A 144,179-nucleotide genomic window follows, 5' to 3' on the forward strand; every position below is an offset into this window, starting at 1 on the left:
TAGTGATATTTATCATTGTGCATTCTTAGTGTGTTTGATAGCATGTATTATCCAAGACAGATTTAACTCGAGCACTGATAATTAAACTTCCTTCTGAAACATGCCACTCATTTAATTTTCACAAGTTACCTGTTAACATATACCCAGGCTAAAGAGCTTTAATATTAAAGAAGAATGGCTCACATGTTTTGGTATAGCTCCCCGACTGGAATAACTGAGGTTTATTATAATGTTAATATATAAGTAGCTCTCCTGCTTTAAATAAATGTAAAATTAGATGAAGTACAGAAAGCAACTGGTTTCAGGCACTGGATGACAGGTGGTGTAAGTCTGATCACAAGGTGAGTCCAGGCTCTGCATGAGAACAGTGTCTTTCCCAGCTGTAGGTTATGTAGAGAGAACGTACCCAAGCACTACATGCTGGCCCCATTGAACAGAGGAGGCAAGGTCAGGTTGGTAGCTGGGGCTATTGGAATCTTTAGTTCAAAGAATCAGAGAAAAATGAACTGTGCAGGGAAAACCCAAGAAGGCTGTGAGGAATGTCCTCAAAAGTTCAGGCAGAGGGATAAATTTGATTTGCAGGGAGTTGGGCCACTTGAAGCTTGCCAGATAGCATCTGCTATAGGATTGAGACAGCACAGAAATACTTAGAATTAGCTGTTCTAGGGCACAGTAGAACTCCAAACTTTCTCAAACAGACAGAATTTCCCCTCAATACTTTGTAAATACAGAAGTTCCTAGAAAAAAAATTTATAGTCAGTGCAACAGAGCATTTGTAGAAGACACCAGGCAAGGCAAGCTTATTACTTGTGAATGGGCAGGAAGTGTAAATAGAAGTCTATAATCTGTGTCTAGCTTGTCCTCCAGGACCCAGGAAAGCTGTACTAGAGAGGCTGGAGTCTCATCTACATGCACCCCACTACACACTACAGCTAAAGAACCCTACAAAGCACTTAGTTCTGAGTTTATACATCCTAGGAGTCACTGGCCTCCCCAAAAACAAGTGTTCCAGGAGGAAGGAAGACATGGCCTGGGTTATGAGAAGAACACTTTCTCCTTGTCAAGTATATTGTCTTTCTCTTCTTCCTGAGAATTACACATAAGCTAGGTCAGCCAAGAATGTCTATGGAGACTTTGCAGTGGGAACCAAGCCCCACAGGATGGTCTACAGACACATCCCAGTAAAACCTGTAAATAAGCATAACGATAACCAGAGGGAAACATAATTCAGAAACCAGTTAAATTCTACTAGTTAGTGGTGCTTTAGAAACCTCACAGGCTCTTCACTAGTAAAGCATACCATTACATCTACTCAGCTTTAAAGTATGGAGACATTAAACTGCTTGATAACATAAGAATCAATACTTTTTAAAAAAGGAAAATTCAATGTTAAACAGTGCGGTGTTAAAATATCTAGGAGCCAATGAGATGGCTCAGCAGGTAAATGCATGTGCTTTGCTAGCCTGAGGACCCAGCTTTGCTCTCTGGAACCCATGTAGTTAGAAGGAGAGAGCTGACTGACTCTACATAGCTGTGCTCTGAATACCATAAGCACGCTGTGGCATGTGCATCTCAACAGGACATAAATGTCGGGCAGTGTGAAAATCTAAGACCTTAAAACAGCTCAGTGTTTGTCTGCACCTGTAATCCCAGCACTTGGGAAACAGAGGCAAGAGGAATGTGAGTTCCAGTCCAGCCTGTGCTTCACAGTGAAACTGTGTCATAAAAACTTGGGGGAGTGGGCTAGAGATGGCCCAGTGGATAAAGTGCTTGGTGAGCAAACCTGAGAACCTGAGTTCAGATTCCCAGAACCCATGTAAAGCCTGGTTGTGGTTGTGCATATCTGTAACTCCTGGGGTGAGATAGGAGAGAAGAGGCAAGTGAGTCCTGAGTGCTCATTAGCTAGGCAGTGTAGCCAAACAGAGGGCTCCAGGTTCAGGGAGAGACCTTGTCTTTAAAAAAAATAAATAAATAAGATGGAGAATCATTTGCCCTCCACATGTACCTGCATGGGTGAGCACCAACACATGCACACTGCCCACACAGGCACACACAGGCATGTGTGCGCACACACATGAATTTAATGCTGTAGTTGTTTTAATCATGTTGGAGAAAAAATTGAGACAGAATTTTAATATGTAATTTTGACTGGTCTGTAACTTGCTACTATGTATTTTAGGCTGGCCTGGAAAACAGAGATCCACCTGTCTCTGCCTCCTGAGTTCTAGAATTAACAGTGTGTAGTATCATGCCTGACACGTTTAAGAAATTAAGAGAAACTATGTTTAAAAAGTAAAGGAAAAAGTGGTCTTAGGGAATGAAAGGGTAGAGAATCTTAGTAGATGTGTGGAAACTAACAAATGGACATCTTTGAACTAGGTAACACATTAACTGAAATGAAAACTAACTTTATAGACTTATTAGAAAATTGGAGACATTAGCAGACACAGATACTCATATGACAGAACAACATACACCATCTGTAGAATATAAGAAAAAGAGTTAAAGAAAAATGAAAACAAAAGAATTGTTGCTTCAGGGATCTATGGGTAAAAGGACATGGTCGCTTCCTTATTTGATCAGGCAGGTATAATCTAGATTCTACAGTCAGGAAAGAGACATAAAAGAAGCATGTAGGTCTGTTTTTCTTAATGTAGATGTGCAAAATCCTAAGTCAAACATTGGCTATTATACATAGCATAAAACATATCCATAAAATAAAATGGTGTGGGGGAATATAAGAAATGTATGACATTAAAAATCTACTAACGTAATTTACTTCTTGAATGACTACAACTGATTGCTTATGTGATCATGTCAATAATCAGTACATAATGGACATTTCAATGAGCTGAATATGTGTGTGTGTATATACTATATGCGGGCGTACATGTTCATGTGTGTGTGTCTACCTACAGGTGGAAGACAGAGGTTAATCTTGAGTCACTTTTCATCTTATTTCTTTTTTATTTTACAAACTTCATTATAAAAAACTCTAAAATAAAATAGACACCATGCATCACAATGACCAGACCCACAGTTTATATGTAACAATGAACTTCTATAGAGTTAGAATAGGCATTCTGAAGCTGTGTAGCTTCACACTTGATGTTACACTCTCACTATTGAACACATTTTTACGTTTTTATCTACCACCGAAAAAGGGGAAAGAACTGATATAATTGCAACTAGAGAAACAATTAACTTTATATCCTCTTCGAGGACTCATGTCCATTATCTGCACTCAGTCTTTCCTTATCGCTTAGTATTTAGCCTTTCTTGTTCTTTTCTACATGTTCTACTGCACCCATATGTATATTCGTTTACATATAGAGATATTTTATTGGCTAAATTTTGTCAATAATCTCAACATATCTTCTTCTATCAATCTCCACCTTATTTTTTGAGACAAAATCTCTAATTGAATCTGAGGCTTACCACAGAGGCCAGGGTGGCTGGCCAACAAACCTCACAGAACCACCTATCTTTATTCTCTCAGTGTTGGGTTATAGCAGCATGGTACCACAGATGGCTAAGTATATGCATGCTGGGGATCCAAACTCAGACTGTCACTTCCTTGATTCAGCCATCTCCTTAGCTCTATCTGTTTCCTCTTGTATGTTTTAGTGTAAAACAAACAAAACTAACACACACACACACACACACACACACACACACACCAGTGTAAGGAACTCCAGCTCATCTGTGTCTGGTATTCAGTCATTATTCTTTTAGGTAACTTAATATCTATCTTTCCATTATTTGTCATCTCCCACTCTACTGGAGAATTTTATTTTAATTTTTTGCTTTTATATTTTTATTGTTTGAAAATTTCATGTATGCATATACATGTTTTGTTCAAATACCACCCCTACTCACTCTTCTCCACATCCTCTTCTATCCCACATAGGAATATTTTCACTTATAAATTCTTCAAAGTATGAGAACGTACTCTCAAAAAAAAACTATACTTTTAAAAAAGTCTTACTTTGATTTTTTCATTTTGTGTCTGTGTGTATCAGTGTATGGGCATGTGTACATGAGTGTAGGTATCTGCAGAAGTCAAAAGAGGCTGTCAGGTCCACTGCTGCTGAAGTTACAAGCAGTTTTTGAGCCAACCACTGTGAGTGTTGGGAACTGAGCTTGGGTCTTGTAGAAGAGAAACACGCATTTGTAACTGCTGAGCCATCTCTGCAGCTAGAGTTGAAAAACAACAAACAAACGTCAACAAAAATCACTGCAACTCCTTCGTCCTTTGAAGACATAGCCTTCTCCCCGCCCCCTATCCCCACATCAGTTGTTGAAAGAAGTTACACTATGTGTTTACTTTGCTGTTGACATCCCTGTGTCTTTGTCTAGGAAATTCTTTCGAGTGCTGTTTCCTGTACATTGTGGGTAGATTTAGATGTTTGGTCAGATTACAGCTTTTGGCATTAAAAGCACAGCTCACTCCCAATTGCATCACTTCAGAAGGATCACAGTGTCCAGTTGCCTCTCCTGTGTGTCAGTATTGAGGTGGTGTTTGTGGTCAGACTCATCTGTCCGTCCTGTCATTCCCTATCCGTTTCTTAGTCTCACTTTTCTATTGCTGCGATAAAACACCATGGCAGAGGCAGCTGACAGAAGGAAAGCTTATGGCTCCAGAGGGCTAAGCATCCATCCACATCACAGTGGGGAAGCATGGCAGCAAGCACTAGGCATGGAGGCAGGAACAACTGAGAAACCACATCTTGAGTTTCCAGCAGGAAACAGACAGCAAACTTGAAATAGTACAGGTCTTTAAACTCTCAAAGCCTCCCCTCAGTGGCATACTTCTAGCAAGGCCACATCCCCTAGGCCTCTCTAAACAGCCACCAACTGGGGACCAAGTATTCAAATGCCTGGATTATAGGAGACATCCCATTCAAACCATCATAGTCAGCATCTCCATTCTAGTTTTAGCAATAATGGATATTCTAGTTTGTTATTCCTATTGACAGCTGGGAGTTTTCTGTAAAGAAATTTCCCTTGTTGCCAGGCGGTGGTGGCGCATGCCTTTAATCCCAGCACTTGGGAAGCAGAGCCAGGTGGATCTTTGTGAGTTCGAGGCCAGCCTGGTCTCCAAAGCGAGTTCCAGGAAAGGCGCAAAGCTACACAGAGAAACCCTGTCTCGAAAAAAAAAAAAAAAAAAAAAAAGAAATTTCCCATCAGTTTTTGGGTCATTCTGAAGTTTAGTTCAAACAACACATTCAGGATGAATTTATTCCTTTTATTGTAAGTCTTCAAAATGGATTGGTTCTTCTAGTCATCCAGGGCTAAGCCACACTTTCCTCTGCTTTGGGTAGCATTACCAATGTGAATTTTCAACATAGTTGATGTGTTTCAAGGCAATTCAGCCATTTATTCTTTTTTGGTGTTTGTGCTAGCAGAACAAAATCATGCTCTAAACATGGGGTCTTAGCTTGCTTTCAAGTGCTGTGATAAAATGTCATAGTCACAAGCAACTTGAGAAGGAAAAGAGCTTATTTGGTTTATAGTGTATCATAATGGGATGCTAAAGCAGGAAAGGCAGGAAGCTGGAGGCAGGGACTGAAGTAGGGACCATGAAATAACACCGCTTGCTAGCTTGCTCCTCAAGGCTTGCTCCTTAAGGCTTGCTCCTCATGGCTTCCTCCTTAAGGCTTGCTCCTCATGGCTTGCTCAGCCTATTTTCTTATACTACTAAGAACCATCTCCCTAGGGGTGGTATGGCCCAGTGGGCTGTTCCCTCTCATATGAATCATCAATCAAGAAAATGCCCCTAAAGACTTGCTACAGGCCAATTTAATGAAGGGATTTTCTCAATTCAGGTTCCCTTTTCCTAGGTGACTCTAGCTTGTGTCAAATTGACAAAAGACTAACCAGCTCACCAGGACTCTATGAATATGTCATTTTATGTGGAGCAAAAATTTAAGTTATAGACTATTACAAAGATGATCTTGCTTGCCTAGACCCAATAAAACAAGGGTCTGTGCAGATGGAAGACAGAGGTAGAGAGTGGATTCGAATGAGAAATATTTGACTTGCAGCTGTTGTCATTGAAGAGGGTGGGAGGAAACCATGATCCAAGGAAAGCTGGAAGCTGAAAGTGGCAAGGAAATAGATACTCTGCCAGAGCTTTTAGAAATGAAGCCAGGCTTACTTGCCTCTCTTTGAGTTTAGTCCAGCAAAGCCTGTGTCTGATTTCTGATTTACTAAATTGTAAGACAGCAAATCTGTGTTGTCATAAATCATGGAGTTTGTGACAACTTGTTATGGCAGCAATAAGAAGTCAATACAGCCTCTCCTCAACAAGAGGCCATGCCAATTGCCTGCAGACTGTCCTCACTCTCTCTGTGTCTGATCACCTATCCCCGATACACCCCCAGCTCTTGACAAGGGGTAACTCTTCCCACCAGAAGTCCAGGTAGACTGCTCACCCCCACAGAACTCCCACACTCTCTCACCCAGTGCCCCCCACCCCATCTATCCCCAATATCCCTCCCCTTCTTGTAGCTATGTCCTGGCCTTCAACTCAAACAAAGAACCCCTGCTTGACCAGAGGCCATGCCAGCCACTAGAAGTCCAGATTGGCCACCCACCCAAGAACACTCCCACTCCCCCACCACCCCTCCCACTCTATCCCCAATGCCCACATTCCTTCTTGTCACCTTGTACTAGTCTCTAACTTGAGTGGACACCCCCTGCTCAACCACAGGGCACACTGTATTGAAGACCAGAGAGGAAACAGAAACCAAAGAACAAAACACCATCCAACACTGACAAACTCAGAAATCAGCACCTTGACCTATAACCACCCCAGACCCAGACACCTAGATGCCCCCATATGAACACAATCAACAGCCAGGGCAATACATCACCACCAGAGCCCAGCTATCCTAATATGGCAAGCCCTAAATTTTCCAACACAATTGAAGCACAAGAAGAATATGATAACACCAACTTTATGAAGATTATAGAGGTCCTTAAAGAGAAAAATGAATAAATCCCTCAAAGAAAGCCAAGAAGAAACCAAACAATTGAAAGAAGTGAATAAAACTATTCAAGACAAAAAATGGAAACAGAAGCAATAAAGAAAACAAAACAGATGAAATTCTGGAAATTAAAAATCTAGTTAAGTGAACAGGAACTACAGAGGCAAACTTCACCAACAGAATGGAGAGAGACTCTCAGGCATTGAAGATAGAAGAAATGGATACATTGGTCAAAGAAAATGTTAAATATAAAAATTTCCTGACACAAAACATCCAGGAAATGTGTAACACTATGAAAAGAACAAACCTAAGAATAGAAGGAATAGAAGATGGAGAAGATGGCTCAAAGGCCCAGAAAATATTTTTAACAAAATCATAGAAGACAATTTCCCTAACATAAAGAAGGACATGCCTATAAAGGTACAAGAAGTATATGAAACACCAAATAGATGGGACTAGGAAAAAAGTACTCTCATCACATAATAATCAAAACACTAAACATACAAAACAAAGAAAGAACATTAAAAGCTGCAAGGTGCTGTGGATATCGCTCTGTGTAAATAAAGTTCTGATTGGCCAGTGGCCAGGCAGGAAGTATAGGCAGGGCAAGAGAGAAGAGAATTCTGGGAAGTAAAAGGCTGGAGAGAGACACTGCCAGCCGCCGCCATGAGAAGCAACATGTAAAGACACTGGTAAGCCACAAGCCATGTGGCAAAGTATAGACTAACAGAAATGGGTTAATTTAAGATAGAAGAAGCAGATAACAAGAAGCCTGCCACGGCCATACAGTTTCTAAACAATGTAAGTTTCTGTGTGCTTTCTTGGTTGGGTCTGAGCTACTGTGGAACTGGCGGATAAGAGAGATTTGTCCTGACTGTGGGCCAGGCAGGAAAACTCCAACTACAAATGGCGCCCAACGTGTTGGCAGGAATTTCCACCTAAAACCTGAGAAAAAAGATTTTAAAACAGAGCTAAGAAGAACTTCCTGGTTTTCTCTCTCAAGTTAGCGGCAGCCTGCTGGTTTGAGCTACTATGGCGGGTTCCTGGCGGGTGCATCTGACCTGCAATGTGGCGGGAATGAGGAATCTATAAGCGACACTTTACTCTGCTGCGTGGTGGATTTAACCTTTGCTACAGCAAGGCATGACATAAAGAGCAAGTAACATATAAAGGCATACCTATTATAATTACACCTGACTTCTCAGTGGAGACTCTAATATCCAGAAAGGTCTGAGCAGATGGTCTACTGACTCTAAGAAACCATAGATGCCAGCCCAGATAACTATACCCAGCAAAACTATCAATCCCCAAAGATGGAGAAAACAAGATAGTCCATGACAAAGTCAAATTTAAACAATATCTATCTACTAATCCAGCTCTACAGAGGCACTAGAAAGAAAACTCCAACCCTAAGAAGTTAACTACACTCATGAAAACACAGAAAATGAGTAATTTTACATCAGCAAAATCAAAGGAGGGAAACACACACACACACATACACACACACACACACACACACACACACACACACACACACAATCATCACCACCACCACCCAAATAACAGGAATTAACAATCATTGTTTGCTAATATATCTCAATATCAATGGATTTAATTCCCCAATAAAAAGACACAGGCTAACAGAATGGATGAGAAAACAGGATCCATCTTTCTCCCACAAATAAGAAACACACCTCAACATCAAAGATAGACAATTACCTCAGAGTAAAAGGGCTGGAAAAAGATTTTTCCAAGTAAATGGACCTAAGAAACAAGTGGGTATAGGCATTCTAATTTCTAACAAAATAGACTTAAATCAAAAATAATCAAAAAAGATAGAGGACATTTTATACTCATCACAGGAAATATCCACCAAGATAATCTTTCAATTCTTAACATCTATACCCCAAATGCAAGGGCACCCACATTTGTAAAAGAAACATTATTAAAGCTTAAATCACACATTGGCCCTCACACATTGATAGTGGGAGACTTCAATACCTCACTCTCACCACTGGGCAGGTCATTCAGCCAAATACTAAACAGAAATGCTGGAACTAACTGATGCTATAAATTGTAACTGAAGTTTTCTCCAGTCCTGCCTGGCCCACGGTCAGGACAAATTTCTTTCACCCGCCAGTCCCACAGCTGCTCAGATCCAACCAAGTAAACACACAGAGACTTATGTTACTTATAAACTGTATGGCTGTGGCAGGAGTCTTGCTTACTATTCTTATATCTTAAATCAACCCATTTCTATTTATCTATAAGTTGCCACGTGGCTTGTGGCTTACCAGTATCTTAACATCTTCTCATGGTGGTGGCTGGCAGCACCTCTCTGCCTCAGCCTTCTACTTCCCAGAATTCTCTTCTCTGCTTGTCCCACCTATACTTCCTGCCTGGCTACTGGCCAATCAGCATTTTATTTATACAGAGCATATCCACAGCAATAATTGATTCTTGATTTATTTGGTATTAAAATGTGAAAGTAAAACTATAGTGTTCATGTGGAAAACACAGGAAATATATTTAAACAAATTAACAAACCAAAAAATCCTAAGTCTTCTTAAAATGTCAGAAACTCAAACACAGACTATGATGGTTTGAATGAGAAAAAACTCTATAGGCTCATTATGTTTGTACACTTGATCACCAGTTTATTGGAGCTGTTTGGGGAAGATTAGGAAGTGTGGTCTTGTTGGAAGAGGTGTGTTTCTAGGCGTGGGCTTTGAGGTTTTAAAGGTTGTGTGCAGTTCCTAGGCCCACTTCCATCCCACTAGAGGATCAAGGTGGGAGCTCTCAGCTGTTCCTGCTGCCATGCCTTTGTTCCACCATCATGGACTCTAGCCTTCTGAAACCATAAGCCCCAAATTAAACTCTTTTATAAGTTCCCTTGGCAATGGTGTTTAATTACAGCAATAGAAAATTAATTAAGAGACAGATAGAAGACAACAAATGACTGCCAGATTGAGAACAATGATTTAGATGTTTCTATTACTATTAATTAAGGAAACTGTGGGCAAAGCTTAGACATAGTTGGCAAAGAAAGAGGTATTTGCAATGCCTGAAACTGAATTTATTAAATAATTAATCAGATACATAGGGTTACTATGAAAAAGAAAAATGAGCCCATTTGAAAAATAATGGAGTACATGAGCAATTTATAGTAAAGATAGAAGAAAAACTTGTACTCATATGCTAAGACTGATCACTAGTAACTTGACAAAATCAACAGAAAGGTGGTATTTTCCATGTTGGGGCAACCACCCATAAGAGAACTTAATATATATTTTAAAAGATATTAATATGTATTATATTATATATTATGTAAATATATAATAAGATAACTTAATATATATTAAGAGGCATTCATATATATTAAAATAACTTAATAATGCAATGTTGGGAGGAATATGGGGCTGTGACCTTCATTCAATTTGTTCACACTTCATGACTTAATCACTTTTCTGCTATTACACACATACACAAATATTTGCATATGAGAAATTAGAGATCAAGCACAAAGAAGGAAGTATATTTGTAATGAAAATAATTATCTGAATATATAGAATTAAAAAGAAAAGAGAGAAAAACAATTTAATTAAAATTAAATGGTCTTTTGAACTACTAGACAGTTTCCAGAAAGTGGATGGCTAATGAAAACATACAAAGTCACTCAACATCATCAATAATCAGAGATGCAAAATCAAATCATAATGAATATAAAAAAATATAAAAATTAAAAATACAAACATCCATGGTCCTACCACAGCTGGGGTCTGTATGGATGTTGCCACCAAAGACCACACAGATGCCCAGGGTCTGGGCTACGACCTGTGGCCATGAGGTTGTCCAAGGGCCATGCTACTGTTGGGGTCATACTGATCTGGGTGGCCAGTGCTTCCACCTGGAGCTCTGGAGACCTCCAGGCCTAAGCTGCTGCCTAGGGCCATGTCTGAGAACGTGACCCTACAGCAACTGGGGTCTGGGATGATGTCTACGGCTCCTGTTACCACTGAGGACTCTGCAGATGTCCAGGGCCTGGTTAGCCATCTGAGACCATGCTGCTGTGTGGGCCAATACTGATCTGGGTAGCCTGTGCTGCCACTGGGTGCCATGGTGACACCTGGGCCGGAGCTGCTGGCAAGGGCCATGTCTGAGTGCGTGGTCCTACTGCAGCTGTGGTCTATGATAATGTCTGTGGCCTGTGGAACCGTGCTGTGCTGAAGCAGCCCTGCCCTTCACTCGCACTGGGATAGCTGGCCTTGTGACCTTGCTGGATAGCTGGCTCCGCCCCTCAGGTTAGAGCTGCACCCCCTCCCAAACTCGGGAAAGATAGTTCTACCTTTCAACTCAGGTGTGCACCTCACCTGTGCAGCAAACTAGGGATGACTCTGTGGTCAGGGACACACGTGAGCAGACCCGGAGGGTGTGAGAGCAGGAGAGCTGATGCTACCCCCCTCCACTTCCTCACCCCCCAGATTCTCCTTTCAGGGATCAGGAGAGAGGGCCTTGCACCTAGCCTGGGCAAAACAGTAGAGATGGCTCTGGTGGTGTGTGGGTGGGTGACCCATATCTGAGGACCTGAGCACTGAAGAACTGGCCCCACTCCTTGCTGTAGACTGAGTTATGAGCTAGCCTGGGCAGTGCTGGAGAGCTTGCCCAGGTAGTGACGAGGGAAAGTGGACGGGCTGACCAACCTAGCTACCACCCAGGCTCAGAACCAGGGCTATGAGTTAGCTCAACCCAACGTCCACTCCATCTATGAACTGTTGGAACACGTGAAGGAGACAAACTTACAGCAGGATCTCCATAACACAGACAGACAACAGGATATCCAAAAGGAGTTCCACTGAGAGCCCGTTTTGTTGGTGCAGCAGAAGCCTGAGGTCTCCAGCCAGACCAAGGAGCACTTGCAAGTAAAGATGAATGGACTCAAGGGTAAACTGTGTGAGTCAACGGGCCTCACTGCAGCTTCCACAAGATTCTTCCCCTTTTATTTTTTGTCTGCTTTTGTTTTTGTTTTGTTTGTGTCTCTGTTTTTTTTTTTTTTTTTTGTTGTTGTTGTTGTTTTTCTTTTAAATTTGGTTTTGTTTTGGGGGGTACTTCATGGGCTGAGGGCAGATGCGAGGGGACAGGGAGATAAGTGGGATCAGAATGCATGATGTGAAATTAAAGTGAAAAAAATTGAAATAAATGCAAACATCAATGTTGGCAAGAGTGACAAAAAGCACTCAAATTTTTCTTGATGAAGCAGGAATTAGTGTACCTTTGAAAGATGTGGTAGTATTACTTTAAAATCGCACATGTGCAAAAAGAGCCTGCACTTTGCACAGGGGTCATTCCTCTCCTCCCACACATGCAGTAGTAGACCTAAAGGTTTAAAATGATTTATGTGTGTGTCTGTATATATGTACACACGTGTGCATCAGGGTTCCAGAAGAGCACATCAGACCCCCTGCATCTAGACGTACAGGCAGTTGTGAGCTGTCCAAAGTGAGTGCCGGGAATTGAGCTCTGGTTCTCTGCAACAGCAAGTGCTTTTAACTGCTGAGCCACCTCTCAAGTGCTAATATATTCTAGAATGTTCACAACAGTATTATTGTTAGTAAGAGATAAAATATAAACAATACAAATGATTACCAATAGTACACAGGATAAAGAATGTAGATTTATAAATCAATGCACATCTCCATATTGGAATATTGTCTAATAATGGAAGAAACTTCAAATACATGACATCAGTATTGCCTAGCTCCCACAACACAAAGAAATAAGCAAGTAACAGAAAAATATATAAATATTAAATCTATTTAACATTCAACAAGATAAATTGAGCAATAATGTAGTTTGGAAATGCATACGTGACAGCAGAAGATTTATTGTAACAAAAGTTATTGCAGGGTTTACTACCAGGGCAAAGTTTGTAAGGCAATGTTAAGGGAATATTTTAGGCTTTAATATCATCCTGTTTCTTAACTGGGTGATAAAAACACTGATACTTTCCCCTCCATTGTCAGGTTCATATCCATATACTTTTCATATACATATAATCTTCATGTACACATAGTTAATGTATTTTGCAGTAAAATAACTTTAACAAGGACTTTAACTGGACAGTCTTTTAGGTTCTTTTTATCTTTCATGATCTATAGCTAGGATCCTCTTTACTGTGGGTCTGTTATTGGAAGTTCCATTTGAGCAACAGGCATTGAGAGCACATCAGACCCCCTGCAGCTAGACGTACAGGCAGTTGTTAGCTGTCCAAAGTGAGTGCCGGGAATTGAGCTCTGGTTCTCTGCAACAGCAAGTGCTTTTAACTGCTTACAGTTACACAGTGGTAAACTGGACAGGAAATCCTGAAGGGAAATAGGGACCCACTGTCAGAGAACCCCAGAACAGCTGACAAAGAAGAGGACCGTGACGGTGATCCAGGGAGGCAACTGTGATTTTACTTAAGAGATCTCGGGTTCCTGTCCAGTTTTTGCCTTTATCTTGGGCACTAATTCCCTATTTCTTAGATTGGCTTTGTAAATTGTATCATAGAATTCAAACTCAAGGAAGATTACTAATTATAGTATAGGTGGAGAAACTGAGGCCACACGCTGAGTTCCCCGTGGTGCGACCACCACTTTGGAACCCAAGACTCCCAGACCTGAGCACAGACCCCATAGCACAACTGTTCCTTTTCCTACCGGTTAGCTCTCACAGCTTGACGTCACAGAAGAGCCACTCCGCTCCGTCAGAAGCCCCGCCCCCATGGGTCTCCGAGCCCCGCCCTCTGCATCTCACTCTGTCATGCCCCGCCCCGGCGCGTCTTTTCCGGCTCCGCCCCCCGGGCTGCCATGACAACGAGTCCGCGCCCCGCGCTCAGCTGCTGCTCGGGCGGGACCCAGGCTGGACCGCGGGCCCCGGCCTGGGGGCCACAGCTGTCACCGCCGCCGCCACTTCATCTCCTCCCTGTCCCCGTCCCGCCCCGCGTCTTCCCGCCGCACTCGGGCCGGAGGCCGGGGGTCCCTCCCCGCCGCACCACCCTGCGCGGATGCCGAAGGTGAAGGCGCTGCAATGCGCCCTGGCGCTGGAGATCCGCTCTGTGAGTACAGGCCCTGTCCCACTCCAGCCTCCGCGTCCGCCGCCTGTCCCCGGACTTGGGGACCCCTGGAAATGTCGAGTGCCCGCCCACTCCAGCCTCGCGGGGGCCCCACCCCAAACTTCCCGTTGGAGTACTTTCGGATTTCTTCCACACCACTTCAGAGTTGCACTCTCAAGGCAGTAGTTCCTTTGAATTCCTCTTTACTCCTTTTCTTTTGAGGTACTCCTGGACCCTTGCTCCGGTCTGGGTCTGGGGATGTGTGGCATTTCCGCCAAATCCTGCAGGTTTTCAGATCCTTTCCCAAGCTTCTTGTTAGCTCAGGAACCTCTTTTCAATCCATGTGGAATCCCTAACTCCAAAAACAACTCACTTGTGGCGTCATTGCCCAAAGTTTCTTGCCTTCTCCTCCCAGGACAAACCCAACTCCTCAGAAGCCACTTCAGCTCATCCCTCCAGTCCCCAAACCCTCCTGACTTTGAGAGGGGTCCCTTTGCATCCCTTCCAGTCGTCCCAAGGAAAGATCTGGTCAGCTTTCCCGGACAGCTGCTACTTCAAGCTTGCAATTCCACCCAGTTATTCTGCACATTTTATAAGGGGATCTGTCCAGTCATCTCCGATAAACCCAACTGAGGCAGGGGACCCCACCTGTTCTCCAGCGAGGAGCTTTAGGGGTGTTGAAAAGCCCCTACTCCCCTTGATAACTGCAGAGTTTCCTCCCCAGATTTTTGAAGTCCTTCCATCATCCCCGAATGACCTTTCTTACTTCCTCCCTTAGAGGAGAACTCTAGTGTTCTCTCCTAATCTCTCCAATTCTTTATTCCATTTCTTTTCATGCCTTTATCCTTGAAGTGCCCTCTTTACGGACTCAGTCTTCTTGTTGGTATCCCAGAATAAGTAGAGGGTAACGATAAGCATTCTCTGTATTTTCTGTGCTTGTCCCAAGGAGCCCTTTTGCCTTTTCTTCCCATGGGTCCCCAAACTAGCTTTTTTCTGCACTTACCTTTCTCCTGACTTTCCTTCCTCTCCTTGAGGCCGCAGCAGCACTAAACTTAAACCAGCATACAAGTCACAAAGTCCTTTCAGGTCCTTTGTTCAGCGGTAAGAAAAGGCTTGGGTGGGGCAGAGTGCAACAGGGGTGGCAGGAGAGCAAGTTTCAGGGACTTCAGCGCCCCTTCCAGACGTAGAGGTTATTATTCAGAAACGCCATACTGTCCCTAGCTTTTTTGTGTTTGCTTTGCAAGTTGACTTTCTGGCAGCGGTCCCCCCCCCCCCCCCCCCCCCAAAGAATGAGTAGTTTACCAAAACAATGCATACTGATTTCTAAATGTGCTGGATCCTGGACAGTTAGTGAAACTCAAGTCCAGTCTCTGTAGACTTTGTCATCAGGCTGCTGCTTCCTCTCTTTGTAACCAATGGTTTAGCAGCTTGACTGAATGCCCCGCCTGACAGGCTGGCTGCTTTCTGTTACCAGTTCTTTGCTGAAAGGAAGTACTCTGTTGTGATTGTAGCCCTAGGGAGACATAGACATTTTATTTTACTATGTTGCTTTCTTAGTGTACGTTTTACTGAAGAAAATAACTAAGTATATCTCTGGAGTATGCTGATGCAACTATTTCTGTTTTTATAAACATTTGAGTTACAATATTTTTATAGTTCCCCAAATTTTCTAAGACATTGCATAGAGGAATCATAGAACTACAAATACTTTTTAACATCTTTTCGACCGTAATTTTATCTTAAAATTTTTATACATTTACAGTATGTAAAACGAGGCGCTCCATGTTAAACAAGTTTTTCGCCTTTAGTAACCATTGTCATTGTCGTGGCATAAACATATACACACACTCTTACTCATGGTATAGGTAACCATTGTCATTATCAGGATATAAACAGATACACACATACATATATACATAAAATATTTATTTTCTTACGCAGCAGGCAGAATATTACATAAACTAAACTGTACTTTATTTAATATATCCTGGAGATTAATCTGCACCTGTGAAGAGTGCCATCTTGTTTTCTCCCAAATTACAATCATACAGAGTAATTGGAAGACCATTTTAATGAATAACTCTTGCTTATGTCCTGTGTACATTATTTTGATTTGTCTGTGTATATGTTCTTGTGTATATGAAAAATACATTTGCTGAAAATTTGAAGTAAATTGTTGACACCACGATACTCCTAAATACTACAGCATGCATACTGTAATATGAGGGTATTGTACATAACCATAATTGCATGACCATAATTGAAATAATTAATAGTCTATTTTAATATTGTGTCCATAATCTGGTTTACCCAGTTATCACAAAGATAATTTTTATAATTAACTTTTCAAACCAAGTTCCAAAGTTTATATATTAAAATGATTGTTAGGTCTTATAAGTTCATTTTGTTGTAGAGAATTCTTTATGTCTGTGTTATTTTTGTTTTCTATCAGTGGATTTTGGTAAGTTCACACATTCATGTCATCATGACCGAGATTGATATTTAGAAATGTGTATCGTGATGAAGTTCCTCCGTGCCCCTCATTGGAAGGGAACTGCCGTTCTGATTTATCTCTCTCGATTAGTTTGCCAGCACTGGAACTTCATAACAGAGACTTACAATGTGTAATATTTTATGTCATGTGCTGTGCTGATCCTGACTTTGAGATTCAAAAATGTTGCATGTTTCAGCAGCTTGTTCCTCTAAATTATGGAGTAATATTCTCTTGTATATGCATCTTACAATGTTCCTTCATAAAAATCATCAAATTAAAACATACCTATTTGCAGTGTACAAAGTATTTGTATTTTCCTTTTGCACTGACCTGACAGAAACAATTAAGAAAGTAGGGGTGTGTGTTAGTTACTTTTGTGTCGGTGTGATAAAATACCATGCTCAAAAACAACACGAGAGTCTATTTTAGGTTGTGAATTGGGAGGGCTGAAATCTATCCTGGTGGGGGAGGCATGACCACAGTCAGGGATAGAGTGGTAGTAGCAGCGAGAAGCTAGATGGTCTGCAAACATGAAGCAGAGAGAGAAGAGGAAATGGGATGAGCCCATATACCCTTGATATCTGTCCCAGTGAGGTATACTTCTTCTAGCAAGGCTCCATCTCATCAAGGTTCCGTCACCTTTTCCCCAAACATTGCCACCAACTGGAGAGCAAGTGTTCAAACGCATGAGGTTATAAGGGATGTTTTCCTTCCAAACCAACACAGAGCTCTATTCTGGCTCATGCTATCAGGGGATATCAGTCCACCATGGTGGGTAAGGCATGGGAGTAGGGGTGGCTTTGCCCATGGCACATGAACTTTCCCCAGGGCAGTTCACATCTTGGCAGATCAATAAGCAGACAGAAGACTAGAAGCAGGGCCAGATTATAACAATATCACCAAATGGGGACCAAACGTTCAGAAACATGAGCAGGTGGGGACACATTACTTATTTAAGCTGTAACAGTGATATTTTGATGTATGTATACATTATTAAATGATTAGATCAAGCAATTTTAACACATCTCACCTCACAGAATTTTGTATTGAGAACATTTAAGATTTATTGTTTTAGGAAGTTTCAAGTTTATATTACATTGTATTAGCTATAATCACAATGCTGTGCACTGTATCCCCAGAACTTACTCATCCTGTCTGAAACTTTGTTCCTTTTAACCAACATCTCTATATTCCTCCCATTACTCCCAAGTTCCTGGTAGACAGCATTCTGCTTTATGTTTCAGTGAGTTTGAGTTTTAAAAAGATATTATTTATAATTGAGATCACAGTGTTTATCTTTCTGTGTCTGGTTTACAACTGTTAGTAAAATTTCTCCAGGTTCATGCATAAATTACAAATATTAGGATTTCATTTTAACCATATCTCAAGTGTTTAGTTCATTTTATAAACAATATTTATCCAATGATGGACTCTTAGGCTGATGATTCCCTGTGAGGTGATATTTTATTATTTGATTTGCATTCCCATGGTGATTAGACATGGATGCACCTTTCCAAGTATGTGTTGGCCATTTGTATGTCTCCTTTAGAAAGCTGTCAAGTCCTTTGCCCCATTTTAAAATTAGGATTTTTTTTGTCTTCTTGCTGTTGAATTCTTTTATTCCTTATATATGTTTATACTAACCCTTTATTAAATATATGGTTTGCACATATTTTTTCTATTCCATTACCTGCTTTTTACTCTGTTAATTGTTCCTTTGATATGCAGAAGCTTTATGAGTTAATGCTGTCTGTTCTCTTATTGGTGGTTATTTAATGTATCCTGCTCGTGATTGGCATGGGTAATGCTACAAAGAGTCATTCTTATCAGAGTCTTTCTTGGATGTTACCTTCTGAGGAGACCAGGCTCAGGTAGAGAATATCACATGATGTATTATTGCCCAATTTTTTTCTCTTGTGGTGAAATTTAATATTTTCTCAATAGTAAGTTTTTATATACGCTAGAAATCTCAACTTGTGGGTTGGAAGTGTGGCATCCCACTCCTGTCTCCCTCTCATGTCTACTGTCTGCCACAGTCTGGTGTTAGGAGTGGCCTCGGCGGTGTGACATGTAATGCTGTGGTTAAGATAAGAGCAAAACACAGCAGGCAGGAAAGGTTTGGCTGTATCACACAGCATTTGTGTTGTCCAACAGAGCCATAGGACTTTCAAGAAAATACATTGCTGGGGAGAAAAGTGTGACTTTCTCAAGGAATCTTTCAAGAATGACATGCTATGTCAAGTTACACATTTTAAAAGAGCATCTAAAGAATGATACATCCAAAGGTTTTTACACTTCGTATTGGACACTTATCTTTGATAGGAAAGGGCTGTTTTGCTGTTTTTGTACTTTGTACTTCCTTTTTACTATTGAGTATTTCAATGTCCATTTTTTTTTTTATTAGAAGGAAGAAAATAATGTAGAGCTTAAATAGATTAGCAAGGAAAGTGGAGAACTTTCTTTAATGATTGTTTTGGCTAATTTTATCTATTTTTCATTTATATATTTACTTCACTTCGTTACCTATCTCAAACTAATGACAGCATGTGGCTGTCGTATATTTCATCCTTGTGATCCTTACTCAATCAGGCACTGTTATGCTACCATTAAAAACTTTTAATTACAAAATACTTGAGATTAACAGAAAAAATATACATAGAAGATAATGACGACTTCCTCACTTAACAGCAGGAAAAATATAAGTAATAGATACTATGACCTCTCCCTTTTAATAATTGATGCATGTTAGTTTTGATGCATTTAAAGAAACCAAATACCACATATGAAGTTCAGTCCTCCTTCTACTTCCTTTGATCCTGTTTTTCTCTCTTCTTCATGTGAGTTAAGGTAACCAATACCCACAGATTCTCAATACAGATGCAAACGTGCTTTTCAGTTTAGCCTTGGCCAAGCATTTACATGTAGAAATGCCTTGGTTATGTGATTATTTTTCTCTTTTGCTAGGATAATTGGTTTATTTGTTACATATATAAGCCAGTTGCAAAATGCTTTTGTTAAGAAGAAACTTTTGAAATGTTTAGTTTTGCTTGCTATTATTATTATTTGTTGTTGTTGTTGTTGAACAAGGATCGTCGGTGTGCTAGGTATGTGCTCCATGACAGAGCCCTGATCTTAGTGCTGCTGCATCTTTTAGAAGGGAGGCCCTGGAAGTAGTCAGAGGCGAGTAGATTTAGAACCAGAACTTTGAGTTTTATAGTAACATACCTATTAGTTTCCCAGGACCGCTTTGAAAAAGTACACCATGAAATAGGTTATTTTCTCACAAATTGGGAGGCCAAAAACATAAAGTAAAGGTGATACCAATCTGGTAGCTCTAGGTATGTGGTGATGAATTGTGTCCCCCAATATACTGTGTCTCCCAATAAAATCTGCCTGGAGATTAGAGAAAGCCAGCCACTACATAGAAGTCAGACAACAGTAGCACAGGCCTTTAATTCTATCACTTGGTAGACATGGATCTGTCTGGATCTCTGTGAGTTCAAGGCCACACTGGGAACAGAGCCAGGAGTGGTGGCACATGTCTTAAATTCCAACACTAATCATGGAGGTCTGGAGGTCTGTACAGAGAGACAGGAAGTGACAGAGCTGGGCAGGAAGAGGAAATTATGTAGCAGGACAGAGAGAGCAAATCAGATGGCAGAACAGCAAGGCATATAGGCGTGGGTAGACAGGAAGTAGCTTGCTTTTGGAAGCTGCGGAGTTGGTGAGGTGCGGTTAGCTATGGCTTTCCCTATTTCCCTGATCTCTCAGGTTTTCACCCTTATATCTGTCTGTCTGTCTGTCTGTCTGTCTGTCTGTCTCTCTCTCTCAATAAGACCGTTTAGCAATTTGTCTCACAGGTATGTTTTGGATTGTAGCTGTGTAACTGGAGTCTGGTCCTAGCAGTTTACTTTTCTGTGACTGGCCCTGTTTACATCTTCTGCTCCAAGGAATGAGTATCAAGGTTTTGTTTTTATTTTTCCTTGTTAAACATATTTTGAATAATAAACATCTGTTGGTGACAGGTAATACACTTTTCAATGATCTCCTAGGAATTATCTTTATTCCCTTCAGTAATACTAGTTTTTCTATTTTTGTAATTTGATTGTTGCTAGTAAAGAATGTTATAGACTTAAAAGTTTCACATATTTATCATATACTGTTGATTTTAAAAATCAGTTTATGAAACTGTAGCATATATTCAGAAAGTGTGCAAACCCAAGTGTGTAACTGAGGTGGTTACCATCCCAGCCGCCAGACTGTTCCCTCCCCTTACAGTTCTTTCTCTCCTGTCACATCACATCACAGTTGGAACTTCTGAAATTCAGTTCACTTGCGCTGTCTATACATTATGAATTCTTATGTCTAACCTCTTTGGGAAATACAACTCTGATTTTGTGAGACATTAGTGATTTCGGCTCCCTTATGTGAACTTACTGCTTTTTATTTATTCATCTTGTAGCTGATGCACATTTTCCTTGTTCCCAGTGAGAGATCCTACAAGCAATGAGGCTGTGAAATCCCATAGGCCTCTTTGTGACACTTTCAGGATTTTAACTTTGGGTTCAGCAACATTGCTGCTCATATTGGTTGTAATGGCTACTTGGGTTTTTATATCGAAAAGCATTTTATTTGCAAATAAAGACAACCTTATTTACTTCTGACTGATCCTTTGACTAATTTTTTCCTTGTCTTTATGTTATTGCTTGGAATCTTCTCTGTAATGTTAAATGTATAGGTAGTGGTAGGAATATCAGTATAATCTGAGTTGAAGTTATGAAGTTTTATGCATGAAATTAGATTGTCTTATGAGATTGCTAATAATAGACTATTTGTTTAATGACATCTCCCAATTGAAGTTTCACGCATAGGCAATCCAGTATAAGATTGGCTATAAGGCTTTCATTTGATGAATTATTGTAGTATGCCTTTATTTCTAATTTTAAAATTATCCTAGTTGAAATATTTTTTAATGATTTTAAAGTTTAAAGAAATTATATATTGTTTCCCATGATCTGTAAAACTGGACATTAAATTTTTTTATTTTATTAATTCATCTTTTTTATTACATGTGTTTGTGTGTATCTGTATAGGTATGTGCATTTGAGTGCTGGTGCCTGTAGAGGCCAGAAGAGGGTATCAGATCCCCTGGAAATTGAATTATGAACCACCTGACAGGAGTGTGGTTTCTCTGCAAGAGCAATAAGTGTTCTTACCACTGAGCCCCCTCTCCAGCCCCAGAACATATTTTTTGACATTGATCTCCTTCTCCATGATAAATTATATTTAGTTTAGTGTATATTTCTTTCATTTGCTTTGGTGGGTTGTACTGGACAGTTTTTAAATTTAGTATCATTTGTGTTTTTAGTTGAGAGTTTTTTGAGTTACATGCATATTATCTTTATCCTTAAAACACTTCGTTTAAAACATTTTAGATGTATGAAACTTTATAAGCAATAACATAATGAAAATCATCCACCTGCTCCCAGCTTAAGAAATAAACATTGCAGATAAGAATGCTGCTTCCAATATTTATCTCCCTAGGAAAATATCTGCTTCCCTTTTTTGGGCTAACCATCATCCTAAGTCTTTCACTTCCTCTACATTCCTCAGTATTTTTATCATTGTATTATCTGCCCAAGGGATTTGATTTACTTCCCAGTCAGGCCTGCTACAATTTCAAAATATTGATAGTACAATTTTTAAATTATTTGGTTTCAAGTAGTTTATAATTCTTGCTTTGTCTTCCACTATACTTTATGATCTGTTTACGAGTTTAATTTCCAAATGCATAGAATTTACGTGTGTACTATTCACACATTTCTGCTTTACCTCTCACATACATAAGTCACATATGCATACTTACATGTATACATACACGCTAGTATTATTTTTTGAGACAGGGTTTCACTATGTTGTCCAGGATGGCCTGAACTCACTGTGTAGACCAGGTTAGCCTCAAACTCACAGATATTTTACTTCTTCTTCCTTCCAAGAGCTGGTATTAGAGTGGGAGGGCACTTGCACATTTGATGTAATTCAGTAAAACACCTAGAATTAAAATAGTTGCAGACAAGAAGGGTGTGGTTGTCAGAGGCAGTGCAAAAAGCAATGCACTTATACATATGGGAAACATGTCTTGAGGACATCTCAGGAATTGGCCAGATGCTCCAAGTGTGTGGACCATAATTGCTCAGCCAAGTGAATTCTCACCTAGCAACACTCCATATTCCAGGCCCTAATCAAGGAGCAGAGCATGAGCTGGCCTGGCAAACCCCTTACATGTCCAAAACTTTCAACTTGATCTTTTTCTGGCCAGTCTGCAAACTTCCCAAAGCCTCTGCTTGGCTTTTTGCTCCCAGTTCTAATAGTAAATCTAGCATAGAGCAACCAGTGATAACCATGCCTCAGCTTGAGTTCTGGGTGCCTAGAGATTTCCTTCGCCATATTAATCTGTTGACTGAACTGGCCTCCCATAAATCTCTCAAAACACAGACAAAATGTTGACAATTTCTCTGCCAAAACATAACATAAATGACCTTCAGTTCAATTCCCAATCAAGTTTTTGTTCCCATCTGGAAGCCTCATGAGTTCTGTCTTTTTGTCCTGATTGATGCTTCAGTCTTTTGAACTCCAACCAGAGTCACCTGTTAAACTTCCCTTAAAAGCTCTCCATTTAAAGCTTTTTCTAGCCTGCTTCCCCAGACTCTTCCAAATTCCTCCAACAGATTTCAGTCTACAAAGTCAGACTTAGTTATAAAAATGGCCGTACTTCTCTGTATCCATATACTTGGCCTGTATTAGTTGCCTTTGCATGTCTGTGACTGAATACCTGATGGAAACTGGAAACAACTTAAAGGAAGAAATCTTTATTTTGGCCCCTAGGTTCAAAGGACAGGGCATGGACAGGTAAGTCCATGCTTCTAGACTTGTTGTCATGTAGGTTATCATAGTGTTGGAAGTGTGAGATGTAGGTGCTTCTTCATAGCTTGAATAAAGTCCAAGGAGAACACTGGCACTAGGCTGGCTTTCACCTTTCAATCTTTTATTATGTCTGTGTCTACAGCACAGAGGAATGGTATTGCCCATAGTCAGTGTGGTCTTCTCTCCTTTGCAATTGATCTTGTCTAGAAATTTTCCCATATTGTTGAAGGCATGCCTCACTGATTTTAAACTTCCAACTGATTTTAAACTTCCAACTGATTTTAAACCCAGTCAAGCTAACAAAGAAGATGGATTATCACAGATAGTTTATGCTTTTGGGTGCTATTATAAATGATACTTAAAAACCCTCAAGTGTGGTTTTGCAGATGTAGAAATACAGTTCATTTGTATATAATGGCCTTATATGCTTTAACTTTATTCAACTTGTTATTTCAAGTAGTTTATTTGTAATTGAGCACCATTAATGTTGTCCTTAATATATTATTATACTTCTTTAAACCTTGTTCTTTCTTTCATTTAAAATGTCTTTCCTTTTCTTGTCCTATTGCATTCTATAGTATATAAAGTGGATATTGTCAATTTTTTTTTGCTGATATCAGGTGCAAGCATTTAAGTTTTTAGTATTGTGTTTGATGTTAGATTTAGGCTTCCTCTTAGATATTTTTTATTGGCAAGGAAATTTCCTTCAGTTTCAAGTTTCCCAAGAATGCCTTCAGGGGTGAGGTTTACATTTTGTTGAAGAGCCTCCTGGTATATAGAAAAAGAATTGAAGGAAAATTCCTAATATTTAATGATATGTCTTATAGGTATGGATTGCTATCCTCCTCAGGTTTCTGTTTGCTTTGAAACACATCGTGACCAGAAGAAATTTGAGGAGCATAGGGTTTATGATAGTGAAGCAAATATTATTTTTGTGTATGTATCTCTTTATGTATATACTCTAACTTTACAAATTCCTGTTTCCCTTTGAAGTGGAATGGAGCTGAGCATTATTCAGATATAAAATATCTGAAATGTTCTCCCCTTCTTAGGGAGCTGGTGATTGGCACATTTGTTATCTATTATGCTAGCCTATGACATAGTATCAATTTAGGTCTAAAGATTTGACTGTGGTGTACAGACTATAAAAGGAGTTATGTAATTATTTCTGTCATGTTGCATGATATAGTTAAGATTTATCCCTGTGATGGCATGGACTCTATTCATTTTCCTGGTCAAATAATAATCTGTTGTGTGGATATACCACATTTGCTTATCCATTTATTGGGAAAAGAATACTTGAGTTGTACCCACTACTTCAATACTATGGACAATTCTCCTATGCTGGAATATACATTTTTATGTGGGAATAGGCGTTAAGTGGTCCTGAGAATCCAGGAGTTCGACAGATAAGACTTTATGACTAGATTGTTTGGTTCTTCTGTGGAACTTTCAAACCTTTTCTATAGAAGCTCTATGATTTTTATGGGTATTGGATACATAATAAAGTTATGTTTTCTTGTTACTATCCATGTTTTATTATAGTCATCCTAATTAATGCAGGAGATAATCACACTGTGGTTTATGTTCATTTTCCTAATCTCAACCAATGTTGAACATGTTTTCAGATTTGATTAACTACTTGAAGATGCTCATCTGCATACTCTTCAGTATTTAGGATTCTGTTAGTTCTATATGATTATAATTGCTATATTATCTTGATGTATTTCTTATTATAGTTCCAGTTGTTATATGATAGTTAACTGCCCTTTTTGTGTCTCATAATAATCTGTTTCATTGTGTATTTGTTTATTATTGTAGTCAGTATGGCTCTGTTTTGGTTATAGCTTGATTGATATATATTTTTCTATTTTTTAATGGTCAATTTATGTCTTTGAACTTAAATATGTCTTATGGACATTTATATAATTTATATAACTAGTATGTTAGTAGCTTTTGTTTTTTATGAACTTCATTATAAAAAAACCTTGCAAATAAATAAAAATATCACACACCAAAATTCACTAGCCCTGAAATTTATACAAAGAAACGAACTTATATACAGTTAGAATTGGAGTTTAGAATGGAAGATGTGAAGCTTCATATTAAATTTAATTCTTTTAATATCAAATATGTTAAGCTCTTATCCACTCCCCAAAACAGAAAAATATACGGCAGAATTAGAACTAGAAAAATTCTTAGCTTTGTATTTCTTTAATAACTCATGTTCATTACCTGCATTCACATACTCCCAGAAACAAGTAAACCATGGCTTCTCTCTACTATGCAGAATTTAGCTAATTACATATATGTATACATGTGAACAAATGTACATGTGGGTATAAGATAACATGAAGAAAAGAGAACAAGAAAGGCTAAATATAGGGGGATAAGGAAGGATTAAATACAGACAGTACCTTTTAAAGTCATATAATTTTCTTAATGGACAAAGGAGGAATGTATCAAAGGAATGTGAGTATTTACAGCTTATTATTATTTAGAAATTTATGTGTCCTGTTTTACCATAGGGAAGGGGGAGAATAGAAAGTTCAGGGAAATGGTATAGAAAATTATGAGAACTCAGTAGGATTGGAGAATATACAAGTCCTTGAGAAGATTCTGTTTGGCTCATAGAACAGTGGATTGTAAATGACTCTTTCTGATACTCACATTAGTTACTTTTGTGTTGCTGTGACCAAAATACTTGACAGGACCAACTTAAGCAAGAAAATACTTACTTTGGCTCATAATTTCAGTTCATCATGACAGGCAGGAAAGGCATGGCAGTGTTCATGGCAGAGGAGTAAGATTCCTCATATGGTGGCAGACTGGATCTGGAAGCTGGATGGGAGCTTGAGGTGTGCTTTGCCTTCAAACGCCTTCCCCACTGGCCTATCTCTCAGATTCTATAATGTCTTCCAAAACATCACATGTCTCAACAGGAAACAAAGTGCTCAAAGTGGGAAGCCATAGGGGATAGTCTAGATCTAAATCATGACATCCCATCTAAAGGTCATCATGGTCTCATAATGAAAACTATGCTCAGTCAAAATGCAAGTCACCATACATAGTTTTAACATTTTCAAGGTGTTCTAGTTTGGTTTTCTGTTGCTGTGATAAACAACATGCCCAAAAACAACTGGGGAGGAAACTATTTTATCTTGCACTTCCAGATCAAAGTCTATCTTTGAGGAAATTGAGGCAGGAATTCAAGTCAGGAACCTGAAAGTCAGGACCATTGAGGAATGCTGCTTTACTGACTTACTCTCCTTGGCTTGCTCTACCAGCTTTCTCATACAGTCCACCTGGGGATAGCACCACATACAGTGGATGGAGTCCTCCTAAATCAATCAAGATTTAGTAATCAAGAAAATGTCCCACAGATGTGCCCACAGGCCAATCATGTTTTTTTATTTAATAAGATCATTTAGAAATTCGTTTACAGATCGCTACACATTATTTTCACATCTTGTTTCAGGTGACCTTCCTGCACTCTATGGCCAAGCCAGAGTAACTACCTGTTGTAGGCATTCTTTCTCTTAAGAGACAGAGTCGAACACCTGTCCCTTCCTTACAAAGCTCCAAAATAAACACCAGAGTCCACTTGGGAAATGGTTGAGTATTGGGTAGCGACCCCAAAGCAGCCTCACCATCAGGAAGTCGCATCCCACAATGGATAATGTGTTCCCATAGCTACATACCTGTTACCCCTTCAGTTGACTCCCCACAGTTTATGTACTCCAGCACCTCCCAAGACCACCAGTCCACACACAATTAAGGCAAAATTAACATGTAGCTGGCCAGGAGGTTTAGGCATAAGCATCTGGAATCTTAGATGAGGTCCAGTGACCCACCCCACCCCTTTCTTCTAGGAAGGAACTTAACAGTAAGCAAGCTTGATATTGAGGCTCTCTTGAAGTAATCACAGCTGTTCTGATAAAGATGCCTGTTATGCTCAGAGGATAATGCAGTAACAAACTGCTACCTGTTGTTTTTTATGTCCCATCTTGGGCAGGGAGGCTGCAGGTCTGCTCCTCTTACAACTAACCTCTTTCCTAACAGCATTGTTATATCCTGTGATGGTATTATCTTTCCAAATGAAAGTCTTTTCAAACAAGTTTCAGTTTTACACACTGGGGCTTCAAGGTAAAGTGTCTTACCTTCAGACACCTGTCCTATCAGTGGGAGAGGCCTTAGGTTTCTATTTAAGGTGCTAACTTCTTTAACAATTACAGAATCTGAATCTACATAGTCTACAATTAAATACAACACTTCTGATTGTATATATTTTACATAGTTTTTGTTCTGGTTTTTGCTCTGAGTTGTCACTATAAACCTGGTTAAAGCAGCCCAGTAAGAACCATGCTACAACCTGGAAGCCATGCTGTCTGGAAATGTCCTCCACAAAATAATTCAAGTGCTTCTGTGTTCAGATTCACTTAAAACTCGAGGAAATGGGCAGAATTTCTTGCTCAGTTCTCTATAGAAGGTTTGTGCCCATCTGATACCTGTGGGCAGTATCTTTACTGCTTTTTTTTTTTTTTTAAATCAGCATTCTGGTCTCTAAACTCTTCCTGGAATGGCCTGGTAAGCTCTGCTCACAGTGTTACAGAGCTGCTCCAGCTTGCAGCTCTAAATTCTTCCACAGTTCATTGCAAACCCATTCCTGTAGCCTTGAAACCACACGGTCAAATTTAGTAGTAGCAATCGACAACGATCTTATATTTTAGTGATCAAAATGCCTGACAGAAACACTGTGAGGGACAAAAGTTTATTTTGGCTCATGGCTTCAGAAGGACATCAGTCCATCATGATAGGGATGGTATGGCAGCAGGAGCATGTGGTAGATTCCACATAGAGTGGCAGGCCAGGATCAGGGAGCTAGACCAGAACCAGTAGTGACTCTATATTCAAAGGCTTGCCCCTAGTGGTCTGCATTCAGCAACTTGGCCCCACACCCCCAGACTTTCATGACCTCTGAAAGTACTGCCACACCTGGGGACCACGTACTCAAAATATGAGCATGTGGGGGGCTGTCCTAGATTTAAATCATAGCAGGACTGGGATAAAAGGCAGTGGTGAAATAAGGCCTGTCTAGTGTGTGTCAGACACGATTCTCTCCTGCTGTGATTTGAGATTAGTTGACATAAGCTCAAGAAGGGACTATAGGCAATGCTTCTCCTTGATGGTTTTAACTTCAGGTGGACTAGAGAGGTCTGTTGAAATTGTCTGTGTCCTGCCAGAGGTGGAGAGAAAGGAAAATCATGGGACCCCAGCCCGAAGGAAGGTGTAGGGCTTTTAATTTTCTTCAGATCAAATTGCTCCATGTGACAGAATATATCTTGTAGTACAAAATGCACTTGTTTACTGTTATCTGATTCCAGTTATAGTTCTCATGCCTTGTTTCTTTCACTCAACACCATTCTTTTGAAATCTGTCCATTTTGCTGCATTCCTCACATTTCTTCCTTACCACTGGAATGTATTTCCTTGAATAGAAACCTTACACATCATTACAATATGTAAAACTTTGGTGTCTAGCTTTCCCGCTCTGTCTTGTACACATAATCAGAAGAAATAGAATTGAATTAACAAAGTGGAATGGACGTCATATACAGTTGGCTTTTGAAAAATTATTTTGAAAATAATTACTTTCTAGCCCCCAATCTGTTCTCCTGGCATCTTTTGGGTTTTTATTTTTATTTGAGTGTGTGTGTGTGTGTGTGTGTGTGTGTGTGTGTGTGTGTGTGTGTGTACACACACTGCATGTGTGTGGGTGCCTGTGGAGGCCAGAAGAGGGCTTTGGATCTCCTGGAGCTGGAGTTAGAGGTGGTTGTGAGCCATTTGAAGTGGGTGCTGGTAACTGAACTGGAAGATCAGTGTGTACCCTTCACCACTGGGCAGCTCTCCAGCCCCTCTCTGGAGATCCTAAACAGAGAAATACCTGGAGTTGGGATGAGGATTTCACATGCTGTGGGGAAACTGTGGGTAGTCTGTGCTGTCAGGGGCCTAGGGTGTGTCTGTGTCTTGCCTCAATCCCCAGGATTTTCTCTGAAGCTTCTGAATATGCTTGCATTTGCTTCCTTCAGTTTTACTTTGTGCTTCTTAAACTAAAATTGCTGTACTATTGGGTTTATATTCATTCATGAGGCTGTTTCTGTAAGTGGATCTGGCTGTGGGTTCTTATTAAGCAGGATGCTCACATCTTCCATGTTTCGAAGTGAACAGAGTTAATTTTCTCTGAGGACTTCCAGTACTTACAGTTGGGAAGAGCCTTGGAACATGACATGTTTTAATCCAGCAGTTTTCATTTGTTCACCTCCCACAATATGAAGCTGGGTAGTAGTTTTTAATTCATTCTGCATATACTTTTGATAGGTATGCTTAGTGAATTTTTAAATATGATTGTAGACAGATTTACTGCTGTCATTTTGCTGTTTGTTCTCTGTGTCTTGGGACTTTGTTTCTCTTTATCATTGCCCCTGTCTTACTCTGTCTTAGTCTTGTTCTACTGCTGTGAAGAGACACCAAAACCATGACAACTCCTATAAAGGAAAGCATTTAGTTGGCGTTTGCTTAGTTTCAGAGATTGTCCATTATTGTCATGGAGGGAAGTACTGCAGCATGCAGGTAGACATGGTGCTGGAGAGGTAGCTGAGAATTCTACATCTGGATCTGGCAGGCTTCAGAAAGGGAGGAAATAACTGGGCATGGCTTGAGCTTTGAAACTGGAAGGCCCACCCCCAGTGAAAGACTTCCTCCAAGAGGTCACAGTCCTCCACTCCCTATGAGCCTTTTGGGGGCATTTCCATTCAAACCACCACAACCTCTTCTTTTTGTTCTAACATTTTTATTGTTTTATTTTAGTTTATCTTTGTGAGTGGTTGATATAAGCTTCACAACTAACATTTGAATTTTTTTTATATTTGTCTAATAAGTTTATTCTGCTTGCTTACATTCAGTTTAAAATGATTTTAACTGATTCCCCTTAGTTCCATTTAGTTTGAAATTTTTTTGTCTATTTATTTATTTTACATCCCACTTTTTGCTTCCATTCCTGTAGCTAGAGTTTTTCTGGTCCTGCCTGGCCCAGGGTCAGGACAACTCTCTCTCACCACCAGTCCCACAGTTGTTCAGACCCAACCAAGAAAATACAGAGACTTATATTACTTACATATTGTATGGCCATGGCAGGCTTCTTGTTATCTAGTTCTTCTATCTTAAATTAACCCATTTTTATTAGTCTATAAGTTGCCATGTGGCTTGTGGCTTACTGGTACCTTACATCTCGAAGTATCTCTCTGCCTCTGCCTTCTACTTCCCAGAATTCTCTTCTCTGCTTGTCCCACCTATACTTCCTGCCTGGCTACTGGTAAATCAGTGTTTTATTTATTAACCAATCAGAGCAACACATTTGACATACAGAACATCCCACAGCACTTCCCCTTTCCTTTTTTTCAGAAAGGAAGGTTTTAACCTTTACATAGTAAAATTACAGATAACAAAACAGTTATCAAGCAAGAATTACAGTTATAATATCTAGTCTATTTGTAATAACTAGTCTATTTGGCAAAATTAAAGAAGATCTCCTATCTATCTTATATTTGTGAGTATAAGGTTTCATATCTTTTATCATAACTGAGGAAAATTGTAACTATCTAGCTTTAACTACATCAAAGACCTCAGAAGGATATAATATTACCTGAGAAATGGAAGAAGGATACAAGCAACTTTCAGGAGTCTTGTGACAATAGACAGAGACAGCTGGCAGCCTGGACAGTCATTCAATGTTTCTTTGTAAAGTTGGGGCATCTGTCTTCAGCCCATAGGGCTAGAGTCTCTTAGTTATTTTTCTCTGTGTCTTGTAGAATGTCTGGCAGATTCCTCTGCAAAGCAGGAACCTGAAGGACCATTTCACCAAGCAAAGTTAAGTGGTCACCTTCCTATGGGTCCTGCATGTCCAGTTGATCAAGAAGTCCAGGCAAGAACAGTTTCTTGCCCAAATGGCTATTTTTGCCAAGGTGAAGATAAACTCTATATAGAGTGTTTTTGATGTTCATCCTTCTCTCTGAAGTAAATCGGTGCTGTCAGGAGCAGACATGTCTTACTGTCCAGAAAGTCTAAATTTTTAAAATATTTTAAATGTCATATTTTGTATTTGAAGTCTTTGAAGATTACCTATCTATCTGAAATATATCTATGTATACCTAGAAGACTTAACTAACATGGCTACGAGTATGATTATCATAGATGACTAATTATTAATTTATTTTTTAATTATCTATTACAATTTTAAATAAGCTGCACAAACATAATACCTTAAACAGAGTAGAAATATACACACAGTATAACAAAATTGACTTTAAGTTTGTATCAATAGACTAAAATCTATACCAATGTATGGATTTTAAAATGTAAAACATTTTAAACAAGTTGTTACTCTTTAAAAGTAGGTTTAGCAATTTACCCCTTTATCCTATAATATCTATATCACACTCCCTTCCACAACTCCCACTCTGCCCATCCCACCCAATCTACTCCATCTTCATTTCTGTTCAGTAAAGGGCAGGCCTCTCATGAATATCAACAAAACATGGCATATCAAGTTGCAGTAAGACTAAACACTTCTCATTGTATAAAGGCTGGGCAAGTCAACCCAGTATGAGGAGTAGGGTCCCAAAGCTAGTAAGAGTTGGAGACAGCTCCTGTTCCTGCTGTTAGAAGTTCCACAAGAGGACCAAGTTACACAACTGTCCCATATCTGCAGAGGGTCTCAGTCAGTCCCATGCAGGCTCCCTGGTTGTCTGTTCAGTCTCTGTGAGTCCCTATAAGCTCAGGATAGTTGTTTCTGTGGGTTTTATTGTGATGTCCTTAACCCTCTGGTGCCTACAGTCCTTCCTGCCTCTCTGTAGTTGGTTGTTTTTTATTCTTTTACTCTTTTGAAGGTCTGCCACCCAGCTCCCAAATAAATCACACAGAGAGGCTTATTCTTAATATAAATACCCAGTCTTAGCTTGGCTTGTTTCTTGCTAATTTTTCTTAAATTATCCTCATCTATCTTCTGCCTCTGGGCTTTTACCTTTCTCTATTTCTGTATACCTTTTCTTTCCTTCTCACTCTGTGTCTGGCTGTGTAGCCGGGTGGCTGTGTAGTTGGGTGGCTGGGTGGCTGGGTGGCTGTGTGGCCGGGTGGCTGGGTGGCTGGGTGGCTGGGTGGCGGGGTGGCTGGGTGGCTGGCCCCTGGTGTTGTCCTCTCCTTGTTCTCTTGCTCTTTCTTCTCTCCTTCCAGGTTTCTCCTTCTATTTATTCTCTCTGCCTGCCAGCCCTGCCTATGCTTTCTCCTGCCTTGCTATTGGCAGTTCAGCTCTTTATTAGATCATCAGGTGTTTTAGACAGGCATAATGACACAGCTTTACAGAGTTAAACAAATGTAACATAAAAGAATAAAATACATCTCTGCATTGTTAAACAATTGTTCCACATCATAAATAAGTGTAACACATCTTAAAACAATTTGTTACACCTCACTTCAGCAGGATTACCAAGCTCAGACTAATGTTTGACTGTGGATCTCTGCGTCTGCTTCCATCAGTTGCTGGATGAAGCCTCTCTGATAACAATTGGGCTAGGCACCAATCTATGAGTATAGCAGAATTTTTTTTTGAAAATTTATCTGTACAATATATTCTGATCATTCTTTTCCCTTCCCCAAATCTTTCCAGATCCTCCCCACCTCTCCATCCATCCAATTCTGTACCTTTTCTTTCTCTTACTTTTTAAGAAAACAAACAAGCAAAAATCAAACAAATACTACCACCCCCAAGAAAAATCCCTACAAGAAATACAAAGAAAAAAAAACATACAAAAACACTAAATTGGAAACTATAATATACAAGCAAAAGACAAAGCAATGTGGGACAAAAAGTCTTCAAAAATAACACTGAGTTTGTTTTGTGCTAGCCATCTACTGCTGGGCATAAGGCCTGACCTTAAATGCTGTTTGTATACTTTGTCAGACTGTATTGATGAAGACTAAGTTTGCCTTTGCAAGCTGGTGTCAATTGTAATTTGCCAATTACTTTTTGATTGTTTCATTTTAGTTTCTTTTTGTTAGTAATTGATATGAGGTTTATAATTGCTATCTTAATTTATATTAATATATTATGGACTAATGTCAATTTAATTTCAGCAACACACTAAAATTTTTGTTTCTATTTTGTTCTGTTTTCCTCCCTTCCTTATAATATTATTATCATAAAATTACATCTTTGAACATATAAAATTTACTTCTTTGAAAATTTCATACGTATACAATATATTTTAATCATATTTCCCCCCTACACTTCCGGTTTCCCTTAGCTCCTCCCAGATCCACTCTCTTCCCTAACCCTTGCTAACTTTTGTGTCCTCTTTTTCTTTAAATGATGAAGGAGTCTGATTTGCAGTAGTTTTGTAACTGTTACTTTCTGAGATGACCTTTTGTTTGTTTGTTTGTTTGTTTGTTTGTGTTCCTGTCAGTCCTATGCTGTGGGATATTCTGTATGTCAAATGTGTTGCTCTGATTGGTTAAAATAAATAAAGTGCTGATTGGCCAGTAGCCAGGCAGGAAGGATAGGGTAGGCGGGACAAGGAAGAGGAGAAGGCTGGGAACAGGAAGGCTGGGAGGAGACACTGCCAGCTGCTGCCATGAGAAGCAACATGTAAAGACACTGGTAAGCCATGAGCCATGTGGCAAAGTATAGATAAACAGAAATGGGTTAATTTAAGATAGAAGTAGATAACAAGAAGCCTGCCACAGCCATACAGTTTGTAAGCAATATAAGTCTCTGTGTGCTTTCTTGGTTGGGTCTGAGCGACTGTGGGACTGGCGGGTAAGAGAGATTTGTCCTGACTGTGGGCCAGGCAGGAAATCTTTAACTACAGTCCTGGGGATTGAAAGCAGGCCTCACATATGTAGGCAATGGCTGTGTGGCTGAGCTGCTGTCCCAGCCCTGCCATTGTCTTTCAAATGACAGAAAAAATACAGAGTTCAGCTAACTATTTTTTTCATGCAGATTTGAGTTCCTGGCTAATGTCCACCTGAATCACTTTAATATTGCTGTACCAGAGTTCTGCTTGTGATGGATTCCTTTCCTTGTTTTTATCTGGCAATCTCTTATATCCCTTCCTTTGTGAAGAACAGCTTTCTTGTTTATTAGATTATTTTTTCAAAGTTTAAGCCATTTTACTTTTTTTTCTGGCTTCATGATAGATTTTTCTCTGTTTGCTTTTAAGATTTGTCCTCTTGAATGTCTCTTTCTTTCTTTCTTCTTTTTTTCTGAACTGAAAATTTGGTTATGATGATTGTACTTTGGATCATACTCAGGTCACCAGACTTTTTTTTACCCTGAGCCTTCTTGCTGGCTCCCATTTTTGTGTTTGCTACAAATTGGAAGGGACTCCAATGAGGACAATGTGACAAATTTAGTTTTGTATCAGATTAGGAAATGAAGCTAACAGAATGAAATTTGCTGAGAAACTTGATTGTGAATTATTAGGATAAAAGTAAAAAATAGAGTAGTAGAGAAGAAAATTGAGTAAAAATATCTGGCCCAAAAATATTCTCCACTTCTGTATACCAGGTAATATGAAGTTTCAATCCTCTTTAATATCATAGTCAGTGTTGACAAGGCAAACATTAGGGTTTCACTCTAAGAAGAATGGTATCAGTGACTAGGATGAATGAACTGTTGGTAATCTTCCAAGTTCTGTGAATGTACTGACTGAATCTCATTTACTTTGTGACATTGTTGGTAATCACCTTAGCTTTCTTTGGACTTTGATATTTTCATGTGTAAAATGTCTGTTGTTGTACTAAATAATCGCTAAAAGTTTTTATTCTGAAAGTTCATGTTTTTGGTATAAATGATAAGGAATATAAAATCTCTGTTCCCAGGGAATTTATAACAAGATTAAAGAAATGAGAAATCCATGCCACTTCCTTAGATACACACAGATAATGGTCTCACTATAAGCGAACTACACAGTGCTGTTAGGATTTACATCGTATGTATGTACTATTAAGATAGCACCAAATGTTTGAATGAGATTGAATTTTCATAACTAGTGAGTCAAGATGCTTTGGGTAGGAGATGACAGTTACATATGGCATAGTGGGTGGCAGAAGTAAATGCAGACGAAATGGAATGGAAGAGTAAGGGGCAGAATGCCTGCTTCTTACTTTCTATCCCATTTTTATTATGTAGGCAGTTGGAGAATGTGGGGTAAGAAACTGATGTTTAGAAGAAAGTAAAAATATTCTTTCTTGAGACAGGGTCTCATTATGTAGCCTAGGATGTCCTTGAACTTATGACCCTCCTGCCTCAGTGTTTTGAGTATTAGGGTTACTAAAACTGGCTCCTTATATTTTGAGCATATTGTTAGAGGGTAGGGTATTACATAATATTACTATGTTGGAATCAAATTTTCAGCAACTTTAATATCCTGTTAGTGATATAGGTGAGCAGTGAAACTATAATTTGTGAGGGACTGAAGAGACTGCTGTGTGATTTTAGAAACTCAGTGTTTCCCATATAGACATTCTGCCCGTTTTAAGAGTGTGGTGGTTTAAGTGAGAATGACCCCCATTGGCTCATGCATTTGAATCCTTGGTCTCAAGTTAGTGCAGCTGTTTGAGAAGGATTAGGAGGTGTGATGTTGGAAGAGGTGTATAAGTGGGCTGAGATTTGAGGTTTCAAAAGCCAAATCATTCCCAATTAGCTTTTTCTGCCTTATGTTTGTGGATCAAGATGTAATCTCTCTGCTATTGCTCCAGTGACATGCCTGTCTGCCAGCTGCCTTGCTCTCCATCATGATGCTCATGGACTCTAACCCTCTGAAACTGTAAGCCCCTAATAAACTCTTTTTTTCTATAAGTTGCCTTATTCATGGTGTTTTATCACAGCAATAGAAAAGTAGCCAAGACAATAAGAATAGTTAAATGTAATTTAATATTTAAAATATGCTTGATTAGGCTAGAAAATGGGCTTTGAAACTTTATCCTATCACTTCTGATGAGAAGATGAATGGATATCTATCTTAGTATCTGTGTGTTGGGCCAATACAAGTACTCTTCAGGGTGATGGGAAATAGAGCCATGCTTTTCTGCAGTTTTATTTCTGTCCTTGGGTATAATGCTTTATTTCTGCTGAGCACTACTCCTTTGTGATTAAATGATATTGAATAACTTTGTCAGAATAAAGGAGAAAATGAGAGCCAAAGGCTGATTGTTTAAAATTATTAAATTACTAGGGCATATCCAATATATAGAGTTTTAATTGTGGCACAAATAACCAAATAGAAAATGACTGGTTTCTAAGAGTGGAGGAAATATAAAGGCATCTCACTGAACTCTGTGAGCACCCAAAACATCTGTCCTGGTGGGCAGTGACTGTTTATTACCACATCAGTGGGATAGCTCAGTGAATTATAATGCAGTTATAGCCACTTATCTAATTGCTTTCAGGTAACTTGTCCAGGAGTGGTGCTGAAAGACAAGGAGGACATCTATCTTAGTATCTGTGTGTTTGGCCAATACAAGAAGACACAATGTGTCCCAGCCACTTTTCCACTGGTCTTCAATGCCAGAATGGTGTTTGAAAAGGTGAGTTCGAAAATCAGATCAAGTGTTAACAAACAAAAATCAGTGATTCCAGTTTTGAATAAAATCCTTCAACATAAACTGTTATTACTGACTATGTGCTTTGGTTTGATTAAAAATGAAAATTGTAACATGTTTAGACTTTTGAAAATATTCCTTTTATTATGCATTGAATCAATTGCCTTTTCTTGATGTGACTCAGTCTGTTTCTAAAACATTTTAGAGGGCTTCATACAAAGCATGGCATTTTGACTGCTGAATAATAACTTCTTTACAAACTAAGGCACAAATGAGTAAGCATATATTGAGTTTTACCTAGGAATATCTTATGCTTTTCTGGTTCACCTAGTCTCTCTCTTCATTTTCCTTAAAAGTGCTGCTATTGGTAATTAAACCATATCCCCTTCCTCCCAGACTTTTCTCGTCTTCTAGTCTTCTCTCCTCCCTCCCTCCTTCTTCCTCTACCTCCCTTCCTCTTCTTTGCTTTCTTCAAAAATAAAATAGCCCACTGTAGGTGTTATGGTAGGTACTGGTGGCACATAATACACAAGGCAAAACTATTTCTTCCTGGAGCTTAATAAATGCATAAGCACAATAAAGGAAGGAGGAGATATCGGGGAGAAATACTTTTTAAACAGTGTCAAAAAAGGCAGTAATATTTAATCAAAGCTTGGTTGAGTTACTTGAAGGTCTGTGGGGAGAGAATTCTAAGTAGAAAGCTAACAAACACAAAGATTTCTTATGAGGAGTTAGCGTGCTAAGGTGGATTACTAAGAAGGTTGATAAGATCATTCTGAGGAGCACAGGTAAGAATTCTAGTGGGTGATACAGGAGAGGGAGGTACATATGGTAGAAATGTATTTGTGAGATAATGAGAAGCAGAGAGAAATTGGTGATTTGTTTGGATGGTTGGCATGGTGATTTATTCCAGTGACTCCAGGATTTGAGGGACTTTGGCAGAAGGATTGAGACTAAATTGAGCTGCAAAGTGAATCTTCCTCTCAAAATGCAAAACCAAACCAAACTAAACCCAAACCAAATGAAACAACCCCCCCCCCCCCCCAACAAACCAAGATGTTCCTTTGGTTGGGAAGGAAAAGACTTGGGGATGGGATTGGGAAACAGTCTTACTTACATCTTCTTTGGCTTCCTCTTCCTGTCCCTGCTGTGCCTATGCCCTCTTCCTGCAGGTGTTCCCCGAAGCAGTAGACCCTGGAGATGTGGTTGCACAGCTTGAGTGTAAGTTTTTAATTTTTAATTACTAATTGAAAAGCATTTTTGAAGTGTCATGCTTGTGATATTTGATTTGAGCTTAAGTAAAAGTTTAAAAGTTCTAGTAGGATTTCAAAAATATTGAACTGATATTTTTTTTTATAACTTAAAAAATTTTAAAATAAGCCTGAATATAGAAAAAAATTTATCTTTTTTTTTTTTTTTCCTGTGGATAAACCGAGACCTTTTCCTCTTTCTGTTGTGGTCTGTGACCAACTTAGAATTACATATTTTTGGTCAAGATGGTATGGAGTGTTCCAATCGAGTTTCATGATAGGTGAACAAAAATGTTTAATGTAGGAGTGAAGAAAGTCAAGAGACTCAAAGAAGCTCAGAGTAGCCTGCCTGAAAATATCTGTGCTTTTACTTCAGGAGTTATCAATTACATTTCAAGGCTCTAGATGACAGTACATCCCACCCATAAGGCTCAGCTAGAAAAAGCTACACAGACAGCTAGGTGTAAACTTGGGAAGGTTCTGGTTATGGAATGGAAGGCTTACACTTATGCTTAAAAGTAGAAGAGAACAGAGAGCACAGATTACTCTTTGCATCTCAAAATGCCTGTGGTGCTGGACTTCACTCAGGTGTGTCTCTCATTCTTCCCCCCAACTCCCCACCCCAGGAGCACTCTAGCAACTTAGAAACATGGAACCTGGCAGCAAGCTAAAATTTTAGGATAGAGGGTACAAACAAGCCAGCCTACTTGCTTTCATGGGATTATGACCTAGTGATTTATCCAGACAATGCTTTGCATCTGGGGCCATTATCTTGCTATTTCATGTCTGTTCTAGGACCTGACATTGCATTTTCCATAAGGGTAAATAAGCTCGGTGGCAATTGTTGCCTGACTTAGTATTTCCTGAACATATTGTTCATTATCTGGGAAACCATATCTTAACAAGCATTAAAAGTGACCATTTCTCTCCTTTTGAGATTTTTTTTTCATTGAGAGAAACAGTTTTCCCAACTATTTGATTAGAAATTTTAGGGCTATCAGATTATTAATTACTGATGATTGTTATTTGAAGTGTCTGATTTTCCTGACTCAGTTTCTTTTCTGTTGAGCCTCCCTTCATGCAGTGAAATTCCACTTTTTACTGTCTACCATGTCTTCAAGTGTTGGTATTCCATTGCTCATATCTCTGTACTTCACTTTGTTCTGTCCTTATGGCATATAGTTCGGCTTCGTATGTTGCTTCTCAGGTAGCTTCCACAGCAGTCTTCACTATTTTCTTGTCTTTTGGTCTTCCTTCTTGTTGCACAGTCTTCTTTGTTCCCTAATGATTTCTCATATGGGAAATAAAAACTACACTGAGTGGGAGTGATGCCCATGTGCCTATCACCTTGCTTCAATAATTTTTGAGCTTTCATTAATCTTATCTCTTATTCTTTCTGGCCACTTGCAATATAGTTGGGTTGTTTAAATGCATATTTTATATATTGTATCATTTTACTACAGGTGCATAAAAGATGGAGGCTCTATAAAAGAACTAACCACTATGCTGTTATCACACTTAACAAAACAAGCAGTTCCTCAATAAAGTCAAACATTTCCTCATCTGTCCCCCCCAAATGTCTTTTTAAAGTTAGCTTTTAAAAATGAGGATCTTCTCAGGCTTTAGCTCTGGCATGATGTGGCTATTTAGTGTGTGTGTGTGTGTGTGTGTGTGTGTGTGTGTGTGTGTGTGTGTGTGTTTTCTTTGCTCTTTTAGGGGGTCCACCACCCAGCTCCCAAATAAATGGATGCGTAAACTTAATTATAAAACATGGAGGCTTATACTTAATTATAAATGCTGGCATTTAGCTTGGCTTGTTTCTAGCCAGCTTTCCTTAAATTATCCTGTCTACCTTTTGCCTCTGGGATTTTCCCATTCTCTTACTTCTATAAATTTTACTCTTACTCCATGTCAGGCTGTGTAGCTGGGTGGCTGGCCCCTGGGTCCTCCTCCTTTTCTGGCTACTTCTTCCCACTTCTCCTCCCAGGTTTCTCCTTCTATATCTTCTCTCTGCCTGCCTGCCTATCCTTTCTTCTGCCTTGCTATTGGCCATTCAGTTCTTTATTAGACCATCAGGTGTTTTAGAAGGGCAAAATAACACAGCTTCACAGAGTTAAACAAATGCAACATAAAGAAAAGTAACTTACCTTAAGATAATATTTTCCAACAATATATTTCTTTTCTTTTTATCTGTAATGGTGTCCCCACACTTTTCTGTTTGAATAATAAGCTAGGTCCTTTAGAATGTCCTGTCATCTTTTATATTGGCTAATTGCTTCCTTACCAATGCTGTTTGTCTTGCTTATCTCTTGTATTATATAAGCTGACAATAGAACTGGAGGTCTTTGGATTCAGGACGAGGGTCCTTGATAGTTGGTCTTTTGTGCTTATTGTATCATGTCAAGTGACATGAATATCTTGTTCATAGTGATGTGAAGATTGGTCATTTGGCACTAGGCAGCATCATCCTGAAACCTTCTTTATTATTATTATTATTATTATTATTATTATTATTATTATTTTGAGCTGAGGATTGAACCCAGGGCCTTGTGCTTGCTAGGCAAATGCTCTACCACTGAGCTAAATCCCCAACCTGAAACCTTTATTATAACTTCTTCCTAATCAGATTTTGATCTGCTAGCTTTAGTATCCACCGAGAACCATCTTTTTATTAGGCATTTGCAAATTTTTTATTCTTATAGTACTGTCATTCTCTTGTATTTTTTAACTGGAATTTTTTGTATGTGGGGTGTGTGTGTGTGTGTGTGTGTGTGTGTGTGTGTGTGTGTAGGTCAAAGTGGATGTCTGGTGTCCTCCTAGACCATTCTCTACCTTATATATTGAGAAGGGTCCCTCCCTTCACTGAACCTGGAGCTTGCATTTAAGGCTAATCTGCCAGCCAGCTTGTTCTGGAGAGCCCATGTCTCTGCCTTCTGTGTGCTGGGATTACAGGTAGGCACCATCGTTCCCAAAGGTGTTTCCTGGTGTCCAGGGAACTGAACTCTGGTCTTTAGTTTGTGTTGGAAGTGCTTTGCCTGGTGAACCACCTCCCCAGACTGTATAATTTTTCTTTATTTTTATTGTTTTAATTGAAAATATTTTTTTTCATACAATATATTCTGTTCACAGTTTCCCCTCCTCCAACTCCTTCCAGATCCTCCCCACCTCCCCACTTTCCCAGCCATCCAACTCTAAGCCTTTAAGCAAATAGGCACTTCCCCCAAAAAAGAGTAAAAAACAAAAATAATGAAAAAGGAGGAGAAATAGATATACACCTCCAACACCTAGAAGCACTCTCTACCTGGGACTCCTATAATTTTGTATTATTAGTGGTTTAGCTCTTCTGAAATACAGTCCTATAGAAGAGGCAGGGAAAATCTGTACAGTATCTTCTGTTTTTTTCTTGTTAAATAGTTTCAGCAAAACTTATATATCATAAAGTTCATTCCTTGTAATTAAGCAGTTTTCAGAATGCTTATGCAAGTGTGAGACATCACCACTATCCAATTTAGTATATTTCTGTCACCCTCAAACATCCCATGAACTATATTTATTCAACCCCTGCAGTTGAACTTTCTTAGCCCCCAGCCCCTTAAATTAACCTGCTCCTATTAACCTGTGTTCTGCCACGTGGCTCCTTACCTTTCCTCCAGAATGTATGTCTACCTTCCTCCGTGCCTCACTGGCATCTCTCACCTTTCTTCCCAGAGCTCCTCTCTCTCCCTGGAAGTCCCACCTTTTCTCTCCTTGCCTAGCTTTTGGCCATTATTAAACCAATTAGGTGCCTTAGGAAGGCAAGGTAAAACAGAGGCACATCTTTACACAATTTGCTCAAATATCCTTCAACAAACCACTGTGTCTGCCTCCACTTCTCAGGAACTCTCATCTGTTTCTATCTGTAGACTTGCCTTGCCTCATTTCTTTGCTCTCTAGCTTCTTAATTTAGAATATTGTTTTTGAGGCTCATTCATATTTTCCATATAAAGACATTCATTCTTTCTTATTGACAAATAACATTCTATTATAATGAGCATTTGGATTGTTTGGCTATTGTAAATAGACAATGAATCTATTAGTATCTGCTGGTTTGTAGGCTAAGTATATGTTTAAAATTTGAATGTGCAGTCAACATGTTTTTAAATTTTATTACACCATTTTACACTCCTTTGAGTTCATGAAGGTTTGCTTTGCCATATAGTCCCCAAGACTCGATATTGTTGGTCTTTTTATATGTAGTTACTTTGGTGGGTATATAGATGAATCTCATTGTATTTCAAATTTGCACTCTCAAAATAATGATTTTGAACATCATTCTGTATGCTTATTAGCAATTCATATTTTCCCTATAAAATACTTATTCAAATATTTTGCCTGTTTTTGAATTCTGTTGTTTGCTTTAATATTAAATTATATAGATTTTAATTTTTAACGTATCAAATGGACAATTTGTAAATATTTTTTCTAGTCTATGATTTTTTTCCATTATCATAATGATGTCTTTTGAGGAATTAAGTCTTTGGTGTCAGTTTTTTCTTTTATGGTTTATTCTTTTGGTTATTGTGTCTATGAAATTTTGGTCAACTCAGAGTCACACCAATTTTTTTCCTGTCCTATTTAAATTTCATAGTTTAGTTTTGTATTTTAGAGATATTAATACATTCTGAGTTAATTTTAGATATGGTAATGAGGAAGTCAGAGTATAGCTCCCAACCTCCCCCACTTTTCCCAACGACACTTTCTTTCTTTCTATGGTTGACTATCCAATTGTCTCATTGGTTATATGATGATCCTTTCCTTCATCAAACTGTCCTTTGTTGCTTACTTAAAAGCCAGCTGGCTGTTATGTGAAGGTTCCTTTGGTCTGTTCCATTCATCTACATATTGATCCTTAAGTATTACTGTCTTACTCTCTTTAGTTTTATAGAAACTTTGAAGCTAGACTGTGTAAGTCTTTCAACTTCATTTTGACAATTTCTGTGTCCTTTGCATACTCTGTGAATCATAGTGTTAGCTTGACAATTTGACATGGAGCTGACTGGGAAGTAGGAAGGAGGAGTGTTGGTAGAGTAGTGCTTCCTCAACAGGTGCATTTTTGGTGAACTTCCTTGTTCAAAGTATCAAAGTATCAAGAGCCTAATCTATTAACTTGATACATGTTTGCAGATTAATTAATAGCTGCAATATTTTTGAGTTTTCAGGTCTTGTATTGTTAAAATTACTTCCGAATATTTTATTCAGTTTGAAGCTAGCATAAGTAAAATTGTCTCATTAGATTTATTTTCAATTCTATAGAAATTAGAATTTATGTACTTTCAACCCCATGCCTCCTAAACTTGTGTTTTGGTTCAGTTAAGTTTTTTCTATCTTCTTTAATATTTTTGTCGATGAATTTTTATAGGCTGAATTTTTTTTGTCTGAACATAGTCTTACATTTTAATTTCTAGTATTATGATGTTGTTTCTACCCCTCTATGTCCAGCACAGTGGTGACATGGAAGCAAAAGGTCTTTTCTTCTTTCTGATGCTGGAGGAAACATTAAGTCTTCCATAATATGTGATGTTGGCTCCAGGTTTTGCTGCCCACCCCGTTATTAGAAGTAGCAAGGGTAAGGCCCTGGGTTCAGTCCTCAGCTCTGGAAAAAAAAAGAAAAATGGAAAAATTGTTCCCTAAATATTTGAAACCAAGTGTATTTGCTGACATTTAATGAGATGTGTCAATCTGAAGTCACACATCACTCACAGCAGAGAGATATTCTGAAAAAAATGTGTTAGGAGAGTTCATCTTTTTTTCTTTTTATTTTTTTTTTTTAGTTTTGCATTTAAAAACAACAGTGACTGCTAGTAGGGGTTCATTCTCCAAGTTGTGGGTAGAAGAGATCAACTTTAATTGGGGAAGATGTTCTTTGTTGGCAGTCAGGTTGCAGTGGTGGATGATTGGGAATGGCATCTCACATGCTGCTTGAGGTGTTAGATCTGGAAGACACTCAGTTGCAGAGGATACACTGAGAGGTCAGTACACCAGTGTGGCTTCTCCTGTGTCTTCTGAAGGAATCAGAGCATATGAATTTCCATAGGCGAGTTCATCATTTTGCATACATTATAAAGTGTGCTTACACAGACCTGGGGAGAATAACTTGCTGCAAAGTGCTAGAGGGCATAGCCTGTCCAGTAGACCCATAGGCCACAGACTGATATAGTATTTCATTGTTCTAAATATTCAGGCAACTGTAGAGCCATGGTAAATATTTACATCTAAACCTATCTAAACACAGAAAATCATAGTAAACAATACTGAGATAGAAGTATTTTAGCTGTCTATAATCCTGTGTAGTATCAGTGATATCACACTAGCTTATATGAAGTTTGTTATCAATAGGAGCATTTTTATGTGACACTTGGTTATATTTCTACATTTTAGTTCAGGTAAGCCAGTAGTGTTCAGGTCTCCTATATTCTGACTTTATTTTAGATTTTTTTTTTTTTTTTTGGAGTGGGAGAAGAGGCTTAGTTCTTTGAAGACTTAGCAATAGTTATGTGAAGGCCTAACTGTATTCATGACAATCTTTGATTTTTCCTTACTAAGTATGTTATGTCTCTGCCAACTTTTGGTATTCCAAGTCTGTGGTATGTTTTGTGTCATTGTAACATGCTGATTGTCAATTTATTGCCCCTCAGCACTAAATTCAATCCTTTTCTTTATTCTGTAGAAATTAATTTGAACCCTTTTTGATGTGTTCATTAGAAGGCCCTGGAGAAATACTGCAGGGAAAGTATTAATTCCAAGTGTGGTGAACTCACTAGATATTTTCTTCAGAAGCAAGCTTCTGTGGCCCTTGTATTTCTCAGTGACCAGTAATTTCAGCATACAGTAACCAACCACTGCTTATCCCAACAGTCTTTGCTGGATATCGTTTTCAGTTAATTGCTGCTGGAGAAGAAACTCCCTGTGAGTTGTCTTCTTGGTACTGTAGAAGAGGACTTCTAATAAATTTCAGAGGGCAGATTTCAGTATACTTTACCTAGATGGCCCAAGGTGATACCCACTCCACAGCATCTAGATACCATCAGTGGGGTGGAGGGTTTGGGGAAGCTTTCTTTGGATGATTTGTCTGAGCCCTTAGGATTACTGTCTGCATCTCATCTGTTATTACCATATTCTTTTAAGTTATCTTTATGTCTTCTTAGGCAGTTCTGTTGTGGGATGGTCTTTTTGTACTTTGTGAATACATATTGTTACTATTGGATAATAACGACGCTGTTTTGGCTTATGGTAAGGCAGGATAAGAGCCAGGCAGGAAATCTAAGAGAGATACAGGAAAAAGAGGGTGGAGTCAGAGCAAGCACAACCCAGCCACTCGAGGAACAAGATGCCAACAGACCAGTAATACCACAGCCATGTGGCAAAATATAGATTAATAGAAATGGGTTAATTTAAGATGAAAGAGCTAGCTAGCAAGAAGCCTGAGCCATAGACCAGTTTCTAATTATTATTAAGCCTCTGAGTGATTATTTTATAAGCTGCTGTGGGCTGAGTGGGACACAGAAAAGCTTCTAGCTATATAGTCCCTCTTATTACTTAAGTACTTTGTTAGAGTTAATAGGTTTTTGTTGCTGTTTTGTTTTTTATATTAAACTTGGCCTGATCTCTTGTGATCAGAATTAGACGGATACATTTATTTTGAGACTAATGTAGTTATTTTCCCCTTTTGTAATGTCATATATCTTCCTGAATCTTGGCTTCTTTGTGTTGGGAAAGTTGCCATCATTTTAAAGAATAAGTATATGGTCTGAATTTCATATTTTACCTCATGTTGTGAGACATAGTCAAAAATATGAAGGGGGATGTAATTTGCTGTTGGATTAGCTATATATACTTTACATTTCTAAGATCTAAGATTACAAAGATCTCTAATGAATGGAAGAAGATAGGATGGGCACTGTGGGGACAGCCAACTCCTATCTCTACAGTGAGCTTTCATTGTATCCAGCCTTTAAGCTTCAACATAGCATCATAAGAGAAGTGACAGCAACTGTTCACTTCAATAAAATATAAAATTGAACTTCCTAGCAAAGACAAGCATTGCAAATGAGTCAAGTTGCTGGACTAATGTGGGATATCCCAGAATTTCCACCTACTCATTTTATTATTGGGATGGTGAGTTACATATTGAAGCTGTGGGATATTTCTGAGTGCTTGGGAGAAAACTCCAAGTAAATAAGACAAGAGTTTTGTAACCTCTGTCTCTCCATAACATGAATTTGTTCTTGGAATGCACTTTGGTGCCCCTCCCAGAGTAGTAAATAGGAGTGGGTTTACTTTAGATTACCCACTATCTTACCCATTATTATTCTAAATGATATTTCAAGCACAAGTTGTCCTCATGACTGTATACATCCTCAACTCATATGACTTTGCCTTTGTGATCGTATACAACTTGAACTCAAGTGCACTTTGCTCACATGACCTTGCTTAACCCTTAGAATATAAATTGTCTGGTGCCCTGAATAAAATCGGCTATGGCATCAGACTTTAGTCCACCTCATTTTTAGGCTTCTCTGTCCCATGTTCACATGGCCGAATAGAGTGCCAACACATATCATTCCCAATTGTCTAAGAATGCAAAACTAATGTGTGCTTGCTAATCTGAAATCCAAAGTCCATTAACTAAGAATATATTATCCAAAATCAAGTTGAGAATTGAGCTGAAGGGGTTCCTAAGCCCTTTCACAGGCTATCAGATAAATGGGCAGATTTACTGACTTAGATCAAGAGATTCCAGTAGTCCTTAGACATAGGAATTAAAAATCCTTTGTTATCATTGATAGTGATGTATTGTTACTGTACTGTTATTATATTGGTTTTATTTAGCACTAACAACCAACCGTTTTCATTTCATACTCCATTTGCTCCTTGGGGGAGTTTCCAGAGACCAAAAAATCACTTTCGGCTTTAGGAAAATACTGATGTATGTAGTGCATTCTAATTACAGTTATTCCACACTCTGTCAGAGTCACCCCAATTCATTTTGTCTCCTCTTCCTCCATACATGGCCTTTTCTCCCATTAATCTTAATATGTTTTGCTTTGTAGCTCACTGAGTTTAATCAGGCTCATCTATGTGACTATGAGTTTGAAACTTGTTGGAGACTGGTGGGGTTATCAGTGGGTTTGTAACTGAAGACAGCTTAATCCTTTAGGAGCCAATAGTTCATCAGAGAGTGGTAGGGCCCCATGAGCCCCTCCTCAATCCATGATTGACTGTTGACAGGTTCAGTCTTGTGCATGCCCATTGGTGGCAGTTGCAGCTTCTATTAAATCATGATTGCATTCATTGTATCATGCCACTAATATACAGTCTTACAACCCTTCTCTATATCTCCTGGCTCTTATATTATTGCCACCTAGTCTCTTCTGCGGTGTTCTGTTGTAGAATATTATTTTAAGGTGTGCTACTATTATTTATGTTGCATTTGTTTAACTCTCTGAAGCTGTGTTACTGTGCCTGATGGTTTAATAAAGATCTGAATGGCCAATAGTGAGGCAGGAGAAAGATAGGCGGGGCTGGCAGGCACAGAGTGTGTACACACACACACACACACACACACACACACACACACACACACCTGGAAGGAAAAAATATCAAGAGGCTAGAGAGGAAGGAGGAGGACATCAGGGATCAGCCACAAGCCAGCCATGGAGTAGGAGTAAGAGTAAGATTTACAGCTGGGCAGTGGTGGCACACACCTTTAATCCCAGCATTTGGGAGGCAGAGCCAGGCAGATCTCTGTGAGTTCAAGGCCAGCATGGTCTACAGAGTGAGTTCCAGGAAAGGCGCAAAGCTACACAGAGAAACCCTGTCTCGAAAAACCAAAAAAGAAAAAAAAAATGATTACAGAAGTTAGAGAATGGGAAAAGCCTAGAGGTAAAAGGTAGATGGGAAAATTTGAGGTCAAGGAAAGCAGCCAAGAATCAAGACAAGTGAGAGGGGATAGCAGCAAACATAGGTGATATGAAAACAGAGAAGGAAAACACGAGGGGAAGACCATTGGATGGGGTAGGGAGGAATGAGGAAGTTGAGAAGGGAGAAAGAGAGGAGTGACCCTAAAAACAGTGTAAGAAAAAGCCGCGTGGAAACCAACTACTCTGTAAGCTAGAGAAGGAGAGAAGAAAAGAGGGGGTTTAGAGGGAGGGTAAGAGATAGATACATAGACAGACAGACAGACAGACAGACAGATAGAATATAAACGGGTGCATGGTTCTGAAAGGATTATAAGGATGATATCCTGGCTCCTGAAAGTTACAGGTTATTAAACAAAAATCCCTGGAGTAGGGTACCTCTGTGAGCTATTGGTCAGGAAGGCTCTAAGTCCACCAAACAACACAGGCACTTGCCATTTGTCTGGGTTATCCACAAGAACAAGTTGCTAAGACCCTGTTGTTGAAGATACCACACACCCTGATATAAGATATGGGGACATCAAGTTGGAACTAAGCTGAAATCTTCTTCCCTGCTAAATTTCATATTGCTGGAAGTTACTAGGTAGACTGCTGAGGGGAAAGCAGTCTTGCTGTGGTCATAGACTCTGATTCTCATCACTTTGAGCAGCTAGAAGTTTCTGTGGTAACCTTCACCCATTGTACAAAGAAGATTCTTTGACCAAAGCTGAGAGTGGCACTAATCTAGACATGAACATAAATATTAGAAGGCAGTTTGGTGGACACAATACATCAACTTGTTTTTAAATTCTTTCATAGCCATCTACTCTTCATCTTTTCTTTCTGAAAGGTACAGATTCATTTCTACACACAGACACAGGTACACAGGCCCATGCGCATAAAGGCACAGACACATGGCTAGGGCAATTGTACCACCTGAAATTTATTTGCACTGGTTTCTGGTTACTGCTCAAATTGTTATTGTAATGACAGGCCTTTCCTAGCCTATGTAAGGAGCCCGCACACTTGTCAGTCCTGAAGTCTTTGCTCTATGACCTTTTGTGTTGGCTAGTTTGATGTCAACTTAAGGCAAGCTAGGGTCACTGCAGAGGAGGGAACCTCAATTATGAAAATACCTCTATAAGATCTGGCTATAGCCAAGCCTGTCAGGAATTTTCTTAATTTGTGATGGATGGTGGAAGGCCCAGCCCATTGTGGGTTGGTGGCTGGTGGTCCTAGGTTCTATAAAAAAGCAAGCTGGGTAAGCCATGATGAGCAAGCCTGTAGATGTATCCTGCTTGTTAAATAAGAAACACAGAAGCGATTGCAGAGTTAAAAACCACGAGGTCAGAGCAAAAGCAGAAAACCTTACCCTTCACTGCTTCTGCGGTTCCTCCTCTCCGCCAGACCTACTTCTGTGCATCCTGTCTATTTAAAGACTTTCTGTTCTGTTTTCTCATTGGTTGTAAACCCAGCCACATGACCTCCTTGTCACTACCTGTTTGTACAGACCTCCAGGTAGTCTATGGTTGGTATTGAGATTAAAGGCGTGTGTCTGCCATGCTGGCTGTGTCCTTGAACACACAGAGATCCGCCTAGCTCTGCCTCCCAAGTGCTGGGATTAAAGGCGTGCCCCACTACTGCTCGGCTTCTGCTCTGGCTTGCTCTGACCTCAAGGCAACTTTATTGACATACAAATAAAATCACATTTCAATACAAATAAAATATCACTATACAAGCCAGTAAGCAGCCATCCTCCATGGCCTCTGCATTAGCTCCTGCCTCCAGTTCCTCTCCTGCTTGAGTTCATCTTCTGACTTCCTTCCATGATGAACATGGTGTGGACATGTAAGCCAAATAAACCCTTTCCTCCCCAAGTTGCTTTGGCCATGGTGTTTTATCACAGCATAGTAACCCTAAGTAGGATACCTTTGGAGGCAATTCTTCTATACTAGGATATTTTAAGAGTGAAAAGTTATTGAAATAGTCTGCCCCTTAAAACACCAAGTGCTTCCCCAGGAGGTCTGTGTTAAAGGCTCAATTTCCAGCACTATTGGCAGGAGAAGGTGTGGGTAGTTTAGAAGGAGGGTCCTGTTTAAAGTCCTTAGGTCATTAGGGGTATGGGCTTCTCAGCTCAGGAGGCCATTGTTTTTTCTCTACCATGATGCAGATGCACACCCTTCTACAGATGTCCAAGTTAATGAGGCTGCTGATCTTGGGCTGGAACTTCCAGAATTAAGAACCCAAATAAAGCCTGTCTCTTTATATCTTTGTAAGTTAATTGCCTCAGTTATTTGTTACAGCAATGGAAAGCTAACACAAATATGTTGTTAATATTAATGCCAAAGCAAAAGATGTAAAAAAAAGACACTACTGTAAAACAAAAGACAATGAACAGTTTCTCTTTAGCACTAATACATATTTATTCTCTCAATAAAATGACAGTAACTTTTCCTCTTTTATTCACCCTGTGACTCTAGTGAATATAGCTGTATTCAAAACATACCAGATATTTGATACCCAAGGTATTAAATATAATATAAACATAGCAGCCCTCCTCACTACTTTATGACTCCTATAACTATCTTACTGATCTATCTGTGGGGCTGTGATTCTTTCTTCAGGAGCATATTTTGTGTTTGAGAATTTAAAATAGATGATCTGTTTCAGTTTTAGTCCATCCAACATTTTATAAAGAGAAGACAAGCTTTATATTTACATTTCAGTAGATTACTAGGTTTTCTCATTGAGTTGTTGCCTGTCCAGAAGAGTGCATGCTCCTTAGAGCTGGTATTTCTCAGTTTATAGGAACTAATACTTACCAGGTATCTGGGATCTTGAACGTGATTTCAGGTGAGGATTTAAGGGCTGAGAATAAATCCTTCAAAGTCTGTGAATGGGAGTGTTCCTGCGTAAATCCCCAGGAGAGCTTGTGGGACTCAGGTTATGTATTTTAAGTCCACAGGTACATTCTAAAAATGGAGAGCCTGGAGGTAGGCATTTAGAATTAGGCATAGTGGTTTGTGTCGAGGAGCAGAGGCTAACAGGATTCTGACACTTCTGCTTGATGTACTTTCTGAAGGTTTTTTGTTTACTGTACGTGACTAGAATTTCTGGGGTATTGTAGTATGTTTAATGTGTGACTCACACTAACAATGCATGTGTAAATGAGAATTTTTAGAGGAAGGAGGAACATAGTTCTTAGTTATACAGTAAAGGGTGGCCATAAAATGAGACTAATTGTGCTGCATGTTCCAAGAGATATGTTTACATTAAGTTACTGTTGGCTTCCAGTCGATCAGTTCTATATAAAACTTTCCTTTAATAATTAAATATCTTTCTCCCCAAAGTATTTTTAATTGTATTAAAATATACATAACATAAAATTTACCACCTTAATCATCTTAAGTGTACGGTTTAGTTGTATTAAATGCATTTATAATTTTGTGTGACAATCACCGCCATACATTTCTCTAACTCCCTAATTTGTCTTTCAAAACTGCAGCATGAAACAGTAAGTTTATTCCACTTCTCTGCCAATTCTACTTTGTTTTTGTGATCATGAAAAAAATCTTTTGTCAATGGAAATTGGTATTTTTTTTTCTTTTGGACTGGCTTATTTCACATGGGATACCTTCATGGTTCATGTAACAGAATGTCAGAAGTTTCTTCCTCTTAAGGATGAGTAATATTCCATTATATGTTTATAAAATGCGTCTTTCTCCGTTGATGGGTACCTTTTAAATATTGTGAATAATGTTGCTATGAACATGGATGTGCAAGTATGAGACTTTCAGTTCTGCTTTGTATATTTCTATATGTAGAATATCTGTATTCTATTTTCTTTAGCAATTTTGTCAGAACCACTGGCTCACCAATAATGACACTGAGACTTATTATTAATTATAAAAGACCAGCCATAGCTTAGACTTGTTACTAACTAGCTCTTACAACTTAAATTAACCTATTTTTATTAATTTATGTATTTCCATGTGGCTTGTGGCTTTCCCTGTCCTCCAGCATGTCTTGCTCCCTCTGCATCTCCTGGTGACCTGCCTTTCTTCTTCCCAGCATCCTCTATGTCTGGCTGTCCTGCCTGTATACCTCCTGCCTAGCTAATGGCTATTTAGATTTTTATTAAACCAGTAAGAAAGTGCTTTGGCAAAGACACATCTTCACAGTATACAAAATATTATTCCATAACAATGTTTATTTTTTCAATTTAAGCGTTAATAGTTAGAAATTTCTACCTTAACATTGTTTTCTGTTTCATAAGTTTTGATATATGTTATTTTTTCAATTCATCTAAACGTATTTTTAGACTTGCCTCATGATTTCTTCTTTAACTGATTGTGAAAGGATTTTTTTCCCATTTTAACTTTTGTTAACTACATCTGTCCTTCTACTAAGACTTAATTTGTATCCTAATTCATGAGCTATTCAGGAAAATGCCTTGTGTTTACTTGGAAAGAACATATGCATAGTTGTAGAGTGTTAAATGGTGGTTGATAGCTTGCTCTTTTCTTTTTCTTTGTTTCATTTTTGTTAGGACAAGGCTCTATGTATTATATAGCTCAGGGTAGTTTAGAACTGAAACTGACCCTGAACTTGTGACCCTGCACCTCAGCTTACTGAGTGATGAGAAATTAGGAACATGTTACCACCACACATAGCCAATAGAGTATATTATATATACATCTGTTAAATCTCAGGTTTATTGTGCTGTAGGTCTAAGAATTTTTATCTTTTGTCTCATTGTTTTATCAACTACTGAGAGTAAGTTATTTAGACTGCAATTATTTTGTTGTATGTTCATTTTTCTTCAATTAATATTCTTTGTTTCATATAATTTCAAGGTCTCCCATTGTGTGTATAACTGTGAATAACATGTACACAATGTGTATCAGCCATGCTCACTCCCACACTCTCCTAGTTCCCTACCACCTAGTCCTGTATGTTCCTTTTCTCCCTACAATCTCTCTCATTCATGACTGTATGCCTATGATATGCTAATTTCTCTAACAGTTTGGAAAGATATTTTTTAAAAACTGGACATAGCGTTTTGTTTTCAAGACAGGGTTTCTCTATGTATCCCTGGCTGTCCTAAAACTCACTTTGCAGACCAGGCTGGCCTCTAACTCACAGAGATCTGCCTGCCTCTGTCTCCTGAGTGCTGGGATTAAAGATGGGCAGCACCACACCAGGCCTTCTTAATTGAGTTGCCCATTTCTTTGAGTATTTTGCACATGTCAGCATCTGGCCCTCTGGCTTCCAGACTTTCTAGTGACTCTTTCTGCTGCAAGGATCTTTAAAAGATGCTTTCAAAATGCTAAGTTGCTTTTCTCATGCTGCTTCAAAGACCTTTTCCTCTAGTTCAGTGAGCTCCTTGTGTGTTTATATTAACGTATTTCACAAACTTCGGGAATTTGTAATATTCTCACTGCCCCCTTTTTGCTTATCTTCTAGAAGTGGTTGTCTGTGGCAAATGGTCTTTATCTTTCTATTTGCCTCAGTAAACTGCCAGTAACTGTAGTAATCCATCCTGTCCCAGCTCTTCCATCCTTGTAAGGATCAGCGTTCCTTCTGTTTCCTCTGGTGTTCCTAGTATTTACCTTACATCTTTTGTAGTTGCCCCACAATTCTTAGATATTGTCCTTTGCTTTGTCTTTCTTTGATGATTTGAAAGTTTTTATTGTTACACTATTAATGCTTTGAGATTGTTTTCTAGCCATTTGCACCCACCAGGAAGTTCACCACGGGCATTCTTTTCAGTTGTAGTGTTCTGATCTGTAGCATTTCTTTTTGTTCTTTCTCAGAATTTCCATGTCTGCAAACATGCCTTTATAACATTTCTATTTTTGCATACTGCTTACTTTGTATACTATTTCTCTTTGAATTTTATAGTTTTTAAAATTTGTGGAGATTTTTCATTATGGCGATTAAACCCAGGGCCTTGTATGAGCTCAGTAAGTTCTTCACAGCCTCAGCTTATGTTGTTTTTTTTTTTTTTTCTTTTCTCTTCAGTGTTTGATTCTGTCACTTTAGTGTCCCCATTTGTGTGACCACCGTCTGCACACTGCACTCTTGCTCTTTCACGTTTAGCTTGCCTTGCTCTTGTTGAAAGCCATTCATGTGTACTGAGGAAAGAACGTTGGTAGCTGTCCACTTAATGTGCTGTAAAGTCTGAGGAGAGCATTCTGTCTTCCGTGAGTGGAGCTATGCTTTGGTGAGCCCATGTGAACTCTACCAGTGTTTCTAGGCCCTATCTCTCCCTAGGACAGGAGGGCTGGATAGCTGAGTATCTCCTTTCTCCCATGGACACAAAAAGCTGGCACTGCAGTTGAGTATTTCACCTGCTCCTGGTAGAAGCCTGGAGTTGGCTAGAATTGGGACTTCCCTTTTACCAGGTCGATTAGGGTTTTTCAAAAATAATCTGCAGATAGAACCCAACAAAAAGGCCTGTTCCTAAGAGAAAGCCTTGTTATAAAGAATACTTCCAAATGCTTTCTCCTAGAAGTCAGAGAGAATTTTTTTCCAATGTTCACAGTGAGGATCCTGAGGCAAAACTCAAAACTCCTCCTCCTAAAGCTCCCATGGAGGACTCTGTTTATGTATTTGTGCTCTGTTGTGATTCCTCTTAACTACCCGACTTTGTCCTGTGAGGTCACCTTCCTGAGGTATACTAGAAGGGTTGCTCATTTACAGCTTTTACGCTAGGAGTAAATCCTTCCAAGCCTCTTACATGCCAGAGTATAAGTCCAACAGCAAATTTTAAGACAATGTCTTAAATGGCATTAAATTCTTGTCATTGCTGACATAAATGACACCTTCTGAGTATGTATAATACTTAGTTTCTAGATCTTCTAATTTATTTCCTTAGTTTTTAAATCTCAATTTATCCATTTTTCTACTTTAATTTAGTTTGAATGCCAAATGCTGTAAAAAAGTAGAAATAATTACTTGAATTATCTTAATTCAGGCTGGATTTGAGCTATTTCAAAATTGGTTATATTTTATTTTATCCTTTACTTTTAGGTTTTGTCTTAGTTACTTTACTATTTTTGTGAAGAGACACCATGACCAAGGCAACTTATAAAAGAAGGCATTTAATTGGAGACTTACTTGTTATAGTTTCAGAGAGTGAGTCTATGGCTAGCATGGAAGGGAGCACACCAGCTGGCAGGGAGACAGGCAGGCCCTGGAGCAGTAGCTGAGAGCTCCCATAGTGAGATAACAACCAAGAGGCAGAGAGAAAGCCAACTGTAATGGCACGGGCTTTTAAAATCTCAAAGCCCACCTTCAGTCATAGACCTGTCTCAATAAGGCCACACCTCCTAATCCTCAAAATATATAAGCCTTTGGAGCGGAGCGTTCTCATCCAAACCACCACAAGCTTAATCCTCTCTGAACCGAGTCTGTTCATCAGTCAGGTTTTCAGGTCATTGACTTGATTTCCCCCCACCCCACTCCCCTACTGCTCGTTTTCTGATTCCAAAAGCCATGTTTTTCCATGAGGCTGTAGTTGATTATTTTACTTTCCTGATTTGGTTATGCACTCTAAGGTCCATGCCATGAGTCTATCAAAAGTCATTGTTAATTTCTTGTCTCTTAGCTATTTATCAGATTTGTCAGATATGAGAAAGAAAAAGCAGCCCCCAAGGCCAGGCTCATCTCTCTGGATTTCCTTTTTATATACCAAGTTTCTATTTTACAGTTTTAGTGCTTAGGTGTTAGTATTTATTTATTTATTTATTTATTTATTTATTTATTTTAGTTGTCTACATATTCCAGTTTATTTTAGAAGAAGCCTTGTTCCTGGATATTTATCTTGTAGACTGCCTTGCTCTTCTGTATTTTGAGTCTTGTATGTTTGTTCTTTCTGCTTTGAGAAACTCTATGACTTTTGCTTCCTGATTCCCAGTTTATATCCTGTAACACTTGCTATATATGGGTAATGAAGACCACTTTGTGAACTTTCACTGCCCTCCTGACTGGATTAGGAATTTTTATTACAGTATTTCATGACATTTTCCAATACTTTCATTGTACTTGTGGATTATAATTACATATTCATTGATGGTTTTATTTTGTTTAATATTTATCTCTTTTGTGAAATTTAAGACTCTTAGGAAAAATCCGTGTCTTACTGGTTATGAGAGCATATCTGTAGTCTTTGTACTCAAAGGACTAAGACAGAAAGATGACACATTCTAGGCCAGCCCAGGGTACACAGTGAACCCCTGCCTTGAGTAGATGAACAAATAAACAAGAGAAGCGCCACATCTGTATTTCTCATTGTAGCTCCCAGATGTGACCTAAGTAGAGAATTTGGAATTTCTTTATAGATGGAATATATGTATGAGGGGTAGAATGAGACTCCAAGGAAAATAGCACTAGTTAAAGGAAGGAAGCACTTAGCCTTTTTAGTGGGTTCTCAGAGGATAGAGATGATTCATTTTTCTTACTTTTGAAAATTTATAAAAAATATTTTAGAAGGTGTTTTATAATATATATAAATTGTTATTACTCAGATTAAGAAATAGATATAGCCGGGTGGTGGTGGCGCATGCCTTTAATCCCACCCAGCTTTTGGGAGGTAGAGCCAGGCGGATCTCTGTCAGTTCGAGGCCAGCCTGGTCTCCAAAGCGAGTTCCAGGAAAGGTGCAAAGCTACATAGAGAAACCCTGTCTTGAAAAACAAAAAAAAAAAAAAAAAAATAGATATAACATATTTATAAAAACATGCACAGTCTACTAAGGGATAAACAAACACGTCTATTCTGTAATTATTTTGGCTTTTGATTTTTAATATTTATTTATTGTGTGTTTGTGGCACTTGTTTTTCTATTATTGCATGCATGGAGGTTAGAGCTATATTTACAGCAGTTGCTTCCCTGCTTCCATTATGCAGCTCTCAGGGATCAAACTCAGGTCCCCATGCATGGTAACCAATGCCCATACACACTGGTCCATCTTGCAGGGTGTATTTTGGCAAACAAAGAAGGATATAAAAAAGGGGGCATATTTATTTTCCCATTGCAGTGCCAAGTTATGAAATAAATGGAGAATGTAATGTTTCTTCATAGCTGGAATATATGGGTGGAAGGTTGAATGGGAATTCCATTCATGGAAAACAGCAGGAGTTAGAGGAATGGAGGAAGCAATTATACTTTTGTAATGAGTTCAGAAGTAGATTAGAGTAACTTATTGTTATTGACTTTTTGACTTAAGGAGATTTTTCCTTCAAACTTTCAGATGATACAGCAGTGTTCGAGTTGATACAGCTAGTTCCACCAGGTATTGTATTACGTATTGATGAGGCAACTCAATGAAATATTTCTAAATATCTCTTCTCCCCTCTGTCTACCAAATAACAGCAATGCTTATTTTTTAAACCAGTGATTCACTATATATATGCCAAAACAACAAGCACAGAAAAGTTTATATGAATGCCAATTTAATGCATTGTTCCAAAGTTAAACATGTTAAAATAATTGAAAGTGGAAGATAACATCTTTATAATTTTAGAGTATTTTTGACAGTAATGTAAACTGAATTTTCAATTTTTGAGATTTAAAAAATAAAATTACACATAATTGTTAAACAGGATTTGTGTGTATGTGTGTGTGTGTGTGTGTGTGTGTGTGTGTGTGTGTGTGTGTGTGTGTTGAAAATTATTGGGAATGAAGAGGGTGGTAGCCTTACTTACTTACAAGGTGAACCTGAGTTCCTGAGGAGAGAGGTTACCTATTAAAATATAGACTAGTGTTAGTATTGTTACTGATTTCTAGGACTATCAAGGAAATCTTAGTTAAGTCTTCATTTTATGCAACAGATATCCTTATTTTATTAAATACAAGTAATCTCAGAATTTTCGATATTGCGCACATACTTAATTCACTAGCAACACAGTCAATTATTCTTAATGTTCAGTCTTACAACACATGAGGGCAAACAGAAAAGATAGAGGACAGAAGTTGTTAGAGATGGTAATAAGCTTTGGGTATATAAATTTAATGCAACTTTGTATTTTTAAAGAACTTCTTTTTCTAAGAGTTCATTGGTTCTCACTGAGTGTATATGAACACTACTGTTCTCCAAGGTGTGAGGCAGAGGTTTACTAATATATACCATATTCCTGAATTTGAAAAAAAAGTGTTAAAGTATTTAATATATCCTTATTTTAATTTTCCTTTTATAGAAGATAAACATTGCCTTCAAGCAGGTATACAATAAGGCATCAGGCAATATATATATATTATACTTGATGATTTTTGTTTCTAAATAGAATGTTTTGTTATAATTTGAATCATAGGATATCTTTCTTATAGTGGGAGAAACACTGTCTACCTATGATGAAAATACACGAGATTTCATGTTCCCGGGTCCAAACCAAGTTTCTGGACACCATGATTCAAACCGCCAGGTTACCATGAGGAGGATTTCTGGACTAAGAGTAAGTAATTGCAGTTTTCAAGTCAGCTCTTGATGCAAGGTCATGGGTCAGAACTAGCATGCAGGCTTCTGTGCATTGAATGTGTAGAACTAACTAAAAAAAATAAAAATTAAAAAAAAAACTTAATTTTTTTCAAACTTGTATCATATAATTGGGTTATTTTAAGTATCCTGAACACAATGAAAGCAATTTAGCAAAAATTAAGGCATTTATTGTCAAAACTAACAGATCACATTGGCTGATATTCTTCACAACTTGCAAGTTGTTTCTTCTCTACACTGCCCATCCTCATCCCTCTGTCTCTGTCACCTTTTCTGTTTCTGTCTAGAGAAAGTTTAACAAACATTTGAGCAATAACCAGCCTCAACATTTAGGGAAACCAAAATTTAAAGTATGACTTTTTAGACATATATGATTTGCTGGGAAATATGAATAAATATTTATAAATTGAGAATTTTTGTGTGCTGTTGTGTCATAAGCTGAAACAATAAAAACTCAAAATTATTTAATAAAGACTGTTATTTTTTTAGCAAATTATCTTCTAGGTGTATGTCTTCAACATATACTCACTGGGACACCAAAAGCCTCTTACATTGATTTACTCCTGGCTAGAAATTGGGACCCTGAGCCCTCTGCATATTAGTCATCAGTTTACCACTGAGCCACAGCACAGGCTAAGATGTTTTCTTATAGTGCTGTAACAGTGTAACAAATAGAAGTGACTGAAACTTATCCCAGCTTGGATTAAGCTTGGATAGATAGATTATAAAGTGTTCATTGATTGCACACCTAAGTTTAAATGCTGCATTAAGAGAACCTTTCTTTCTGAGTTGTAATAATTGTGTGATGAATAAACATTAGACCCAATACTGCCTCCACACAAAGCTCTCCCAACCTTTCCTGTAACTCCTTTGAAAATATCTTTATTCCTGAAAATCAGCTTGCTACTCAGAAAAACTCAGAGATGCCCACTTTGTTTCAAAAGCAGAGAAGTAAAAGTTGTTTAACTTGAAATTATTTGGGCAAAAAGTTTTTAAAAGAATTTTATGGAATCCTAATATAAATAAATAAAGTGGGTGGTATATGGGCTAATATAGTGAATTAAATAGATTTTCCTGTATGTCTAGGTTTATGATAAGAAATAGTAAGTTCAGTTTACTGAAAGTGTAAAAGTTGACTCTGTAACAAATGAAAACCTTTCTTTTCTGGAATTTTTTAAATGTTGTTAGCTTTTATACTATCATTGTCTTCAAAGAGTATTTTAAGAGTCATGTGGAAGCTCATAAAGAAAAAAATATCATCTTTAGTTTATGTTCTCTTTAAGGTAATTGAACTTGCTTTGTCATATGAAGACAGCAGTAGAAAGCCAAATGTGGGGACTATTCACAGGGATTTTCCTTCATCACTTGAGTAGTTTCTTTTGCATATATTCAGAAGGTGCTTTATAACTGAGGCAAAGATATAGAAAAATCACGACTTCAATAACAGTTTGGCAGATCTTCTCTGTGTACTAAGCACATGTGAAACTGGACAAAGTTACTATAGTCAACATTGGGCAGTGAATACAGACTAACAAGTACAGCAAGCAGATTGTGGGAGTCCAGCTCCCACCTTTTGAAGGGTTCTTGGGAGGAAGAAGGAGGAATAAGAAAGTATTAGATAGGAATAAAGACCTAATCAACAAGAAGAAAGACAAACACAGGACAGCTTCGGGAGGGCCAGGATTAAAATCCAATGGCCTTGAGGCTTTATTGAAGAGGCTTTTTATAATAATGCCAAGGGGAGGGCCAAAAGACCTCCCCCTTGCACTATCAAAGCACACCATACAGCCAAGTATGGACCCTTCCAAACACCTGGTAACCATGCCTGTGGTCAAATCATCCCATTATGCAGCCCTGCTGGGTAAAGCAGGCTCAGATTCTCTGACCCTGAGTAAGTTCTCATGAGGAAACCTCTGTGGGTCTTCATAGCAGATGAAATTTTTATGCTTGAAAATTGACTCAAGTTGTAGGTAATATAGCAGGAATTTGGGGCTTCTTTACCTGGGATGCCCCCATGCCCTACTTCTCAGTGATAACTGTATCTTTACAGCTGAGACTGGGCACAAAGAGCAGCAGCTTTGGCACCAAGAAGTTGAGATGTGGGGTGAATGGTTTGGCTCTGCCAGCTAAACACAATGGATCCTGTTGGTAGCAGATGAAGAAACCTTACCACTGTGCATGGCCTATTGGGGTCAATGGCACACCTTCTAGAAGGCTGAAAGAAAGATCCAGAAACAAAGGGACAAGAAGGCTGAGAGAAGCTCTCTCTCTTTCCTGTCTCACATTGAAAGACAATGAGAGATTAAAAGAAGTCCAGGGAAACTAGCTGTAGCTATGAATTTACTTCTTCACCTATCACTGAAAGTCAGCTGGAGGGGAACCCAGTGTGGCTTCTATGAAAAATTGAATAGAAAAGACATGGAGCAGAAACTAAACTGAACATCAACATTGGTGTATAAATCCAGCCATATCAATTATTCTGTTTACATATAAGTGAAAATAAGTGCTCTAGTCAGTGGTTTGTGGTCCTGGAAGGCAACAATGGCTTTCTTAAGAATTCTTGTGATTCTGAGCTACCTTCTGTGAGTCCCATGACTATGACAAGGATTCAAACCATTATCTGGAATTAAATTGTGGCACTTATGGATTTGCTTAGGAAGCTTGGACAAAGCACAGAGACCTGTAGCTAGGGTTCATGAGTGGATAGATTTGGATAGATTTGACACTGAGATGATCATGTGCTTTAACTGTGGCTGCCTTGGTGGTGTGGTGGGTATTTTCTCTGTAGACTCTGAGCTCCACAACATTTTTGTCATGGAACTGTAGTCGTACTCAGTATCTTATGAAGTAGTATTTAACAGATGCTTCTTGACTGAACTCAGTGATGAATTAATTACTTCTTGGCATAGGCTCAGTGGAGAAACTCACTTTTAAGATGGTGTGATTTTGTCAGTTTGGCTAGGCTCTAGTACCCATGCAACAATCTGGATGTTACTGTGAAGCAATTTGATGATGTAATGAAGATTTACAAACAATTGACAGTGCAAGTGGCCTTCATCTCTTCAAGTTGTAGAATGCAACAGCAAATACTGAGGTTTTCTGAGGAGGGAAGAATTCTGTTTCATGGAAGCAATAGAAATCCTGCCTATTTCTAATATTCCAGCCTATTCATAGGCTTTCATGCTCAAAATAACGTGTCAATTTATTCCTTCATTTCCAAATTATTGTCATTTCCTGCAGTTGTGTGAATTAATTCCCTAAGACAAATCTATGTATATAAATAGTCCTATTACATACTAGACTTCAAAAGTCTGGTAAAAATACTTAACTACTGGGAGCTCACAGTGTGATAAGCAATACTCAGGGAAATTTAAAGTGGAATGCCACAGGCCAGGTGGCGATAGAAGACAGTTTTGCACTTCTTGACATTCTGATTGGAGTTGGAACTATACGTGTTGGACTATGGTGTATATTTAGTTATGTAACAGGCCATACTTTCTAGATTTCTGGGATTATGTAGGATAGATTGCCTAATGACAATTTTTCAGCCCAAATCCTCATCATTAAATGACACATTGGCTATATTTACAGAAATTCTTTGATACTCCTTTTTGTCTGGATTTTGGGATTGTTAGGCACCAGTGGTTCTGCCACTTTGCCCACATGTGAATGGGAATGTGTGCATAGACTACATATGTGTACAGTGGGTGTTGCCATATAGATAGCTTGTCTCCCTAGTCCTTATGTCTTCTGACTGAAGAACTGTTCTAGAAGCAATACTGATGTATAACCAAAGAACCTTACCTGTATCACAATTCTTACAGCCCAACAATGGATTTTAAAATGAGTTTGTAAAGTTGTAAAAGGTCAAGACTTCTTGCTTCCTTTTTTTGGTGGGGAGGAACATGAGTGTATTTTGCATGTAAGAATAATGCAATTTATAGTCACAAGGAAAACTGCAGATACATATTTAATACTCCTCCACTGAAAAAATAGCCTAACTTTGAGTCTTTGAATGTGACCCACACTTACCAAGTTTTAGAGAAATATATTATGTGTAGTAGATGTCTAACAAGTGGGTGCAGTAGATATCATTGATAATGATTCTTAGGCAACTCAGATTTACCCTTTATAATAGATATGTTTTAAATTTTAAACTTAGTTGTTCACAGACTGGGTTTACAGAGGGCTTGGTCAGTGTCTGACTTCTATTGCATTGGGGAAAAGCTACCCAAGGGCTAGCTGACGTGGTTAACAGTTGGTGTAAGTATAATGTGGGCTTCCAGATGTTTCCTTGGATGCTTTGAAATTGTCTCTTTGAACTGTCTCCTTTTCCCTATTTATCTCAAAATGGTTCAAGTTGATTATTGAAATGTTGGTAGAAATAGAACCCAGATTATTATCTACACCTGAATATAAAGTATATTATAAAAAAAAGGCTATAGAAAATTTCAGAGACCTCCTCTGTCTGAAGGTTGCACAACTGGGAGTTATGCTATTTTTAGAATGAGGCATCCAAACTATTCCATTAAAAAATTAATAGAGTGGAGGGGTGTAGGAAGAGGAAAGTAATAGAATTCCATTTTAATTAAAATGTATTAAAATATTAGATAAAAATTTAATAGACAGTTAAATATTATATATATTTGTAGTAAACAATGGTGTTGTGATGTATGTAGAATTTCTGGAATGGCTAAATAGAGCTAATAATTATGTCTTGATTATGTAGTTAAATGTCTTAAATTGTAAATGTAAAGAATATTAAAATCAATTATATTCATATATTTATGACTAATATGTTATAATTTAAAATCTCAAACACTTTGACAGAGAGACACTTGAAAATGAAAACAATTTTAAATTATTCCATAAAAGTAATTGTTCCAAACCAAATAATTAGTAATGAAACTGCTCATTAGTAATATTTATCATTACTATGTTCTTCATAATAATAAAAAGATGCAACTAACAAAGTGCTCAGTCTTGAAAAGTATTTGTGATTTTAGAACCTATTCTCACCACTAACTGTATCTTCTTAATATGTAAAAATACTATTTTTTAATCTTGCAGGGAATTGCTCCAAAGCTGGAATTTTCTACAACTTCAGTGATCACGGAATGTCTGATAAGTTCAAGGAAGTGCCGCACTCAGGTTAAAATAGTTAAACTCTTTAATGATCATGTGGTTCATGTGGATGGATGTGTGACAGGCGATATCCCTGTTTTGGCTGCATTTCCTCTTACCATCCCCTCAGTCTTTGGCTTAAGTAAAGCAGCTAGCAAAGTACTCGGCAGTTTGATGCATCAAAGGAAACAGGAGAATACCAAGTTTAGCCCCATGACAGAGGGCACTATGATATGTTTGCTTTGTTATTTACTTATTTTACGTTATGACATTTTTAATACAAGCAACAGTCAAACTGCCCGAAAGAGATTGAGATCAGGAATTGCCAGAGAAAACTCAGCTGGAGACTTCCATATATTTTACAGAATTTACAGGTGACTGCAGAGAGGTCAAGGATACCTTTAAGTGACTGTGGCTGAGTTCTCAGACTGGAGACTTGATGTTTATTGAGTGTGACTTATTGGATGTATCTAATTCCTAGAGGACTGTTGCTCAGTGCAGTGACCATACTTGTCCTGTCAGATCAATCAAGTTTGGTTATTCCAGCCTAAATAACTCACATTTTTTTTCACATTTTTGAAAATTTCCTTTAGTAAGCTTCTGTACCTATTGTTTCTCATATTCTAATTCTTACTGGGCCACAGGGCAGTCTTCTGATGGACAAGTGACCTTGCCGGTAGTTATCTCGTCAATGCTGACATCACCATAATGGCCATGTTCTGATGAAGGGCTGGTAACATATAAAGCCCAGAGGACTCGATAGGGGCAGGAGAGGCCCAGGAGTGGAAAGGGTGGAAGAGTAACTTTCTCTAGTACAGTTTTAAAGCTAATTTTCTGAAGATAATAGCTGTGATCTAAGCTAAGAAAGGTGCAATGAGTTTCCAGAGTACTGGAGGAAGTGTTATTTTGTTAGCCAGATATTTAGGATCCCAAAGCCAGTCTGTACCTAATTACTATTTAGACACAGATGTTGGAAGTCTGGCCAGCCTTGCCTACCATGTGTGGGGAACCTTACTGACTGGTTTCTGAGATACTCAGTGTGCGCATTTGTAAACTGTTAAAAATACTTTGCCCAGTATCCAGTTTTTCTCTCTGGACCATACTTAATGAATGGTAGAAAAATCCTTTTTAATTTTTTAATTCACATAGAAAAGCCTAAACATTTCCAGTGTACATCTCAATGTAAGAGCCCTTGTAAATGTAAGGCCCTCCCCTCAGCTACAGTGACTGCACTTTATGCACTTAGGACCTAGTATTTCTGAAAATACTGTTCTTTTCCTTTTTCTTGTTTGGAGTTGTCATTTGATCTTTAAAAAACAGAGGTGCAAGAGAGTAAATTTTTATACTAGAAAGCATTTAAAACGTTGCTTTAGGGCCTGAGCTCAATTACCTGCCAAGGCTGAGGGGAAGAGAGAGGAGAGGGGGACAGAGAAGAAAGAAAAGTGAGGAAGAAAGGATGAGAGAAGAATGGAAGGCAGGAAGGCAAAGGAGGAGGGAAGTACTGATTTCAGATTATTTATGCTTTGTGTTCATCAGCAATTTAATGAATTGAGGAATCAAGGGTATTGAAGTGGATTTCCAGAGGAAAAATCATTTTCTCTTGTAATAATTCTTTTTACCTGTTTCAAAGTAGAATCTATTGTTATATAGTTAAATATTGACAGACTTTTTGGTATGTTGTTAAACATTGTTAAGGTGTAGTATCCCTTAAGTTTTGCTGTATAACAATTCCTGCTAACGGTGGTTTAAAATTGCAAGTGCTTCTCAGTTCTGGGGGCTAAAGGATGATTCCTCTGGACTAGATTGGCTGGCTAAGGTATTTAGATAGGAGCTCAGGTATTTTTGCTCAAACCTGACATTTGGCAGTTGTGTTTGAAGAGTGTGAAGATCATAAGACTCATCATCTAGCAGGCTAATAATTGTGACTTCTTGCTTTAGGAATATTCTCAGGAAGAGTCAACAACCCTTTTAAAAACTTGACCTTGTGACAGTGTTCTATTGATCAAAGGAAGTTGCACAGTCAAGCCTAGCTTCATCCTGGAGCAGAAACTACCATGGTGTAGATGTAGGAAAGGAAATTATGGCAGTCATTTTGGCAAAAGTACATACAGCTAATATTTTAAGTTTTAGTAGCAAAACTTGGGGGCATTAAGGAATAGACATGTTTGGACACCATGCATCTGTAATGGATGCTATGAAATTTGTAAGTTAATATGCATCATTCAAAAAACTTTACTAAGGAAAGATGATTTGGTATTATCAGAGGTGGGTATGTAAAAAGAAACTTAAGCATCACTTTATAAGTTTAGCTGTGGCAGGAAAACAATAATGTATAAAAAACAGGGAGCTAGAAGTCTAGGAACTAGATTGATGTGATGTGAGGGTTAATAATAGACATGGAGTAGAAGAAATAGGTTGAGGAAAGGAGATTTTTTTTTTTTTTGAGCAAGAGATCCTATAGCTGCAGTGGGTCTGTATAGAGGGGAAGTTCAAGATGTTGTTGACAGAGGTAATTAAAGCTGAGCTAAAGGGACTCTGATTCCTAAAGGAGGCAGCTGTACATCTTGAGTGGTTTAGGAAACCTCAGAGACCTTTGTGGTTCTAGAGTGTCTTCATCTGAGAGTCATTGTGATGCCATAGAGGTGGATGAGGGGAGAGGAGAGCTCTGATACATCCACTGGTGTCACTGGACTAGCGGGGAGAGGGTCCTGGAACATGCCTTGAAGTACAAGAGAAAGAAGATGACCTGATGGATTGGCCTGTATGGAACTTAGAGACTGTTCTCATTAGAAATATGCTTATTTTTCCTTTATATCACTGAATTGAAAAATAACTGGCTCTTTCGATTCATATGTATATTTTAAGCACTTAGTCCTTGCACTAAGGGGTGGAGAGAGTAGAAAAGAAATTTGGGTTGGTAGTTTTCCAAGGGATCGAAATGAGGAAGATAAAGGTTGTTAGCTGTTTTTTTTTTCCTAATTGTATGACTCTAGCGAAGAAACATATTATTAATGTCTAATCTAACTGTTAAGGCATTTGTAAGGCAGACTGTAGCAGAATGAAGGACTACCTGATAGCAGCAGGCTGGAGCCATCAGATTTGTTTTTATTTTTATTATATTTTAGTTTAGACAAGGCCTCACTTTGGGTGCCCAGACTGACTAAAAACTCTGGGGCTCCAGAAGCCTTCTTGATTCAGTCTCCCATGTAGCTAGATATGTAGTTATATGCCACTGAGCCCAGCTCAGATTTATTTTTAAAAATTCTAGACTGATATCATATTTATAAGAAGATGGAAGTACTAGTTTTTAAAGTTTATAATCTATATTTTATGCATCTTTAGTTTTATAAAACATAATAGGGCCAGAAGTAACATGGTACTCTTGTCTGTCACTGAATTGTCAAATTATGACATGGATCTTATACTCCTATATATCTTATGTAATTCAAGTAAAACACTTCAATAAAATACCTAGTGCTTTAGAGTCTGTTTTGTACATATGTTATATATAATTATAACATGAATAAGTCTTATTTTTGGTATTTTTCTTCATGATTTCACAACTAGCTAGACAAGTATATTTTTAGGCAAGTGTCCTTTGTTGCCTAGGCTCAAGCTGCTTCAGCATCCTATGCAGGATCACAGACATGCGTGACCACACCATATTAGACATGGGCTCTTTAAAATTAAATGTAGTTCTTTTAAACTTTGTAGCCCATTACTTGAGTATGTAAATATAAGCAATAAATATTGTTTGCATTATTTTTTAGTTTACTGAAAATGTTTTTTGACTTATGTTGAAAATAAGTTTATTTCTTGGAATTTTATTAGTGATTAAGCATTGGCTTTTAATTTTCATTAAGCCCATGTTAGACTTAAGGAAGTTTGATACAATAAATCTTATTAACTAGAATATGGATTTGATTTATCCCGGGTCTGTGTGGATGATGATAGATCCAGTTGGCTTTGATAGCTTTTGTGTACCCTTGAGTTACTCTTAAAAGTTCTTTCCTCTCTGTAGAGTGTGTCCCCCCACCCCCACGCCGCCTTGGAACTCGCTTTGTAGACCAGGCTAGCCAATAACTCACAGAGATCCACCTGCCTCTGCCTCCTGAGTGCTGGGATTAAAGGCGTGCGCCACCACCTCCCCGCTCTATAGAGTTTTAAAAAGTGCCTTCTGCCCCCATGAACATTTATTTTTCTTTATGTTTAGGATAAATTTACTTACCATTCAGCTCCAGTTGAAAAATCTCATGGCAGACCGCAATGCAGATCATCAAGATCACAGAAGAAAAAGTCCAAGTCACCCGAAAGGAATAAATACTGCATAAACACCAAGAACTACGAACAGCCTACGATATCTTCAAAGTCGCACTCTCCTTCTCCCTACACGAAGAGAAGGATGTGTGAGCTCTCCGAAGACACCAGGCGGCGGCTGGCCCATTTAAATCTGGGACCCTATGAATTCAAAAAGGAAACAGATAAGCCTCCATTTGTGATTAGACATGTATGTGCTCATAAGCATTTCCATTTGAAACTTGTCAAATCTATTCTGTCACTAAAATATTATGCTGAAATGGATTTCAATAAGCAGCTCATATGAATAGTTTTCTTTCTTGAACTCTTAGCCAGCAGCTAAAAGTAGAAAATTAACTTAAAACCAAAGAACATGCTTTTTGTTCCACCTCTGTGCTTTTAATGCCTACCGAGATCAAACTCCATTATGATGCCGTATCGAAACTTCAAAGTACCCATTCCCTCTCACCTTACACAGTGGGCAGTGCTATAACTCTACAATTGAACTTGGCTGTAATTGACATTGATATTAAAATGCCAAAGTAGAATTTTAAAAGAGAAAACAAAGTTTCCTGTAAAAAGGAACCCATCCCAGACTTTTGAAAAATGACAGTGGAAGTATATATCCTTTGAGAGGGAGTCCTTTGGGGAAGCCTTGGATCTTGAATCTTTGAAGACAGCTCTTGTTTGATGGGTAAGAATAGGAGGCCTTGGGATTAAGGTTAGCATAGCTCTAATCTTTCTATGCACAGCCTTATGTTTCGATAGAAATTAGAGCTTTGTGTCCATGACAGATTGACTTTGGTTAAACTGGAGTGCCTGCAGTTAGAACACTCCATCACGACCTGCCTTAGTTTCTTGAAGTTTTATAAAGTACCTATACCTTAAAAGCCACTCTGCCAAAAGATTCCTCACTAGCAGAAACACTTTGTATTTGCATATGTACTAATAATAAATCTCTGTGTTTAAATGCTTGTAGAAGCAAATGTTTACTTTTTCTAAATTCTAAAGCACCCATCTATTTTAGAACTATCATTTGGAATACACTCCTTTGGAAGTCAAATAATTTTTTTGGATGTAACCATGTACTCCAAAAGTTCTGAGTTTTCTCTCTGACATCCTTTAAAAACATTTAAGTTATGCAGCATTTCATGCCATTTTCCTGTTTTGCCTATAAATTAATCCTTTATTCTTTCAAACTAAATTAGTGATTTTTAAATTAAAAACTATTAACTATAAATTTTGTTGTTGTTGTTTTTGTTTTTGTTTTTCAAGACAGGGTTTCTCTGTGTGGCTTTGTGCCTTTCCTGGAACTCACTCGGTAGCCCAGGCTGGCCTCAAACTCACAGAGATCTGCCTGGCTCTGCCTCCCGAGAGCTGGGATTAAAGGCATGCACCACGACTGCCCAGCTTAAATTTTTATTTATAAAATTTTAGTGTAATAGATATTTTCATATGGTAACATTGTTTAATGATATTCTTGATTATTTAACTTGATCACAAGTTTGGTCCTGTTGAACATTATTCAGAGAACAGTTTGCTTATATTGCTGATGGAAATTTGAGAATGCACTTAACTTTAATACTATTTATAATTACAAATTAAATGGAAAAAGAAAGGATATACTGTCTTCTAATTTAGAGGAAAAATTAGTTGCTTCTCACTTAAAATGCTTGTATATAGCAGTCACAGTTTGTCTGTAGCTCTTCATCTAAAAGCATGATCAGGACCTTGTGAAATTTTTGCCATCCATGTTGGCATGTTAACTAGTGTTGTGATTATCCAGATCTTGGTTATATAACCATGCTGTTGAGATATCAAGGGCTGGGTGAGGTGGTACACACCAGTTCTAGTACTGGAGAGGCAAAGGAAAGTGGATCTCTGTGAGTATAAAGCTAGCCTGGTCTACATAGCAAGTTCCAAGAAAGCCAAGGATATATAGTAACACCCTTTCTCAAAACAAAACAAAACAAACAAACAAAAAACCCAAAAAAACCAAAACCATAATTTTTATTTAAGGGGTTTCCCTCTCAGCTTTTCTATATACAGAAGTGCATACTCTAAAGTACATGCAAAAAATGTCTATATTATTGAGTAGGCATTGGATTTACAGGGGATTTAGGGACAGATAACCATTCATGGTTTCAGAAGTACTTAGTAAACTTGTAACAAAAGAAGTTTAGTCTAATGCACACATGCAAAAACCTTAAGAAAGGAACAGTACCTGGCTTGAAAGACAATCCTAATAAGAAGTGGCTTTCAGGAATCAGTTAACAAGCTCCAAATGTATTGGTCAATTGTCCTAGATGAGTCAAACAGCCATTTTTTCACTTAGGGCTATAGGAATGTTTTCTCTTTTGTGGTTTTGCAGAGAGAGAGAGAGAGAGAGAGAGAGAGAGAGAGAGAGAGAGAGAGAGAGAGAGAGAGAGGAGAGAGAGGCGAGATAGTTACCATTTCAACTGTTTTAAAGTATACAATTCAGTGGTACAAATGTGATTTACATGTGATACCTTCCCCATTGGGAACCATGTGCTCACAAAGTACTCCCCATTCTACCTGTCCCACTGAAATTCTTAATCTTTTTGTCTCTATGAGGTTGCCTGTTCTGCCTTTTCATGTAAATAGATTCAAACAACTTATCTTAGCACAACTCACTGATGTTGCATGTGTTTGCTCCTGAATTTTATTACTGAGTAATATTACATTGTATGGCTATCTGTCTCATTTTATATCTTTTCTTTATTGCTATTGTTGTCTTGTAGGAATTCTTTATATGATCTAGGTAATAATCTCTTATGAGATACATGATATTTGTTTTTGTTAGCCCAAGTTAACTTTTTGCTCTTTTTATTGTTCTTTGATTCACAGAAGATTTAATTTTGGTCAGTACACCCATCTTTTTGATACACTTACATCACTGTGACATTTTTATTTTTATTTAGAAAATATGGTTGACCTTTCTTATTTGTCCACTATAAAGTAGTCAGCAAAGCTACGACACTGCTTGAATTCTATGTGTGTGCTAAGACAGGTTTGGCAGACTTTTTCTAAATAAGACAAAGAAGGTTGCTCTAGGATGTTCTTATTTTTATTTTTGTAATTTTGTAGTCAAAACCAAACTAGGAAAAAGGGTAGTAAGTACTTAACTGCAAATCTGTTCTTTTTTTGGTGGCATTTAATTTTAGCTCTGTTGAGAAGTGCATAGTAAATAAGTGATTAAACTCTGACTTTGGAACATAGAAGCACTGTGGAACTCACCTGCTGTGTGGCATATGCTCTCTAGTTGATTAGCAATGCTGTAAGATTGAGAATGGGAATGGAAGGTTGAAGTGCTCTTTAACATTGCAAATCCCCCTTCTTCTAGGTTGATCCCCCAAGTCCCAGGGCTGATACTTTTTTTGGCTCACCTGGCAGAGACTGTGAACGAGATGGATGGGCCCGGATGCACAGTGGTAAGGGGAAGCTTTCTTTTTCCTACTCTAGTTGCTTGAGCTAATGTCAAGCCTTACCTGGCACTGATTAATGAAAACACATATTTTTGCTGCATTATTAGATATTATGATAAAGCTTTTTACAACTAGAAAGAACTGGATTTCTGTGCTGTTAAAAACATATTATTCTTATAGATTAAAATGAATATTAAATAATTTTCACATATAAAATACTATACTACATTTTAGTAAATATAACTTGTGCACTACTCAACATATGACTTTGAAACATTTCTCATTTTAACATGTTAATTTATAGAATAGATTTTGAGAAACTCTATAGTGAAATAACTCAGGGTTATGGGATGTATATTGATTGAATACTTAACTCTGCCACTTATTTATATACCTATAGTGTTTATAACCTCCTTAATAATGAGTTTATCATTAAAGATTAGAAATAACATGGGAAATGTTACCATGAAAAGTGTGTGAGCATACACACTTAGCAAATATCAGCAAAAACAATATTTCTGAAATGATGAATTCTTTAGATTTAATTTATAAGAAAACATTTTAATTGTTAGCCCTAGTCTCTTTGGTGCAATAAATTTAAGTTCAATGTGAAGTTTTGTTTTATTTTGTTGTTATTTTTTGAAGATACTTAGATGACATTGTATATTGAAGAGTATTTGAATATTACTATCAGTAGACAGTGGCTAGAAGCTCAGTAAGTATTCACTGGTTACCTTCAACATTAATTTCTTACACACCAAGAAAGTTATAGTAGATGAAAATTGATATAAGAGGAAGAAAAATGGAATTGTAACATGCAATGAGTTTGGATACATTCCAATATTGGTTATACTGTATACTTTCTTTTTCAGTGAGGAAATAAAATACTCTTTTTAGAGAACATGTTTTCTTTTGTTTAAGGACTGATAAAAAATATGGGCTTTGGTTAAACTTGAATGTTTGTAGTCAGAACATTTGATGGAACACTAAGTATACTCAGAGTTTCTTGAATTTGTCTCTTTCTGCTGTTGGTTTTTACTCTTTGCTCTTTTGGCTCTTGGGGGGCTACCGCCCAGCTCCTGAATGTATGTACATGGAGACTTATTCTTAATTATAAATGCCAAGCCTTAGCTTGGCTTGGTTTTTTGTTTTTTTTTTTGCCATCTTTCCTTAACTTTAAATTATCCCATTCCTTTTGCCTCTGGACTTTTTTCTTTTCTTACTTTGTATATCTTACTTTCACTCTTTCTCCGTGGCTGGCTGTATGGCTGGCTGGCTCCTAGCACCCTCTTCTCCTTGTTTTCTTGCTCTTTCTTCTCCTCCTCTTCCCAGATTTCTCCTTCTATTTATTCTCTTTGCCTGCCAGCCCAATCTATCCTTTCTCCCATCTTGCTATTGGCCATTCAGCTCTTTATTAAACCAATCAGGTGTTTTAGACAGGCACAGTAACACAGCTTTACAGAGTTAAACAAATGCAACATAAAAGAATGCAACAAATCTTTGCATCATTAAGCAAATGTTCCAGAGCATAAACAGATGTAACACATCTTAAAATAATATTCATAACATCTTTATTTTTCTTTTTCCCCTTCCTTTCCCTCCTCCTTCGACCTTCCTTCTGTTTGTTTTGTTTTTGTTTTAGACAGGGTCTTTTTAAATATTTCTGCTGTCCTGGAACTCACTCTGTAGACAGGCTAGCCTCAAACAGAGTTCCTCCTGCATCTGCTTTCCAAATGCTAGGATTAAAGGGGTGTACTACCATGCCCAGCTTGAATTTTTATAAAGTGTTTCTATCATAATAGGCACTCTTTATCAATATATATTTTATATAGAGAATAGTGGATCATGTGAAAATTAAATACAAATGTACTGTTTTCCCTCTTGGCAGAAACATGACGTAGAAAATGGGCTGTATGAATGAGGCAAGGGAAAGTAAACTTCCACGTAGAGGTGTGTTGGGGAAGATTCATTTGCAGTGCTATGTGCTTGATTGGACATTTGTCAGCAAGATGGTTATTGTTCCTGATGTCTCAGATGTTTTATATATATTTGGTGTCTTTTCATGCAAAAGTAGAAATAGTACAAAGAGTTCCTGTATTACTCTTGCTTAGCACCCATAGATAACATTTGCTTTCATCCTCCGCTATATTTTTCTTCCTCCTCTACTTTTCTTCCCATCCCCAAATGTGCCATTACATAAATTGTCTCAGCAAGAATATTAATATTGACTGAACTGTAGCCCCTAAAAATATGCATCTTGAATGGTGCATGTTTGTATTCCCAGCATTTGGGAGGTAGTTGCAGGAGGATCAGGGATCCAAGGCCAATCTTTCTACATAGCAAATTTTGAGGTTATCTTTGGTTACATGAAACCATGCCTAAAAAAATAAAAACAGACAAAAACAATCAAAAAATAATATACAATTTGTATGTTGAAGTCCAAACCCCACTGATGGCAATTAGCATTCCATGTTGAGGGATTTTAAAGTGTTTTGGAAATCTGCTGCTGTATGACCTGGGTTTAAGAAATGTTGATGATACTAAAAATCATAGCTTAAGCCAATTCCTTACCTTTCTGATGTTGCATATTGATCCTTTGTTCTGTACAATCTTTTCCAGATCACCCTCACTTTTGCTGCAGATCCAAGGATTATAAGGTGTGTCAAAGCAATTATATTACAACAACTGCTCTGGTTTTCAGACAGCATAAATATATTTCTGATATACAAATTCTTATTGAAATGATCATTTATTTTATAAAATAATATGCAAGCAATAATTGACACAGCATGGAATGCCACAGTTTTGGTGGCTGTACCAAGGGGTGCAATATGCCTTCACTGAATGTCTTCCTACAGGTATGCTGTGTTTTCATTATCCATTTGGACCAATTGTTGAATTTAATTGCTAGTGTGTGTCTGCATGTGTGTGTGAGGGGAGAAGGGGAGACATTACACACAAATGTGTGTGTGTACAGAAACATTGATTTGTATAATATATGTTTATTTAATTAATATATGTAATATGTGTGTACACACATGCATTTATCTGTGTAATATGAGTGTGTATTTAATGCATATATGTGACAAATTATATGTAGGTGTACACACATACATGTTTTTGCATACATACATATACACACAGATAAGATAGCATCATGTTCAATATCCTACATGGAATAAAGAGGCTTCCTTAGTTATTCTAAAGGAAGACTTTCTTTAGTCATTTCCTTTAAATAATGCTCCACAGTTTATAATTATATATTTTCATCTTTCTTTATTGTCATCTTCCTTTATTAACCAATAAGTATTAGGCTATCAAGTGTTTTATTGATTTTGCATATTAAAAATTGCTATTATTCCTAAAAAAAAAAAAAGAGGCTGGGTGGTGATGTCGCATGCCTTTAATCCCAGCACTCGGGAGGCAGAGCCAGGCAGATCTCTGTGAGTTTGAGGCCAGCCTGGTCTACAAAGCAAGATCCAGGAAAGGCACAAAGCTACACAAAGAAACCCTGTCTCAAAAAACAAAAACAAATTGCTATTGTTCTTAATAATAGCTATTATTATAATATGATATGCGTTATGTATAATATAATATGCAACTTGTGAGTAGACTGATAAAACAACCAAATACGGAAGGAATGGGATAAAATTTTGCATGGCACTAATCTGGCTGTAAGTTCAGTAGTTAATTTAAAGATAGATGTGAAGACTCTTTTCCTAATGTGTTCTACTAAGAACTGCACCTCCAAGCATCTTTAATCTCCTATCCTCCTCTAGATTCATTACTTTTAGGGCTTTTTTTTTTTTTTTTTTTTGGAGACAGTGAGTGGTGAGTAAATTCACAGATTATTTCTGTAACCAGGATGGAGTTTTTCATGGAACTGCATTTATCATATTGACTATAGAAAGAATAAAAGATTAGTTCTGTGGGCAAACAGTAGTTGACTGACAGATACTTAGGTAGTAGAAACATAGAGGATTTCAACAAGAAAAGAAGTATAAACTGTGGAGTGTTCCAGGGAGTTTATAGAAAAGGACACTATTTTTGAGGCCCCAGGTGACATATAGGGAGAGACAAGTGAGTCTGCAGAAGGGAAGCAACATGTTGGATGTTGGAGTAAGTGCAATGTTCACTGAGAAAGGAGAAATTATTGATGGATTTGAATGTAAGGTGTGTGTGAAGGATGAGGCATCCTTCCTATCCCCAGGCTTCCCCTTATCTAGTACAGGTTCTGTCTTCTCATTGACAGCTTTAGATTTTCAGTCTTGACCTGCTCTTTTGGACAGATTATGTTCTCTTTACTGTGGATGCTTAATAATCAGCTTTTCTTATCAGTGCTCTTCTAGCCCCATTTCTGTTTTACTGTTGACACCATCCTGAACCAGTGCCGTCATCCTTCTTTGTGTGCAGTGTGCCGTTCTTGTGATAGTAGGTGCTTATTTAATACACTGGTTCACATTGGGGATGACATCTTCAAGGGCACATTTTGAGTATTTATGGTCATATTATAATTACATAGAGAAAGTTGTTTCGTGTTGACAGATATTCTGCAAAGAGTAGGATGATTGAAATAATGAAGATTTATTTCATATCATATATGGCTTTTAGGACCCTCACAGAATATTAAACAGGTAAAAAGCAGATTGGTAACTATCAGAATATAGAGTTTTATATTTACACAGAACCAGTGAGGTTTTTTTTTATATTGTTTTAAAGTACATTGTATCATAGGAATACATGTATACAATTATAATTTGTTTCTTTAAAACCATATACTGTGATTTTTATTTTTTAAAACTAGTGGTAGTGCAATATATTAATTTCTTGTAAAGTTTGTATTAAGTGTATTGTAATTTAATTGTCTTTGTTGATTATTCCAACTCCCAAAGCATGTGAGCATGCATGCATGAGTTTGCAAGCACACACACACAGGTGCATAAGCATGCACACACACACTTATGTGCACACACACACATACACCACAAATACTCCGTTGTGTGTCATCTCTTCCTCCTTTCACCATCATACTCAGAAGAATGCTGTCTCTCCTCCTTACTGTTACTTTTGAAGTGCTCGGTAATAAGTTATTATATTGAAATTGGGAAGCATCCCAATTAAAAAAAAGAGAGAGAAAAAAATGCCTTGACTCCACAGTATAAGAAAAAGAACATCGAAAGATAATATGAGTTGGTTTTGTGTTGGCCATCTACTGCTGGGCATGGGGTGTATCCTTAAGAGTGGTTTATTTCCCAGTGAGACTCCCTTGAAGAAAACTAATCTTTCATTTGCAAGTGCTTATCAGTTGGAGATAGCTTTAGGGTTAGGACTGGGGGCATGTGTCCACTTTTCTTCATTCTAGAATCCCATCTAGTGCAGTCCCAGGCAGGCCTTGTGTATGTTGCCTCAGTCTCTGTGACTTCATATGTGCACCAGCTCTGTAGTGTCTAGAGACATTGATTCCTTTGTGTCCTTTATCACCTCTTGCTCTTAAATTCATTCTCATCCTATTCTGCAGAATTCCCTGAGCCCAGAGGGAAGGGATTTGATGGAGATATCCTGTTTAGGGCTGAGTGTTCCAATGTCTCTCACTCTACATAATATTTGACTATAGCAGGAATCTTAAAGGTACTTGTCAATAAAACCAAACTTGAGGCCAGTTATTTGGGTGAATGCTGGAAGATCAGAGAAGCAGAACAAGCCATGGCTATCTCACCTTGCTAATTCCTCAGCTGGTCTTGTTTCCTCAGGCTGGACGCTTCTGAGTCCTCATCCAGAATGAATCTCAGCTGAACTGTGTTGCTCCAAAGCCTGAACGCTTAACCAACCAAATGCTTAACTAACTACATGCTTTACTCCTTAGTTCCTGGTCCTCGCGCCTTATATACCTTTCTCTTTCTGCCCCCACTCCCTGGGATTAAAGGTTGGGTTTCTGGGGTTATAGGCGTTGGTCACCATGCTTAGCTCTTTCTAAAGTAGCCTTGAACTCAGAGATCCGGCTAGCTCTGCCTCCCAAGTGCTGGGATTAAAGGCGTACGACACCACTGCCTGGCTTCTGCTATGGCTTACTCTTCCCATTTTCTAGCCACCATTTTTGGCTTTGTTCTAGTGGCTGTCTGTTCTCTGCCCCCAGACATGTTTATTTCGGGGAACACACAATATTTCAAGGAACACAATACTCACCACATCTGACTGTGAGTCTTTGTATTTATTCCCATCTGCTGCAGGATGAAGCTCTTCTGATGATGGTTGAGCAAGATATGAGAGTATAACAATGTCACTAGGAGTCATTTTATTGCTCTCTTCCTTTGGCAAAACAGTAGTATTTGGTTTTCCCTTAATCTCTGATCTATCTAGTCTCAGATATTTGGCCATGTAAACAGCATTGGGTATGAGATCTCTCTCATGGGGTGGACCTTAAGTCACATTAGATATTGTCTGGTTACTCCCAAAAGCTTTGTGTTATCTTGTAGGCAGGTCACCATTGTAGATTGAAGAGTTTGTGGCTAAGTTGGTGTTTACCTTTCTCCTCTGTAGCATGATAAGTACCTTCTAGTACAATGAACTCTAGTCCATAGGGATAAAGACTCTAGGTAGACAACAACTTCTGTGTTTTCAGTGATATTGTGTATGTATTATTTTCAGGAATATGGCCTTACTGTCAGTTTATGGAGAGCAACCAATAGCCTTGGCAATAGTTTGAATTGTTTGAGGGTTCCAATAGACACCCTTTGGCCAAGAACTTGATCAAATGTAACTCATTCCCAGTACTGGATGCTTCATTTGGTTATGAGACATATCCAGGTTGGGCTGTCTCCCCCATTTCATTCAGATCACCTTCGTGTACATATATAGTTTATTTCTACTGTATTAGGTTTCCATATGACCCCCTCAAATAGCCCGTAGTTTTTAGCAGTCTCTGGTCATATTCCCTCCCTCTTGTCTCTCTTCCTTTCCTGTCCCTATTTAATTCTCCAATTTCAGCCCCCAATGTCTGGCCATCCATAACTATGTATTCCAGCAGTTTTCAACCTGTGGGTCACAACCCCTTTGGGGGTCACATATCAGATATCCAGCATATCAGATATTTACATTATGATTCATAATAGTAACAAAATTATAGTTATGAAGCAACAATGAAATAATTTTATAGTTGAGGGTCACCACAACATGAGGAACTGTGTTAAAGTGTTGCAGCATGAGGAAAGTTGAGAACCACTGCTCTATTTTATTTTCTTCTCTTAGGAAGAGACATTCCTCTCCCACCCCCATCCTTTATTTATACATATCCTTGATGGGTATATAGATTATAACTTTCTTATCAATGATTTACCAGCTAATGTCCATATACAAGCGACTTTTTGTCTTCCTATGTACCATATTTGCATACCATATTTGTCTTTCTTGGTCTGCATTTCATCCAGGATGATTTTGTTTCTAGTCCCACCCATTTACCTCCAAATTTCATGATTTTCTATTTTTTAATTGTTGGGTAATATTTCGTTATGCAAATTTACCATATTTTCTTTATCCATTCATTCATTGACAGGCACCTACGTTGTTTACAATTTCTGACTATTTTAAAGTAATAATGAATATGGCTGATTGTCTCTATAGTAGGATGAAGTGTCCTTTGGGTATATGCCCAAGAGAGGTATAGCTGGATCTTGAGGTAGATTGATTCCCATCTTCCTGAGGAGCTGTCACACTGATTTCCACAGTGGCTGTACAAATTTGCACTTCCACAAACAATGGACTAGTATTCTCTTTACTCCACATCCTCTCCATCATTTGTTTTATTGATCTTAGCCATTCTGGCTGGGGTAAGATGAAATCTCAAAGTAGTTTTGAGTTGCATTTTCCTAAGGATGTTGAACATTCTTAAAGTATTTTTTAGCCATTTGTGTTTCCTCTTTTGAGAATTCTCTGTTTAGATCTCTTCTCCATTTTTAAGCAGGTTGTTTTTTTGATGTCTAGTGGGTTTTTTTTAAATTCTTTATATATTTTTGATATAAGCTCTTTATCAGTTGTGTAGTTGGTAAAAAATCTTTTACCATTCTATAGCCACTTTTCCTGAAAGACAGTGTCCCTTGCCATAAAGAAACTTTCCAGTTTCTTGAAGTCCCACTTAATTGTTCTTAGTGCTGATGCTAACAGTATTTGGTTGAGAAAGCCTCTTCCTGTGGAACAACCCTTTAACCTGACCTTTCTTTTAGTCCCTCTGCTTAATGGACAAGTGCTAGTATTTTGTTTCTATTTTAATGCTCCAAGTATTTTTCCATTTTAACCTTATACCTATTATGTTTTTTACTTTTTCTGACTCTATCTTTTTATTTCTGTTCTCAAAACAGATCTTTCCTGAGGATACCACTGTCTCCTCACCACTCCTCAGTTTATAAGATATAAATGATAAAATGTATATATTTTCAGTATGGAACTTGATATTTACATATATATATTTATATTACAGCATATATGTATTTCATATACACACATGTTTACATCTACTTAACATCTATTATCTCAGCTACCTTCTTGATGAGAACATTTAATATCTTAGCACTTTTCACATATTAAGTACATACATTTACCTATAGTCATCATGCTGTGCAACAGACCTCTATGTTTCCTCCATCTTCTCCACTTGAAACTCTATCCCTTTTGACTGAAGGCTTCCCCACCATCACCTTTGACAGCCTCTGCTCCACACACTCCTTCTATGAGTTTGGTTTTTCAGATCCTATAGATAAGTGAGGTTAGAGTCCTTTGTCTTTCTGTGTCTGGCTTATTTAGCTTAATGACTTCTAGAATCATGCATTTTGCTTCAAATAACAGGATTCCCTTACTTTTCAAGGTTACATAATATTCCATTATATTTATCACATCTCAGCTTTCATCTGTTGATGGAGACAAATTGAATGTTTATGAGCTCATTACTTATTACAGGTCTTTGCTAAATGTGGATAAAAGCCAGTGCAACTCATATTTCTTCACAGCTATTTCCTTAGGGACATAAGCTTGGAAGTTATGTGATCTATTTTCCAACCTACCACAGACAAGAGTTTTAATTTTTGCTGCTGTTTTATATGAATCTTTTTTCTATCCCCAAATATCCATTCCCTTGCTACCTATTCCCAAGAAATACATAAATGAATATTTAGCTTTATGTTAAGGCCAGTATATTAAAATATCAACCTCTGAATTGCTCAGGGTAATGCTATTTGTTATACAAATAAGGCTTTAACATCAGAAGCTAAACATAGTAGAGATTTAATTTTTAATCATTTAACAAATAGAAAGTGCTTCTGAACTTCTATTGTTATATGCAATAACCCATTTTTGGCTCTCAAGTCAAGAACTTGTCACAGTTCCTCCCCTGGTGCGAAGATTTCTTCTTAGCAATATACCTACTCTGGAGGAGGACAAGATGAGTTGTGGCAGATGTCTCGTGGCTTCCATTGCACTCATGAGCACGAGTTGTGGTTCCATTGCATTCTAGACATAAACACAAGTTGTTGCAGATGTCAAGTGGCTTCTGTCTCATTCTACTTATGAACTCTTCTCTCCCCTTGGACAAGGATTTTGTGACTGAATCTAGCATGCTAAAAATAAAAATGTAACATCTAGAAATTATCTCCACTCTTGTTGGTATTTCACAGTAATGTGGATATTCACAGAATTCATATGTATTTAGGCTATAATAAATATCTGGGATGATATACATAATGCTTTGTCATTCTGTTCATCAACTTTCTATTAGTTTAAACGTTTTTAAGATTTTATTTTATCTGATTTGTGTTTTGCTTACGTGCGCACCACTTGCATGCTTTGTGTTCATGAAAGTCAGAAGAGCATCAGGTCCCATGGAATTTGAGTTAAGGGCAGTTTTAAATCACCATATGAGAGAGAGGCGCACTGGATTCTATCATCTCCTAAAGACTTCCCAGTAGGCCCTACCCTTAATGATTTTACCTCCTCCTGATTATTTCTGAGGATTAAACTTTTATCACATGGGCTTTTTCATAGCATGTGAGAATCAGATTATAGCAGATTAAAAGCTAAAGGGTCTGACATGATCAAGGAGAACTAAAAAAGCATCTTGATGACCTTGAGCTCTCTGGTTCTAATGTATCATTGATAAAACTGTCATTTAAAAATGAGCAGACAAAGCCGGGCGGTGGTGGTGCATGCCTTTAATCCTAGCACTTGGGAGGCAGAGGCAGGCGGATCTTTGTGTGTTCGAGGCCAGCCTGGTCTACTGAGCAAGATCCAGGAAAGGTGCAAAGCTACACAGAGAAACCCTGTCTTGAAAAACCAAAAAAGAAAAAACAAAAAGAACAACCAATTGAAGATTATTAATGTTCAGTAACTAGCCTACATAAAAGCCTTATTACATATGAAATATTTAAATTTGGCTCGGAAGGAGCATGTAGCAACTTGATACAATCCCATGAAAGTCTGTCACTATTAGTTGATTATACTGAGGATTAATCCACATTATTGGTTGTTTCAAATTTAGGATGTGAATCTGTGATGCTAACAAGTCAGAGATGAGCTCACCAGGAGGCAGTTTGCCTGTGAAGAAAGAAAGCAGGCAAAAACAACCAAATCCAAAACACAAGCCAAGAAACAACAATCTGAGAAGTAATTTAGTAACTCCTTGCTACAGCAGTGAGCACAGCCACAGCCAATGTATTCTCTCTGGACCTTGCTCAAAGATGATTTTAGTAATTTACATGTGTTCATGTACATGAAACCTCCTATAGGCTCATAAAATACCAGAGAGATAAATTGTAGAACCATTATCAATGCACTGCCAACCTTCAAGTCTAATCAACACATGAAAATATTACTAAAAGGGTTCTGCCATCCTAAAGGATTGTGAACTTAGTTTTGGACTTAGTTTAACAAACTCACTGCAGGGATTATTTCACCATGACAGCTAGAGAGACCTCTGAGAATGGAGGCTAAAAGATTTAGAGGCCTCCATTTGATCCCAGCACTCGGGAGGCAGAGCCAGGCGATCTCTGTGAGTTCGAGGCCAGGAACTGGTCTACAGAGTGAGATCCAGGAAAGGCACAAAGCTACACAGAGAAACCCTGTCTCGAAAAACCAAAAAATAAAATAAAATAATAATAAATTTAAAAAAAGATTTAGAGGATCTTAGAGGGAGGAGCTATTTCTGCAATCAGGCTTCTATCTGAGTCTAAGATCCTTGAATCTATAGATTTTAGTGGGCATTGGATTGTCAACTGCTAATTTACCAGATGTTTCTCTCAATAGCTGTATGCTCTGATGATCACAAAGGAAGCTTTTTAGGACATACTGCAGAAAGGGAAGGTACCACCTTGACAGTAGTGTCTCTGAAAACAAAAAATTAAGAGGGGTATTTATAGGGTTTGCAGTCATGAACATTTTAATGGAGAGCTTTCAATGAAGAATCTAATTGATAAAGCTTATATATACTATTTTAGGGTTAATAAACACAAGCTAAGCTTACTGTAATAATAGGTGAGTAGTGAAGGAAAGGATCATCTGTTCTGAGAAGGTCATTGCTTGTTTTGACAAAGAGAAGAATCAGTATTATTTTGAGAAGGGTACCCAGTTGATGATTGAGCCTTCTGCTGTTCAGATAGATCATTATAGGAAGGTCTTGAGATAAGTAATGAAGCTATTCACTGGTTTACAGCCTTGTTTTCCCGGCTAAAAGTTTCTTGAGGAAGTTAGGAGAAGGTCATGTGGAATGAAAGTGGACCTTAGTTCTTCATGTAGTTAAGCCATATGGATGCAGGTATTCTAGTTTCTCTTATTTCACTAAGTTATATGTTTTAACCTTAATATGTTGCACATTGTTAGAACTATTGAACTCAACATGACAAACTCCAATTGTATCCACTTTTCAACTATTGTAATTTTGTCTCTTTATGTCTGAATAAAACTTTATTGTGTATATGCACCACATCTTTATTCATCCACCCATCTGTTAATGGACACAGACTGATTCCCTAACATGATCATTGTGTCTTCAGGTTTTTATTACTATGTTCTCCTTATTGTGAGGTCCCTGCTGACTGCTCTTTTTTAAAGGATTCCTTTGCATCTGCTCCCATTCCACCCACCATCATTTCTGATTTCCTTCCTTGATTCACTTCCTCTCCTTGAACTTAATACTCCTTGGAATGCTTCATATTTTATTTATTTATCTTGTTCTGTGTTTATGTCTTAAAGCTATTTATCCTTAATAGAATTCTACTCTAGTACAAGTTCCACAGTTGTACAAATTTGTTAATTTGTCTGTCTTGATTTATGTATCTGGCCATTCCCAGAAGCAATGAGTGAAGGATATAGGGATCATTTGAATTGTACTTGCTTGACCCTCATAGCTAAATAAGCAATCAGTGGTTTATTCATATACATTATTTATTTTATAAATACCAGTGTAGATACTTATTACACTCCTACTAAAAAATTTTTTGAGATAATAAAATTGGATCATGTTGTAACTTCCTAGACATAATCTGAACAAACACAATGGATATACTTAAGTGAATGGGGGAAAGCCCAGGAGGCCTCACAAAGAACTACAGGGAACTAAATAATACTCAGAGTAGGAGAAATAGTCTTATCAAGTGAAGAGCATAGCAATTAATTATCCATACCAGTAGTCAATAGGCTGACTGGTATTTTTATTTATTTAGGAATGTATATGGAACAACAATTAATGAAAAGAGACCATAAATTTGAAAGAGAGCAAGGCGAGAGGTATATAGAAACATTTGGTGAGAGGAAGAGGATGGAAATATATAATTACAATTTCTAAAAATAAAAGAAATAATTAAAAATCATAATACATTGTACCCATTTTACATAGTATGTCTGTATGTATAGATAGATAAACATATATTTTTAAAAACAGGTTATCAGGACACCACATGGGAGAGACTTTGAGGATCCCTTCGAAAGATGTGAGGAATATCTGAGCCCAAGGACATGTAGTAAGCCCCAGCATTCTGCAAGGACCTTACTAGTTCATTCAGCACCCTCAACAACACCAAAGCATTGTCCAAGCCCTGTGCTAAATAGAGCCTCTCTCAGGGAAAGGTAAGTGTAGTTTCTGTTTTTCCTCATCTTTTATTTTTGAGCAGAAAGATCATTTGTTCAAGGCCAGCCTGGTCTGCACTTTTCATCTTTTGAATATTTGGCAATAGAAACAGAAAACAGCATATTCATATGAGGTAATTATTTATAAAATTAAGTGTTGATTTTCAGGCTTATTGTTTGGAATAGATTTAATAGTGTGTTCCTATTTCTCCCTAACATAGTTCACTTGAAGTGAGTTAGTTAGCCAGATCTGGGCTCTACTCCTAATTAGTTAATGTAATTCTTAAAGTGAAAATCTGAATTCTGATAGGTTGTTTTAGTAGACCCATAGTGATTTATTATTATTGATTTGCCCTAAGTATAGAAATAGCTTAGGCTGAATTTTCTGGTTATTCTCAATAGCGAAACATGCCTTGTTTTGTGGCATCTGGCTTCTCATTTACCTCCTGCCAGCAACCCAGTAGAATCTAAGTCATGGGAAGAGTCAAGCTCTTCCTCTAGAAATACTTGCATCCCAAGTCAGAATGGTTGTTATAAATGGGCATGGAAAAAAAACCCACTATTTTTATATAAAGCTATTCTTTTCCTATTCTAAAAATGGGTTATTTAAAAACTCTTACAGAAAAATTGAAACTTGGGAGATATACTTTTAACTCCTTGACTCTCACATTCCATGGTTACAGATGGTATAAAAAAGTAGCCCCTGAATTCTTAAAACATATTAAGTTCATTCACCAGACATAATTACAACGATTTTAATTAGCTGTAGATACTATATCAATAGTCAGGCTGAAAACAACTATATTGAACAAGATTATGGTTACTGCATTAAAACATTCTGTTCTAAATAGATAGGTTAATCAATTTCCTCATTAACTTTGTAAGCATTTGTACTGGGGGAGGGAGAGGGGGAACTAGATAATGAGAGTATGTGTGTGATGTTGGCTTCTTGATACTGAAATACAGAATATTTTTAATTTAATTTGTTTTTTGAGAATTTCATGCATGCATGCTACATTTACATCATTCCTTCCTCCTCCCTTCTGAAGGCTGCTCCACGTCTCCCCTGCTCCCTCTTAAATTCATGACTTCTTCCTTTATAATCATTATTGTTACACACACATATGCATGCATACATGCTAGTGTATTTAGTGTTGCTCATATGTACATATGTTTGGGACTTGGGGTTATGTAACCTAGAGGGGCCTCTTCCCTGGAGAAATCTGATTCTCCCTCTCTTTAGTGGCCACTGATTTCCTGTAACTCTTCATGTAGAATTGGAACCTTGCAAAATTTCCCCCCTTTATGTTAGCATATTTCACAGTACTGTTATTATACAGGTCTTGTTCATGCAACCCTATTTCTGAGATTTCATGTGCACATCACCCCTTTCATATCTAGAAGATACTCTCTTGCAAATAGGTACCCTGGTGCTCTGGCACTCAAGATCTTCCTACTCCCTCTTCTGACGTACTTCCTGAGCTTAAGTGTAGGGGTTGTGTTGTAGACCAATTGGAGCCAGGCACCTTGCCTCCCTTGTTCTCTACATTTTAACCAATTTTGATTGATGTCACTTCTAGTTCATTAGAGTGCCTAAGGGGAATGGTATTGTGATATAGGAGAGCTCTCATGTGTTGTGTGTGTATGGACACACACACACACACACACACACACACACACACACACACACACAGACCTAAGTTATTTTATCTGTGTATATGATGTTAGCTGTCTATAAATTCTTAATTGAATATAGCTAAAATTAGCTGTCCAATTATATTTCGGTGGAAGAAATACCTTAAGAGTAAATATAACTATTTACATTCTCTTTCTTGCACCTTCTCTCAAGTTTTATCAGAACTGGTTTCACTCTGTAACCTCACCTAATCTGGAAATTGCTATGTAGACCAGACTGGTCTAACCTTGTCTAACCTATCTTTCTGTGTCTGCCTAAGAAGAATTAGGATACTTTATTTTCATGACAAATAAATGTGGTTAAGCTTTTTGCTAAAGTACGAGTGCTCTTAATATTCAACATTGCCTGTTTTATGTGGTCAGTGAAAATAAGGCACATTTAAAATACATGGTGAATTAGTTTGAACTCACCATCATGAGTTAAAATTTTATTAATGTATTGTTTGTGACAAGCACTATATTTTTCCCCACCAACGTGTAATGCCTCTATTTTGATGGATTTAATCTATAAAGGACATGCATCTAGTATTCAACTCATATTACTAGGAGCAAAACGTTTTCTTCTGTTCAGGACTAAGTAGCCCTCTTTAAATGGATGGCAGTCTCAGGTTTGGTGTCTTTAGGTAACTAGCAATAGATTCACAAGTGTTCACACAATCCACTGTAGTCAGTTGTATATCCCAGGCCAAATTGGAAGTTTTGTCTAGAAGTTGTATGTTAGAGACACAGCTTCCGAAATTTATATATGTAGTATTCATTAAAATTTTATTTTCTCGAAGATTGCAGTAAGATGCTAACCCTTGATTATTTTTTTATAAACAGATTTTAAAATTTTTAATTCTTTAAGCCAATGAATTCTTAATTTAGGCCAGGTGCTTTTTTCTTTTCACCTACTTAAAAAATACCTCCAGAAATTGCCATGCCATAAAATCACTTCAGTTTTGATTGTAAGTATTTTAGAAGTATCTCTAAGTATAAATATATTATGACTCCAAATTTGTTTTGTACTTTACAGTGTTACTAAAATCAGGCTTAGATATTAGCATGACTAATTAAAATGGAATTGGTGCCCTTTTAAATCATGCTTGTTTTTTCTTTTGTAAATCATATTAAAGATTGTGAGGCAAGCATTCCTTATGCCATAGCACAGACTAGTGGATCTGTTCATAGTGCTGTGGGAGACCCTGGAGTTGCACAATTAGATCTCAGATTTCCACAATGGGCTTCATGTACTAAAATAATTGTTCTGCCAATTCAAATGCATAGCTGAAGCTAATCTTCCTTTTATCTATGTGAGGGATTATTTGCGATTATCTATTAAATTATCTATTGATAATGTCCTTTAAAGTATATCATTTAAACCATTTACCTACTTAATAATCTGTCCTTTGTATAATAATGTAGTATTCTAATCTTGTTAAGTATGAGCTGAAAACAAAAAGTAATACATTAACACTCTTCCTATTTCTTTATAGGGGAGTTTTCAATAACACTTCAAATATATGCATTATAATTAAGGGGATCAGGACATTTTCATGATAACCTGAATAAAATAAAATAGATTAATTAAATGAATGTCAATTTTGAATTAAGGAAGAGCAGAATGAAAAGAAATAGATGTTTTATTTCTTCTCTGACATTTTAAATACCAATATACAGACTCCAATTAAAGTTATCCTTTCCTCATCTATATTTAAATACTTTATTCTTTTAAAAATATGATTCTCATGGTGGATAGTGAGATGATATCACCTTTGTTGAGAAGGGACCATTTTATTTCTATTCTGAAAGAGTGGAAATGGAAATGTGAATAGGTTCTAAGTATTTTTTCATTTCTTATGTATATTTTGCTTATTTCATAAAGTTAGTGGGTTGCAGCTTCCTGTTTCTTCCACAGAGTTCCAGAGTATATTAAATTATTAGTGAGTGAGTGAGTGCCAATTTTAAAGACATCATGCATGGAATTATTGTTCTGATGTGATTTATTTAGAGATAAGTGCTAAAGAGTGATGTGTCAAAATCATTTTAAAGTGATCAGATATGTAGGTATAATCTCCCAAATACACATCCAAATAATTACTAAGATTATTTTTAGAGATTGTAGAAAATTGATAGGGCCAAAGGAAGAAATTATATTATTTTAAGCTTATAAAGTTTGGATACAGTTTTGTTTCTTTCCTCTCTTTAAATGTTACTCTTCTTTGTGTCCACAGATTCCACTCTGATTGGTGTTCACCTTCAAACTGTGATGAGATCCATGACCGGGTAAAAGATGTCTTGAAATCACATCAGGCTCATACAAGACATATATGTGTTAGTTTTTAATATTTTCTCTTTATTAAAGACTTTCTAATAGGCTCCCCGAACCAGCCAAGGTATTTATAGGTTGATTCTTAGTAATGGGGAAGGAAAGAACATTCTCTGATGGAATTGCTGGGCTTACTACAAGCCACATAACTAACTTCCTGCTTGGCCAGAGTCATACAAAATGCCTTTTGATTATTATTTTTATGTATTTTATAACTTTTATTTATTTTTGATTGAGTGTGTGTGTGTGTGTGTGTGTGTGTGTGTGTGTGTGTGTGTATTTGTGCAGGCGTGTACATGTGCTGTGACACATGTAGAGGACAGAGAACAACTTTGATGGAGTCACATCATGAATTCTCTCCTTGAACCATGTGTGTCAGGATCAGAATCAGGTCACCAGGGCTGGGAGCAAGTGCCTTTACTGGATGAGCCGTCTTAAGGTCCTAGGGTTTTTTGTTGTTATTTCATGTTTTACTTTTATACTAGATATTGAACACTGATCATCTGAACTATAAGCATTTTTAGTCATAATTATCTTATAAAAAGTCACTGAACAGTTACTTCATAATAATCATTTCTAGGTTTTAATAATGTGGGAACACTTATTTTGTGATTCAGTGAGAAGATTTCCATTTGGTGAAGGTGCATTTGATTCCATATCTAAGATGAGGAAGGAAGGGGATGTGTGGAGTACCTTTTTTAAATCAGTTGTCGAGCTGATTTACAAGTCAATAAATATAGCCAAGAAAGAAGAGCAGGTCAGGTTTTAGCTTCATTTTAGGGAAAAGCAATATTCAGTGTTTTCCAAGATAAATAAACCCATTTATATTTGTGGTAACTTTAAGTCATAACAGTATAATATTCTTGTATTAAGTTTTTAAATTTTATTCATTTTAAATAATTACTTGACATAGTTTATATTTTTCAAGTCAAATCAGTTTTCTTTTACAAAAATAAAAATTTAGCATTTTAATGAAGATTTTTGTAGCCTTTGTTTAGATTAATTAAAATTTATATCTTTTTCATTTTTTGCTACTTTAGTTATTCAGTTTTAAAACTATTCTGTTATTAATTGGCCTATTGCTCTAAGTTGCATACAGGACAAATTATTTCTTTGATGACTTTTCTAATAGTATTGAGATGTAAAAACATTGAACTTTTTGTGTGTTTATTATCATACATGTTTTTTCTACATTCTCTAATAATTTAATATTCCCTGAAATGTAGAAATAGCTTAAAATGTACATATTTCTACATTTCTAAAACCCAAGAAGTTATCCTTGTTCATAAAGTAAGTTATCTGCTTTAGGTTCATATTTATCCTGTTCCTCATCATATACGAGCAGTGAGAAATTGAGACTTTAAATTGGAATCCATAGAATTTTCCAGCAGTATCAAATTGAAGTGCTTAGGTGGAATCCTACCAAAATATCTGTGGGCTGTGTGTGGTGTGAAGAGGCAAACACACATGGAAGAAGAAGAGTGAAAGAGCGTGTGCCAGGCTGACATAATGCAGGATTCGGCATTTGAGAGCCAGAGTCCTGTGCACATTCGGCAGGTGCTCTGCCAGTGACCTATGTTCCCAGGCCACCTGATGTTATCGTTAAATTTTTTTATTTTTATTTTATACGTAAGAGTGTTTTGCCTGAATGTAGTAGTATTTATATCATGTATGTGCCTGGTGCCCAGAGAGAGCAGAAAAGGGTACTGAATACCCTGGAACTGGAGTTATGGATGCTTCTAAGCCACTGTTTGGGTGCTGGGAACTGAAATAGGCCCTCTGTGAGAGGAGCAAGTGCCTTTAACTGTTTGAGCCGTTTCTCCAGCTAATCTTTGATTTTTGTCTTAATCAAAACCCCAGGCATACTTTAAAAAACCAAATATTGACAAGAAGACTCTAAAAGACACATAGAAAAACAAAACAACTTCTAAAATCAAATCAAGGATCAATGAGGTGGATCAGCAAATAAAGGTGCTTGCTGCCAAACCTGACAACCCGAGTTCAGTCCCTGAAAACTCATATAGTTAAGGGGGCAACCTACTCCTGAGAGTTGTTCTTTGACTTCCATATGTGTGTTATGGCACACATGTATATGAGCTCACATGTACACATGCATCTAATAAGTAAATAATATACAGAATTTAATTTTTATACAGTGAAATCTGATCATATATAACCTCTTATTTCCCCCTCTGACTCCTCCTACTTGTCTCCAACACAACTCCTTCCAACCTCACGTCTACTCCTTAAAAAAAAAAATAACTCCCTAAGTCCAATTTTATGTGTACTCTGCACTGGAGCATAGGAAACCTACTAGTGGCTACATCTTCCAAGAACAATGATTCTCTCTTCCCCAACTATCCATGGCCAGTAGAAATTATTCTGAAAAGAAAACAGGTGGAAGACTTGCCATCTGGCCTTAGTAGTTTCTTGCGTTGAGGACAGTGTAGCATTCACTAAAGCCACAGACATATCCTAGGAGTAGAACAGAGATTCTGCAGACTGATCTATACAAATCTGTTGCTGATAGGTGAAAAGGGTGCCAAGCCAATTGGAGGGAGCCCCAGGCATCTCCTGTCTCTGCTCCCTCGTGTGCCACCACTGCTACTGTTGCTTACATTGGTTCTGGGGTTGAACTTGGGTCCTCTGGCTTTCCAGGCACACTATCTCCCCACCCACACATTTTTGTCTTGTGAACAAATGGTTCTGAATGAGAATAAAACAAAAAAGCCCAGACATCCCAGCAGTAACAAAAAAAAAAAAGAAAATTCCTGTGTCCCATAATTCACAACAGATCAAGAGACCTTATGTATTATAATACCTTCAAAGGAAAGCATAGAGAAAAATGGACAATTCGAATTTGGCAAGGAATTTTTTTTTTTTTTTTGACATGACACAACCCATGCCAGACAAAAACAAGTTAAATTGGACCTTACAAAGTTTATAAATGTTTGCCTCATGAAAGGCACTGGTAAAAGAATGGAAAGCCTTAGTCTGGGTGAAAATAATTGTAACAGGGCCTGGACTTGATCCCCAGACCCATGTGGGGTGGAAAGGAGAAATAGGGACTAGCCAAAGCTCACATCACAAGTGATCATCATGTTCTCTTTGGTGTCTGTGATGTGAAGGGTTCTTTGGGATGTTGTCACCTTAGTCTAACTTGAGAAAGGACTTGTTGAGAAGACTAGAGATCAAAATACAGCTGGAAGCTAATGTAACAGTGCTGTACTGCTGGGAGAGTCTTAGCTTTGCTGAGTGTGCCCTGGTTATGTCAAATGGTCACATTAAGGGACCCTCAGTGAAAGAGGGCACTTCTGTGTGTGGTTCTGTATCATCCTTGCAACTTTTCTGTACATTTAAAATTGTGTTCCAGATTTTAAAAGGAAAAACATTATTGACAGTTTCATTTCAGCCCTCTCAGTTTGAACAGGAGCTGCTGTGGTTCCAGGTTTCCTTTCCTCTCCCAGGAAGGAAATTCCTTTGCTTGCTCAGCACAGAACTCACTTCCTTCTATTTTGGCAGGATTCCTGCTTTAGTGCCACCCTCACTCTGCAGTTTCCGGGGCTCATCACGGAGGGGGCAGTAAGCACAGTATTGCACCCATGGAGTCTCACTGGAGCTTGCTCCTTGGGTCTTTAGTTTCGTCTGTCTAGCACAGGGGATTGTTAAACCCCTGTGATTTCTCTGTCCACCAGCTGTGGAGCTGTTTAACAAAGCATAGAGTCTTGGCATTTGTTCTGTGTTCAAAAGCCACAGATGCTCCCAGTAGAAAGCCAGCTATGGCACCTCTTTGGGGTCATCTCCTCTGGAGACTCTTCTCACCACCATTACAGCTGTTTGAGCAGCTTTGTGGTATTTTTAAATAGCAGAAGTGTTAATGTCTACTCCATCCTATTCAGAAGGAGGAGACTCTCACTCCACTTTTTAAAATTAATTATTTGCCTCTGACTTACTGGGATGTGAATTAATGTTGTTCATGTTGGCTTATGTTAGGCATTAATTTCAATACAGTCCAGCAGCAAGCAGAGCACAAACTTATAATTAGCCAACATTTCCTGCCTGTGTTCATTCATATAGCATCCCCTCTCTAAGTAGCTGTGTGCTCTGCACAGCACTGTGCAAAGCTCAGAGGCTCTTCTCATGAAATCAGATTTTCTCCCCATAAGGAGCATACAGTGTTTTAATAAACCACTGAATGAATATGAAACAGTAAAAAAGAAAACAGTGTGCTACAGCATGCAATTAAGTGTATGAATAAAAAGCATAAGCATGCATTATTGTTCTCTCAGAGAAAAACTGAAAAAAAAAAAGAATAGTAAGGTTCACTAGAGGCTAGGCCCTGTGCACAAATTAGTCTATTTTTCCTTTCAATAATCTTGTAAATTAAGTATTATTAGGTAATAAGTAGTATTTCAAAGATGAGGAAGCTGATACCCAGAAAGGTTAAGTGACATATATAAGGTTGCACAGTTACTGTAGATGCTTTTAACCAGGATTTGAATTCAGGTGACATCCTTAATCTTAACCATTCCATTCTATGGTGATGAATACTAAGTGTAGCCACATACTCAAGTGACCAGAGATGTGGTCAAGCTTATACAGGTAAAAATACATTCCCTTAAGAGTCATAGATATATACATGCTCAAGGATAAGTCAGTCTGAATACAGCAGACATGCCCACTGACCTACTTGTTGTAAAAGGATTTTTTTTTTCCTTTTTGGTAAGGAAATTAATTTGGTAACAGTGAGTGGGAAGTTGGTTTAGGGCCAGAATTAGGATTATGAATGAGACTTACCAAAGCAGTGTGATGGAGGAATCAATCAGGAAAGATGTGATTTGCCAGGAAATATTGTAGTTTATATTTGATAGTTTGGAACTGAAATATACATTTAGTTGGAATTTATTGAACTGCCACTTTATGCCAGGCATTAAACTAAGTGATATTTTATGCCATCTTTGGAACCAGACTTTTGTCAAAGGTATTTCTTTAATTTCTTCATAGATGTTACAGATTTTTGTATATTTAGTATATGTAGCATGCTTACAAGGACAGTCATGTAATAGGTATTTAGTAAATCTTGGTCTTTAAAATCATGCACCTCCTAAGTGCTCTGGGGCTTGCAGTGCTCCATAAACTCAGACCTTCTGGAGCCCAAGCAGTGGTCTGACCCCACAGATGGACCAAACCCTGCCATTGCCTCTGTATCCTCACATTCGGCACCCAGGTCCCCTCTCCTCCATACCCAAAGGAAGCCTGAAGTAGGTGCTAAAAGAGATAAACCCAGGGTAGAGAGTTGGATCAATGGCTAAGAGTGCTTATTGCTCTTGAATATGACTTTAGTTCGATTCCCAGCACCCACATCATGGCTCACAAACATTCATAACTCCTGTTCTAGGGGGATCCAACACCTTTTGACCTCCAAGGGTACCAGACACAAGGCACACACATAGCATACACATGTAGGCAAAAAACCAAAAACAAACAAACAAACAACAAAAAATCACCACCAACAACAACAAAAAAAATAAGATAAAATAAATCTTAAAAACATTTAAAAAAATATAAGAGAAAGCCAAGGTAAAAGGTAAATCACCAGAAGATCCAAAACGTTGTCTACTAAACCTGAGCCTTCAAAGTGGAGCTAAAGCCTGAAAAGGCCCCTGCAAAGAAGGGAGGGAAGATTCCTGAAGGGAGAAAAGGGAAGATTCCCACAGAACAGAGATGCCAGACAGAGCAGGCCCAGCTAGCAGGGTGCTGCAGATACCAAGGGGAGAGTACAGATTTCATAGCTGAACTCATGCACAGTAGAGATGGAAATATCATTTGTCAAGTTTTATAAAGACGCAGAATTTGTTTTTATATAATTTTATTATTTATTTATTTATTTATTCATTTATTTATTTACTTTTACGTATCAGTCACGGATTCCCCTGTCCTCCTTCCTCCTGCCCTCTCCCCCCAGCCCCCCCCCATTCCCATCTCCTCCAGAGCAAGATCTCCCCTGGGGATTCAGCTCAACCTGCTAGATTCAGTCCAGGCAGGTCCAATCCCCTCCTCCCTTCATCCAGGCTGAGCAAAGTGTCCCAGCAGAGGCCTCAGGTTCCAAACAGCCAGCTCATGCACTAAGGACAGGTCCTGGTCCCATTGCCTGTGGGCCTCCCAAACAGTTCAAGCTAATCAACTATCTCACTTATCCAGAGGGCCTGATCCAGTTGGGGAATCCTCAGCTATTGGTTCATAGTTCATGGGTTTCCACTAGTTTGGCTATTTGTCCCTGTGCTTTTTCGAATCATGGTGTCAACCATTCTCAATCATACAATCACTTTTCTTTCTCAATGATTGGACTCCTGGAGTTCCACCTGGGGCCTGGCTGTGGATCTCTGCATCCGCTTCCATCAGTCATTGGATGAAAGTTCTACCACGACAGGGTGCTTGGCCATCCAGTCACCAGAATAGTTCAGTTCGGGCTTTCTCTCGACCATTGCCAGTAGTCTATTGTGGAGGTATCTTTGTGGATTTTTGGGGACCTCTCTAGCACTTTGCTTCTTCCTATTCCCATAGGGTCTTCATTTATCATGGTCTCTTTTTTCTTTTTCTCCTTCTCTGTTCTTGATCCAGCTGGGATCTTCCACTCCCCTTAGCTCTCTTTCCCTTGACCCTTGCCCTTCATTACCCCCTCTCACGTCCAGTTTGCTCATGTAGATTTCATCCATTTCTCTGTTGTTGGGCAATCCCTGTGTCTTTCTTAGGGTCCTGTTTTCTAGCAGCATTGTTTGTAATAGCCAGAACCTGGAAACAACCTAGATGCCCTTCAACTGAAGAATGGATAAATAAAATGTGGCATATACACAATTGAAGTACTACTCAGCAGAGAAAAACAATGATATCATGAGGTTTGCAGGCAAATGGATGGATCTAGAAAAAAATCATGCTGAGTGAGGTAACCCAGACTCAGAAAGACAAACATGGTATGTACTCACTCATAGGAGGATACTAGATGTAAAACAAAGGATGACTAGACTGCTACTCAGAACTCCAGGAAGGTTACCTAGAAAACAGGACCCTAAAAAAGAATTGGGGTTTTTTAAAGCTCTTTAATCACACAAAACATTTCATTGTTTTTGGAGGATGACACATGTCACTAAGAGACTGTCTCCCGAGCCTGCCCGATGTGTGAAAAGTACCTTTCCCTAGTTGTTTTTAAAGACTCCCAGAAGGGATTCCACAGTGACACATGGCCACTACTTACAGAATGACTTACTGTGTGGGAAGACTCCAATTCATTTTTATTTTTATTCTTTCCTCCTCTCCCACCATCAACATAGACTAAGTCTCTTAAAACCATGGCACTGTTGGGACCTGACCCCTGAAAATACTTTGGACTCTGCAGTGGCTTCATACATAGCGGTCCTCAGAAAAGCAGAGGTTCATTTTTAAAAAGACTATGGACCTTCAGATGGATCAATGCCATTTTCATGTTCTGATTCTGAAAAATGTTAGACAATAAGCTAAATGTGAAGTGTTAGCTATTTCTCTAAACTATCTCTCTTCATAGTATCTCATGAAGACTTGATTGGATCCCATAGCTGCTTTCTGACTTTGTTGGTCAGTACAAGAAGGGACAGCGATGTTCTTGTACATGGTTAATGACTGACTGCTCTTGTCTTAAAATATCATGATTGTTTGCTAATATACATATACATATATATATACATACATACACACACACACACACACACACACACACACACACACACACATATATATATATATATATATATATATATATATATATACATAAATATAAAATGATGCAGGAAAATAGTTTGACTCAGGAAAAAAATCACTTATCTATGGTGTAGAGACAAGGGATTATGATGATGATAATGAAGGCTCTGGAGATGAATTCAAGCATTCAGGCTCAAAGGCAGACACATTTCTCACAGAACTATCCCACTGCCTTCATCTCTTTTTTGGTAAGCAACTTAAGAGTAGAGTTTGGGTTGGGGATTTAGCTCAGTGGTAGAGCGCTTGCCTAGCAATCACAAGGCCCTTGGTTTGATCCTCAGCTCAAAAAAAAAAAAAAAGAGTAGATTTTACCAGGAATTTGTGAGATTTACTTTTTTTTAGGAATAATTTTGGTTTTGTTAACTCTCTTGTGTGTGCATGTATAAAAAAAATATATATGTATTTCTTCAAAATTATGTATTTGATTTTTCTTTTATTTCTTTCTATCTAATAATTTCTCCATCCCTGGAATTGTTTTGATGGCTGTATATAGCATTTATTCTCTCTGTCCTTCCTATGTCTGTCTGTCTGTCTGTCTATCTATCTATCTGTCTGTCTGTCTGTCTGTCTATCTACATATATATCTATATGTTTCTGGTTGTAGATTTCCCTGTAAGTGCTGCATTAGCTTGATCATTTAATTTTGTTGCTATTTTTTGGTATTGTTTTGTTCAGCATACTTTTTTTTATTTCTATTGCAAGTTTTTCTTTACCTTTGAGTTACTTAAAAATGTGTTAGAGTCCCAAGTTCTCTTTAAAAGTAGATATAGAAGTGTACTGTGGGAGGTTCTGTATGTCAAATGTGTTGCTCTGATTGGTTAATAAATAAAACACTGATTGCCCAGTAGCCAGGAAGGAAGTATAGGCAGGACAAATAGAGAAGAGAATTCTGGGAAGTGGAAGGCTGAGGCAAAGAGACACTGTCAGCTGCCACCATGACAAGGGAGATGTAAAGTACTGGTAAGCCATGAGCCACGTGGCAAAGTATAGATTACTAGAAATGGGTTAATTTCAGATAGAAGAACTAGATAGCAAGAAGCCTGCCATGGCCATACAGTTTGTAAGCAATATAAGTCTCTGTGTGTTTACTTGGTTGGGTCTGAGCAGCTGTGGGACTGGCAGGTAAGAGAAATTTGTCCTGACTGTGGGCCAGGCAGGAAAACTCTAACTACAAAGAAAAAAACTCTAGCTACAAAGGTATTCTTTTTTGTTTCAGAAAAGTTTCAGAAGCTCCTTGCATCCACTGGAGGAGTTGTAAATATCTGCTTTCAGTGGCTGTCCTTAAGTGGATGCACAGAGCTTCTGAAACTTTTGAAGTTATCAGACAGATGCCCTGTGGTTTTCCCCTGCATGCTCCTTCACAGGTGGCACACCAGCCTCCTTTGTTAATTAGTTGCCACACTGACAGGCTGTCCTGTCACTTCATTTCATTGCACATGTTTTCTGAGGGTTTTTGGTACTTGTATTTGGGTAGTTTTACATTTTTTACCTCATTATTATGTATTTTCCTCCTTTGTGCAATAGACTGAATTTTAACAATGTGTACATGTGTAAAACAGCATCCAGGTCGCTTGCAACATTACTGATACCCTCAATTATTTTGAGTAATTTCTTAGGGGACTTCTTTCCACTAAATGCCATAGTATTCTAATATATGATAATGTGTAGACTAGTTAGATGTGGTTTTGAACATTCAAAATTGCATAATATTATGATTTCATGTCTTATTTCTTATTTTTGTGTAACATGCATGTCTTCTTTTTTTCTGTGTAGATAGATACAGCAAATTATGCTCCACAAAGAAATTCTTGGAATCTAGATATGTTCATTCATTTACATATTATGTATGGGCACAGTAGCAGAAGTGAGAATTGACATTTCACAAAGGATACCACAGCTAGTCTACTGTATTTCTAGTTTGAGGCTAATGTACATGCACTACTTTACCTAGTGTTGTGTATGTCTTTTGATGGACAAGCACTAATTTGAAATGTAACTAAGAAGGACTTAATGGAGGGGGACAAGAAATTTGGGTATTCATGAGTTGAAGACAGTATTAAATGTACACTCATATGTATAAAGAAAGATATATGTATGTATACATATAAATATTTATATATGGAGAAAGGGAGAAAATAAATGAGAAATCAGGAACAGAGGAGAGGAGAGGGGAAGGGAGGGATCTTGGGGATGAGATACACTTAACATGAACTTCATTTATCTTTCACATACACTTAATATGCCTAAAACCTGAAGATTATTACATAAAAAAATTTAAGCCCTTTTAAAATATTATCCCTATTTTGATTTAATCCATTTTATGAGGTCAGTGTAGAATTTTCCATTTTTGATGTCTTTGTTGACACTCAAATAATTTGAATATTGAAGCATTTTGAACTTGGATTAGGGATACTTAATTTGCAATGCTTTTTGATTCTGGATTCCTACGATTTTCTTTATGTTTTAAAAGATGTGAGGATAGGTGTTAAGCCAGCTGAGTATGCTTATTCAGGACTTATTTAGGAGTCCTCGTCCACTGTCTCTTCAAGTATGTGTTAGAAGAATTTCTTTATTTTTACTATTTGAATGTGGAACTATACTTTTAGATCTCTTGATTTTGCCTCACAAGTATCTTGAAATATTTTTTTTAAGTTTTAATATTATTTTATTATTTTCTATATATGAGTGTTTTGCCTGCATGTCTGTGTACCATTATGTGCTGGTGCCTGCTGAAACCAGAATGGGATATCAGACCCCCAGGAACTGGAGTTTCAGACATTTGTGAGCCACAATGTGGGGGTGCTGAGAACTAAACCTTGGGCCTCTGAAAGAGCTGGGTCCTCCTAACTGCTGAGGCAGCTCTCCAGACCTGGATTCTTTGTATTTGTCATTCTGCTTGTTTTTATTATGGCTATTTTGAAACTTAATTTTGATTATTACAAATCTAATGTGCTGTCACACCTACCTATCAAGTTGCTTATTTCAGCAACTATAATTTTAGTTCTAAAATATGTTATTCATCTTCATGGACTCATGCCTGAAATTCATTAATGCATGTCCAGTTGTTCAACTTTCCATCAATTTTCCTAATCATATTGTATTGATCACAAATAATTTAAAGTGCATGTCTCCTAAAATTTGATGTTCTGTATGTGTTTGAATTTGCATCTTTGTCTTTCCTACTTCTTTGTGGTGATGGTATCCTGGCTGTAGGTGCATTGATTATTTTTACATTAAGTTCTGTATATGTTTAAAATGCTTTTGGCTTTCTACATGAAGAAAGGATTTTGTTTTTCTTTCCCAGGCATGTGGCATTAAGGGTTAATAACTCTAATCCAACAGGGAGAGACCTGATTTCAGGCTATACTGAGTTTTGATGAAGCTCAGTTTATCTTTACTCAGAGTCCTGAGTTCGGCTCTCATTTGTGGCATTAGCCCTCACTTCAACCTTTAGGCCTTTACCATAGACCAAGTCATTTCTTTCCTGCTTGTCAAATGTGGTGAAGTGACATTTGACTATTTTAGAGAAATATGTACTCAAAGGACACTTGGCTTCAGAGAACAGAAGGCTTAGTTCTTAACATTTCCATACTAGGAAGTTATTTACATGGCAGTGTTTCGGTCAGTGTTGCCCTGCATATGTGACAGTGGGCCACAGAGAGTATATCACCTGGTCATGTCATAACTATTTTAATTTAAGAATACACACTAAGCTAATGGTGCATTTCTCAAGATAATGCTAAGTGACACATGACTATACTGAGTCCCCTCTGTCTGTTTATTTTGACACCTTTTGAAAGGCTAGTTTAGTATTTTCCATCTTCTCTATTTGGCAGCTGCCTTGACTGAGGTGAGGCCGGCTGCTCTTGGAAGTCAGGTGTCATTGGGCACATACTCCTTGCAAATAGTTGGGTATCAGTTCATCATCCTGTTCAGGACTTCAGTGCTTATCTGCTTTCTATCATTCTTTCTGGTAAATGTTTCTTTTAGATTATAGGGCATGTTTTCTTTGATATTCAGACATGTTAGGGTTAGCTTATCTGTCACTAGCCTTCCCAGCTTCAGAAGTCAGCAAATGCATTCACATTTTTTCCTGTGTTTGAAGACTTTCTAGGCTTCAATTTTAAATCTTTATGCTTATGGGATTCATAAAACATTCTACTTACCCTTCCCATATGTAGAAATTAGTCTTTGTTTCCATGGCCAGGGCTGGATTTTTATCTTAGCTAGTCAGTGTCTGTATTTTATAAACAGTTCCAGTGGGGACACTGAAGTGTCGGTAGTACTTTGAGGGATTTGTTTCTTGTGTGTGCAGTGCCTCTTGACCTTGTAGATGATCCTTATCTCTAAACACTGTTAGACTGTAGGAGACTGCACTCTGCATTCCAGATTTTTTGGCTAAGATTTATTCCATGATGTCCCAGGAAGCTTTGTGAGTCAATACATGCCATGATTTGGAAACTGATTGGATCTATAAGACATTAAAGAATTTAAATTTCATCTTCTATTCTTGTACAATCATGAAAAGCCTTTGTGGTTTCTCACATTGACCTTTCTTCAAACATTAGCTGTGGTCCTCAGCCTCTAGTCCATGCACAAATCTTCAAATCCTTAACAAAAATAGAGGTGTACACTATAAATCCACTTTTGAAAGGATTGCCTCTCTGATGACAATCTGTAATCTTCATTAGGTTTCCTCCTAATATCCTAAAAGTATTTTTTTTCAGCTTTCTTAGTTTATAACACAAGTAGCTGTTTACTATAAATTTTCCCAACTAACATCAAAGCAATTTCTGTATGTTTTTATGGGGGTGTGTCTCTTTGTGTTTTTCTATTGCTACCACCTATTATCATAACTTATGGGTTCAAATTGATCATCTAATATTTCTGTAGACTAGAGGTCTGACAAAGGGGAATACCCAGCTAAATTCTAGGTAACTCTTCTATGCCTGTCTCCCTTCCCCCATCTCAGTCAGAGGCGCTCGTCCTACCTTTAAATGGTCTTTCGGAGCACTCTTTCTAGTCAGATCCATCTGGCTGCGTGTGTATACGTGAGATGACTTTTCCTATCTGTAGTCTGAAACAAGAAGAGAGTTATATGGTAATGCAGTGTGTTTTGTTTCTTGGGTCAGAATTCCCTACAGGCTGTCCTTGATCCAGATGGGCAGTGTTCTCTGTGAGTGGTGTTAGCTATGTGTTCTTACCCCCCCCCAAGACAACCCTTCCACTTATTTCTTCACTTGTCAGTCTTTCTGACCTGACTGTATGCCAATCAAGAAAAAGACCCTCTGGATAATTGAGACAATTGAATAGCTTGATCTGTTTGGGAGGCACACAGGCTGTGGGACCAGGACCTGTCCTTAGTGCATGAGCTGGCTGTTTGGAACCTTGGGCTTACACAGGGACACTTTGCTCAGTCTGGAAGTAGGGGACAGGACCTGCCTGTACTGAATCCACCAGGTTTAAATGAATCCCCAGGGGTGTCTTGGTCCTGGAGGACATGGGAATGGAGGGGAGGGGCTTGGGGAAGGTGGGGGGGGGGGTGGGAGGGGGGAGGACAGGAGAACCCATGGCTGATGTATAAAATTAAAACACATAATAATAATAAAATGAAAAAAAAAGAAAAAGACCGAATAGAAAGTTTGAAAATAAATGTTTAAATATTTATCATTTAGGTTCTAGCTAAAAGAAAACTATTTTAATAGTCAACAAAAATGTTAAAGAGAAAAGAATATGCCAGTAGAAATATATGGAATTATTCATATAGGTAAGACCCAAAAGTCTTGACAACTAAAATTGTATGTACATTTTCCAAAATGTTTTATCTTGATTATGTATTATTGACTGTCACTTGACAATGCATGTGTCCTTTGCTGATGCAGTTTTTGCTGTCAGTAAATTTAAAAAACAAAACAAAAAAAAAAACCCATTTTCTTCATAATGTGTGTTGATGTGTTTTCTTACCTGAGGATGGGCCCTTCTTCTGTCAATGCTATTCCCTGTGTGTTTCCCTACCTACTCTCTTTACCTGTGTCTGTTGACTAAGGAGTAAGTGGTGATGGCTAAGATTAGAACAGAACTTAATATGATATTACAGAAAACACATGTCAACTTACAGCTTGCAAAACTAGCTCAGATGACCTCCTGTTTCCAATACCTTTATGTGTATTTAGTAGAAGTTAAGAATGGGAACTTTGGCTACATGTGATTATATCAATTCACTCATATTTCAATTTTTCATTTTGTGGTTTATTATTTTGGCTTATCATTATCAGTAAATCATTTCCTCTGTAAGTCATGGGTGCATGCTTGCATATGTATAATTTTCTCAAGCATTGTACTTTATGTCTCAGAAGGCAAGAATAATCTTTTTGGAGTTTATATAAAATATATATCTCTTTATTAATTTACATATCTTAATATATCCACTACCATTTTTCCTTGTTCATAAAATATTTACTGAATGACTCATCTTCATTAACCATTACTAACCAAATTATAATAAAAATAATATGCTCTTTTGAAAACATACATACAAGTAATATTATACAGATTGAGCATGTTATATTTACGAATATATATGCATATATATGCCTGTAGCAATAATTAATGAAAAAAGAGGCCATAGTTTTGAAAGTGAGCAAGGTGGGGTATGTGGGAGGATTTGGAGGGAAAGGGAAATGATATAATTATATTATAATCCCCAAATAAAGAGAAATAATTTTAAAATGTTATTGAGAGCTAAAGCATTCTCAACAGTTTGTTTCTGTCCTCAGATGTCTAAGCACTTGATTCTTGATTCAGTCTCTTATAGTGAAGATGAAAAGGCACATTTCCTACAGAATCATAACAGCCATATTAAAAACAATGAGAAAATAATTAATGGAAATATTTTAATTTTTCAGGATGAGAGAGACCCAGAGAAAGAGGAAGAACTGGAACTGAAAAGAGGTCTTTTATATAGAGACTCTGCCTATGACAGTGACCCTGAATATAGGTATGGACTTGCTTCTGTATGCAGAAATCTTTCTTATAGATAGCATAAAAATAACCCATTTATCTTTTTTTCTAGATTTTAATCTTAATTTTATTCTTAAAATTATAGATATGTGTGTCTTTATGTGGATATGTGTACGTGATTGCAGATACCTGTGGAGCTTGGAGACATGGGATCTCGCTGGAGCTGGAGTTATTGTCTGTTAACCCCCACAGTGTGGATGTTTGGAACTGAACTTGGGTCCTCTGCAAAATCAGTAGGCACTGTTAACCATTGAGCCATCTCCAGCCCAGTTACATTTTTTTTTCCTTACTGGAGCTTTTGGATAAAAAACACACTTAAGAGATAGGGGGATGACTTAGGAAAGTGCTTGCGGAGCAAGCATGAGGACTGAGTTCCCACTCCCCAGTACCCATGCTGGGGGTGGAAGACAAGCAGCTGTACACTTCTGTTTGTTATTCCAGCACTGTGGAATCAGAGACAGAGGAGTCATGGGACCTATTGACCAGGTAGTGTTGCTGAATTGGCCAACTCTAGATTCAGTGCGAGACCCTACCTCAAAAAATAAGGTGTAGGATAATTGAGAAAAACACCGGACATTGACTTCTGCCTCTATACACACATGCTCATCCATTTGCACACATGCACACATGCACATACACTCACACATGAATAGCCAACTCACAATGATGCTTTTCCTCCTGTTTAGGATTTGAGTGCCCAGCAAATTCATGTGTTTCATGATACATTTGTCCTAAACTAAAAATAGTTCCCAAAATTAGATGAGTAAATCTTTTCAAAATAATGAAGAAAAAAATCTGTTCTCCTAAAATTTAAGGGATATTAGTAATAAAAACAATTTGGAAAGATTATACTAGTAGATTTCATTTTGAAAGTTCTGTGTCAATGGCTATGAGATGCAGAATTAAAAATGGTGAATCATGGGTAGTTAAAACTATTGCTGCTCTACCGTGGAGTACCATATGAGTTTTTCACCACAAAATTCCTTAGAGATTTACATAGATGCTCCATGAAGTGGAATTTTTTTTTCCAGCTGGAGTTTGCACCAAAATAGTAACCTTGGCTGGAACCTCTATGAGCATGTGAAGGCACAGCATGAGTGTGATCTCCTTTCCCAAAGTCATTGCCTCCCAATCAAGAGATAGCCTGGGCCTCTTATGAACGTGGGTTGACTATTGTAGATGGTTTTGAAAGAGAAACAGTGAAGAAAGGAAAAGAAGGGTTCAGAGGGCACATAGTTTATGCAAAGTTATTTCTCTTCTTGGTTGTTCTTTCTTAAAATGTCTCTTCCTTAGATTGCTATACCAACTAGTGTTTTGCCAATTTGACATACGCTAGAATCACCTGAGAAAATGCCTCCATAAGATTAGCCTGTAGGCAAGACTGTGGGATTTCTTTTTTATTTTTTATTTTTATTTATTTATTTATTTATTTATTTATTTATTTATTTATTTATTTTTTGAGACAGGGTTTCTCTGTAGCTTTGGACTCTGTCCTGGAACTTGCTTTGTAGACCAGGCTGGCCTCGAACTCACAGAGATCCACCTGGCTCTGCCTCCCGAGTGCTGGGATTACAGGTGTGCGCCACCACCGCCAGGCCAGGATGTTTTCTTAATTAGTAATTGATGTGGGAGGGCCCAGCATTGTCCTTTGTGAGTAGTGCCACTTCTGGGATGACCTGGTGAGTATGAAAAAGAAGTCTGAGCAAGCTATGTGGAGCAAGCTAGTAAGCAGCATCCCCCCGCCCCCATTCTGCTTGGCCTCTGCTTCAGCCTCTGCTCCCAGGTTCCTGTCCTGTTTGAGTTTCTGCCCTGACTTCCCGCACTGATGGATTATTACTGGAAGTGTAAAATGAAATAAACCCTTTCCTTTCCAAAGTGTTTTTGGTCATAGTCGTTATCACAGCAATAGAAACCCTAACTAATAAAATTGTTTTATAAATTACCACCCCAGTTTTGATGGTTAAATCAATATAATTCTGGTTTGGGCAAGAAATAAGAGAAATAAGAAATAAGTTTGATGTTGGAAAGGGTCTGATCTTTGAAGTTTTGTATAAATAATAATTGCCTGTGTTGTTTCTTAGAAATACAGATTTCCACCTGGTAACTCCAAAGGTTGTGGTTTCTGCATGGAGATAAAACCAAAACTGTGCATTAATAAAAGTCCTGGAGGGTTCTAATACAGTGAGTGTGAGAACAACACTTTGACAAACTCTGCTCTTGACTTGAAGTTTCCCATAAACAGTGATTCTTGCTCTTGTTCATCAGTGGCAATAATTAACACTCTGTGTTAATTCACTGTTGTGTTAACCCTCAGAAGCTTTAGATAAGAGTTTAGCAGCTACTAAAAAATTCTTTGCTCCTTTCTGGTGTCACTTCACAGTACTCACCATTTATGTACATCCTTGGACCAACAGGATGGGTGCACAGGCCTTCAGAATTGGTCACAGAGTGGTTTTGATATTTTGCCCTGGAAGCTTCTCCTCAAGTGATCAGAGTGTTGTTTTAGTTTTATCTTGAATTCATGTGCTTCCTGTTAAGTGGGACTGAGAGGCAGGCACCTTCTCACAGCAAGCCATGAAAGCTTTTCTTGTTACAGAATCCCCAGGGAAGAAAAATAAGTGACTTATAAGTGGCTAGTCTGCAGTACACTCATCTGCACAGATTTTTGGCTAATGCTTGAAAGAAGGATGGTAACATAGCATCTTCTCCCTCAGTTTAATAACTGTGTTTAAGAGAACTCTGCCATTGAGTGCCACCCAAAGTGTGGTTCATATTAGTAGCATTAACATCTGCTTAGAGATCCAAAGTCTCAGGGCCCCACATGAGGTATATTCTATTGGAAACTTGGGGAATGGCCCAGAAACCTGAATTACAGCAATGACTCTGGTGCATATTAAAGTGTGAAGCATTTCCAAACCTCATTGGTCCATACAATGGTTTGTAAGGCTTTCCTTTAAAGTGGCTTCTTTTATTGTTTTATTAATGAAAAATGGCCAGGAGTCACATATTAGGGTAAAACCTGATATATCTACAGAGTGGCAGAGAAAACGATCAGTGACCTCTACTCTCTATGGTTCCCCAATTGAAAGGGCTGCACACCTCATTTGGCCCCTCCTTATTCCTCTTATGTGTCCATCTATCTCCTCTGAGTCCTCCAGAAAACTCTATTGTCCACTTTGGTGAGTAGAATATGTACCCTGCCTTCTGAACCAAGACCTGACTCTATGGGCAGTCTTGGAGCAACAACACAAACAAATGTCTGGCAACACACCTTCGTATAGTGTCTTTAAAAGAATGTTATCAGACCACAATATAATCTCTCCCTGTTATCTGTTCTAAAGCCCAAGACTAAATCTTTTCTCCTTCCTACCATCCAGCCATCCAGCCAGCCTCTAGAACATACACCACATGCTCAGAACTTTTCTGCATGTTTTATTTGTTGAGGTTTTTGCTTGATAGAAACCATTATTGAGTATTATGACAAGGAGCTCATATCTTATAATCTAAAATACCTATAATCATACAGATTCTAATATTACAACTTTAAAGTACTAAGCATGCTAGTGTCTTAAAATCTTTCTCAATTCTGGTTCTTTAGGTATAAGTAGTACATTATATTTTATTACTTATGTAATGTACTACTTTTCTGTTCCCATGATAAAACAACACAATTAAGGAAACTTACAGAAGAAAGAATTTATTTGGGCTTATGGTTCCAGAGGGATAAGAGTCATCATGGTAGGAAAGCATGGCATCAGTATGTATGTATGTATACAACTGTTATTTTATCAGAAGGCTATTCATGAGAAGTGAGTCATAAGCTATGTGTAAAATACTACTCATCTTGACCCTTCATTTAAACTGACAAACAACAACAACAACAACAAAAACCAACCCTCTAGGCCTCAAATGGTTTACATCCCTTTTCTAAATTAATCACCAATAATCCTTTTGTTTCTTAATCCACTCTAAATTTCCTAAAAGAGTCCTCTGTTCTTATTTTGATTTTTCTCTGCATAGCAATGTCACAGTCCACTAAAGAGCTGTCTATTCAAGTAAATAGTCATAAGTTGTTGGAAATGCATGCTACGTTTAAAACAATAACACCATTCCTGCTTTGAAGCTAGTTGATACAGTTTTAGCAAGACTTTATTAAATGATTTTTGAACAAGTGCTGGAGATATTATTGGTAAAATGAGAAGTGAAGTTGTTTAAAAAGCTCATTTCTATGTTATGTTTTTTAGTGCCATACACACATTTGAATTTACAGCAATGTAAAAAATTCAGTTGTTCACAATTAGAGATTCTGGAATGTCTAGAGGTAAATAATACTGTGTTTAGGATTCTGATGTTTGTGTTTGCACCTCTCCATAGACTTCATACTAAGACTCATTGTGCTCAGATCTGTATTTTATAATTTGGACTTTTACTTGTTTTATTTGCTTTAAATTTTTTGGGAATTTCATACATACATATAATATGTTTTGAACAAATCCACCGTCACTCCTCCCCATTCCCTATCCCCATCACCACTGTTCCTCACCAACATTATGTACTGTTTTATAACGCCACTGAGTCCCCTTAGTGTTAATGTGTATGTCTAGTGTTCAGGGGTGTGGGACCATATACTGGAGCAATTTAAGCCTCTCAAGAGGCAATACCCTTACTTTCCCTCTCCAACAGCCACACAAATTGCTAATAGGTGGGATCCAAGGGCACCCATCATCCATGTTGGAATTTTAGCTGTCCTGATCTGGTATAAGACTCATGCAGGCAGTTATAGCTGCTGTGAGTTCCTGGTGTAATGACCCTGTCATGTCTGGCAAATTCTGTTTTACTATAGACCTTTACCTACTACCTCTAGATCTTATAATCTGTGGCTTCTTCTACAATGATCCCTGAGCCTGGGGAAGAAGTGTGAGACTGATACCCCATTTAGAGCCAAGCACTCCCAAAGTGTCTTATTTTCTGCATGGTGACCAGTAGTGGACCTCTATATTCATGTCCAGATACTACAAAAAGAAGGTTCTCTGATAGGGGTTGAAATTGCACTAATCTATATGTGTAATGATAGGAACTTAAAGGGCAATTTATTACTATGTCCATTCAGCAGGATAATAGCATTAAACTCTCTCCTAGGGAATATGATCTGTTTAGCCATATATCATGGCCCAATTAATAGTACCAGGTAGGAGTTTTAACTTGGAGAGTTTTAAGTCCAATCAGAAAGTGGGTGGTTTCTCCCATAATATTCATTTGTGCCCCTATTACATGAGTGGTCATATCTTGTCAGGCCAATCTTTATTATGACTCATAGTAGAATAACACTATTGGTCACTGTTCTCACCAAAGAAAGTATGCAATATTTTCCAGCAATAGGAAAGCTAGTAAGGATGAAATGTTTTGGTCAGTACCAGTTTGATTTCTCCGTGCACTATGACTCAGATATGTGGTGTCTACAGCAATTGGGCCTTAAGTTTTAGAAATACCTAGGCACAATAGTGATGCCCTGTAATGTTTTGAGGAGGGAAATTGGCAGGGAGGGGGTTCTGAACATACCCAAAAAGAAGTAATCCATATCTGGCACTGGTCTTTTTGTCTGACAGCCTGGGTGTTTGAGAAAGGCATTCCACCACCCCTGTTATAGAGTAACTACCCCAAATTCCTAATAAGCATCAATAATAATAGGTCTCAATATGTCATTTTCAAAAGTCTTTAGTGTTGTTATCCTGCCTGAATTTCTCAGCCCCTCCTACTCTACCTCATTTAACCCTTCTCATGTCATTATTGAGCTTTCACTCTTCATACCAGGTCCTTTCTACCCCAATTCCCTAGAACCCCACTCCCATGCCCCTTACTAGCTTCCTACCATATCTGACATGCATATCTAAAGATGCAAAGCTAGCACCTCTGTATAAGAGAGAATAGCCAATGCTTACCTTACTGGGTCGGGACTACTTAGAATGATTTTTTCTAGTTCCACCCATTTACCTATGAATTAATAATTTCATTTTCCTATGTGGCTTAATATTCCATCGTGTGTATGCATGGCATTTTAATTATTCATCATCAGTTGATGGTCATCAAGGCTGTTTCTATTTCATTGCTTTTGTGTGAATAGAGCAGCAATGAATATAGAAAAGGACTGTTCCTGTAGTATGAAGTCTTTTGGGAATTTGTTCAGGAGTCAAATAGCTGGATCAGACAGTAGATGTATTTCTACCTATCTGAGGAATGTGCACACTGAATTCCTTAGTGCCTGCACCAGTTTGCATCCCCACTAGCAGTGAACAAGTGTTCCTTGTCCCAACATCCATACCAGCATTTGTTGTCTTTCTTTTAAAGTCTTATCCCTATTGACTGGGGTAAGATAAAATCTCAAAGTAGTTTTAATTTGCGTTCCCTGATGGGTAAGATGTTGAACATTAAAACAAACAAAAAACGTTGGTTAGCCATTATTTCTTTTGAGACCCTTCTGTTTAATGCCGTGCTCCCATTTTGTTTGGTTTTGTTGTAAGTTGTTGTTGTTGTTGTTCTGTACTCTGTCAGATATATAGCTGCTGAGGATTTTTTTTTTTTCAACTCTATAGGTGATCCTCACTGGAATGGTTGTGTCCTTTATCATACATAATTTCTTTTAGTTGCTTGACATCCTATCTGTCACTTAGTGGCCTTAATGCCTGTGCCTGAAAGTTAAAGAGCGTTCCCTACTTTCTAACTGGCTCAGTGTGTTAGGTCTCCAGTTGCTGTTCTTCACCCATTTGGCGGTGCTTCAGGCCGAGTGGAGATGTAGTTTCATTCTTCTGCATTTAGATCTGGCTTGATTGAGACTGTTTGCTGTACAAGTTGTTTTCCTTGGCCTCTGTCAAAATTAAGGTGGGTCGAAAAGGCGGCTATGTGTTTGGGTCCCCAGTTCTATGAAAACAGCAGTGTTTTCATTGTTGAGGATTGGTTTGGTAATCCTGGATCTTTTGTGTTTTCATATGAATTTTGATATTTTTTCTGTGAGGAATTGAATTGGACTTTTGATGGAGACTGCATTGAATTTATAGATTGCTTTTGGTAGGTTGGCCATTTCCACAACATTAATATTACCAATCCATAGCATGGGAGATCTTTTCATCTTCTGGCATCTTCTTCAGTTTCTTTCTATGGTGTCTTAAAATTCTCATTGTTCAAGCCTTTTACTTCATCTATTAGGTTTATTCTAAGATATTTTATTTTGAGGCTATTGGGAATGGGATTCTTTGCCTCTTTTATTTCTCAGTATGTTTGTTCTTAGTATATAGGAAAGCCTACTGGATTTTATATTTTGATTTTTGTATCCTGCTACTTTGATGAATGTGTTTATCAGCTGTAGAAGATTTTTGGTGGTCTTTTATGTATACAATTACATTATTTGCTAATTGGAATACTCTGATTTCTTCATTTACTATTTATGTCCCTTATGTGCCCACTGAAGATGTGGGCACATAGGCTGCCAGATCTATTTATACAGGTTTGAGCACAGGCAATTTTTTCCACTGATGTGTTTATCTGTGATTTCTCTGTATATGATTCAAGTGGTAAGAAACAGTGTTATAAGTGACAGCAGGGGTTATATCTGGAGAAAAATTGTATGAAAAACTTTATATAAAATTGTCTTGTGCAAAGCTAATAACAGAAATGTGCTGGTTGTGTCAAAATAATAGTTATGAGATTTGACAAAGGTTGTTTTTGAAGCTTATACTGTTATAATGTTTTTAAACAATACCTTATTTATTCTTTGAAAATTTTGTGTATTTGTACAATGTATTTTTTTAAATCCACCATTAACCTCCTTCTATCTTCTCCTGGTAGCTTCCATTCCATTTTCCTCCAAACTTCATTTATTCTTTTTTTTTTACTAATAATTCTCCAGTTCCTATTAGTGCAGCCCATATGCGCATGGCTATGAGAGTGTGCACTGTGCAGGGGCAACACACCAACAGCCACATCCTCAAAGGAGAATGACTCTCTCACACAGCTGTAGTAGGAATTTTAAAAGGTACTTGGTTAATAAAACTCAACCCAAGACCAGTTATTGGGGTGATTGCTGGAAGATCAGAGACACAGAACAAGCCACAGTTTCCTCACCTCGCCAGTCCCTCAGCTGGTTTTGTTTCATCAGACTGGAAGCTTCTGAGTCCTCCTTCCAATGGCTCTCAGCTGGACTGTGCTGCTCCAAAGCTTGAATACTTCTCTAGCCAAATGCTTAACTAACTAAATGCTTAACCCTTAGTTCCTGGCCCTCACACCTTATATACCTTTCTCTTTCTGTCCCCACTCCCTGGGGTTAAAGGTTGGGTTTCTGGGATTAAAGGCATGGGTCACCATGCTTAGCTGTTTCTAAAGTGGCCTTGAACACACAGAGATCCACCTGGCTCTGCCTCCCAAGTGCTGGGATTAAAGGCGTGTGCTACCACCGCCCAACTTCTGTTAGGGCTTATTCTTCCTATTTTCTAGCCACCATTTTTGGCTTTGTTCTAGTGACTGTCTGTTCTCTGACCCCAGATATGTTTATTTCGGGGAACACACAATATTTCAGGGAACACAATACCCACCACACACAGCATCCTTCAGTTGCTAGGAAGTCCTCTGCAAAGGGTACAGCATTGAGGCCCCATCCTGATCAGTGCTGGAATGCTGACTGGCTGAATCTTGTGTGGGTCTTGTTTAGGTAACCACAATTGATGTGAGATGATGTGTCCCAACAGCCATAACATGCCTCCCAAATCAGCATTTCTCAGCTCTCCTCTCCATCCAACTATAGATTCTTCCTGCCCTGTCACTTGTGATGTTCCTTGAGCACTGGATGCAGGGGAGGTTCATACAGATGGCCCACCTACAGCTAAGCACTCATAGGTTCTTATTCTCAGTACTTTGACCTGCTCTCATTGTGCACTAACCACTACCCACTGCAAAAACCATCTCTGACCAAAGCTAAGAGCAACAGAGATCTATGAGTATAAGCATAAATAGTTGGAAGGCAGTTTGACAGCACAATCATGTTTAGGAAAACAGTAATAGTAGGTTTCTCCTTGGGCCTGTGACCTCCCTGGTTATGGACTTTTATAAAGTTCGCAGTACCACACATGAATTTCTTTTTGTGGAGGGGGGCCTAATTTCTAATGAGAAAGCAGTTATTTCCCTTCATAACCATCATGCCTTTATTGTACCAGTGGACACATTTTTCCATGCAGGTTGGTATTGTAGCATGCAGTGCCCAATGCTGGGCAAGACCTTGTTGTCTTTTCTCCCCTAGAAGCCTGCCTAGCACCTTGTGTACATAACCAAACCATCAGAGAAAGGGTTGCCTGGTCAGCTAAAGTAGATTTGCAGGTATCCTGAGTCTTACTATTCTGTTATGGTGGGGATCCAAGAGCAATAGCCTATGTTGTTCTGGGTGCTTCTGAGGCCTCTGTGACCAATAACTTGTAGAGATATGCCTTTCACTGACATTTTCATTTAATAATTCGTGTATTATACTTCTGTTCAAACTCATATATATTATGTTTTTGATAATGTTTATATATAAATATATATTTTTATAAATTGGGTGGGTTTCTTGGCCCAAGTTTTTTATCTCCAAGTCATTGGAATTACAGACATGAACCACTATGTTTGACTTTCACTAAATATTAATTTCCACATCTATGTAAAGTGTTGTCAGCTTGGCGATACACATATAGAAAAATATTTAACTCAATGTCTTGTAATCACTTCTTTGCCCTGGGTAAATACTGTACTATGTACTTTATATGAATTCTCTTGAATTGTACAAAAGCAATTATATAAAAATATAATAATGGAGGATTAAACTGAAGTTAATTACCCAAGAACTTACAAAAGATTGTGGATTCAGAGGCTTTGTCCTTACTCTGACCATACCACAGTATCTGTGCTGTTTTTGTTTTGTTTTTGCTACAAGGTCTCACTACTTAAGACATTGCTAACCCAGCCTAGCCTCAAATTCACAGAGATCTGCCTGCCTCTCCCTCCTGAGTTCTGGGATTAAAAGTCTGTTCCACTATGCCTGTGTTTTGTGCTACTTTTACCTTGCTGCACCCCTTTCTAATCTCCAAGATCCTTTTAAACTCTAACAGTTTTTTTTTCCCCTTCTTCATGGGTTCACGTGAACAGGTTAACCTTCCCCTGTAGTGAGTCAATTTTTAAAGGCAAAGCCTCATTGTACTTCATTTCTCACAGCCTTAACAGGGTATCATACATCCATAAAGTACTCAGTAAATATTTGAACTCACAGTGATACCTCGACCTTCAATGTGCTGTTGTTTTAACCTTTTTCAAAAATGATCTTTTCTTGTAGCTCCTTCCAGCGGCCACGTGGCTCTCTCCATTTGGATGATGGCGAATACTGGCCCAACAGAGCAGGCTCTTTTAAGGGGAAGTCCCACCGACCCGTCTTTGAAAACAGCATGGACAAGATGTACAGGAACTTATACAAAAAGGCCTGTAGTTCTGTTTCTCATACACAGGAAAGCTTCTGAGACCATCCACCATAACTTGTATGAGTCAACCTCTCAATGAAAGCGTTTGATGTGATCTGTATTTGTATGCCTTTCTTTAAAACAGGTGTTCACTGAGTAACAATTAGACTTGAACCCAGTATATTCCTTCAAATGGTAAATTATCACAGTCTAGCCTTTATTAGAGAAGAATGTGCTGTTTCCACTGTCAAAACTCTGCAACACAGTTACAACTTCCAATTTGTGACAAGGCTATCTGCCACATGTGCTCCTATCATCACTGACAAACTGAAGAATAGATTCTCTATAGAATGTTCTTCCATTTTTATTCCCTTTTACTTTCTTTTCACCTGCTTGGCTGGTTATCTTATTTGGGTAAGATTTAATTAATATCAGCTCCCTGCTATTAGTAATGAGCAGAAAGATGTTCTCTGCAGAAATGAATTTTAAGAATTTAAACCTGTTTTAATCAATATTATCTATTTTTTTTCCCCTCTAGAAGAGGCTATTGTATTTCTTGGGTCCTAAAAACTAGCTTTCATTGTAAAATGTACACACACATTCACTCCTTCTCTGGAAGACTAGCTGACTTATCTGAATATCTAACAGATCAGTTTACTTGAAGAGACCGTGGATGATTCAAAATATAGTTAATATTTTAGTGTTGAATTATTTGCAATATTTTCTTCTAGGGAAAGACATTTTGATGCAAACATAACAAATAAAGCATCCTGTGTTGGTAAGCATGTAGAAACAAAAAAAATAAACAAAATAAAAGAAATATATTGTAATTTTACCTCTGGTATTTTCATAGGTATTACATCACCAGGCAACTAGCATTCATACTTTGAAGGAACCATGGAGGGATTAAAATAGCTCAGAAGCTGTCTTCCAATAGACACTCATAAACCTAGTGGTGGATAGATAAATGCGTGTCTCCCCGTGCTTCACATACGCATGGAAAGTGACACTTGGAAAGTGCAAAGAAATTGATTACCATTTTACCAGAGTGACGGGGAGATAGGGAGAAGTGAGAAGTGAAACTGCTGGAAGCTTGAGGAGTTGACTACACGGGAATTTTGTTTTGTTGACTCCACCATTCACTAATTCTACATTTTTTTTATTATTATGTGTTTTAATTTTATACATCAGCCATGGGTTCCCCTGTCCTCCCCCCTCCCGCCCCCACCCCCACCTTCCTCCCAGCCCCTCCCCTCCATTCCCATCTCCTCCATGGTCAAGACTCCCCTGGGGATTCATTTAAACCTGGTGGATACAGTACAGGCAGGTTCAGTCCCCTCCTTCCAGGCTGAGCATGTGTCCCTGTGTAAGCCCAAGGTTCCAAACAGCCAGCTCATGCACTAAGGACAGATCCTGGTCCCACAGCCTGTGTGCCTCCTAAACAGATCAAGCTATTCAGTTGTCTCACTTATCCAGAGAGCCTGCTACAGCTGGGGGCTCCACAGCTGTTGGTTCATAATTCATGTACTTCCATTCATTTGGCTATTTGTCCCTGTGCTTTTTGCAATCTTGGATTCAACAATTCATGCTCTTGCAGTCCCTCCTCCTCCTTGACAGTCCAAGACCCAGCTGTAGCACTCTTGGGCATATACCCAAGGAATGCTCAATCATACCACAAGGGCATTTGCTCAGCTATGTTCATATCAGCTTTGTTTGTAATAGCCAGGACCTGGAAACAACCTAGATGCCCTTCAACTGAAGAATGGATAAAGAAAATATGGTACATATACACAATGGAGTACTACTCAGTAGAGAAAAACAATGACATCATGAAGTTTGCAGGCAAATGGATGGATCTAGAAAAAAATCATCCTGAGTGAGGTAACCCAGACTCAGAAGAACAAACATGGTATGTACTCACTCATAGGAGGATACTAGATGTAAAACAAAGATGACTAGACTGCTACACAACTCCAGGGAGGCTACCTAGAAAACGGGACCCTAGGAAAGACTTAGGGATCACCCAATGATAGAGAAATGGATGAGATCTACATGAACAACCTGGACGACAGTGGGAGTAATGAAGGGCAAGATTTGAGGGAAAGAAAGCTTAGGGGAACAGGAGATCCCAGCTGGATCAAGAACAGAAAGGAGAACGAGGAATAACAGACCATGATAAATGAAGACCACATGAGAACAGGAATAGGCAGAGTGCTCAAGAGGTCCCCAGAAATCCACAATGATATATCCTCTGTTGACTGCTGGTAGTGATCGAGAGAGGGCCTGATCTGACCTAGTCTGGTGATCAGATGACTAAACACCCTAGCAGTCGTCTTGGAACTCTCATCCAATAACTGATGGAAGTGGATGCAGAGCTCCTCGGCCAGGCCCCAGGTGGAGCTCTACATTTTTTATTTTTAAAGAAAAAAAAACAAAACAAAACCTCTGACTTGCACTCCATTTCAATCTGACATTAAATTGCGACTTTAGATGACATACCTTTATATCTAATAGAACTTTTAAACATGTCAAAGCATTTCAGTTTGGCAATCTGTACTATATCAAAATGAGCATCATGAGTAAGAGCATAGGTCTTGGATTCCATCTCATCTCTGCTATTTTCTAGCCGAGTCTCTTGAATTCTGTTTTCTCAGTTGCCACAGGAAAAACGTAGAGTAGTCTCTAAACCATGCCCTGTGGATGAGAACTAACATTCTATGAAATGAGTGTAGGAACATAGACCTAATAACTTATTGCTTGTGTCTGCTTACTACACACACACACACACACACACACACACACACACACACACACACACACCGTCAGAGAGCCATTGGTTGAAGGCTAGGAATGGACAGTGTTGCAGATGTGGCAACAGTATTGGTAAGCTGGCTGTTGGCATAGCTTCCCACCGTCTTTTCAAAGAGCTGTTTTTATAATAAGAAATATTTTTTTCAAGAAAAATGCACTTCCATTGTTTTATAGTATGCCTTGTGTTTTTACCTTTCTGCTCATTGCCTGGCAAGCCAAGATTCTCAGGACTCTTGTTCACTTACAAGACAGTTCATTCTTTTTTTCATTGATAGTAGATTCTTTTTGATTACTTGGGAATCCAGGCCACTATGGATAGGGAAGTAGGTAGGCTAACTGCCAATCTTCACCCCTTCCTTCTCCAAATCTATTTCCTCAGTCTTATCTCACTCAGCTCTGTAGCAGACCTCCTGCTGCACATCACCGCCCTCCCATCCCAATCTCTAGTCAATCACATAGATCTTTCCCTCCAAACTTCCCCTAACTCATCCTATTATCCCAGTTCCCAACTCCAGTAGTCATTCCCAACCCACAGGACACTCAGGTTAGGGAAGCATGTAGGCTAACTGTGGATCTTCACTTTTCCCTCTATTCTTCCAAATCCAATCCCCAAGTCTCACCTCAGCTCAGTAGCAGACTATTTGTGGCCTGTCCTCACTCTCTGCCTCTCTCTCCAGGGCACTAAGCAGATCCTGGTGAATCATCCTGCTTTGCTTCCTCCTGTGGACACCCTCAGCACTCCTATCTCATCTTCATTCCTAAGGATCAGGCACCAAATGCCTAGAAACACATTTTACCTGGGACCCCCAATGGCCATACTTTGCAGGATCCCAGAAGAATTCCTTAGCAGACAACACATAGCCACCACATTCTCCTGTGAACCAGAGAGGGCAACAAAAAACATCGGAACCCATTTTTCCTAGGGGCTTTACCCAGCAGGCCTGCATAAAGAGGATGATTGGACCATGGCCCTGAGTGCAGGTGTCTGAGATGGTCTTCATATGGCTGTGCTGGGGGGAGGTCTTTTGCTCCACCCCTTGGCATTCCTTTAAATACCCTAGGGCAGAGACAGTGGAGGCCTGATGGATTAGGATTCAGGCCCTCTCGAGGCTATCCTGTATTTTCTATCTTTTTCTCCCCTGTATTCTTCTAACTAATATTTCCTGCTGCTCCTACTCAAGAGTACTCTGGGGAAATGTGGGGGTGAGAGATGGCCCCCCACAAGAAACAAAGGAACAAAACACCTACCCAACAAAGACAAGATCAGATAGCAGCACCTAGAATGATAATCTTCCCAAACACAAATGCCTAGAAGCCAACATAAAACTCAAAACATCCAGGACAATATATCTCCACTAGAGCCCAGAAACCCTACTTCAGTAAGCCCTGAGAATTCCAGCATAGCTGAAGCATAAGACAAAGGCCTTAATATATCCTTTATGAACATGATCCTTATAGACCATTTAAAGATGTCTGTGAAAATAACAGTGGAAGGAAATGAATAAAACCCTTCAAAATCTAAAAGTGGAAACAGAATCAATGAAGAAAACCTAAACTGAGGGAAATCGAGTGAAAAATGTAAACACTCAGACAGGAACCTCAGAGGCAAGTCTCACCAACAAAACACAAGAGATAGAAGAATTTTTGTCACTGAAGACAATAGAAGAAATGGATACCTTTGTCAAAATGAAATGTTAAACCTAAAATTATCCCGACACAAAACATCCAGGCATTCTGGGACACTATGAAAAGATCAAATCTAAGAATAATAGAAATAGAGGAAGGAAGGAAAGAAAGGTCAAAGACATAGAAAATATTTTCAACAAAATCATAGAGGAAGTATTTCCAAACCTAAAGAAAGACATGCCTGTCAAGGGACAAGAAGCATACAGAACACCAAATAGACTGCACCAGAAAAGAAAGTCCCCTCAGCACATAATAGTTGAACACTAAACATACAGAACAAAGAAAGACTATTAAAAGCTGCAAGCGAGAAAGACCAAGTAATGTATAAAGGCAGACCTATTAGACTAACACCTGACTTTTCAATGGAGACTCTAAAAGCCAAAAAGGCCTGGACAGATGTTCTACAGACTCTAAGAAACCATGGGTGCCAGCCCAGATAACTATACCTAGCAAAACTATCATTCACAATAGATGGAGAAAATAAGATATTCCATGATTAACCAAATTTAAATATTATCTATCTACAAATCAAGTGCTAAGAAGGTGCTAGAAGGAGAACTCCAACCTAAAGAGGTTAACCACACACCAAGAAAACAAAATGAATAATCTAAGACCATCAAATCAGGAAGGGAAACACACACACACACACACACACACACACACACACACACACACACACACACATGATGCACACATGCTACCACCACCACCACCACAATAACAACAACCACCACCAAAATAGGAGTCAACAAACACTGCTTATTGATAATCTCTCTATATCCATTAAAAGATAGAGAATAAAGGAATAGCTGTGAACACAGGATCCATCTTACTGCTACATCCAAGTAATAAATCTGAACATCAAGGGTTGATATCACTTCAGGGTAAAAGTATGGAAAAATATATTCCAAGTAAATGGACTTCAGAAGCATGCTGGTGTAGTGTGGAGACCCACTCCCACTTTTACCCCAGGCTCTGTTTTGTTTTTTCTTCTTCTATTTTTATTATTAAGAAATTTTCTATTCATTTTACATATCAACCACAGATCATCCCCTCCTTCCTCCTCCCAGCCCCAAGCCTTCCCCCCAACCGACTCCCCATTCCCAGTTCCTCCAAGTCAAAGTCTCCCCTGGGGAGTCAGCAGAGCCTGGTACATTCAGTTGAGGCAGGTCCAAGCTCCTCCTCCCTGTACCAAGGATGACTGGAGGAGAAATAGATGAGATCTACATGAGCAAACTTGGGGTGGGGGAGTGATTAATGGAGGCCCCAGGGTACTCTCCAGGAGGGAGAAGTGGGAAATATTTAGATAGCAGGATAGAAGGGAGAGAAAAAAATAGAAACACAGTATAGACTAGGGAGGACCTGGATCCTTATCCACCAGCCCCTTCTGTCTCTTCTAAAGGGCTTTTTAAAGGAATGCCAAGGGGTGGAGCAGAAGACCTCCCCCTAGCACAGCCAAGTGCATACCCTTCCAATCACCTGGTAACCATACATGTGGTCAAGCAATCCTCTAATGCAGCTCTGCTGGCCAATGCAAGCTCAGATTTCACTAAGATCCTTTGTGGGCATCCACAGTGTAGCCATTTTAATATCTGACGAAACCAACCCAAAACATATCAGGATAGGGAAGGACATTACATACTCATCAAAAGAAAAGTCCATCAAGAAGACATTGCAATTCTTATTATCTGTGCACCAAACAGAAATGCACCCAAGTTCATAAAAGAAACACTATCATTACAGTTCAAATTCATATATTGATCCTCATACACTGATTGTAGGAGACATCAAAGCCCCACTCTCACCAATGGACATGTCATCCAGACAAAAATTCAACAGAAAAATTCTGGAACTAACAGATATTATAAACCAAATGGACCTAAATGATATATATAGACCATTTCACCTGAACACAAAAGAACATACCTCCTTCTCAGCAGATCATGAAGCTCTCTAAAAGTGACCACATACCCGGAAACAAAGCAAGTCTCAAATACAAGAAAATTGAAATGATACCCGGCATCCTGTCCTCCCACAGACTAAAGCCGGATATTAACAATGATAGAAACAAAGAAAGGTTGCTGATTGAAAAATGCATGCATCAGGAAAGAAATTAAATACTTGCTATAATTCAATGAAACTGGATATACAGCCTACCCAAACTTATGGACACAATGAAGGAAGTTGTAAAGGGCAAGTTCATATTACTAAGTGCCTACAAAAGAATTGGAGAGATCTTGCGATAGCAACTTAACAGCACACCTGGAAGCTGTAGAATAAAAAGAAGAAATCACAACCAAAAGGAGTAGACAGCAATAAATAAACTCAGAGCTGAAATTAATAAAATGTCAACAGAAATACAAATAATGAAACAGAATTCTTTAAGAAAATTAATAAAATTAATAAACCATTATCCAAATCAGATAAAACACAGAGAAGATCCAAGTCAACAAAATTAGAGATGAAAAGGGCACAGAACAACAGACGCTGAGGAATTCCAGAGAATCCTAAGGACATACTTTGAAAATCTGCACTCTACCAAATTGGAAAATCTAAAAATAATAGATGATTTTCTCAATATAAACCACTTATCAAAGTTGAATCAAGATCAGATAAGCAATTTAAACAGACCTATCATCCCTAGTGAAATGGAAGCAGTAATTTAAAGTCTACCAATGAAAAAAAATTTCAAGATCAGATAGTTTTCCACCACTTTCAAAGAAGAGTTAATGACAATATTCCTCAAATTATTCCATAAAATAGAAACAGAAGAAACATTGTCTCATTCATTTTACGAGGCCACAATTATACTGATACTCAACCACATAAAGACCCAACAGGGAATTACAGACCAATTTCCTTTATGAACATAGATGCAAAATTCTCAATGAAGTACTTGGAAGCTGAATCTAAGAACTAACTCATCAAAAAGATCATCCATTATGATCAAGTAGGCTTTATCCCAGAGATGCAGGGATTGTTCAACATATGTAAATCCATAAATGTGATCTACTATATGAACAAACTGAAATACATAAAACACAGAAAGGGCCTTTGACAAAATCTAACTCCCCTTCATGATTAAATTCCTGGAGAGATTAAGGATACAAGGGACATAAATATAACAAAGGCAGTTTACAGAAAGCCCATAGCTAACCTAAACTTACATGGAGAGAAACTCAAAGAGATTCCATTATAATTAGGAGCCAGACAAGGTTTTCCATTCTCTATATACAATTAGTACTTTAAGTCTTAGCTAGAGTAATAAGACAACTGAAAGAGATCACGGCAATACCAATTGGAAAGGAAGAAGTTGAAGTACATTTATTTGCAGATAATATAATTGTATACATAAGTAACATAAAAATTCTACCAACAAACTCCTACAGCTGATAAACACTTTCACCAAAATAGTTGGATACAAAATTAACTCATAAAAATCAGTAGCCTTCCATATACAAATGACAGACTGAGAAAGAAATTGGGAAAATGACATCATAATAGCCTCAAATAATTTAAAATATCTTAGGTAACTCTAGTAAGTGAAAGACTTGTTTGACAAAAACTTTAAAGACATCAAAGAAAGAAATTTAAGAAGTTATCAGAAGACCTGTAAGGTTAAAAGAATATTTATGACTTAACATTATGAAAGAAAGAACCTCCAAAGATATCATCGAGTTCATTTTGTGTTGGCCATCTTCTGCTGGGTATAGGGCCTACCCATAAGAGTGGCTTGTTTCCCCAGTCACACTCCCTTGAAGAAAACTAGGTTTTAATTTACGAGTGGCTATCAATTGGAGAGAGCTTTCTCAGTTAGGGATGGGGGCGTGTGTCCATTTCTCCTTTCAGATCTAGGACTACATCTGGTGCATACCTGTGCAGACCCTGTGAGTTTACATATGCACCAGTCCTGTTGTGTCTAGATGTCTTCTCTCCTTAATAGCCTCCATCCCCACTGGCTCTTACTCTGTGCCTCCTCTTCTGCACAGTCCCCTGACCCTAAGTGAAGGAATTTGATGGAGACATCCCATTTAGGTCTGAGTGTTCCAAGGTGTTTCACTCTCTGTATAATGTATGGCTGTGGGTCTCCATATTTGTTCCCATCTGCTGGAGGAAGAAGCTTCTCTGATACTGGCTGAGCAAGGTACTGATCTGTGAGTATACTGTTATTAGGAGTCATCTATTGCTATCTCCATTTTGCAGAACAGTAGTATTTTATTTTCTCCTAGCTCCCTGGCCTGTCTAATCTCAGGTTCTTGGCCACCCAAGCAGTGCTTCTATGGGTTCATCTAATGGAGTGAGCCTTAAGTCAAATCAGATTTGGTTGATTATTCCCACAAATTTTGTGTCCTTATTGTACCACGTAGTGTCACCATTGTATATAGAAAGGTTTGTGGCTGAGTTGGTGTTTACCTTTCTCCTCTTGCAGGATGTAGAGTACCTTCTAGTCCCATGAACATTAGTCCATAGGGGTGAAGGCTATAGATAGGCAACAGCTCAACTTCCCTATGTTCAATGAATTGTGTAGATATTCTCTTCAGCAATAGAGCCTTACTGTAGGTTTGTGGAGAGCAACTAGCAATAGCCTGGGTTGTTTGAGTGTTCCCATGGGACCCCTTCAATCAATGACTCAATTATATGTAACCCAATCCCATTACTGGAAGCTTCATTTGGTGACAAAAGATTTCCAGTTGGGGCTCTGTCTTCTCCATTATTTGGTGATTGGATTGCTTTCATATATGTATATATTTTAGGAATTTTCTACTGTATTAGGTTTCCATAATGCCTCTCAAATGACTTGGTTTTAGCAGTCCTTCCCTTTTTTCCCTCTCTCACACCCCTTTTCCTCCCTGTGCTTTGAATGTGTCTAGGGAAGGAAGACGTGTATCTATATTTCTTTACTCCCTGTCCTTCCTAGTATATTATTTAAAGTTCTGAAATGAAGAATATTAAGCATATATTAGGGGTCCCTATCTATACTTGGTATTTGCATACATAATCTGACATTTTTCCATGTCTGTGAGCTAAAGGAGAATTGTAATCTCAGCCTTATGGATTAGAAAGTAAGGATAAAACTCCTGTGCTTATCAGTGTAAGTCAATATGGCAAACCTTAGACTTTAGCTTCAGCTTGTTCTCCTTCCTATGCTTAAAATAGTAGATCCAGTAGCTTTTCAGAAAGAACCTCAGTGGATTAAAATGGAAGCAAACTCAGGAATATGTTAAAATATTGGGTAAATTTCTAACATCTATTGCTCAGAAGGGATCACTGTAGTTTGGTGTTTCTCTGGTCCCACCTGGCTCCTTGGTCTCGTGTCACTCCTGTCTCATCTGGCCCATGGTCCTGCAGCTGCTTATAAAATAACCACTCAGAGGCCTATATTAATTACCAACTGTATGGCCTATGGCAGGCTTCTTGCTAGCTAGCTCTTTCATCTTAAATTAACCCATTTCTATTAATCTGTTTTCCTATGTGGCCATGGCTTTACTTGAGTCCCATTACATGTTGCTTCTTGGAAGGCAGTTTGGCATCTCCTCTCATTCTCTTTCTTGGATTTTCCTGCCTGGCTCCATCCTGCCCTGCCATAGACCAATGCAGCTTTATTTACTAACCAATGGGAACAGCATATATTCACAGCATATACAAAGACATCCCACAGCAGATCGATGTAGTATGAATCTTAAAGGTACTTGTTAATAAAATCAAACCCGAGGCAGGTTGTTGGGGTGAATGCTGGAAGATCAGAGAAGCAGAACAAGCCACAGCTATCTCACCTTGCTAGTTCCTCAGGTGATCCTTTTTCCTCAGGCTGGAAGCTTCTGAGTCCTCTTCCACATGAAACTCAGCTGAACTGTGTTGCTCCAAAGCTTGAACGCTTATCCAGCCAAATGCTTAACTAACTAAATGCTTAACTCCTTTAGTTCCTGGTCCTCACGCCTTATATACCTTTCTCTTCCTGCCCCCACTCCCTGGAATTAAAGGTTGTGTTTCTGGGGTGACAGGCATGGGTCACCATGCTTAGCTCTTTCTAAAGTAGACTTGAACTCAGAGATCTGGCTAGCTCTGCCTCCCAAGTGCTGGGATTAAAGGCGTGTGCTACCACTGCCCAACTTCTGTTATGGCTTACTCTTCCCATTTTCTAGCCACCATTTTTGGCTTTGTTCTAGTGGCTGTCTGTTCTCTGACCCCAGAACATGTTTATTTCAGGGAACACAATACCCACCACAGATCATGCCATCAGCGAAGGAAGGATAAATATCTGTAAGGAATGTCACCAGAGACACACTTTAACTGACCTGAGAATTCACAGAGAGCAGCAGTGATAAAGGACAGGGGCACTTTCTGGGACATTCAGCCATCCTCTTCAGCTGAGTAACTACGCAGTCAAGCATTGCTACATTTTTGTTGATATAAGAATTTATAGACGTTTAGTTTTCTTGGCTTTGATACAGTTCAGAGAAAAGAAAAAAAGCCTTTAATGAAGACAGCATCTTAGAATACAGGTTAAGAGAATTGAAAAGTGGTGCATCTGCTGAGGCTTCCAAATTCATCAAGGAAACAAATTCCTCACCAATAGTAGGGCTACCATTTATAGCATTTCTGAACCCAATTTTCATCTATTTGTGAACTAGGATGTGAATAAACACCACCCTTAATTTTTAATACAGGTATCAAGATTAAGTGGTGAAATATTTGTAGAATTTTTCTGACATGTTAGGGCTAATACTTTGCTTGTATGAATGGTTTGGAAAAGGGAAACTATAGTCTGAATGGATTGAATCTGTCTTAATAGCAGTACTGTGGCCTCTAGGGATAAGAAAACTCAGGGTTTCCCTGAGTGTGTCACTGCTGTGTTTGTTGGCCCTAATTCATGCATATTCTAACTTGTAAGATGGAAGATGTGTGTATATGTGTTTGTATATATGTGCGTACATATACATGTATATAAACACATACATTTAATTGTATGAAATTTGTTAGAGTGTCTTACATGCTGTGGTTTGACTGGTCCAGCAAAAGCTGACTCCTAAAGGAAAGTCTAAGAATCCAATAGTTTTTTGGTCTATGAGACTGAATGTCTCAGCTGGTGTTCAATATACATTGGAATCCCAAAGAAGTTGGCTGTAATGCCAATGAAGGAATGAACTTGCCAATGAGAATGAGGGCAATTAGGCAAAGATAAGATCAAACACTTCTTTCTTCCATGTCCTTTATATAGGATGACACCAGAAGCTGTGGCCCAGATTCAGAATGGGTCTTCTCAAATGATGAGAGAATACTCCCTCACAGCTGTACTCAGCACCTTGGATTTTAGTTAATTCCAGATATAGTCAAGTCGACAGCCAAGAATAAACATCACAGGGTTTCAGCACAACTATGTTTTATAAGATTAATCATGTAGTCCTTATGTGGAAGGTGCTGGAGACAGAAGAGGGACACATCCATTCACCTGAACTGACACTGGAATGTGTGGTTCAGTGTTATGTGAACCCATGAGAGTCTATTAAGTTATCTCAAGAATTTAAGATATAAAATGGGGGATAATACACTCACTGATACAGAACAAAGTAGATGCTGCCACTTATCAAGGTGTTGTCCTCTGTTCTGTCCAGGGGCAACAGGGACCAACCATCCTGCTCCATCCACCCAAGAGAGCGCATGACCCCTCTCCAATTAAGGGGTCACATACACAAGCAAGACTACACCCTAGGTCTTTCTATGCAAAGCCGTTGGCTGAATGGAACAACAGTTCAGATTGAGGTTTCTAGGTGATTTTAGTGAGTGTGACTGAGTAGCCATCATTTTTGGAAGGTCACTGTGTATGCATATGTGTGTTATATATGTGGGTATATATACATGTATTATACTTAGCTATCATATCTTACTACATATGAATTACCACCAGCCAAAAAAAAGCAGCCCAGTGGTTATGTATGTGGCTCTGGAGTCATATTGATGAATTAAAATCTTCATTCAACTGCTTAGCTGCATGTGCTCAGACACATCTCCTTGATTAACAGCTTTATTTGTAAAATGAAGATACTATGACTATAGTGTGATAATTTTTAAGATTGTTCATCATTTACTAAGAGCTTAAAACAATGTTGCCACCCTTCTAAGAGCTGTATATAAGACATTTATCATCATTGCCATTTAACTGGCAATTTATTAAATTCATTCAAGATGCTTATTTTTAAAACAACCACTTACTATAGCTCCTTTCAACACTCAGAAATAAATTATGTTATTAAATAGAAAGTTATTTTGTAAAGTAATCCATGGGCATGTTAACAATATTTTAAAAATTTCTAGAGTAGAAACACTATGCTTTTCTCTTCTGCTCTGTGTCCTAGCTGTGACTCATGTAGTTTATTCCTACAGTTATGCTGCATAAGGAAAGTATGTTGGCATGGGGGCTGAATAATTTGGAGAGGTGTTGTTGATAATCTGAAACAAAAACAGTCAAAATCATCTTGGTTCTATTGAAAACACAAAGGAGAACTGCTTAAAAAAAAAAGAGGAAAGATGTCAGTTTTTGAGTTAGGACGTATTTTCAAGTGTTTATGTTGGGAACGTAGAAACAAAGAGGACACTTGACTCTATTGGATTCTTACCCATCAAACACTGAAAGCCTTGGAAGGTCTATTTCCACTTAAGGTTTATAATATGTAGCAGCTTAGGTTTTATATAGTCTATGTATTCATTACTTGTATTTGTGACAGAATACCTGAACAAGCAACTTAAGGGGGAAGATGGAAAAATAAGGGTTTTAGTGGTGGACACTTCTAGGGGACACAGTTCATCCTGATGGGGAAAGCATGGTGGCAGATGCTTGAGGTTGCTGACCACATTGCACTTGCAATCAGGAAGCAGAGAGAGAGGACAAGAAGTAGGGCTGGGCTAATAAATTTCATGGTTCAATTCCACGAACCCACTTCTCCATCTCCACATCAAATTCTACTTCCTTCTGAAGACTAAGCCTATGGGGGACATTTCACATTTAGAACAGGGCCTTCTGTCCCTGCCCCCTCCTAGGCTCATGGCCATCTCATAATGTGAAATTCATTCATTCTCTTTCAAAGGTCCCCAAGTCTTCAATAGTCTCAGTACAGTTTAAAATCTCTCTTGAAATTCAAGGCAATCTTTAACTATGAGTGCCTGTAAAATAAAACAAACAAACAAAATTCAAGTAATAATATCAAACACACAATGGCTTAGTAGACATTCTCATTGCAAAAGGAAAGAAAGGAAGCATGACCAAGAAACACTGGACAGCTTGTGTATGGAGCAGCTACACTGATCAGTTCATCTGCTCCAACTCAAGCTCATTTGAGTGAGAGACAAAGCTTCTATCACTCCCAAAGACCCCACTTTCCTCATATCACCAGTGACATAGCCAAATTGACATATGAATTGTTCATGCTGCAGGGGTAGCTCCACACCCATTCCCATGAAGGAATTCCTGATTAAACTGAGTGGATCGCAAAACAGAAACGAAGATAAAGTAGTGGGAAGGGGACTTGTTGGGAGAGGTGGAGGATTGGTGCATTAGGGAGATGGATAATGAATGAGACTGAATAGGACCAGAATGTATTGTGTAAATGTATGAAATTTTCAAAGAATAGATCAATTTTATAAAGGTTAAATGAACTAGGAGTCTATGAAACATAAGCAAGGGATGTTGAAGATGTTTAGGTGGATACTTTAGAAGAGGACCATAGATGCTACCACTTCCTTAATGAATGAAGGAATCACAATCATCAGCTCTTCATCTTCATCTTAAAGGATTTTTTTTATCAGAGAGGAGAGACAGGGTTTTAGAGTTTTCTTAGAGTCACAAAGAAACACAGTATATTTAGGAACTGAGAAAGTACAGTATGGTTAGAGGATAAAGGTAAATGGTGATATAAGGTCCAAGGCATGGTGGAAATATATATTGAATTCCATCCAAATTTTTCTGATGCCTATAGATCATTTGAGATGTTTTTCTTTCCAAAAACACCTTTGGGCATTTAAACAATGACATCTCATTCCATAGTATCATTATTCAGGTGTGCCTGACATCCCAAAGGACAAATTAAGTCCAAAGTTAAGAGGTTGGTGCTCCGTGTATAGGTGACAAGGTGACCCCTTATCTGAAATTTCATATGAAGAAAAACATCAGAGAGTATTCACAACAAATATGGCTTCTGAATTAAATAGAACTTCCAAAAACCCTTGTAATAAATACTCCCTGAACTGACTTTTAATCCATCTTTAAAAAATCTAAAAACAAAAACAAAGACCCTCAAACCACAGGTGAACTACTTTTAAGAATAAAATATTGGTAATATAAAAGTACTTTCTGGCAATAAACCCTGAACTCATTGTCAAAGATATTTCAGCTTAGACCCCTGCTGTTTTAATGCACAGCAATGGCTTTAGATAGATTTTAATGTTTGGTTTAATTTTTTTCTTTAAAGAATAAAAAGAATAGCATACCCAGATTCTTGTCACATTATGACCTATAAGTTTCCTGTATTTTTAATTGAATAAAAAGTATCATTCATTGTATATATTCTGCAAACTTTGGGTATTCATCCTTCTTGCTTATGACCAAGAATGAAACTGTATGGAAAAATAGGCACCATTTCTTAGACCCCCAAATTTAATAAAAATATTTTCCAATAAACTTGTATCAGCATTTTCTAAATAAATATTTAATCTTATTTGTACTTTTGAGGAACTCCATGGTGCAGCTTCCATGAGGCTATTATTCATGATTGTACTTTGTGGTGATATACTGTTTGGTTATAACTCACAGTTCTGAAGATGCAGCTACTCACAAGATGGAGAAGACAGGCCTTCATGAATGACAGAGCTGGGTTTTACAGCAAACATTTTCAATGACCTAAAACTTCACTTGTAAAGAATTTATTAAGTGGATTTCCAAGTAAGATGGCAGATTAGAACTCTCAGTGATATAACTTAGTGACTGAAAAGTCTCTGGATAATCTACCCAGTCCCTCTCTACAAAGTATGATAGTTGTGAATGAATTTATCAAGCCAGGTGAGATCCGTCCAAGGAAGTAGTCAGGGAAAACTGGGAACTGGTATGTGGAACACAGTACAAGTACAGGCAATAGCCTGTAGAGTCAGTGGAGACCATTGAGAAGTTCCTCTCCTCACACATTCACATAGCAGAGCTGCAGAACAGCCAGCTGGACCACCAAGGATGGATATTCCCTCTGTGGGGTTTCCTGGGAGCTGAAGATTTAAATATCTGAGCTACTGTCAGAAGGTACTGTGAACTCTGGGTAGAGTCTTAATCCTTTCAGGTAATACACTCACATACCCTCACAATGAAAGCAATACTAAGAGGGAAAGTCATACCTGTGAGTACTTATATTTTTTAAAAAGAAAAAAAATAATCCTTGAGAGATCCTAAACAACTTAATGATGTATCTTAGAGCCTCCAAAAAACAAGAACAAGCCAAACCTCAAGATGAGTAAAATAAAAAGACCAATTAAGGTTAGTGCAGAACCTGGTGTAAATGAAAACAAAGGAACAAACAAACACAAAAAACAGTGAATAATTTGGAGATATTCTTGCATATTTTACTGCAAAGTTCTATATATTGTTACAAAATTCAGTTTTCTTTTTTGCAGATATTGTATCCTACCATTTTAATGTACATACTCATTTTAACATTTTCTTCATTTTTTCTAAAATGATACAGAAATTGGCTCTCTGCTATTACCTTGGTATATCTTAAAGTAATTTAACAATTCACCATTGCTGGATATTAGGTTGTTTCCTAGCTTGCCCAGTATATATTTAAACTTGGAAAAAGTGTGTTTGCACCAAAGGTAAGTCACATGATCAGTTTATGTAGTGTACAAGCACAAAGTGGCTGACAGAAGGGTTGCTCTTCCTTCCTTGTTTGTTTGTTCCAGAACTTTCTACTGTTTACATACATTTCAGCCTCCATGCCATTTTCCAAAGCTTTATTTGCCTCACATTCCTTTTTTGGTTTGCATAAGACTTAAATATAAAAACCCATCTGTGAACCATATTGCATATTCACATTGAAGGCTAGAAATTCATTTTTAATTAAAACTTTATTCAGCACTCCCAGTTCACTTTGTCCTGCTTTTATTATGAAACACTTCAGTCTTTTCCCCAAAACACATATGTCTGAAGCATTTCAAGATGTTCCTTGTTGTTCGTGTGGAACTTGTTTCTGGACGCTGTCAGCTCACTGCCATATGTCCCGGCTGTTCATTTTGTTTCCCTTCCTGGTGTTTATGGAGGCAGCATCTTGTTCTCAGTGCAAGTTCATTTTGTTCCCTTCTCTTTTGTAATACTTTGTGAGGTGGTGGGAAAGCAGACTGGAGACACTGCAGAACATTTCAGCATGCTAGGTGACATGGGATCAGGAGAGCCTGTGGGCTTTCTGAAACTCCCAATGTGTAGGGGGAATGTGTCCATGACACCTGAATTCTTGCTCCATGTGGATGTTTACACGAGGCTACTACATGGTTGTGTTTAATGACAACACATGTGGTAGCAATTGTAGTTCTTTAATATAACTATTAAAACCCAGACTGGGGCTTGGAGAGTGCAAAAATAGATCATCCCTTTATTCTCAACAATGATGCCCCTCTCATCATTTTCTCTGAAAACCTCTGCATGATTGTCCACACTATCACAGATGTTTTTGAGAAAAGCTGTTACACCTCAGTTGGGGAGAATGAAGAGAAGATGAGCTAGCTGAAAAGCAATGGTGTTTGTGTTGAATCTGGATTGAGAAAGGCAGTGCTATATATTAGAAGGCTTTCTTACCTTTAAAGAAAATTATTAGTCAAAGTAAAACACCAAGCTGTCTGCTGTGACCTCTAATGAGTGAGTTCTTAATGTCTGAAATACTCAAATACCTAGGGTTGTATTTTATTTGTTCTAGTAACTAATTCAATCCACTCTCTGTAAGCATACTAAACATATTTTGTGTTTTCAGATTTAATAAAATATAACTGAAAATTGCATATGTGATTCTTTGATACATGTATTCATTAGACAATTCTGGTTTGCCTATATGAGTAGTAGTTGTTGGAGTAGCCTATAAAAGTATGGCTACTGGGGTAGGGAAGAGCCCTTTGTATCCATAGTGTAGCCTCTAAGTTAGCTTGTCTCTGTTGGTTATCTCCTCATTGTTGTTATTGTTATCCGTTTTTTAAATCATATTTACAGTTTTAGAGGGATCTAACCCAGAGTTTTGCATACAATTTTTGTTTTTCCCATTTACATTTTTGGTTTTCATCTTTTCCTGGCTGATGGTGCATATTATTTCAGAACTTGACTTTCCTCTCCAAATTTTCTGTGTATGTTATAGCCTTAGAGTCAGGTTATTAATCCAGTCCTATCTATCTGGCCACAAACATTAAATTCTTTTTTTTTACAGCTTTATAGGAATAGTAGTAAAGACAGGCTTCATCAGAACCTTCAGATTTCTCCAGATAGTGTGAGTTGGTCATCTGGTCTCTTCCTCTTGTCCCTGATCTAAAAGAAAAAAAAAAAAAAGAAATAATGTTAAACTCCAGAACTACTACATTCACTGCCTGAATTCACTGCCAGGGAGCCCCATTCCTGCTGTATTCTGAGGCCCTATGTACCATGGAGAGGATACAACACGGGGATTCACACAGAACTTGTTTTGCATGGTGCCTGTAGCACAGTAAGTGCTCCGTAGATTTTGACCTCTGTTGATGATATGGCTACAACTGTAACTTAATAATTCATTTGAAATTTCTTCTATTTATAAGATTTTTTGCATCTTTACCTTTCTTAAGATACATGAGATGAGATTAATTTAAAAGATACGCTGTGCTTAGCTGACTGTGATTCAAGGATGGAAACAAGCCAAAGAAAACTAAAATAATCAAATCCCCCTAAAAGATTCTGAAAAGGAACTCCTCCTTCCCCAATCTTGGCTCATTTTATCCATGCATGCTCTTGCACAGAAGTCCCAAATGTATTTATTTTGATTAGTGACACCTCTCTTTGTGACCATGCAGTGTTTTCACTGGGTGGGTGCATTTTCTTAACAGTTCTGAGGCCCTGAAGCTTGAAGAGGTGTTTTTGGTTTGTTTTTTTTCCTTCCTCTTTTATAACTAGAAGCAAGGCTATTTAGAACTGGCTAGTTGATTGGACTGTCTGACTCAGAAAAATGGGATGACCATGAGCTTGGCTGAAGAATCAGAAACATAGCTAGGGGCAACAATTATTACCAGGCTTCAAATATCATCAAACACTTCAGGGGTGCAGCAGAGAGAAAATAAAACATGCAAGGCTTAGTTGTTTCTGCTGTGGGGTCTGTAGGGTAAGCTGGAAGGAGTTCCATGTGGTACACATGATAGTCTTTTTGTTATTTGTCTGACTGGGTTAATTGAAGCCTATTACTACTCTGTCTTGAAAAACAGAAAACAGCCATCAGCTGCTCTCCACGATGTGAAGGAAATGAAGAGTTTTATGGTTCAGCTGGAACCTATCTTCAGAGAGCACAGGGGCATCACATGGGATGACAGCAAGTATTACACATAGGCGGATGAAAAGATGAAGGAGCCTCATTCCCCATTCTGGTCCCATCCCAACCATTGAGACTGCAGTGGGAATAAAGGATGTTAACTAGTGATTAGTTCTGGATCCTTCCCAGTGTTGGGGAGAAAAGTGTAAAGGAATGGGTAATGGTGTCGAACTGAGATCCAGGTTTGATAATGACCTTGACCAGATCTCCTGGATCTTTGGCACAACTGAGTTGCTTTGTGAAGCCGAAGTGTCTTAGTATTTATTAGTCTCTGAAATTTGGGCTGCTTTATGGTGAGTCCTTTATATGGAGGCTCTGAAGCTGAGGCAACTCCAGACCAGGCTGGTAGGTGGTGGCTGCCTCTGTGTAGAACTGTTGGTACCCATGGCTCCATGTCTTCTCTTTTCCTTTTTAAATTAAATTTTATGTAGATGAGCATTTTTCCTGCATGTATGAATGTGCAGTACCCAAGGAGGCCAGAAGAGGGTGATGGATCCTCTGGAACTGAAGTTATAGTTTGTTTTGAGTGCTAGGAATTGAACTCAGGTTATCTGGAGGAGTAGCCAGGGCTTTTAGGAACCGAGCCATCTCTCCAGCCCCTCCAGATCTTTTCTTGGAGGCCCTGGTGACACACCTCCAGTGTCTTCATGACTACCACCCCAAGTTTTACTATAGTATTTGTGCTACAAACCCATTTTAAGTGTGGCTGGACACAGACAAGCTCCACCTACCTCTTCCTCTTCCAGTTCCTCTTCAGGATAATGTCTGAGGTATCTCTCTATTCTTCAAATTGCTACAACACCAAGGGACATCACCATCTCTCTCTACAGAGCTGCAGATCCAGAGCTAAGTGTGGGACTGGTAGTGCTTTTCCCAAGTAAAGTTCATAAAGACAGTTACAGCTTTGACCCCATCACCAAGCTCCAGGATACACAAGTAACTGTTTGCTGATGCCAGTGCAGCCCTCGCAGTACCTAAGAATCAATGAGCTCATGTGTGAACTTGTAAACATTTTTCTTCCCTATCAAGACCAGATCTACACACTGCATCTCTGAGGATAAAGCTGTCCAATTTTCAGGACCAAAGACTGAATTATTCTCATCCTCTCCACTGCTCACTGAGTCCATGGATTTCTTGGGAAAGCTCCATTTAATTCAGTTCTTCCTGTCCCCTCTTCCCCTACAGCTGCCCCAATCCATTCAAAGGAAGATATCTTTTTGTTACTTGTACTAATTCTTAATTTTTATTTTCATTTTTTTCACTTTTAGCTGATGCATTAAAACATGATTTTGTACATAAAATTTACTTAATTGGGTATAGCATGAAGTAGTTATACTATATTTGTTATTTTTAGTGAATGATAACAAATAGTGTAGCTCAGCTTATGATGGAAGTCAAGCTCTCCCTTTTTGCCCATGGCTGAAACTTTACCCATCACGATACCTTTGTGTCTCCTCAACATACAATGTGTTCCCTCTCTCTGACACCTGTGGCCACTTCTCTGACTTTATATATCTTATGTACCTTGTGTAAGTGAAATCATGTAATATCTGTCTGGCTTGTTACAGCAAGCATAGTATTTTAACGGTCCATTTATACTGTAATGTATAGCACAAGTTCATTCCTTTTCCTGGTACTCTGTGGGTATACTACATGTTGTTTATCAAGCATGTGTTGATATGCTCCTTTATTCTTTCCCATGATACTGTAATAGCCTAAAAATTCCTGTCCTATAGTAACTTCGGACTCTCTAATTCTCCCTGCTGCCAGATTAGTATTTCTAAACAAATAAGATGCAGCTTGGATATATTCATTTCCTTTACTCTCTCTGGTTCTATCCCACTCTTGCAGCATTATGCATCATGCTGAATGCCACAGTCATTAGCGCCAAGGCTTCCTCCTCTCCAGGCACATCTGGTTTACTCTCCTCCCTCTGTGTGCCAGCCACATCAACTACTTCATTGCACCCCCCCCCCCCAATGCATGCCCTTATACTTACTTGTCTTTGCATTTTTAGTGCATCCCCACCTGGAGTTGAATGCAATTCACTCTGTTTGTTGTATAGAAATCTCACAAAGTAGTAAATGTCAAAATCCAAGATAAATATTTTTCCCATGGAAGATTTCCTAATTCTGCCAGGTAGTTTGTGTTTTTATGCATTAGCAAGGTGTTTTGTTTTTACTCTCAGTGCCTGCTATCTTTATTTGTCTGACCTATATTTTCACTATAATGCCAATATGTGCCTTTCACACTTATCACGGAAACCTGGCAAAGAAGAACATCCATAAAGGATGTGCTGAGAGTGGGCGCACAGTGGGAACGGGCTGAATGTGTGGAGAGAAAAGCTCAAGGTCTAGCATGGCAGCTCAGAGGCAGGGCTTGGCAGGGTGCATTCCTTCAGCTCTCAGGCTCTGCTTTTTTGTAAAAGACAACATCTCTTAATGAGGCTGACAGCCACACTAGAGGAATGGTGTGCACATGCTCCCTGTACAGTAATTACGGAGGTTTTTAAGCAATTGGTTTTCTTCTGTGCTTGTGCTTCTAATCTCAGATAAACATGTACTTCCACATCAGGTTTCCAGATTCCTGGATTATTTCTTCAAGAAGAAATCACCAATAGTTTGGATCTAATTTTGGGATAGATGATTCACTTGAGCTCTTTTTTTTCCTATTGTTTGTTTTGGTTGAAAATTACAAATTTAGCTGATAAAAAGGAAGAACTTTTCACCGATGGTGTTACCCCAGTGGTGGATATTGACCCTCAGGAGGCTGTCAGCCCCCTCACAGGAGCTTTGTCAAGAGTGGCTAGGAACAGAGCTGGGAAGATGTCAGAAAAGCTCTGGCCAAGGCTAGGAGAACAGAAGGGCTATAGCAGGGGCCTCTTAGAGGACCTCCCATTCCAAACATCTGCAATTCAGAAATTTATATGCAGACCACACTAAGAGATGGGCCAGTGCTTGACATTCTATTCAAGAGGCAAGGTATAGAGTGTTCCTTTTTACCTTTCAGCAAAAGTGGTAGATTTAATATAAGATCACAGTAAAAAGTCTGACATTTCTACTCTGTGAATCTGAGCTAAAGCTGAGATTTGATTTTGAAATATGAACATAAACTGTAACTACCTCAATTTAAGTCACTGGGATTTATATTTATATATAACCTTTAAAGTTCTCCCAACTTTTCACCCTGGAGAAAGAAGAAAATTATAGTCATCTCACTGTTGGAAGTCTAGAGTCGATTTCCTCCAGGTTAATGGAAAACTTACACTGCTTTGCCTGGCCTTCCAGCAGCTTCCACCCTCTTCTGACTGATGCGAACTCTCACACTTGGGGACATCACTGTAAGTCTCCCATGTTAAAACTGAGTGCTTTTTGTGGCTCGGCCACTTTAAAAACATTTTTTCTTGATACTTTTAAGCACACTATTTGTTTTGAAACTGTCCTGTCACAGTGCAAAGCTCCTGCTTAATGTTCTTATTGCTCGTGGCAAAGCCATGTCCCCTGTGTAAATGACTCCACTGTGATGCTGTTTGTGCTGCTACCATTCAGGCTATCATGAGGCTTGTTTCCCCTATTCACCTCCCAGCCACCCATCCATCCATGGGCTCCGCTCTTTTTCTGTGTGGAATCAAGTCAGAAATACATGGTGTCAAGATCGAAAGCATCAAACCTTTATACTCACCTCGATTAAGGGATGGAGATACTGAAATATGGCAGGAGCATCACAAAGCAAGAAACACAGTCAAGCAAGGGTGCCAGTTTTGACCCCTGGATTTTCATCTCTTCTCTGACAGTGCGAGGAGGTGAATTGAAGTAAGGACCCCTAAATGGTCACAAGGAGGACTGCCAGCTGGCACGATAGACGAGCAGTTTTCTTTCAAGTTGGCTGGTAGAATCACACACACACACACACACACACACACACACACACACACACACTGTACATACTGAAGGCTAGAACAATGCTGAAATACCATATAATATAGACTGAGTGACTTCTTGTCCACTCACAGATAAACAGGCAGAGCCTGAGACCTGAGCCTGAGAATGGAACCTTGCTAGAAGAGCAAAGAATGTGGTAAGGTGACATGGTTGTAAAGGGGACACAGAAGCATAGTAGTGTAGGAGGCTGATGTGTCACTTTGGAGTCTGATCTACAAATGACAGGCATATGAAGGTGATGTGTGTGCCTGCCCATGGTAGACCTACCCAAGACCTTGGGGTAGATACAGGATTCCAAATGTCCTTTCCTCCCGACCCACCTATGTCAAAGCTGGCTCACTCATCACCTTTGAAATAGCTTTCATTTGTAGCTGATGTGTCTCCAAATACATTGGCATTCTGAATGTGAAGGTGCCCTTTTCCATTGAATTTCCCTTGTGCTGTCCTGCAACTCACATGGGAGTGACCAGCCAGCCTCTCTAGAAAGTAGCTAAGACTTGCCTACCTTCCTCTAGGAGTTGTAGGATTTAATGAGACTTCGTGCCCAGCATGATTGTGGAATCTGGAAGGCTGTATAGACAGCTGCTTCTAATTACTGCTCTTGGTTATGGCTAGGAATTAGGAAATAACAGGCAAAATACTCTGTAGTGAATTCATGAATTAATTTAAATATACCCCAAAATTAATATTTATTCATTCACTGGGTATTTTTTGAGCACTTACTAATTTTCCTGGCATATGTAATCCCTGGATGAACCCAGTGCCCACCTTTAAAGAGCATTTATCTATGGCAAAGACAGATGAAAAGGAATTGTAACACTAGCAAGAGGTTCTTATGGTTGAAATAACACAGCACGTGGAGACTCAGAGGGACCCAGAACTCTAGGTGAAAGGAATCAGTAAGTCATTGGAAGAGAAGGTTCCTGAGATGAGCAGGTGCTAGGAGGCCCAGAGGAAAAGGTCAGGGGTTGAGTATTCCAGGCAGAAGGGGCCACATGAACAAGACAGAGGAAGGATGGTTTGGTGGGAAGAACTCTAGATGGTGAAAGTGAGACAAACAATACACACACACAGACATAGATGCACACACAGAGACACACACATAGGACACACAGACCCACACTCAGGACACACAGACACAGACACACAGACACATACATACAGATACACAGACATAGCCACACACACACACACACACACACACACACACACACACACACACACACACACACACACACACACACAGGAGGGCAATTTGTGTGCCATTGGTAGATCCATCCAAGACCTTGGGGTGGACACAGGATTCCAAATGTCTACTGTCCTCCAGCTCCACCTATGTCAAAGCTGGCTTGCTCATCACCTTTGCAGCACCTTTTATTTCATGGGACCTTGGTAACTGCTGACACCCTGTAGGATCTTAAATGTGTCCCACCCCTAATGGAAGGCTTCATTTTTCCCTGAGCTGACCCTCACCTATAAGCCTCTAGCCATACCACCTCATTGTTTACCTCTGTCTCCACTCACAACCTCACTATCCCATGAACAAGCAGTTATTGGAATTCTTTGCGTATTGAGATATTGGGCTCTAGGAGCAGAACTCAGGTACCCTGATTCCAGCATCTGACTCTTGCCATTCCACTGCCTTGCACTCCATTATTCCAGCTGAAGTAGAGCTGTCCTGGTTCTCAGAGTCTAGCTGGAGAGTGAGGCATCACAGACAGACCAAGTTAGGGTACTCTCTGTGTAGAACAGGGCCCGGCCAGTTGAAGGTTATCTTAATGGTCGGTAAAAAGATGGGAGAAGTATGCATTATAAAACCTCACAACCAGAGGCCACTTCAAAGGTATTTTGTTGTTATTATTTTCTTTCTTGTGTCTGACACTGTCTCCCAAGAACCCTCCATGTGGCCAGAAATGGAGCTGAGACTTGGTGATGGACCAGTTTTACTTCCTGTGTGTGTGGTGGGGTGGGGTGGGGGGTGATGGTCTAAAGTCTCCCAGCTTTGCCATCATTTCACAAAAACCTGGGGAAGACTGATTTCTACCCCAAAGACACTTGACTTATTTTCCAGTATGCCCCTAGATTAGGTCCTAGGAGTTTACTTGGGAGGAAACTGCATCTGGGAAGCAGAAAGATGAGACAGGAAAGAAGTAGAACATTTGCAGATATATAAATGGGCATGCTGGTGCTGTGCTCAGAACCCAACCACCTGAGAACTTTTGCAAGGGGATTTAGAACAAACCAAGGCTGCCTAAACTGTCTCACTTAAGGGCAAGGCACCAGCTGTGCTATATATCAGTGCCCATTCACCAGGGTTCAGGGCTGCATGAGGTGTATGAGATAATGTTAAGCTGTGCTGTGTGCTGGTCTGCTCTTTACCATGGGTTCGGGCTGCATCAGGTGTATTTGATAACACTCAGCTGTGCTATATGCTGGTGTCCTGTTCACCATGGGTTCAGGAACCAGGCATATTAGCTAACTCTCAGCTGTGCTGTATATCAGTGCTTGTTCACCATGGGTTTGGGGCTGAAGCAGATATGTTAGCCAACTCTCAGCATTGGTAGCCACTTCTATGTGGGAAGCTCAGAATCTTTCCACAACCAGAAAATGGTCACAGGAGAGTTATAAGGGCTCTGAATGGGAAGTCACAGTAAACAGAACTCATGAACACCCAAGGAACTGCCAGCCTCTGCTCCACTTGCCAGATGTCCATTCTCTCCTGTCCATTGTCAGTAAATCTCCCAGCTCTGCCTCACCAGATAGATACTGAAAGCAAACATGACTCTGAGGAAAATTAAATAGAGTCAATATTCACAAATGAGTGGGTGAGGTCCCTATTTTATGGGAGCCTGTTATATACTCTTGCACCTTAACACATTTGCATGCTTGAACACGCTGACCTTTTTTCACTTTGTACAACTTCTAGAAAACTCCATACCCCAAAGTCCAGTTCCAGTTCTCATTCTTCTATTGTGCTCTCAACCCATCAATTACTTCATCAGCAGGCTGTGCTAGCTCTATAATAGTGTCACTCTAGTTTCAGGCCGCCTGTGTCCATCATACCTGTAACTGATAACTGCAGATACCATCTCTAGTTGAGAATGAGAAGCCTAGCACAGAGCACTTAAGCATGGTTAGCACATGGCACATGACTCCAGGTTCATTAAGAGACCATGGCTGGCTAAAAAAATAAACATCCACCTCTGGTATCCACGTGTGTTTGCTTACATATGCATACATAAACACGAACACACACACACACACACACACACACACACATATGTACACATACACATGAAAGGTCAAGGTCATCTTTAGCTATATAGTAAGTTGGTGGCCAGCTTGTTCTACACAAGACCTCTTTCAAAACAGAAAGTAGGTCAGTTAGAATTCAGTTTTAGACTATGCTCCTGTTGAAATCCATTCCCTCCCAGCTTTTCCTTATGATCTGCTACCCACGAATGACTTGTGTGAGTGGTTTGAGAGGAAGTCAGAAGGAAGTCATAATTCTCAGCCAGGGTACATGAAGAAAGACAGAGCATGCTATCCTCTGAGACAAAGGTACAGTGAGGTCAGAAATTCCCTGGAAACAAAGATTTGGAGGCAGCAGAAAGAGGAGAGGTTCAGGGATGTATCTGTGTCTGCAGGTCAAAGAAATGGAGTTTTATTTGTCTGCAGTTGGAGTAAAAGATAATTGACTTGGTGATCAAAGGTAGCATTACAGAGCACCAGAGGAGAGAGAGAAGGGCCATTCCCAGCTGCATCTGTACCATTCAGCCTAGATGCTTGAGACTTAGCTGCTTCTGATACCTCAAGGAGTCTCCTTCTAGGAAACCAACTCCCCAGATCTCTGCCCCACCATTAACAGAGTAAAGTCCATAGGGCTTCGGAAGAGCATATGAACCAAACAAGCATTTATTGGCTTTTTTATTTATCAATACAAAGTCAGGTTGGACATAACCCTTGACCTCTGCTCCTAGGCATTCACTATCTAGAAAGGAGAAAGCACTACAAGGCAGTGTGATAAGGACCATAGGGACACAGCTTATGCACTGTGGGGCCTGGGTAGGACCTTGGCCCAGGTTGAAGCATTTGGAAAGCTTCCTGGGAAGCTGCACAAGGTCACAGTCTCTGGTATATTTCAGGGAAGGAGTTTTGGCAGGTAAAGGTAAAGGGATTCAGATCTTAGAGTGCCACCCCTAGGCTGTCCTTTAAGCTTCCTAAGGCTGTTTGATTCTTGTTGCTTTCAACATATTTCCTCTCTCCAGCTGGACCTTAACACCCTAAGCTGTGGATATTGCAGGAGTAGGTGTGATGGTAGAAGAAGGATTAGAACTGTGCCAAGGAGAATCCTGGTCTAGTAGCCCTGTGCCCGGGCACCTGTCTCTTACCTCTGCCCTTCACCCTTATGGGACTGGCAGCCACAACCGGGGAACCAATGGCATGATAAGGCCCTCCTCACTGGACTCATGCTACACATGACTGCAAGCCAAAGAAGGCAAGGGAGAAGGAGACAGGACACAGCAAGGGAAAAGAGGATAAGAGAAATGGGGGAAACACAGTGTACTTGGATAATTTTTATAGAATTCTCTACTCATTTTTCTTTACTTTGTGTCTAGCCTGAAGATATGCATAACAATGAAGATTCTTGAATCAAACGAGGAAATGGTGTTTTTGAGGTAGGGTTACAGGGCAGTGTAGCAGAAAGAAAGCTGGAGTTGGAGATCCAGTATGAGTCCTGCTCTGTGACCCTGGGCAGTCCTAGTAATCTCTCTAGTCTTTCCTGTCTCCACGTGCCAAGCATTGGACTGCATGTTCTTCATGGGCTTTCACTCTTTGCCTCTGTGATTTCCAGTTAGCACAGCAAGGTGGGAAGAGAGCGTGCCTCTGGCCTCTGGTCCTGGCCACGGTTCAGATGTTTTTAATCACTTCCACTAAATCCTGGTCTGTGGAGTTATGAAAAATAGCCCCAGAGAAAGATGTTGATGGCTAGCAGGATGATGGCATTGATGTTGCAGACATGTCTCCAGAGTGGCTCCTCCTCAATGTTGGTCAGCTTCTGTTCCAGTGCAGCCCTCTCAGCCGAGCTCAGGACTTGCTGTGGGGCCCCTGAGAGTCCACAGAACCAGCTCCACAGCCATTTTCCCCAGGACCTATGTAGGGCTGAGTGACAGGCCATAAGGAGGGAAGGGGAGGAAGAAAAGATGGAGAAAGGGAAGGTTGAACAAGGGATGGTAAGACATAGAAGGAAGGAGTGGGGTACATGTGGTAAATGTCTTACTTTGTAAGACTCTAAATTGGGTATCTAGAGTGAGCTGACCTTGGTGTTAGCATCCAACTGGGTTTGAGCTAGTATCATGTGTCCTCACTCAGAGCACCAGTGCAGAGTGGGGAGAGAAAAAGAGCCGATTTTTCCAGGAAGGGGGAGCATCTAAACCAGACAGACTAATTTTCCTGGCTGTGGGGCCTGACACCTAGCCAGAGGTCAGGAACCTGGCAGCAGGGCCAGCCTTGCATCAGGCCATATATAAGTCCGGCTCCCCGTAGTGGCAGGCGCTTTCTCCCCCATCTGTCTCAGTGACATGTTCTGCATTATTCCAAGAGTTGTTTCAGCATCTAATGAGAGTGAGGGTTAACACTACAAAGGCTGCCAGTGCTGGGACTGGGAGAGGCTGTATAAGTGAGGCTCAAATGCCCAGGTGTCTAAGGAATGCAGGCCGGGCCAGGAGTGTGGAGTGAGGTGTTGAGCTTGGGATCACACAGCTCACAAAAGCTAAAGGGGCTGCTTCTCCCCTGTCTCGGGGTTTCTTTGTTTCAGCAAGAAGGATCCACTGCATCAGCAGCTGCCTTCCCTGGTCTCTCATCCTTCCACAGTGGCTGTTTGTAATGGCATTGGGGCTTGAGAGAGAGGGGATGTATTTCCACTGAACATTATGGTTGACTCAGAGGCTCATTTTCCTCCCTTACATGTAGTTGTCCATGGGGAGCAGGCATCTCTTTGTATCAGCAGGAACTACTTTGCCCTGGACACAGGAACCAGCAAGGGGCCTGTCTGTCTCTGTAACTGGTATCCAGTTATGGACAGTCTCTCCTTTTCCTCAGACACTCTTACCTCTCTTCCTTGGTAGCTGCCTCACCTACACCATTGCTTGAAGAATGGCCTTTTCATCTCATAAACTTTGTAGGTGCCTTTGGTCTTTGCAGTGATGGGGGAAGCAGTTTTGAGACCCACCCAAAATCAGGTACAAGGCTTTAAAACTTATATTAAAAAAAATAAAGCTACATTTTGCCAAGCAAGATTCACTGACCAATAAAGCCAGGGAGAGTGGCTTTGGCCTGAGGTGTTTCTGAAATGGGCCTCTCCATGTTTGACTGTGGTGCCTATAAAAGAGCATCTCTCCTTAACATATTGCTCCACAGACCTCTGACTACCACAGCCTGGGCAAGAAGTATTGAGTCTTAGACCTTGATGGCCCTGAAGCTCAAGATATCATTAGCTACTGACAAATGACCATTTGTATAGCACAAGGACCCTGAATGAAGGTTAAAGGCCTCAAAAAGTGGGAGTTCATTCAAGCCTGAGGGACAGTGCAGGGCTCTAGACCTGGTGAATGCTGGAAAACTGAATGGCAGAGCATCGGCAATTGTGCAGGTGCAGTGAGTGATGCTTTGCTAAGAGTGTCTGTTTAACCTACTGCAGCTACAGAAGTGGGCACTGCAGAGACAGGAATGACACTCAGGCTCTCTAACGTCTGATGGAATTTTGCCCAAATTGATGTAGAGTTGCTTCAGAGAGAATCCCACTCCGTCGTGGCAGTGAGAATCTCTCTAACTAATGCTGGAAATAAATACAGTACTTAAAATTTATTAAATTTCTACTTCATAAGGGAAAGATAATTGATTTTGGACTTTAACTTGCAACTGATGTGACTTTTGGAATTTAAATTTTTTCTTTGGGAATATTGTAACAGAATAAAATCCCCATAATGTTGTCATTCTATTGTTGGGGTATCTTAATATTATTTAATCTCACTACAGGAAGGTTATGACCTCATTATATCTTCAACTGTTACATTATGGCTTTGATTTAATTA

General features: G+C 38.6%; 2 protein-coding genes across 3 annotated transcripts in view; one reads left to right on the forward strand and one right to left on the reverse strand.

Moving 5' to 3' along the window:
• The first annotated feature begins 13,833 nt into the window (after positions 1-13,833).
• Positions 13,834-114,913, forward strand: Spata6 (spermatogenesis associated 6). Of its 2 annotated transcripts, none has more exons than XM_036180024.1 (13): positions 13,834-14,085; positions 37,003-37,140; positions 38,328-38,376; positions 57,595-57,636; positions 58,671-58,795; positions 63,907-63,987; positions 68,174-68,467; positions 71,621-71,708; positions 74,322-74,359; positions 84,619-84,803; positions 88,712-88,811; positions 103,503-103,594; positions 113,963-114,913. In XM_036180024.1, the coding sequence occupies exons 1-13, from the start codon at positions 14,035-14,037 to the stop codon at positions 114,141-114,143; spliced, it is 1,464 nt and encodes a 487-aa protein (XP_036035917.1). In that variant the 5' UTR covers positions 13,834-14,034; the 3' UTR covers positions 114,144-114,913. The 2 variants fall into 2 exon arrangements, with proteins under 2 accessions (XP_036035917.1, XP_036035918.1); XM_036180025.1 differs by having other exon boundaries at positions 88,712-88,763; positions 113,963-114,198.
• A 27,126-nt stretch (positions 114,914-142,039) lies between these two features.
• The window catches only part of Slc5a9 (solute carrier family 5 member 9), a 21,200-nt gene continuing 19,060 nt past the window's right edge, over positions 142,040-144,179 (reverse strand). Inside the window, exon 14 of the mRNA XM_036179386.1 lies at positions 142,040-142,248. Coding sequence (XP_036035279.1) covers positions 142,040-142,248 — 209 coding nt within the window. The remainder of the gene's footprint in view (positions 142,249-144,179) is intronic.

This window comes from Onychomys torridus, chromosome 2 (genome assembly GCF_903995425.1).
Source record: "Onychomys torridus chromosome 2, mOncTor1.1, whole genome shotgun sequence".
NCBI lineage: Eukaryota > Metazoa > Chordata > Mammalia > Rodentia > Cricetidae > Onychomys > Onychomys torridus.

Bases quoted from the DNA above. Each gene is read 5' to 3' on its own strand.
- Spata6 (XM_036180024.1), top strand. From the start codon at position 14,035: ATGCCGAAGGTGAAGGCGCTGCAATGCGCCCTGGCGCTGGAGATCCGC. The intron at 38,377-57,594 runs GTAAGTTTTTAA...TCAAACTTTCAG, and splicing joins TGTGGTTGCACAGCTTGAGT to ATGATACAGCAGTGTTCGAG. The intron at 74,360-84,618 runs GTGTGTCAAAGC...TTTTAAAAACAG, and splicing joins GCAGATCCAAGGATTATAAG to GTTATCAGGACACCACATGG.